Below are 121,896 nucleotides of genomic sequence, written 5' to 3'. Positions count from 1 at the left end.
GGGTGTACTAAGTCTTTAGTTGATTTGCTAGAATCAAAGACAGCTGGAGCAGATGCTTATGCTTTCATAGGGCTGACAATAATTCTATGATCTGTTTCCCTTTTGCAGATTTTGGGATTTATTTTTGACAATGGTTTTGTTATGTTGCCCTCTGTCCCGAGGTAAAACATCCCAACACATAGCACCTGCTGAGTGCTGTGAGCCACACTGGTCACAAACCCAGGTCACCGATTAGAAGCATAAGGGGAGGAGGGAGAAGGATAGAGAGAAACATAAGGAACATTAGCAACAGTAGGGCAGTAGCAAGGAAAAGGATAACTATGTGAAGGCAGAGGAGAAAACAGAAAAGAATACACACAAAAGCAAACTGAGCAACAGGAAGAAAGCAAGGAGAAAGCAGAAAGGGAAGAGAAGTAGGAACAACACAGAGTAAGAGGAATAAAACAAGAAACAAGTAGTTGTGAAATACAATCTGAGCCATAATTTCTAATACACCAAAAGTTCTCTCTTCAGTGTCAAGGTTAAGAACATATATAATTTGTGCAGTTGTGCCAGTAAAGGAGGGCAGGAAGACAAGGAGCTGGAGTAGATTTTTCTCACGTGTAGTCTCTACTTCTATACTCAAAAGCAAAGTCCGGCCAGCCTTCTGAATGTAGCAAGACAAATAGATGGGGCCACACCCCAAAGCACCATCTATTTCTTTTCTTTCTCTTTAATTTCAACTTTAAGTATCTCTCCTTCTCCTGCTCTGGGGGATGGAGTCATACTAATGATCAGAGACTCCTTACTGGTTGTTCTCTGCATAACTGCAGGCTTAGCATCTGCCTGTGGCTTTTCCTTTTGAGCAGGGGCTGCAGAGGGGGCTGCAGGTGCCACAGGTTTCTTCTCTTCTTCTTTAGGCTTGGTCTCTGTTTCAGGTTGAGTTTCCTAGAAACAAGAAGTTTAATGTTTTCCAATATTGCAAAAGAAATTCAGGAAGTAGTTCTATTCAGTACATAGCATGGAAAGGCACAGCATGACAACTGTATTAATGGTATGCAACACATGTAAATTTCTATTCAAATGCTGAAAATTGGCTTCTAAATGAAAAATGCAATTTCAGAATCAGAATATCAGTATAAAACCTAGGAAACAACTGTGGATATTAATAATATCTGCTTCTTGCTTTCATCCCTCTATTCTGCATAGGGGGATGAAACAGACTTGTTTTGGGGCACAGAACCCTTCCTTAGGTCTTGCCTTCCTTTATGTCCTTAAACTAGTGGAGAAAGAATGTTACGTAAGGCTTGACATACTTCACACTTGCCCCATTCCTTGGCCAAGCCTATTTGCTAATAAGTTCACAAATACACACTAAAATGAGCAGTATTTCTGCTCCAATTTTATTCTTATAGTCATTTGTGTGAGCAAAGTGCAAAGTTCTTTATTTAACTTAAATATAACCACAGCTATTTCAGCTATAAAAAAAAAAAGAATTCTTCCACCTTTGGGAAAATATGTAGAAGGTTCTTGTTGATATTAACATTTCTCAGAACAGAGCATTATGTGGGAATTATTTTTCATCAGTCAAAACAACAGTTTTCTCATAAGTGCAAGGTATTAGAGATTTAATCAGTTTTCGCTGTGTGGGCTACACTATATTTTGTCTTCAGGATTTTTAACAACCAGAGATGACACTGAATTGGAAAGTTTGCCATGTGCCCGAGTCAGCTGGATCAGGTTACAGTGTTTAGGTATTTCTCTGTTTACTGTTGTTTACATAAAATTAGAAGATCAGATGCCCTTAAGGCCTTTGTAAAATCCATTTATCCTTACTTTCTTAGAGGATTTTTGTTTGCTTACTTTTTTCCTTGCTTTTGCTTTCTCTGGTCTGCATAAAGTCCAGGTTCAGAAAGATCAAGCCACATTTTAGAATTAGTGTTTACAGAGATTAGGAAAAGTGGTTATATCTCAGCTACTGGGAGTTTTTGCTGTTCATTGCAGCAAGGGTAAATTTTCATCTACTCTCTTTTCTATGGCTTTACCTGAGTTTCTTGTTGTTTCTTCAGCTGCAGCAGCTTAGCAAGGCCTTCTTTTCCTTTTCCTCCAAGCATTGCTTTAAACAATTTTGGAGTTTCCTGTTTCTGCCCAAAGAGACTGGCCAAGCCCCGTGGTTGTGGCACTGGTGGTCCTGGAGGAGGTTTCCCCTTCTGCTTCAGCAGCACCCTGAAGAAAGAAGGTCATAAGAACATACAGCAGTGCTGTGAAACTGAGTGAAGTTATACATGCATATACAATTATGCATGAAGATCTGATGGCTCTTACTTGGTTCCCAGGTCAAGTGACAAGAGCAGAATTAGAAACAGTAAAAGTTTTGTCCGAGGCTTTGGTAGAGATGGAGGCAGCTGTTCAAATCTGGAGTTGCTTAGCTATACCCTGGAGTATAAACAAGGGCTGGCTCAAGTTAAGGTGTCACAAAACAGATCAAAGAGAAAGATAAGGAAAGAAGAGGTGTGGAGGGGGATGGGTGCCCCATCCTGAGGTGGCAATCTCTTATCTGGTCTTCTGGATTCACATTCAGAGAGCATTTGGTGCTCCACCAGAACTCCAGTTGGCACTTTTGGAGGAAATACTTTGCCAAACTAACTTCCAGCATGGGTCATCTCTCACAGGTCAGGTTAGACAGTGGTACTTATTTTTAGTCCTCTTCAGTAGAAGACACCCTGACAATACAAACACTACTGCCAGCCTTGTGGCAGAGTAAATTTTCACACCGTTCAGTAGCTGTAGTGATTTGCAGCCATAATGACAAGAACTGAGAATGAATAATGAGGGTAAAGATTAGATGAAAGATCTGAGACAGATGGGACCAGTAAAAAGCAGAGGGTTCTCATGCTTTCAGTTTCTATTAGATTACTGTACAGATTTCAAGCCCACTTTTCTATCTTTGCAAAAGCCCTGACTTAAGGCTTTTTATGAGTGAGGACTATATTCGCAGTCTGAAGTACAGTAAGTCCCATAATACTATAATTTTCTCCAGCATCTTGTACTTTGGGAATTTCAGAAGTTAAGGGTTTGCTCTTTTTTATTTGTTTGTTTGTTTTGTTTTGTTGAATTGCCACAAATTTAAAAAGGTATACTTTAGCAGCTTGCATGGCTTTATTATGCAAAAAACATATAGGGGTTATTGGGCAGGTGATAATAGAACAAATTTCTTTATTGAATAAATCCTTTCAGTTTATTTCAAGGAGCCCTTTAAGTGTGTCACATGACCAAAAAGAACTCTTCTAGGGCAGAGCAACTGGTAACTTTATTCCAAAATTGAACATAACCACCATCTTTATGAAAACAGTGCACAAATTTCCTCTTTGTGCCTAGTTGTGGCAGAATTTATGGATGTGTAGACTGGTAAGCAACATGGCCTCCTGCACAGCGCAGGTACTGCATCTCTTCAACATTAAACAGTATCTTGTTTTTAGTCTCATATCTAGAGAGGTCTTGGAGCTCAAATGGGAGTGCAGATACAAAAGGTGTATGATTAAGCACCACAGTTGAGAAAGGCTGTCTAGGGGAAGCAGAATTTAATGAATGGGCAGAATATGCCTAGAGTGGGCAAGAAAGCAGAAGAGGCAGTGTGGGACAGAGAGACAGGAATAACAAGATCATACTACTGTTTAGATAGAAGTTGGAAAAAAGTCAGGAATGATTGTTGCTGGGGATCATTGGTCCATACATTTGTTCCCCTTTTCTACCTGTTAATACTAGTTTTGAAAACTGAACAGTCAGCCCATTCTGTGTCTGGTTTCCTTGTTCCTCAGGGGCATCATGATTCTCAAGATACTGTTGTTTGACTATGATGAATGCAGCCATTTGCTAGCACTTCTGAAAAACAAAATGTCTCTCCTGTGCTATGTTTAGTCTTCTCTGGGGGAATTTCAAGTCTGCAACCAACCTTCCAAACTTTGATAGCAATTTGAGGCAACAGTAGGGACCTATAGATTCTGAAGTATACTAATAATGAAAAACTGTTTCAAATATTTGGACCTTTTACAAGGTAGCAAGGTACTAATTTTGTCATAATTTTATGCTAAAATCTGACAATACTTTGTCTTTTCAAAGCTGTGAGAATGGTGATCCTAGCAAGCTACAAACAGAGGAAGGTGAAAATGGTTTGAAGTCTCGTTTCAGAATGCTTTTGAATAAAATGCACAGGTGTGTAATCTGTGTAGTTCTATCTTGTCAGGCCCTACTTTAAATCCATTCCTAACTGCTGCCTAAGGTTTTGGAAATGCATACAAGTCTGTGGATGCACTGAAGCATCTCTGTAGAATTAATTGCAAATGTTTTGTTGCATCTTTGAAAACCTATTCCTTAACCGATACCTGTCCTGCAGTCTCTTTCTTGATGATGTAAGAAGTCCTGATATGTATCCTTATCTCCTATTTCTTTTTTTGATGTTACCTTACATATAATAAGGCAACTACATTCAGGATTTCATCCTACTTACCACATTTCCATAACCCTTGGGATTCTTCCCAAGACCATACTTTCAATTAGAAAGTACCAGGCGAATCTGACCCCTTACACCAAACGTGTTTACAGCTGTTACTTTTCCAAGAAAGGAATGCAAATTGTCTATAAGTCACAACTGTCCATCCTGCAGCTAAATTTTATGGTTTAAAAAACTGTTATTGGGACATACTTTGCTTTCTTCATGAGAAGTTTTTCTGAGTCCGGATAGTTCACCAAAATTTCATTGAGTGTTTTCTTGTCCAGAATGAAAAGGTTGGCAAAACCATGAGCCACCACATTGGCAGTCCTTCGATTTCCTCCACCTGCAGCTAGTAGGCTGGAATGAAAATAAACACCATCAGTCACAGCGTTACTTGCCCTAGTGAAGGGATCTCTGCTGGTGCTTCTCCATTAAAGTCATTGCAAAGCTCAGTATGGACCTGGCTGTTCTATCCACTGTTCTGTAAAGGCCCTGTGCAGATGGAATTAGACATTCTGTCTCAGGAAGGAACTGTCACTGGTGGCCAGGCATATGTAGATGCTAAGGACTGTGAGAAGTTTTGCTAATAGAGATACAGCTCAGACTGTACTTGTTTTAGTTCTCGTATGAAGTTGGCATATCCTCAGTTTTATTGCTGAAAATTATTTGCATCAGTAGTAGAGCAGCATTATTTACAGTGAATCAATGATTCTCCCTCAAGGATTTTTTTCCTGAGTGAATAACTTCTGTGAGGCTCTAGTTTTTGGTTTTCTCACATAGTATATCTCACGTTTAAATGTTGGCAAGTTGAATGGTACACTTTAGGAAGGTCTTTCAGGCTGACAGTTACAAATGTGTCTGCCAGAAAAAGAAGGCTCTTTTGTTTTGAATGTAAGGCATTAGACCAGTTTAGCTAGCAGTAGCGGGCTGGAGGGAGGACATGTAAGAAAAAATTAGATGTACATATAAAAATAAATTGTTCATCCTGCACCAAGCAATTAAGAGACTTCATTTGTCTCTTAATTATCGCTCTGCTGGTAAGTAAGAGAATTTGCATTTTGTTCTTAGTGTTAAAATTGCTCTATTACTTTATTCAATATCTACGCCAAAATTTGTCCTTTAAAGATTTCCCAGTGAATTAATATTTTTAGAGAGAATTTAGTATTATCTAAATATAAAAAATATTAAAAAGATGTTCTGAACTACATTAAACAGGAATTTATACCCATCTGAAGTAATGATCAACTATATATATTTGTTTTAATATTAAAGATATTTATGAAACATATTTATAACTATTGAATAATATAGATAATATATTTAGTTTATAAATGATACTAGGAGGCCTCTGCAACTGTGTGTGCAAAGCTAGTTTTACATGTCCACAGAGTGTTTTTCTGCAACTCAAGACAGCAATCAATACATAAACTGAAGCTAAAAATGCAGTTTATTATCTTTTTAAACAATTCTCTATGAGTCCTCTTTACGCAATAGGAAAAGCTGAAGAAAAAGAAAAGCTGAAGAAAATTGCAAATACCTTTTGAGCCCTGATGAATCACTTCTCAACAAGTCATTGAACAATCATTTTGAAGCTTTCCTAACAGAAAGCTTATTTTATCAAGGTAGAGAGGGACTAAAGAGATCAGCTTTTTCATCATGGTGATGATGTGAGGTGAATTTTACAAGTAAGACAGTCTTTGCACAAACAGAATCATCTTTGACTGAGGACAAAGTTATGGTACTTCAGCATTCAATCTGGTTTGGCTAGTGTGTGAAGAGTTAAATGACCAAATTTTTTAAAAGAGATATGTTTGCCTTGCAGGGGTTCTCGGTAATGCAATATCTATATTAATCACAAAATTTGCTTTTTTTACCTAACATTTTTTTACTCCAGTTGTGAGCGTGAAATGCTGTAATAATATTAGAAATTGATAGCCTTAGAATTCCTATGCTAGCAAATTAAATTTCAAGCTATAAAGCTGTCAAAGTGATGACTCAGTTTATCTATTGTTTTTATAGCTGATCTCTGTGGGAAGCTGCTGCTAACAGAAATTGGGGAGTGGTTTGTGTTATCAACTTAGCATGCAGGGTTGTGGTGGCTCAGCTGGGCACCAATGTGCATATGAGGAAAACTGGTAAGTCAGGAAAGGGAAATAGGTCTGGATCTTGCTTCTGATAAGGATATCAAACTCCAAAGGGCAGAGCCCATCAAAAACAGCAGCTGCTACTTTGAGGGAAATCCTGGACCAAAGTACTGGAAAATGTCATCTTTCACAAAATGAAATAGTCCCCATAGTTTGGATTTTTTATCTAAAGTTTAAAATTACAAAACAGCTGAAAGTTGATGCTGAGAGGAAACATTTAGAGATCTTCCTGTCAAAAATTTACATAAAATGGAGAAATTATTTGTTTTTCCAGAATTAACATTTTCTGATAGGAAATAGCTCTAGTGAGATACCAGTAAATGGATGAATGAGGACATCTGGCTTGAAGTGTAGCCTTCTCTGGGCTAGTGAAATAGTTATAACTGAATTTCTCTTGTTCTGAATTGTCTTTGCTGATGGGCTCTCATTAAGACAACAATCTGTTTGCTTCTGATTCTGAAATTATTTTACTTCCCTAAACTGATATCTATACAGGAAAGTTGCAATGAAGATAAAATGCTAAGTAGAACTCCTATTACTTAATCCCTTTCTGTAATAATTTTCAAGGATGAAATTGGCAAGGGACATGTTTGACTATTACTCTCACATTGGCTTTCTAGTATAATTAAGGGAATTTTTTGGAAATAAACAGTTTTTATTTTCTTCAATTCCTTTGCTCCTGGAGACTTTTAAGCACCATTGCCATGCATTTTGAACAGAGTTGGATTAAATAGCAAGCATTTTATAAATCATGTACCTAAAACACTCAGAAGGAAGCTGACATAATTCTCCAAACAAATCTTGAATTGAAAATCAGAAGGAAATCAGCCTGGTATCAGGTTTATAACCATTATGAAGTGAGAGGAAAACTTGGATGTCCTAGAAAAAGTAGTACGTAATCCATTAAAGAATATTCTTTTCCATTTGCCTGTGGTATTCTCTATTCAGAAGATCTTGAAAAAATTTATATACAAAGGCAGAATACAAACTCATTATTTTCTAGCACCTTGCCGCTAGGAAGAGCATATCTATGCTGATAAACTCAGTGCATCATGTCTGCCAGTTGCTGTGTTTTTTTTCTCATTGAGTTTATCCACTGCCTGATATTTTATATGCAAATTACACATGTCTGAATGGGTTTGCTGCTGCAGTAGGTCAGTGATTAATAAAACAAGACTAGAACACTACACTTAGTGTTATAGTGTTGCTGAAGATTTTGCTGGCCATATTGGCAATTATGTAAAGAGTAACACGTACTGGGAAATTAATCTTAAAAGGTCATTGTGTGGTTCTCACATGGAAACAAGCTCTCACCTGTGTTAGATCAAAAGTGTAAAAAACCCTTCCTTGTTTTGAAACCAAGAGTTATCATTTCTCAGTTTAAAATACAAAGTTTTCACTTCAAATACTAGACTAATAAATAATTGAAAACCACGTGCGTGTTGCATATGGGGACTATTTTAGCTTTTCTTCTGTCTTCATTATTCAGCCCTTATTGATGAATTCATTCTCAGTCTGTCTGCGTAACTTACAATACAGCCTTTCGTTTGGAGGCTTTGCTCAGGTAATTATATTGTCACACAGAAAAATACCTTCCAAATAACCTTCTCAAAGAACTGACATAATTTCACTTTCCCACTTAATGAACTAGTTCTGTAGCTGAGATATATCAGATGTTTTCCACTTGAGGTCTGAGCAAGTTCTGTGAGCACATCACTGGAAAAACAGGAATGTTTCCCCTTCTACAAAGGGAGACATAACTAGAGGACAAATGTAAACCTGGCACAGAGCTGATTATTGCTTTTCAAAAGGCAGATTAAAGCTACCAGTGAAAGCATTAACAATAACAGGAAGGCAGCTGGAAGAAACCAAGGATCCAGTTTATCACATGCAGCAGAACATTTATTTTATTACTTTTCCTTGGGCCAACCTCAACAGAGGGATGCAGTGCCTAAAAACTAGCACTTGATTGGCTAACTGGGGAACTTAGCACACAAGAATTAATGGATTTTGCATAGAAAGTACATGCAGAATATAAAAACATTTGTAACCACCAGCAAAAGTATTCTCATCTAGATAAATTCAGACAAAAAAATCGGGTCCATCCACCTTTTTCTTGTCTTGTATGCTTTTAAATAAATACTTTTTCAAATTGGGTTGTCTGATTTTCAGCAATCTAATCCGCTCTTAAATGAACTATTTTTAATTGTTATTTTAGATTTTTGTATCCATTTTGTTGGAGATTAATTTTCATCTTTGCCAGCTGCCATTTAAGGGCGTCTAGTCTTATTGTACAGACAATGCAGACAGCATAACAGGGAGATGTGTTAAATCTTTAAAGTGCTAAAGAAGAAATTTCTCTCTAACACTGGTCTCAGATCTTACCCTATTAATCACTGCTGCTTCACTTAGATTTTCCTTCACTTACATGCTTCTCCTTGCTCAGTGTCCTCTTTGTTGATCTTAACCATTTCTAGCCTCCCCACAGTCACACTTACCACAAAAAGTTAAACAACCACTCATTATTTGACAAGTTCTAAAAAAAGTATTAAAACTTTTTAAAAGTGATGGACCTACCTGATCTCCCCAAATACAGCTCCTGCTCTTAGTGTAACCAGGACTTTGGTACCATCAGGGCCTCCAAGGACTTGAACTTCACCCTGTTTGATGATGTACATCTCTCTGCCAATCTCTCCCTGGACATGACAACACATAAAGAACACTGTTTTAGCAATAATTTTGTTATTAGAATAATGTGATAGGTTCTTCTTTAAATATCTTTCTACTCTCATGAGCAAAGGGTATATCACTATTATGAAGTGGCAATTTAGTTTTAAAAGTGAAGAAGCAGCAGCAACAGAGCCAGGACTGAAAATGAAGGGATTTGTACTTCTTATCTCTTCTCTTGGTGCTCCAAGCTTGCATGCAGCATCTCTTGGGTGAAGTAGGGTGAGACCAGCATACATCCAGGGGGAAGGTGGTTCCAACGTTCTATACATGCTGCAGCATTAATGAGATTTCTATGGTTGTTGGTCACATAGTAGACTTATACAAAGGAGAGGCCTTTTAGCTCTGAGTCAAGATGTAATAAGTTGATAGCTTAATTTCTCATAACCTGTCTTTGTTAAGAACTGTTTGCATCAGACTGCAGTATCAAGACATTGAATCTATTCCTGTCCTTTATTATCTCTGCTGTATCAGAGTCCCAGCTGTAGTCTAAGATCCTTTCATGATGTGCATTTTATAAGCAAACACACCAAACTACTCTTCCACTCTTCTTAGCCAACAGCAATTCTGGGATTGGTCTTTGAAAGGACATCTTGATCCTTCAGTGTATTCACAAATGTTTAACTTCTGCACAGTGGAGTCAGTGGAACTAGCCCTGCATTCTGGAGGAGGATTTGCATGCTTAACTCTTGGAGGGAGCAGGACCTTAGTGAGCATGTTGGAGCAGAATGGCTAGAGACAAGTTAAGGGGTTCTGATGGTCACTTGTGTAGGTGGTGGGACCTGTGGGTCACTTGCCAGAGCAGTATAGTATGGATTACTATTCATTCCCCCAAGCTTTGATTGCATCTGACTTTGCCCTGTGTTTACATGCCTTCTGGAAGGAGACTTAGGCTCACTGGTCAGAAGCTGAGCTATTTACCTGTGAACTACCCATCTGACCAGGGTTAAGCCAAAAAAAGCTGTGACAGATAGATATCTTTGCTAAGAGACAGTGTGACAGCATTCAGCTGGAAACCTGGAGATGGCTCAGAGCTGTGTGAAGGCAGAGCAGTTCCTTCTGGAAGGAGCTTTATGGAGCAGTGTATTTTCTACATTTATAGATAATTCTACTCAAGTGTGTCTGAGTACACAAATGAAGCTCAGACTGAGCATCATAGACTGAGACCTGTAGCCTGGGTTTGTATGTATAGAAGTATAGAAACATTATGTTTGATCCATTTTAAATATTAAAATTTCATGAGGTATCATTAGATAAGCCATATTTACATTAAATACTTTCCCATATTACTGTAATTTCATGGTTGGTAATGTAAGTAATAAAATCCATATTGTCTTTTTTTAGATTGAAATTTGAGAGCACATTTGTTGTTATTACACAGAGTAGCTTAATTAATTTTATGCTTTCTGATTCAGTCAGGATTAGGTTTATTTAAAGGACATTTTTGACCGATATCTGAACTCATTTTCTAAAACACATAACATAATTCTTATATGAATAAAACAAGAATTTTCTTATTTGAATAAAACAATAAGTCTCACCTTTTTGCAGACAAAGTCACCAGGTAAATATACAATGGATTTCAACCTTAGCAGCATGTCATATATCATCTGGGTATCACAGCCCTGTTAAAATAGAATTGATCACTGTGCTAATTCAGTATTAAGTGATTATTAGTGCCTCAAAAGCCAACAATACAGGAATAATTCAGGGATTCCATAAGTGGAATGCAAACTCAAAACATCATAAAGATCAGCTACTAGAGCTGAGAAAGGACTGAAAGAGTTGTTATTTCAAATATGTGTGAAATTCTCTATGGGTTGAATATATTTTCATTTTTTTATAAAGTGAGTTTCTCTACATCTAGATTTTCTGAGGAAGCTCAGTTAGTATTATGTTCAGAGTTTTACGTGTTTTTTATGGGGATTTTATGGTTTGTTTTTTTTTTTTAAACCAGTCCAGGGGAAAACAACAGATCCTAGCAAATGCTCATATGAATCTATGAATTCTATATCTTCAGCAGATGTAGAAAAAAATGTACAGCCATGTAATTTTTATACACATGTATCATGTGATTTCTTGCAAATATCCTAACAAGAAAATTTTCTATGTAGACTTCTAAAAACTCAGTGTCTCCTTGCTTTTGTCTCAGAAATCCATTTTTAAGTACACATTTAAACTGTAGCTCTGGAAAACTACCATGGTAAGTAAAGAGAAAGCTCCTTCACACAAAAACTGACTATGATGCAGCTTTTTCTACACCAGTGTTACGTTGCCAGAACACGAAGCATGGGTGATCTCTCAGGCAGACCTGGGTGGCCACAGCAAGGTGGACTGTGTCAAAAATTAGATTATTCTCTGACTGTTGAGATTAGCTATACTCCGAACTCACTCACAGTCTGACCATACCATCAGCTATAGGATGTTGTCATAACAAGATTTTGTTCTAATCTCATTTGTTTCTTGACACAAATCCAAATGCAGGCACTTGGGTTTGTTTTGATGTCTCCATTCACTGAGATATTTCTTTGACTTATTTTGCCTTGCACACCAACAAACATTCACTTAAGTGTTGCAAGATGCACAAAACAAAGTTTCTGTACAAAGTACCACATATTTCTGCATTCTCCCATAAAACTACTTGCTTTGAATAAGTCGACTTTGTTGACAATTGCAAAGTTCACGTCAATTGCAACAGCTAAGTGCATTTTGGTTGGCATCTGCTCCAGTAATTCTGATTCATCTGTAAAAAAAAAAAAAGACAAATTAAGGAATGTCCACAAAAATGAGCAAAAATAACTTAATGGAGTTATTCTAACACTTATGAGTTCAAGTAAGGAAGCAGCTAATATGCTTTTACTAAGATGCTTAATTAATCTTGTCCAAAATTATTAACAAACCATTGTATTAATGAATAAAATTAGTGAAGTAGTAAGAACCATATTGCTTTGTAGTTTCTTTATTTTCCCAAGTAAGTTTAGCAGCCTCCTCTGACTTTCCACATGCAATACAGAAAAGGAGAAATGTGAATTTCACCCTATATCTGTAACTGTACACCTGCTCTCAATCAGACATGCTGCATAATTGGAATTGGAAATCCTCACCCAGCATTCCTTGAGAGTCCCATGTGTATTCATACCACATTCGAACACGATTTTGCACCAGTTTTGGAATAGAATAGGTGTTCATATAGGAGACAGTGTTGTCCACACAGGATCGAAAGTAGTTCTGTCCTGCTGTTGCTGCTCCAATTACATCTCTCATCTGCAAAAATAAATTGTTGTTACCACACATTCCATAAAAAAAAATAGTCTTGATTTTAATATCTTGTCATTAACTTATAAAATAATATAATACTTTTTGCATTTAATTATTTAATAAAAATTTAAACATGCATTCGGCTGCATGTTTTGGTGCTTCATCCACTTTTTAAGAAACATTACAGACTTAATCTGATTGATTGTAATATGATTTTAGAGGAATTGCTTCTGTCTTGTATTCCTGGACATGGATGAAAATTATAGATAATATTTTTCTTAAAAATGCATAGTAAAGCTACTCTGTATTTGGCATGCAATGCAAGTCAGAAGTAAAGCAAACTGGGCTGAATTTCTGTAATAGAATCATCTGACACCACTAGAACTAAGACTGTGCCACTGTTTAAATAGTTGAGATCAGTCCTAAGCTCTGAGAGCTGAAAGTTGACCTTAAAGTTTTTAGTGCAGGAACATAATTTAACATTTCAACTCAAATGTGAATCAGTTTTTAGAAAGTGGATGAGTTAATGTTCATAGACATTTCTTCTTCAAAAGAATAAGTATTCAGATGTGATTTTAGTGGAATGGCTTCATCTGGCAGATGCCAAGGATTAATGTGCCATAGGCTGAGTTTTGCTCTCTTACAGAAATGCAATTGATTGCAATGGGAGTAACAATTTTTAGGCAAGTGTGCTAAATGAGGAATAATTCAATAATTTTAAGAGTTCTTTGTAAACAGGAATTATAACAAACAAACTGCAATGAAGCAGCTTCTCTGTTAATGTTTAAAGTTTGAGACCGCAAATGACTACACTGGTTACAAAAAGTCATCTGTAGAATCTTCTTGGGGAAATGAGGCTTTTATTGATAGTTACAACAATTTAGGGAAAAATTATAAATATGCAAACTCTGAAATTTAGTTATGTATACTTGAATTCAATATTTTTTCCAGAAGAAATATTTTATATGTATATATTGTTTTATTTTTGGTAATTTTGGTTTATGGAAGAATTTAAAATCATATAAGGAAGAGTATCTTCAGTGACAGTTACCCCTTCTTGCAGTTGCCAAGAGCAAGAGATATATGCAATCTCTAGCTGCTGGATTGAACTTTTCAAATGTTGTATTCAAAATAAGAATTAAATTTCAGTTTTAATTCAGGGTTTTTTTTTAATAATTTTATAACAGGCATGCACAAATCAAAAATTCTGGAATGGTTTCTACAGAAATTGATAAGGTACAGCCTCACTCAGAAACTTCAACATTTGTTTTTCTGTAGGCAATGTGTTTTAAAACCTAGGATCTAAAGCCCAAGTTTAATAGTTACAAACCATAAATATTTCAATTATGTTCATTTAGAAATATAACTGATTTGCTGAGCTATGGGCTTTTTTATTTCTATCCTGCCAAATGGGAACCAAAAGCAATAGAAACCAATTACTTTTCAGATTGTCAAATATATTGTAATTTGTGGAAGAGATCAGAGTTACAGTTTGACAAAAAGAATGGGATTTCCATTAACAGTATCTTATCAGTAGTAGTACTGAGCATGACTTATTCAACAATCACAATTTTTATTTCAGATTTAACAGTATAATGTGAATGTCAAGGATTTGTCTCCTTGGCTGTGAGTAAGGAAAAAAGAAGGAATTATGCAGTTTCAAAGGTCATCTGTGTCCTTCAGAGTCTTGGCTTTTAATCAGCTTGTGTGCAAAAGAGCTGCAAAACAGGGAACTGATTAAAAACATGTATTTATCAGAAAAATAAGTATGTTTGACATTAAAATAGAGGATGGAAACAAAACTTTTTCCCAGGACTAAATTCCATTAAATTGAATATATTATCACTACATTACAGTAATCTGAATCTAACTTGTTATTAAATTTTATGTACCTGACCAATTAAGCTGGAGAAGACAAAGACACCCATGAAATAATTCAGCAGTTGAAAAATGATCTCAAACAACGTTTGTGGTTCTGCAAGGCCACCAATGGTGATTAAACTACGAACTGCCCAGTAGTAACACCTCAGGTACCTGTGGATACAAACAGCATTTTTGTTAGACTGTAGCTACTTATGTGTTTGAAGTTAAGCATCACTTTCAGTGTTACTTTTCAGTCCAAAAGACTTTCATCATTTTTTAAAGGGTTGTGAATTTATAAATGGTATAATTATATAGGTCAGGTTGAGCTGAATATCCTCACAGCAAACTAAGAATGTCTGGGAAATGCAGCTATAATTTACTGCTCTCTAGAAATACCAGGTAGCATTAAAAAAGACTTTTGTACAAAATTGCCAAGATGGATATTACAGTGCTAGAATGCTACCAGTGAAGATGGTCAGAAGTAGTGTAAAAGTGTTGGAGACTTCTCAGAATCTCTCTGTAGCAGCATAAAGATGCTCCAATACTTGAAGGTCCCCTTCATGGCTTCAGTGCCATGACGCCAGTGCAAAGCCTTATCACCATAAGGCTTTTGTTCTAATCTCAGGATTTTGAATGACAAATGCAATATTGTTCTTCTTGTGTCCCTTTTTACTCCTTCTGCAATACTGGTCTTCCTCCCACTGTGCTTTTGAACACCCTTCATTGGCTCTACCTCCTGAGTTATGCCAAAAATGTTACATATTTCCACAAGTTGTGTGTTAATTCGGCTTCTCCAAACCACTTCACTAATTCAGCACTGAAAGGTTGATTCCTCTATTAATATCTCCTAGCCTCTGGTCTCCACAAATCCTTATGTCACCTTAACAAAATATTTCTTGCCTTTTTCACTACAGAGCCTTTTGCCTTCAAGTCATGTATCTCTACTAGTATGATAACACAAGTTTATGAAAGCAGTAAAGGACTTGGACAGAATGCTTTAAAAAGGTTCCTTGGCATCTCTAAAATTGTGGTTTAAATCTCTTTCTAGAACATGATACCACAAGCAATGCAGCATTGCATTGGGGAATAACTACTTCAAATAATTGTTGTGAGAGTGCTATAATTTCCTTCTTTTCTGAACAAACAAATAATTGGGTTAGGTATATTTTTAAAAGCCTGGTATTTATTAAAATGTGACTTCCCAAGTTTCCGTACAATCAGACTTCAGCTTTGCTGAGTGGAATTTCATTTACCTTAATTATAAAGTGGGATTTTGTATTACTTCAGCTGTGACTACTTCTTCTGAAGCAATGCTGATTCCTTATGTGTGTTGAATTTTATTGCATTTTAAATAATAATTAAAAACCAACCGCCCCTCCCCCCAGCCCCCACCCCACCCCAAGCACTAAGACACAAAAGAAACACTTTTGGAGATAAGTTTGTTTTGAAATAGAAATTCTCACATGCATCTTCTCATGCCTGCTCTGAACCTGAGGACACCTGGTCTGCTTGCAGACATTAGGTGTATTTCAGACTCCTCTCTTTTTAAGATATGAACTCCACTATAATAAGAGGTTCATGTAATAACACAGCTGCAGGGTCAGTTTTGTGCAAATATGAGAAAATAAGCTCATGATAAAAACCAATTCCAATGAGGTTTGTTTTTCTTAATCACTTGAAAGTATTTTCAAGTTTTTCACCCAAAATGTAAGGCTTTACCAAGCAATTGATATCTGCTTTTCATTACAAAGTCCCTTTTTTCTTGTTTGCAGATTAAGAAAATGCAGTAACAATGATCACTTTTACCATAGTTTTCTAGTTTTAGATGTTAACAGTCAGAACCGGCCATTTTCATTCAGAGTCCTTAAATAAAATATTCATTGCATATTTTCCATTTTAACATTTTTCCTTGTTAGGCATGCAAAATATCTGCCACAATAATATTTTCACTTGGGATAAAAAAAAATCACATATGCATATTTTCAGCAAAGTATGCATAAGGGTCAGCTTTTTCTTAGACTTCTGTAGCATAAACAAATAATAAGAAAAAGACTGAGGTCCGTTTTGGAAGAATTACAGATTTAAGCATAAAATTGTGCTTTTAGCTTGGCTGAGGGGAATTGTATAAAGCATATTAATATCCCATTGATTTGCCATAACTGAGAATGCTGTGGTGCTTGAAAAATGTATAATTGGGTAATATAAGAATAATGAAATTAACAATATTTCTGTGGTACTTATTTTAGGAAAAAAAAATGATTAAGTAGATCACTCACCCTCAATGGCTCTGCGTGCCAAGTTTGCAAACTCCACCATGATAGACAATATAATCTTTATTCTGGGAATGTCTACAAAGAATGAAAGCAACTCCTCAGAGGAATTTAGGTGTCACATTCTTCTTTTCAGTGTTGTATGTCCAAAATGTGAGGGTTTTTTTATATTTTTCTACCCCTTCTTAAGATTTAGTTAATATACTGTATTCTTCTGTGATTTTACTTCAAAAGGAACTTTCTATTGGCAAGGCACATGATATTCTCTATCTCTTTGGAACAGGTTTTCTCCATTTATGCATTTTTGGTTTTATTTTAATCTAAAATGGAAGTTGCACAGTTGAAATACAGAGCAGCTCTTGTCTTCCCTTAGAAGGATTGTAAATTTTGTTTGAGAAAAGCCAGAAAAAACAACTCCTATTTCAACAGTATTAACAACTCTGCTTCCTACCAGCATGTGTCTGGAAAATATCACTGTTCACTATACAGTTTACCAGCCTGCTATAAAATTACTGTTGAAGTAAACAACAGTCATGAGACAAGAAAGGGATTTTTGCCTCCACACATCATAGGGAGTATGTTTATCCTTCAGGCAATCAAAGTAGTAGATTTTTCCTTAAAAAAAAATCCTAGGTATGAAAACATTCAGAAACACTGCAAATAAGATACCTTGTAATATTTTGTCAATAGAAATATCTTTCTCAGAAAAGTCTATTTCAGAATACACTACTTTCAAGATTTTGGTTAGTGCAGGTAAATCAAGTCTTTGTGCATGTGTCTTTCAGATTTTAAGGTTGTATTCATATATTCATTTCATCCCAGGGAAGCATTGTTTCAGGACTATCACATTTGACTCCTCTCAAATTATCCTCTGAGGATGGGTTTAAGCAGAGTAAAGCAGCACCCTTTATAAACTAATCACTTCCTTCTTGGTACCTCTTCTAGAGTGACGTGTTCATCAAGTGCCTGTGATGGTGATAATCTCAGACACAGTGGAGCAAACTATAAAGCTTTTACTTAAAAAAGTATGGCTGTGGGTAGCAGGTCTGAAAGTCTGACATATGAGCTGGGCTGTGCATTCACAGCTTGCCTGGAGGCACAAAACTGTCTTTGCATAGCAAGCACTGCAGTCCTGACACAGCAGACCTATTGCAAGAGCAATGACAGCTGAAACCCACCAGATACATTTCAAGATTTGCCAGTGCCACTGTGCATTGGGCAATGCATACCAAAGGAATGGCTTTGTTCTAGACACAGTGACCATTTTCTGGGACTTACAGATATTTACTAAGTCTGTGCCCAGAACGGGAAGGCAGCACACTACAGACAAACATAATTGTGTTTCAAATAGGTGTCTTAAATTTGCCAAAGAATTTTGCAGACTCCTTGCAAACAGCAGAAGTACACCATGAGCAAAGTTAAATTATTTGTTTTGCCTAAATTTACTGCTGACCTGGAGGGTTTGCATGAGAATTTCAGCTCCCTAGTTTAGTTTCTCTGTGAACAGTGATAAAAGAGAGATACTTCCTTGGAACAATTCAGAACAATGACATTACACTGAATCCCTGGAAAAAGGTTTGTCCATTTTCCTCAGGAATTAGGGAGATCGATCTTTTACTTGGATAGTTAAATTAGATTGTAAGTAAACACATATAGTTGAAATTGTCCACTTAAGAGTCCTTTTCAATATCTGCTGCTGTCCTTGTGTAGACTCTACACTGTAGTGTTCCATTAGTGATGCTCTGCTTCTGCTTTAGGAGAGACTGAGGTCTTGCCTAACTCAAGCTGTGCACATTTAATGCTGAAAAAACCTTGTGTGGCTAATTTGGGTGTGTTGCAGGGAGGTAAAGTTGACCACCTTTTACATCTCAAGTCAAAGGCTTTGACTGAAGGCTGCTGTGCAAAAGAGCTCACATCCTGGACTGACTATAGCACTTTCCACCTGGACAAGAACCAGAAAAGAATAGAGCTTGTGGAAATTTGCAGAAGAGCTACTTTGATAATTTTGCTTGTGGATTGAGTGTTGTGTATAGTTGTTAGATATAGATTTAGTTCACCAGATACTTTGACTGTTCAGGAACAAGTATGTAATCTCACTAATAATGGGAACTGCTGTCTTACTTTTTTTTAGCCTGGAAAAGGAAAAGAAAAAAAATCCTAGGAATGTTGACATTTTTAAGAACTGCTTTTGGCCTAGCAATATTTTGAACTAGCAATATTTTATGGACACAGCAAGGATTCCACATAAAGCACTAGGGCCACTAAATCAGTGCCAGATCATTTTCTGTGGATCAATCTGAGACAGCTAGAATTTTGATTTACTTGTCAAACTGCTTATGGTCATTTTTCAAAATTAGCTAAGTAGCTATGTATCCCTAATATTCTTTCTGAATATGTTCCAATTCTTTGTGAGACTACTGGCATATTTTGTTTCAAATATTTTCACCCTGTGCTCTGTGAAAGAAAAATTATAAGTTCACTGATGTGACATAATATATGCTGCAGTACTAGTCACTTTTCCTGACAAATTGTTCTTATATCTGCTTTCCTAATAAATGAATATACCTAGAAGTATCTTGTCTGATAAGTTTAAATACACTTACATCTCCAATTATAACTAGTGTTCACATGATGCCTCTGTGTGTGAAAAAATGCTCAAATATTTGATGATTAGATTTTATGTCATGCCTAATTCTCTAAGGCAATGACTATTCCACACAGTCAGCATTTGCCATTAGTGGATGACAAAGCTATACTTTATGAAATGCAGCTCAGTGTAGAATACTCTTTGGGGTTCCATGTTCATGGCACTATATATTCCAGAATGAGTTAGATACAGGAAAAAGAATAAATTCATACACTCATCAAACAATTGTCAAGATGAAGTGGATTAATATCTTAATGAAGTTTAGAGATATATCATAGAACCATTGAATGGTTTGGGTTGGAAGGGACCTTAAAGATTATTCAGTTCCAACCCTTCTACCATGGGGAGGGGCACCTTCCACTAAATCAGGTTGCTCAGAGCCCCATCTAGCCTGGCCTTGAACACCTCCATGGACTGGGAAGTCCACAGCCTCTCTGGGCAATGTGTTCCAGTGCCTCCCTTATAGTAAGGAATTTCTTCCTAATATGTAATTTAAATATGTCCTTTTTCAGTTTAAAGCCTTTCCCCCTTGATCTATCTCTGCATGCCCTTGTAAAAGTTTCCTGTGCTGCCTTCTCGTAGGCTCCCCTTTAGGTACTGGAAGGTGCTATAAGTTCTTCCCATGCCTTCTCTTCTCCAGGCTGAACAATCCCAACTTTCCCAGCCTGTCTTTACAGGAGACGTGCTTCAGCCCTGTGACTAACTTAGTGGCTTCATCTGGACTCATTCCGACAGATCAGTGTTTTTCTTGTATTTGGCTATTTGGATATCCAACATGCATTTTATTTAAGAATCTCAGTTTAATACGGAACTTGAATTATCATTTTGTTATCACTGTTTATGAAACAAGTCTGCTCTAAATTCCATGTGATTGCAGTGTGACTTCATTTGAGACCTATTTTTTGTCTCCTCGTGGAAAAAGTAGCACAAAATATTAAAAAACCAGGCCACTGTGAACACACAAGTCATTGTCTGTGGTAAAGCCAGTAAATAATTTCTACCAATTACTTTTCTGGAAAAAATGTGAAATATTTTTGTTTGTGAAAAACAGGTAATACTTTTTTGCCTATTCTCTAGACTGTTCTGAAGAAGTATTAAAAACTTGAAGACCAAGTAAACTCTCCACTTTCAGAGTTTTCAGGTTTCTTATTCTTATGTAACTTACTTTTTGGGTATGAGGCAAGTATTCCCAAGAATCACATTAACAAAAAATAGCTATAATGGAAATTGCTTCTGCATTTTTCTTGTCAGATTTCTGGAAACCTCAATCCTGCAAATAAACACTCATCTATAACTTCACTTACATAAGTGGTTCCACTAAGCTCCATGATCCTGCTTGCACATGTCTGACCACAATACTCAAGCTGTGTATTTTAATGGTGTGTGGAAACTTCAGATATGTCTTTTTTTTTTTTTTTTTTTTTTTTTTTTTTTTTTTTTAAGAGATAACCCTAGATATAAAAAATAAGTGCTGGTTTATACAAAGTGTCTTTTGTTCTTCAAGGTAGTGACTTGACATCAAACTTGAGAAGACTGACAAAACTACAAACAAGAGGAGCACATGTTCAAGAGAAGGGTAAAAGGTTGTTTAGAAGGTAATTTATGACAGCAGTAGGATGCTATATCTGGTTTTGCAAGGAATGTAATCAAAGAACAAATTGAACTGTGGCTTTAACTGTATTATCGCCTTTGAAAGAAATTAATGTTTATACAACTGAACCTATTAGATATATCTTTACAAAACTACACAAAGAGTATATTATGAATTTGTTTTTTCCTCTTACTTCTACTTCATCATCTTGATAAATGGTCCTTACTTCGTACCCAGCCAGTGCTGTCACAAGGAGTTTATGGAAAATTTTGCCAAAATCCAGTAGTTTCCTCTGAAGATACTCTGCCACATGTTTAAGCATGACCCTCTCAAAAAATCAGAGAGAGCTGGTGGAATTTTTTCAGACCAAACACCATGGTGTAGAGGGACAAAAATGTTGCACTTAATGACACAATGCTGTGTGGCAGAAAAAAACTCCCAAACTGTCCTTGTGTTTCTTTTGAAGGGTTGCTATACAATCCTTCTAACAGTTCCCATGTGCATATGCAATCAGTAAGTTTAATTTATGAGCCTTGCTGCTTTCTAAATGTTTAATTAAGTCAGCACTTAGTACTGACTCATAAACCTATAAAAGCTGAAATTGGTGAACTGATTATTCATTGCACCTGCCCTCCAAATATCTGCTAGTATTGAAAGCTGCTAATCAGCAGTCATGCTACTAAAAGTTTGCTATCCAAGCATTTAAAAAGTAAGCAGTGGCATGGGAGAAGGATGGGAAGGCAGGAATGAGCAAAATAAAAAAAAAAAAAAAACTTGTACAAAAAAAGGACTTACATGTTTCCTTCGCCATCATACACCCATCTAGTGCTGCCAATTCCTTCATAGTCTGAAGCCCAATAATACAGGCATGCATTAATGTGCAAGATAAAGAGCAAGTATCCAGTTGTTCTAATGACCCTATAAAAGTCAACAGATTCCTGTAAAACACCTTAAATTTTTCATTTTTTAATTTTTTTAATTTAATATAGAACCCATTACTTTTTTGGATTAACAATGTTAATGTTAAGCATAAAGCTAAGTAGTTCCCCACCTGTATTGAGTCTATGAAAAAATAGCTGGCAATTACCCATCTCTCACATCTGTCCAAGGTCAAATAAATATCTTCCCTAAAATATTTGACATGGGGTAATTTTTAAATTATGGTTCCCTGAGGAATTTATAGTCCACTTCTCTAAATAGCTATGAATATTTCCAGAAGTTTGAAGCTATATTAATGAGGGTCCAGGGTAAAAAATAATGTGTTTCCCAAACTCTATCCAAGATAGACTCTAAACTTGTGAACCAAAGCCAAGAAATGTTTGAGGTCAGAAATGAACTGCTTTACAAGACCTGTAGTATAAAACCTGCAGAAGATCCTCTAAATAATATGATTTAGTCTCTACAGCAAGAGTTATATCATTCCTGATCCCAGTTCTTATGTTTGTGGCCAATTCTTTGAAGAATAACAATGATGAACTACTTAAGCACCAAGCAGCTTTCTGTTAATACAATAATGATCTCATTGTATATCCTCTGTTCAGGGCATGGGGATCAAAAGAAATGTCTCCTGGATTAAGATCTCTATTGAAATATTCATACAAGCAGGGGATAAATAAGCAGGAAAAGTGCAGTACTTGCCTAAACACAGGCTGGTAGTTAGTGACTTTATCTGCTAGAATAGAATTCAATGCACTATGCAGTACAGAATAACTGAGTAAGTGGTTTTATGAGACTTTAACAAGATCTAACTAAGTTGGGTCTATAAACAAAGATAATGGGAGCTAATATCTCTGCGGTTACTTCATTAAGCACTCCTTTGTTGCTTCTTCAGATGCCTTTTTATGCCCTCCTTGGCCTTTCCATGCTGTTAGATCATCTACTTAAGTGTACTCTTCTTTTTTATGATGGTCACAAATGAATGCTGTTTCTCTGTTTAAAAGTTGGTGTGCTTCCAGGACAACTCTGTTTAGGATTGCAAGCTACAGAGAACAGCAGAGAGCTGTTGTGGTCTTGTAATGTTGCAATATTGCCCATGCTAGGTCTTCTGTTCAAGCTTGAATCCATGAAAGTGAACTCTTGAGGTCTGAGAGAAGATTCCAGAAACCTTTGCTGTGTTACATTTCACCAGACATATGTTAAATATATCAGAATGAGAAGATGTAAGTAACTCGTGCTAGTTCTATTCCTATAAACTCAAATGAATTACTTTGAGAAGAGAATCCCCCTTGCTGTAGAAGCTTAGTTTGTTATTATCAAGTTAATTGGTACCTTCTTGCTCAAAGTGTGGTTATACTAATGTCAGACAAAGCAAGATGACAACATTAAAATTAAATGCAGTAGTTAGCACAAAAAGACTGGGGTTTTAGAGATTTTTTTAGCTTCTGCCTGTACTCTTCTGTATAACTACCTCTGTTCTTTGACAATGAGCAAAATCTGTAGTCAGTGTTTTCTGAAGTATGAATTAGAAAACAGATTCACTTTGAAATATTTAGATTCTGCAGTTTACATTATGCAAGTGATTTAATACTGGCAATCTGAATGGGCCAGGAAACAAAGACACAAACAGCAACACAGTTGTGGTTCTTAATATCATGCTAAAAATTTCTCTGACAGGGCAGAGTAGCTGGCTCTGCTACTGCATACATTTTGCAGGACCAGTGAGCTCTTGCTCTGTGTGTCTTGCTTTTCTAAATGAGCACTGTTTTTGACATGTAAATAAACATCACATTTTTCAAAGCTGGTCTAGCTTGAAGATATAACATCCCCATCACAATTTGTCCTTTGAACATTAATCTCCCGCTCTGTATTTTTGTAAGTGTGAATTTCTGTCCCTTGAAAAACTTTATTTGGGTGAAAATGAATTTTAAATGTGTTGCCATTTCTTTGAAATCTATATACATACAACAGTATTGTTACATACAAACTAATTACTTGATTCAGAACTGTCTATATTATTATTCTCTCATTGCAAGTATTATAGAAGACACAGAAAAAGCATTGAACTATGACTGCAAAAAGCAATGGATATAATATGGAAAATAATTACTTTTGAAACAATTAATTTTAAAGCTTATCAATATTAGAAAAAATTAAATACCATAAGCAGATGAAGGCCCAGTTTTTAAAATGAAATTAGGAACTGAAGAAGGCCGAGATTCAGAAACTGAGAAGAAATTTATTCGTCTTGTGGGAATTCAGTCTTCTCTTGACCCAAAAGAATTAAAAAAAAAACAACAAAAAAAAACCAAAAAACCACAACACCAAAAAACCAAACCAAAAAACCCAAACTACAAAGGAATCTTCCATGAGTGAAAACGAAGTTAACTATAAATTTTGTGAAGGTCAGCGTGTCAAAAATATTTTACTAGAACTTTCAAGCTTTTAAGTTTTGTTTTATTTCACAGTTACATGAAAAAATGAAGGAGATGATATTTGAACCTCCTTTTGAAATTTATCTTGTTTTAAAATCTCATAAAATATCTCATTTGAATGTATTAATATCATGTGTACTGTTTAAGTGCAATAATCTCTGAAATGAAATAAGATGGTAACCAACATATTTCTACAGCACCTACAGACAGTAACAAATACATGCCCCAAAACTGGGACAGGGAAAAGGATCTGTTGGTGTAGGTATTACACAAGATAACCTAGACCAGATGACATTGACAATAATGATGACAAAGCAAAGGGTTCATTGGATCTTAGCAGCATCACTGGCAGCTGAGGGGCTTGTGAAAGTTGCCATAGCTATGTCCAGCTTGAGTTGGATCCAAAATTCTTTTTGTCAATGCAGAAGGTGAGAACACAGTTCAGCAGGCTATGGTTATAATCACTATTTGTGAACTGTGCTGAATTGATCCTCATTGCAGCTGTAGTCAGTGAAGTGAAGGATCAAGTTTCTGTATATGCCAAGTTCATGGGGAAAGCATGTTTGAAGAAAAATGTTGACACAGACTCAGGCTCATAACTCTTATTAAGCACAAATAAACAGCTTCTGAGGATTTGGAACCACTATTAGCAACTTAAAGAAAGTGGTTTTAGCTGTTTCATTAAAGAAACTTTTGGAAACTTCTGATCAATTAGATTTTGGCAGAAGCCTCAGTTTGGTGAACATTTTACCTGAACCATGCCAGCTGAACTGAGCTAGATTTCATGCATAAGTGAGGCCTTATATATATATTATTTTAATGATTACCATAAAGGCAGGTATTAAAAAAAAAATCTTTAAATTGAACAGTTAAAGATGTATCATATTCCACCCAGTGCTTAACTGACAACTCATGAAATCATTTGAAATGCATTCTGTGCCAAACTTTGCATGCTACTTGAGTTTTATCATCACATACCTGTAGATGTATGCTTTTTCCATAATAGCTTCCAAACGATCATTAAACTCAAAGAACGTGTTATGCTGAATGGAAAACAAATGAAAGTAATCCAATCACTATTTTTCAGTACTTTTATAATAGTACTGACATCAGTTCTTATACACATTTTGAAAATGGATTTTTCAGTAATCAAACTTTCTATTGGTTCTGGCCAGAACATGGTTAATTTTTGCAGTATCTGGGAGGGGCATGACTAGGACTCATGTTATTTTATACCACCTCAGCTCATTGCTGGGAGTGGGATAACTGGGCTATCTCTTCCAGTCAGGGAAGGTGTTCCTTCCTGTAGAGAAAATCTAGCAGAGGGTGCTGTCTGGTATTGTTTATTATTGGGGAGTTTTTCCATGTGAATTACCTCTTTTCTTAATACTCTCTGTCATTGACAATGTTGTTGTTAGTTTCATTAGTTCCATTAATTCCATTTCTTATTTTGTTGTTTCCAGAATATTGTTCTTATCTCAGCCTGTGATTCTTGCCTTTTGTGCCTCCAGTTGATGGGGGAGAGGGACCAGTTTTAGTGGGAGTACTAAAATGGAAAACACTATTCCTAAACCATGGCAAACATGTAACAAAAATATGAACTGAAAAACAAAGATAAATTTCAGTCAAGTGTTTTTCTGGATGTTGAGTGATTACAGAAATAACCTTGCTGTTTTGGTGAGAGTACTGCAGGTAAACAACTTCTACTTCCTCATACATATATAATTGCTTGGGCAACATGATCACAAAGACTTACATGCATTTTTTCTCTTCCTGAAATTCCAGTAATTCTCCAGTAAGTGATCATATGTATCAACAGCCACATACTAGAGGATATCCTGTGGCATCAATGGCAGCTGTATTGAATTCTTCCTGTTTAGTATTTGCAGTTTATCATTAGTGATTGTATGTAGCTTTTTTCTTTGTTTTTGTTCAATACACAGCTGGTTGCCTAATACAAGGTACTATTTAACTTTTCATTCTTTCATATTATTTTGGTTCTGTTTTAAGGAATTTTTAAGTTTTCTTGAATACCAAACTGAAGAATACCTTCATTTTATTGTCAGAGTTCTGTACTCCCCCCAGTTTTTAATGAAAACCAATTCTTTATCAACATGTTGATTGTATGCAGAGAAATGCATTTAGCCACAGAGTGGCCTGCTAGATAATATGTTCTAATCCCTTCTCAGATCTTTCATTACACAGCTCCAAGGTCTTTGGAATTGATAACAAAAGTAGGTTTGTGCTTGATAGGTATTCTGTGTATAGTTTTTCTCCTCAAAATTATCTCCTATGTTTTTAAACACCTGACATAAGCAACAAAAGGGGAAGGTACATTGGCATTAATTAATAATTTTCTTTAATCTTTGAAAACAAAGCAGATAATTTGAGATTAATCTAATTTAAATAATGAGAGAAACCAAGCTTTAATCAAAAAAATACTATTTTGAAATTAGGAAATAATAAAATCAGAAGAAAAATAAGAAAATAAGGGCTTAATTTGGCTAGACTATGACTTATATTTTTGGTTTTTTTATTAAATTATGCTGTACCTTACCTTGAAGATATTTTACAGTCTCTAAATTTCATATTCCTAAATATTATAAAAAAAATTCTGTTGCATTGCAAAAACATCTAGACATGGTCAGCCCTCCATCACTAAAACAGATCTTACCTTTAGCATCCTGTTTGCTCGAAGTGCTGGATTAAATCCAAAGAAGAAGTATAAAATGTCAAATGGAAACACTGATAGCACATCAAGCTGTTGAAGAGCAGAGGGGTCAATTTAAACTTCATAGTAATCATAATGTATTTATTTGCTGTCAAAAACCTGCTTAGACTGAATCATGACTGCAATAATATTTGAAAAGTCAGCATGCTAAGCATGTATCTTCCTAAGTACTGGCAGGTAAAATTATCTCCTTGAAAAACTGACAGCTTGGCTTTGGCCTGCTTTTGTGCCTGAGATTTTAATCTGTTTCATGTGGATTATTAACAGTATCTCATATATTTGATTATTAATATATTCTGTTTTTTCAATTGTAGTTCTGATCAGAATAAAATGTTAGGAATGGGGCTGATGAGTGCAGATGGGGAGGCCACTACACAAGCACTTCTTAAAAGTCCTTTAAAACACTTCTTAAAAGTCATTCTTAAAAGCTTTTAAAACAAGGCTGCCTAAAGCAACTTGAGGAAGCACAATGAGTTAGATGTCTTGCTTGCAACCTGCAGAAGTCTGTGGTGGTGTAGTCATGTTCCAAACAATAGATACATCATACGATAATTAATTTGGCTTTTTTTATTATTTTTTTATTTGTTTGGTTGATTGGTTGGCCTGGGGTTTATTTAATTAGATTTTTTTTCTTCTATCAAATTTGTATGCTGCTTCTTCCCATACCACTAAAGTTTTTAACATCTCCCTGCAGTCCATCAACTATGTGATTACTCTTCTTATGTGTATCTATTCTTTCCTAAGAGAAGGAAAGTTGTGGCAAATGTATCTTTTTTTTTTTTTTTTTTTTTTAAAGGTCGTGGGATACCTTGCTTTGTTGCTGTTATTGCTTGGAAGTAAGAGAGGGAAGTGGAGCTCTGGGCTTCATCTAACTGAAATCAGAAATGCTTTTGCTCTGAGGGGTGTAAATCATGTTGGCAGCCACCAGCCTGCAGCACTGACCTTTTATTCCATGCAGGTAAGAGGCAATTAATACCTGAACAGTGTGCAAAGCAAACAAAAAAATTGATTGAGAGAAACTGCCTCTTATGGTCTCTCTTTCTCTCCTTCTCTCAGATATATGTCTAAGAGGAGGGAAAATTTAGTCAAAAGTGCATTAATATCAGTAACTGCTAAATAGTACTTAATCATATAACAAATTCCCACATTATATCTGTAACTTTCATATAGTAAGAACATTCAGGTCTTAATAGTTTTTTCAGAAATCAAGAGTCCTAAACATACAGCAAGTGTTAGCTTAAAATAAAACCATACAAATCCACTTTGGTCTCCTGCTTTAAGTTTCACTCTGTCAAACCCATTTGACTGTATGGTGTACATCCTGCAATTTTGGATCACTTAATATCAAGTATTTAAGTAATGATACTACAGTCACTGAGAAAAAAAATAGCTCTGAACAAGGCAGGTGCAAAAGTAAAGAAGAGGAGAGGGCAATAATTGTGATATGTGCTTAATGTCACAGAGCTGTATTTTCATCAGGAATTCAATAAACTACCTATCTTCCATTGACAAAATAATCCCAACATTTAGGAACAGCATTAACAATTTTCCTAAATCAAATGCATCTTTGTTTTTATAAAGTGCCACGAGCATAAAAAAATCTTAGTTTGAATTTTTGACTACTCTGAGTGATGAAATATTTAATTCAATAAGGCACTTCAAAAGAGTTTACAGAAAAGAGTTATCATTTCTCTCCAGGAGTTTTAGTTTTTTTTAATGAATCTCTAGCAAATGGTGCTACTCTCTTTAATGTGTGCTGGGATGACCTCACAAAACCAAATGAAATTATATTTTATTAATTTATTATAATTCCAAAATAATATTAGAATTGCACTTATAAGTATTCTCTCTTCCAGTTAAAGACTGTTTATGAAGATGCCAGTTTCCAGCAGGTGAACACTGATATGCCATTGAGCCAATGCTTTCTGGTGATATTCTTAAACCAACAGTGATTTTCAGTGAATGAGAAAAAAAATCCTGTGAACAGCCAGAACTTCATATTGGTATCAGTAACACAGGTTCTACTTACCCGAAACTTCACAGTGCTGCGGTAGAATTTCTCTGTTTCTGCTCTGTCTGACTACAGTGATAATGAAAGGAGAAAAAGGCACAGTCAGAACCAAAATGTCAAGGATGAGCCTCTGCTACTCCACAGTACAGTAGAGGTGATGACAGTTAAATTAATGATGGTCTAAAAGTATGGATGGAGAAATATCTGTAGACGTACTATTATTAGTCAAGGTTACATTAGGTCAGATTTTATTAGAATGACTTGAAAAAATGAGATTTGGGGTTTGTCTCATTTTTTCCAATCTGGATGTTAGTCTAGAAAAGTACATTACATTTTTTCCACAAAACTTCCCTCTCAAGACATCTGTATGACTTCATGTTCAACACAACCCCCTTCAATTTCATGGCAAAAAATGTATTTATCTGCAGTGATTCTAAGAAAAAAAAACCTCAAAGAGTATTTCTAATGATGCTGTACAAAATTAGCTCTTTGAATGCTAACATTAACATGGTAGCATTACTATCATTACCACAATCAACACTGCATTCATTAGTAATGATTAGCTTTTTATTTTTAAATTATTCTTCATGGGAACTGATGCTAATAAAATAAGAAAGGATAATCACAAGTACAAAAAGAAATTTATCTATTATACTTTCTGTATTTATATCAGGGAAACTTTAAAAATAGCTTTAAGATCTTAATCATATTTCCCTCCCAACTTTCACTATTATCAGTTTAAACATTAAATGCAGGAGATTAGGCAGGAGATGGCTTCTGTGCACTAAAATCTGTGAATTGTAGAAACAGCTTCAAGGGAAATACAAGCTGAGTTTTTTATGTTAGAATTTTAACTTTGCTCATAAAAATTGAGTTTTGTGGGATTTAGGCAAGATCCAGCTACTGAATGTCTTGGTGTGGGAAAAATACATTCCACTGCACTGCATTTAATACCTATTGAAATGATATTTGCACAGCTTGGCCTGTAAAGGTATTGGTAATATCCTGTATGTACAATGTATAAATTTTTTTGTAAAAGTGCTGAAGTAAAGCTAGTTCCAAATTAGATTTGAAGATACATAATTTTGAATTTTCTTTCTGTTGGGCACAGTAATGTCATGCTGAAGTTATCGGAACTTTTTTCTTTTCCTGAATTACATGTCTTTTTTCTATAGGATGTCAAAGAATCAAAAGCAGGGAAAACTTTAAAGAAAAATTAACATTCTAGATACCCTTTGGCAGGTTATGGGCAAGCTTTCAGATGCTTATTTAAAATTTTATTTTACATTTTTCTATGAAAAGATAACACGAAAATTGTAGCAAGAATCAAAATTTCCTCAAATGGGATTACCTCAAATTAATTCTTTTCAAAGTATCCTAAAATTACAGGGATTTGTTCTGATTTTGGAAAAAAATAAAACCACCATCTCACAATCAGTTACAAAGCATGCATATCCTGTCCAACCCTAGCAGAATATGCCCTGTCTTCAACTGTGATTATGGTACAAGGCAAATAGGTGAGAGTTTCACACAAACAACTATATATGCACAAATACATTTGACCACTGATTCCAGTGAGGAATCAGTGTTTAGAGCTGTATGCCTGTTTCAGCTGTTCTCATCGTTACTTTTAAATATGTTTTTTTTCAATTTTTAAGAATTCAGGTAATGGATATGTTTCTTCCTACATAGTATAATAGAACATCAGTGTAGAATGCAAGGTCAGTGATGAAAAATATATGTATCCTTTTATAAATAAAGAAGCCACATAGATTTGACATAGTGATAAAAAGCAAGTGTTAGCTTGGATGAATTTCTATACTCTAACACACCACTACTGCCCATGGGAGTCCCACTTCCAATACTCACTATTATATCTCCCCCTTTGATAAACCGCACTCGGGGCTGGAAGATGACCAGGTCGCACAGGTAGCAGATGTCACACATGACATCAATGGCAAACCAGTAGATCGTGTTACTGGGGGTTTGATATGGGAACACGTAGCGCAGGGGAATGAACCAGCAGTTCCAGTTATAGGCAATGGTCACAAGCATGAGCCACGCCACGTAACGGCGATCTGAAAGGAAAAGCATTGAACGGAGAGGCGGGAACTTGGCGCCTGTTGCCATTTTTTTAGACACATTCATACTGCTGGAGTCTCTGGGAATGCTCCAGCCCACACCAACCTTCCAGTCTCCCTTTTGCAACTGGAATGCTGCTAAAGTAATGTAGCTTGGAAATAGGAGTCACACAAGGAATTTGCAAAAAGAGCGTGTATTCAGTGCACCTGAAGAAACTAATATGATCAAATATAATTATTGCATATAAGATATTGCATCTTGCTCATGTATATTATAACTGACAAAAGAATTATTTGGCCCTAATGAATGGTACAAATTCCAGATCAAGAAACCGAAGACTTGGGTTCTAATTCTCATCAGTTTGCATTAAACTTTTTTGCTTGTCATCTTTACAACTGTTGTCACTTTCCCCTGTTTGGAATAAATGTTGTTTAGGACAGGACCTCTGTGTCCCTGGGAGTTGCAAACTGGAATGTGTACCTTATGGTGGCTCACAGGTGCCATGTAATAGCTGGTCACTTCAATATGAATTTACACCATTACATACACTGCTTTAAATTTACCTGTGTATGAGTCAATGGTATCTGGCAGCTTCATATACTCCATGTATTTTTTCAGTGGAGGTTTTTTGAATTTACAGCACAGCATATCACAGTAGTGATCCTCCTCTGGCTTCACTTCTGCCTCCTCTTTCTTTTCTTCTTTCTTTTCTTCTTTTTTTTCATCTTTTTTTTCATCTTTTGGTGGGGGTGGAGGCTTCTTTGGTGCTAGACACATAGATTACCAGAAACATTGGTAATTTAAAAAGGGCTCAATTAATTAATCCTGTTTTAACATGAACAAAAGCTTCATCATATTAAAATATCTTGTAAGAACACTGAGCAGTGACTAAATTAATTATATTAAATACATAGAAAAACACTTGAAGAATAAAATCACCACTGGTATAAACATGTGCATCTGCTATCTTGAACAGGGCACTTATGTTACAGAGTGCTATATCTTATCTATACTGCTTAATTTCCCTGGACGATGCCTACATAAGTTATAAGTTATACCTTATATAAGTACCTTATAAGTTATATAATTATATAATTTATATAATATATAAGGTTATATAATACCTTAAAAAAATATAAGGTTATATAATACCTTATAAGTTATTAAGTTATACCTTTTATAAGACTGACAAGAAAATTGTTAATTCATGATTTAGCATTCATTAACATGAAAATAGCATTTCTCTTTACATGACTGTTGCAAAGAATGAATGCAGTGAGGATGGAGGTGAGAAAAGACCACTGTGCCATGAGCTGATCTCTCTCCTCTCCTGAACCTGATATGCAAGATGCAGTAGGTGAAACTAGTGGGAAGCTTATAGTCTTTTTACATTTCTAGGTTTATAAAAGTCTTGTATCACTCCTTTGAACCGAGTTCTTCCATCTTTGAGCTGGATAATGTTTGCTCATGTGTCCTATTAATTCTGCTGGCTTTACCTCTGATTAGGATACACAGTCTTAGCAGTAAACTGACAAAGTGGATCTATAATAAGTTAGGAAATAAAGGTCATAAGTTCTACAAAGAGAACAAAAGAGTTAGATCAGCAAAGAAACAATTTTTTTTAAAATTCCTTTATCAGTTGGTATAGTTTATTATTTTTCAGGCACCATTTTTATAGCTTTTTAAAAACCATATATGCAATGAAGAGCTTCTAAAAAAGTGCCAGAATGTAAAACCACCACACTCAATTCTTTGTGGAAAGGAAAAAAAAAGGTCAAACTTTCCTCTGAAGAGGAGAAAAATTGGTTTATGTTTCATATTTTGTCAAAAGTCAATGATAAATTAAGGTCAGATGAGTTTACTCTATTTAAAGTATAGACTTAAAATCTTCAGTGTGTCCAGATTTCTGTCAAGGCTAAAATTTTATTTATTTTTGTTAGACAGAAGATCTCATATCAAAGTGAGTAACATCCACTCATAAGACATATGTTTCTTCATATGTTTCTTCATATGTTTCAGATTCATCTGAATGAATAAACATCTCTGGGAGCTATTTCAAAATACAGAAAACTTTTTGACATTACTGATTCTAGATACTGCCTCTGTAAGGTTTTTCCTCAAATTCTTCAGTAATGTAATTCAAAGGAAGTAATTCAAAGGGAATAATTGTACTTAAGAATTCTGGTTGACTGGAGAGTAGGGATAAATTGACTTCATAGGGCACAAAGTGATCCTTTCCAGTGGATAAGCACACTATACTTACAAAAAAATTATGACAGTATTTTCTGTTACCACAAAATTATTTTCAGTTTTAAACTGAAAAAATGCACAGCTATTTCTAGAGGCACTTACAAGTTGGAGGGCTTGCTTCAGGTGAAGATATCACTGGGTCATTCAGCTTTTCCTTATAGACATTTGCCCTTTCACGCAATTTTTTGACAAGCTCTTGAAGCTGGGCATCAGCATATTCGTTTGTTTGGGGACCCGGACGTGTTGGCTTCTGTGCGCTGGTTAAAACAAAAGGAGGAAAAAGGCTTCATGTACTGGAAATCAATGGAAGGAAACAGTGGTAATTCTATTTCTGAACTGAAGTCGGACATTGAGATTGGATCATTACTGAGCACATTGCTTATTCATATCACTTAATTAATGCTAAGTGGAAACCTAAGTTACCTAAGTTACCAACACAGCAGCAGTCTGTGTGTTGTTTCAAGCAGAGGTCAGGGTACCCTGTTTAACCTACTGCACTACTGGCTCCCCACTGCTGCTTTTCACCAAGTTCCTCTGTGGCTGTGTAAGGCCTAGAGCTTTCCTGATGTATTCACTAAGTTACAAGGCATCCTCTTCACATCTGTTTATAAAAATGTACTCATTGTGATATGGCAATATACTAATGATGACAGGAAATGCAGGTGGAGGAGGAGGGACTTATACTTTACACTTTCTAATGCTGGGTAAATTTATTTCATCCATGTTTTTTATGTTTTTAATAGCTAACATGAGGTAAAAAATTTGCATCTGTTTTCAGTGGAAACAAAACACTGGTCTTCTTGCTGAGGTTTGTTCTTTTTCTGCTAAGAGTTTGCTCAGGGTCATAGTAGCACTATGCTGATATTCCAGCACTCACAGCATTTGTTCAAACCTGAGAACTATCGATTTTCAAACACCTGCAGACTCATACTCTGCACTGAAACTAATGCTTTCATTAGGTTTTGTTCATGCTGGGCAGTCAAATAGAAAATCCAGGTGAAAGTGATTCTTGATCAACTCTTCTGTGCTTATTCTTACTTGAAATTTCATCCTTGATTATTTGCTACTGTCTGATTTTGCAGACTGGGGTTATTTTTGAGTGCAACTCAGCTGGCAGCTGGGCCACACATTTGGACTTCCTCTGTGTAAAGACCAGGACGTGGGATTTTTTTTCTGTACCCTTGACTCAACCCTTCTCAGCTGATGTGATTCAGAGTGTCAGAGATGGCTGGAAATGGCTGTGACTGGCACAGGGCAGCTTGAGGTCCCCTCCCAGTTGCCACAAGTCACAGCTGCCATCCTGTACTGAAATTCTGAAGGCTATGCCCAATATAGGAGCTACAGCAGGAAATGGTGCTTTCTTTCTTAACAGTTTTTCAGCTGTCCCAGGTACCACAGGGATGTGACTACAGCAAGAGTAGCAGCAGATCAAAAGTAACATATGCTTGAAATGCCCAGATTCTTGAGAAAATCTTCCCAAATGTGAGTAGGGAAAAAGTGGTATGACAGTGCCTTGGGAAGGGAAGAAATGAGCACCACTGCAAAGTGATCTTTGAGTAAACACCATGTCTCCTCAAGACCTAAACCTATTTTAAAATTTCTAACAGAAGGAGCTGTAGCTAAAAAAGGAGAGTGTCAGAGTGGGATGTGTCTAGCTTTTTGAGAAGCAGTTTTCTGGAGACACAACACGAATCACAGTGCCCAAGGAAGTATAATTTAAGCATATAAAAATCCTTCAGCAATAAAACCATTGGATAAAGTGGAGATATGCTCCACTTAGAAGCAGCAGCAGAAACAAAAGTTGGGAAGTGTATGCTTGTCATTTCTCTATTTTAAGCCCTGTATACTGTCTATTTCTTAAAGCTCCTCAGACAGGAGATTAATCAAAACAGTTCTGATACATTTTGTAATCACATCACAGTTCCTTTTGTGTCACATTGTCCCTTTCCTCAGGCCATCTGCAATGTAATGACATCCTTTCTTGTTTTGAGCTAACATCTCACAATTAGTTTTTTGCTTTTATGCAAAGAATTTAAAATGGTCCTTAGTCTTTCCTGTTGCTGTATTTGCTCACGTCATTAGCTATCTTATAGTTAGGCACCACTTACCACAAGTGTCAAGCCAAAAGCCCCTTCTAACTTCTTTCTAGGGATAAGCTACAAATTTCTTGAGATTTTCCTCTTATTTAATGGATTTTCCAACAACAGTCAAAGTTTCCTCTATCATGAATTTGGTGCAACGTAGTGCAGAGGAACCATGTTTCCATTTGGCACTGATTAGAATCTATGTGACTTAGTTTAAGTTATTTGCCCTGCAATTGATGAGAAATTGATTTTCCTTGCCCTACTTCTCATTTGGCTTGCATTACCTCCTACTCCATTATTTTCTTGTAATGAAATGCTTGCTTTAAATTTTCTTTGGTTAATATAGATGGAAGAGACTGCATGTTGAATACTAGTAATTTGAGGATGTTTATTGTACATGTACTTTGTATGAGGGTGCACTTTAAATTGCCTGGGCTAATGAAGCCCATTTAAACTTCACTAAATTACTTTTAATTAACCTTGACTCTTTCTGTCGCATTTTATCTTAGATCTTGTGCAATGTGTTACAATAGGCCTAGGTCTATATTATTTACTCTCCATGTAGTCCTTTACAGAGTAGAAATGCTCATTCTCTGTACAAGTAATTTCATGTGGCCTAGGAAATGAAAATCAAGATGGCAACTCATGTACTATGCACACAGTCTTGTTACTACCTCAAACATATTTTGTTTTATGATAGCAATATATGTAATATGGGAAGTATAATAATATTCTGATATATTTCACTTCTTGATTTTATTTTTATAACTTGTAGATTTAAACTTGTTTGTTTAATGATAAAATTGCAGTGCCTTTATTCTCCCCAAGCCACAAGAGAAGCTTTAGACACCTATAGCATAGTTAAAGAATATCACCTTGAAGTAGGCTATGAAAATTGAGTATACTATTGTAAATTGAGTATACTATTGAGTATACTTATGTTTGCAACAGCTGTTAAGTACTGTGGCTTGAAAGTTTTCTGTTTCTCTTTTTTAAGAGTTCAAGAGTTCATATAAGAAGAGTTAAGAGTTAAGAGTTCAAACAAACAGTGATATGAAATACAATAGGTCAGAAACTTTGCCTTTTTCTAAGTTGCAATCTAGGGTTTTAATTCCTTCCTGTTTCTGGCCATGAACACCAAATATCTGAGTTCAATTTCATGTTTAATCTACCAGGCGACCCCTGAGAAAATGTATTTCATAAATGTGTGCTGCCTGGAAAATATCCATAATACTTTTTGCTGATTTCAGTTATAACCCTATATTTTTTTTCAGCACCTAAGAAACTTTCTGCTAATTACATGGAAATAGAGTTCTTGGTCCTGCAATAGAGCTTTCAATACTTTTATAGAGCTCTGATGTGATTTATGATGGCATTTACAATCTGTGTCTTGAAAAAAAATTGTCTTTTCTGAATAAACTAGGGAGAATCTCTGATTTGGATAATCAGTATTCAGAAGGATATGATCATAAACAAAACATGTGGCACAGATGAGAAAGATTTTGGAGAGACAGAAAAATGTAATTCCAGGCATCATGAAATGTATTGATTCAAAAACACATCTTCAATTTTTGCTGACAATCCCAGTATGAGTAACGACATAGAAGCCCTGAGTTCCAAGCCTAAGAGCAGTCATCCTAAATTACTAAGAAAACTAGTGATAGAAAAAATCCAACATATTAGTCACTTGCTTGGTACAGAAAGAGAGGTATTCTAAAAAGCTAAATTTATTATACTGTCTCTCTCTATAGTCCAAAGAAGGCTCCCCTGAGGAGAGGTTCAGAATTACTGAGATAGGTTTCTGCTCTGAATTGCCTGTGAAGAGAGATTATTTTTGTCCTTTATCTGCAAAGGATGCTGTTAGGGTTTTAGGAGTGAGTTTTAATAGTCTCCGTCATGATTTTGGTACAAAATGTAGTAGTGTACTAATGATGTTTAACAGGACATTGGATTTGGAAGATTAAAAAGTAGGAATGATTCCTATGCAGGAAAATTTTAGTTATTTAGTCCAAGTAATAGAAATGAGGACAAGTCTAATGCCCCATACTACAGAAACGTACTTAAAATCTAATTGTAAGAATTTCATTTGTAAATGATGGGATCATCAGGTGCAGGTGACAAAAGGATAACTGTCCAAGTGTTTAGTCAAAGGGAAGTTGCCTATGGGCCATTCATAATCTGGCTATGAAAAACACTGGTGCAAATATAACTGCAGAATGCAAATTGCATACTGTGAAGGAAGTAAATATTAATATTGGGATATAGGCCATCAAAAGGTGCATTCCCATAGTCTAAGACACTAGAAAGTCTCTTAGAATGGCCAAGGTTACTGGGAACATGACTTTGAAAAGGAGAAAAAACCAGATAGAAACATAATAAGATCACTGTCTATGAAATAAAATTTTGTTGCTGAACCATGGGAAAATAGGTATTAGAGATGAGAAAATGCAATGTGAGAAGAAGAAATGTGAATGGAGGAACAGTGAATTATCATGAGTTAAACTTCTGAAGAAAGTTTCCAAGCCTTTATTGACCAGAATTCTAGGCAACTTTCATTATGAGTGAGGAGCAGTTAAAACAAGTGTGATAGACTTCAGGATTATGTTAGCTAAGATCATGAAGACTGTTGTAGGCTGTGATTCCCAAGAAATCAAAAGAATGTATGCAGAATGACATAAAATCCTTTTCAGCAAACAAACTTGAAATATATAAAGGTTTGGGAAGTGGATAAATGACTTAACCTGTATATTTACCACCCACTTCTTCTTCCAAAAATCTTAAAAGCTCAAGTGCTATGAAAGTAAGTTTCTAAGATATATAGATTATCTTAAAGTCTTGCAACAAGATGTTCATGCATTGGATTCCACAGACTTTCAAAATGTTCTTAATTAAATTCTAATTCTCCTTAACCGTGTTGAAAAAAGTATCTTCCTGTGACCCATCATCTTTTCTGTTAGTCACAGAATCAAAGTCCGAAGAGAATTTCAAGTTCATCTAGTCCAACAGTCAACCCAGCACTATCATAATTATCCCTAAACCAAGTGCCACATCCAGATGCTTGCCTGGGCAGTTTATTCCAATGCCTTTCCACCCTTTCACTGATGACTTTTTTTTCTAATATCTAATCTGAACCACTCCTAGCAAGGGAAGTGTCTGATAAAGACCTATCTTTATTGATACAGAAGATTATGTCCTTTTTTATTTGCTGCATTTTTTAAATACTGGCATTATATTGACTTCTCTCTGCAATAAAACAGAATAAATCACATTTTATTTAATTTCATTTTAGGATTGAGTTCTTCTTCACAACACAATATTATTTCAAATGGATGTTCCTTTATCCTAGTATATATTTTATTACCTATTTCATTAATTTTAAACATAGTGATACCATAATATTTGGGTTGGTTTTGGTTTTATGTATGTATAAGCAAGAATGGGCCATAGGCATTTACAAGATTCATGCAGACAACATATAAGAATATCCTTGTGTTGTGTTCATAAAGCAAAACAGATATGGAAGCAACAGTGTTCAGGAAGGCACTATCTTTTAGATTTATCCACTAGTATTGAACTCACAATAAACTTCTTGATGCAATGCAGACTAAAATTTCATAATCTAGGCTGCGGAGATTCCTGCTTTTTTGCTCAATTTTTTTTTTTTTTTTTTCACATCAGCTTCTTTGACAATCCTCCTAGTTATTCAGTCACAACAATCTGTGAATCCTCTAATCCTCTTTACCGTAGTCTCTAAGGAGAAGTCTGTCTCAATGCTGAATGCATGGAACTCTCACTGAGGTACCAGATTAACATGCAAATAAGATTTTATTTTAATTAAAAAATCTGCAGTAGGAACTATAAAGGTATTAGAAATAAAAATAGTAGGAATGTTTAAATTATCAATTAGCTATGAAAAAAAATCACCTTTCCTTAAGGTGATTGGTGATATACATTTTTTAATTGCATTATTTACTATGATGTAAGAAATAAGGACAGAATTATTTCTAATACTAATTGCTTTAGAACAAAGGTATAATAGTCTAAGGAAGTCATTCTCATTTATTTCCTTATGTGGCGCTGTTGTGTCATTGGGGCTTTCTTATCTGTAAGTAATTAAATCTGTCTGAGGAATCTGCCACTCATCAGGAATTTTTAACATTTTAACATTTTAACATTTAAATACAAACATGTATCTTATTTACATAAGCCTTTAATTTATGGTTATGTAAAATAATTTAATCAGAGTATGATGCAGTGCTGTACAGAGCTCATGAGCACAGCATAAATACTTCCTATTTTCTATCTTCCAGTTTTTCTTACTATACAGGGAATTAAAAAGTAAAATAAAAATGCCATGAAATTTCCCATTGTGAATGTTTTCAAAGGTAGGAAAAAAGTCTGAAATTTGAAAAAACTTAATTTCCAATAGATCTGTCATGTGTTTTCATAGAGTCCCTAAAATAATCATATAACCATAAGGCTGTAGAGAAGTTTGAGATATTCCTGTCCTCACAGCTCAAAGCAGGATGAGGTACACCTGAAAGATTCGTATCTAACCTTTTCTGAAATATGTCTAGTCATGGGTATTCCATAATTTTCCTGAAGAATTTATTTCTGTGCTTCACTAGCTTCATTTTACAGTTTCTTATTTTTCAATGTAAATCTCTTTTGGCACAATTTATTGTATGCATTTTGAACATGGGGTAAAATTTACAGTGTCTTCTCTTTTATCTCACTTTTTGTCCGTCTGCACATTTTAATTTTTTTCACTTTTTTTTCCCCCCTAATGAAAAGGATTTGGTACAAGGGTAATAATTGTATGATGACTAAGAATGTCAATTAATTCTTTACTCTGTGTGTGTTCCCAAACTTCATGCCATAGGTCATTGTTCCTTATGCTTATTATAAAAAATTACCTTAGTGTGACCATCTTGTTGCAAGTCTACCTTCATTAGGGTAAACTGTTGTACAGCAACCTGTGTAGAGGCTGAGTGCATGTATCTTTCCCAGGGTCACAAAGAAACTTGAAGAAAGAACCTATTCCTCTGAGATGACTTCCAATTACTGCTATTTAAGACCATCCTTGCCCCTTCTGCAAGACCCTGACCCATTCCTTTCCAATGCAGCAGCAGAGTAGGTGTGTTCCGTGCAGACCCTGCTCACCCCCCTCTCCTCTCGAGTATCGTTTACCCAGGGTACTGAATAAAACTGGGCTGCCAGATGTGTTTGACTTCTCATCTGACCCTCATATTTCCACCTGGCACTGTTTCCTCTGTTCCTCTCTTGGGCTGTTCAGCATGGGATGTTTTCATCCTAAAATGCTAAGATTTGGAAAAACAGTAAATAACTGGAAACAGGGTGTTTTAATAAAATATGTTGGACAAGATTAAACATAGGCATGAATACTTACACTTGTCATGAAGTAATAATCAGTTTTCTTTTACTAAATTATAAGCATTATGTGTTGTGGTGTGTTTTTTTTTCTTTGATTGTTCAGTGTCTGTTCACCCCCCCCACCAATCTCCTTCCTTCCCCAGTTGTCAGTCTTCCCAAGCTCTTCCCTAACCCCCTCTTCTCCCAGTTGTCAATCCTCCCTTTCCCTGCCCCTTTCCCCAGAACATTCCCTATCATTCCCACCCCTGCTTCCAGAGCATTCCCTGTCTATTTGTTGAGGCTCAACACCCTGTTGGTTATTTTGTGTTACTGCACTCTCCTGTTTCCCCTGATAGGTTTGTGCTATGTTAGTCCCTCCTTAGATCCTCCCCAGCCCTGCCCTCATTGGTTGCTGTTCCTATACCCCGCCTCTTGAGTTCCTATATAAAACCTTTGTTCTCTCTCCCCCCCAGAGGGTCTTGGGGCTCGCTGATTAAAGCCATCCTGTTCACTTGTAAGTCCCGTGTTGCCTCCGGCTGTCCCCACACCAACAACTGTGACTGCAGAGTTTCACAGGGGGAGCGGCCGCCTGTTCTCTTCCCTCGCCGCCCAGCATGCCTTCCGCTCGGGGAATCGCGGTGGGAGGAGCTGCCCACGAGTTACAACAATTATGTCTTAGATTTATATGCCTCTTAGATTGATCAAGAAAGGCCCTGATATATTTGCAAATATTTTGTACAAGTGTTATTTAAATTCAAATGCAATTTAAATATAGATGTTTTATATTACACATAGTAGTGTACTTGCCACAATGCTCATTGCTTGCTTTTTTTTCCCCAAAATTGACTCAACATATACTAACAGTATTTTGAATAAATTATTATCTTTCCCTTTACAAAAAGGTTTCTTGCTTTAAAAAATAGTAAGTAAATGAAGGATTTACACAAAATGCACAGAAATTGCCTTTAATCAAAGAAGTCAATCAGAAGGGAATTATGACAAACTATACTCTTACTTTGTTACATATTCAAAAAAATCCAATTTCTTCCATTGATACAGTTAGCAAAAATATGTGTGAGTGTATGATTTGAAACAATGCAAGGGTAAAAAAAAGCCTGCATTTCAGTCCGTATAATGACATTCCTATCCTTTCCTCACTTCATTTATTCTTCAATGAAGAATTTATGAATCCACTACTTCTTAATTTCAGGCTACCTACTTGATTTACATGCAGAGTGAGTGAAATTAAATGGCAAAGGTAACTGCATCCTGCAGATCAGATAGAATTTAAAGGCTCTGAGAAAATACATCTCAGCAAAGATTATAGCAAGTTTAATCCATTTTGGTACAGGCAGCACACCATCACCTTTCTAGTTAATTTGCAGTTTCTCAATGTAGTAATTTCAGAAACTCAAGTCCAAAAACTAGAAGTGAAAGGCTCTGGAAAAAAAAAAAGGCCTAAGCAGAGGGAATGTAAGTGTTAAGTATTTTTTTTTTTAAACCATTAATGTCTTTTCAGTCAGGCTTAATAAATATACTAGATGGATTCCATCTGTTTACAATTTCAAGTATTGCAGCGATTAGTTGGAAACAACTAAGGAAATGTATTAGCCTCTCCATAAAACTGGAACTGTGTTTAAACTGGGATTTTTCATAAGTCCCAGCATTGGCCTTATTTTACTTCCTCTAAATTCGATTGGAGTGTGATTTTTGTACATCCCTGGTGTTCCTACAGTAATCAAGGATTTCTAGAGACTCTGCAGAGGGTTGATACTGGGTCTGTTTCACTAATGTGCTGAGATTTTGTACTTGGGATAGGACATAGTTTCTCTAAGGTGCATCTACTTGGTGAATTGATGTATTATAACTAGTGGATGGCAAACACTAATAAGCACAGTAATTTTCTTGTTCGAGGTTATTTAGGTAAATGAAGTGCATTACTCACTAAGAACATGCTACCAGCAGGAGTTCTCTTTATTACCTGGCTATGCACCACGTAGCAAATTACCTCTTAATCTTTGTTTGGTTTTCTTTTCTTGCTATGAGGCAAATTAAAGATGGAAAAAAAATCTTCTTTATAGAATGACTGGTAAAGTCTATTAAGTAATAGGATGTGGCTATGAAAAAGGCAAACCACAAGAATGAAGTTCAGTTTGTCTGGACTACGAGTATGCTTTCTGGGTGGGAATGATATTTTAAAAATAAATTTAGCATTTTATTAAAATGTATTTAATGAATTTAATATTTTTTATATTTTGTTTTTAATAGCTAGATTCTGAAGGTGGCATATCAGATATAATGGTTTTTTTCCTCTCTAAACGTAACTGAGAATGTGTTAGATTTTGACATGAAATATAAAAGCATAGGGAGTCCCAGTTACCTACTGCAATTTTTTTTTCCTTTCTGTGCTGTTGACTATTTAGCCTCCAAATATGGATTATTGTGCAGTATTTTGCACAGCAATGTTCATGATCCTTGACTGGAGTTTCAGTGTACTGCCTTAGTATAAATAGTACATAGTAATCCCTTTGGTAATCTGAGATGAAATACTCTTACAAATTCAACAGGGTTTAGAGGCTTTTAAAAGACATAGGAGAGAAGAGGTCATAGAAGGACTTTGTGTCCCTCCATTTTCTCTGAAACCTGCTCTCAGATGCTTTGTTTACTTTCTTCAATACTCTGTCTTTTCCAGGACTTGCTGCAACTTTATCTCATACCTTGAAGGTTTGTGTTAGTTTCTTGTTAATAAGACTCCCCTGTCTTCTATTAGAGTGCAAATGAGGTGCTGAGTGCGTTCTTCTGCTCCCTTATTTCTTGCTGTGAACAGACAGGGTAGTCTTAGCCCACCCTTCCAGAGGTTATTATTACTCAGCAATTAGCCATTAATGAAAACTACCTGTTGCTCTGTTACATTGTCAATAAAGAGAGAGGGGAGAAAAAATATATTGATAGTCAGAACCAATTTGTGTGCAATTCTATCCAAGCTATTAGGAAACAGATATTAAATGTTTCAGTCACTATGCTGTAATTCAGTGTTTGGTACAGTCTTGTGGGTTTCTTCTTTCAGACACAGTATTTAGGTGGCTGAGACCAGTGCTGTATCTGTTTACTCTTTATCAATGTCCATCACCATGTACTGGAGTATTTTAAAAAATGAGGGTATGCTGAGAGGAAAAGGCAGATTGTTTTTTGTTTTTCTTTTTTTTTTTTTTTTAATTTTTTTCATGGACAAAAAAATTCTGTGGGAATTGTCACTGACTTAGCAAGCAAAAAAAAAAAAAAAATTGCTCTTTTAGAGGAAAAGAGGAAATTAAAAAATTAAAAAATGTGCTGCTCCAAACAGAAAAATTGCCTTCCTTCCTTCTTCCTCATTCTATACATCTGAGACTGCACAGATGCATTTTAAAAAATTAAATGTCACAGTAACAGCAGATAAGGTGAAAACTTTTCTATTAACATTTTCATGAAAGTTGATGAGCTCTGTATGCATATGATTTATGAAAAAAGTATATATCTATGAACCTTATTTCATTATGTATATTACTCAGGCAAATGGGCATGCTGATGATTTCTTGCAAATCAGGTGACTTTTGATTAAACTTTCACTCTTGAAAGACAATTAGCATACGAAAATAGTCTACCCAAATTAATTGCCCTGGGACTCCCAGTGGGACTTCCACCCACACTCTGTGCCCATGGGTCTTTGTTGCCCACTTCAGGTCAGGCCTTGTTGCTGCCTGAGCTATGTTTAGGTGTGTTTACCTCCAATTCTGTCTCTGGTCCTGTCTCCTAGACAGACTTTGGACCTGTCTTGTAGCCTTGTCTCCAGCCCTGTCTCTGACCCTGTCTTTTTTGCTCCTGACTGGACTCCCTGGATGGACTCTAAACCTGGTCCACCACTTGGCCTTATTCATGGCGCCTGTTGATGGAGACTGATCCTTCTCTGCTTGCTGTGTCAGACCCTGTGGGGCTGAACCTTCTTGTTAAGGGAGCTGCTTGTGCTGGGGTTATCTTGGCTCCCATCTCCTCTCTCAGCGAGCCCTTATGGCAACCTGGAATATATCTGGGCAAAGTCTGAAATTCCTGTTGAGAAAATTCTAGCAATTTTGATTTCCATAACAATATAGTAGAATAATACAATTGTTTGATTTAAAGATCCTTTAATCCATCCCATCTACTTGGAACAGGGACATTGTCCACTGCATCAATTTGTTCAGAGCCATGTCCATCCTGACCTTGAACAACTTCCAACAATGGGCCATCCACAACTTCTCTGACAAACCTGATCTTACCACTCTCATCACAAAAAATTTTATCCTCATATCTAGTCTAAATCTGCCTTCTTTAAAATCATTACTCCCTATAGAATTGCAAGAACAATCACAATTCTCTCACCCTTTCCTCCTAGATGTGCTCTGATTATTTTTGTGGTTCTCCCTAGATCAGGCCAGTGTCTTTCTTGTACTGAGGACTCCAGAGCTGGATGCAGCACTTCTGGTGAAATCTTAGCAAGCTGGAGTGGATAAGGGTGAATCACCTCCCTTGACATGCTGGCCACATGTTTTTTCATGCAGCCTGGGATGCAGCTGGGTCTCTGAGTTCTAAGCACACATTGCCATTCCATGGCTAATTTTTCATTCACCAATATATCTCCAAGTCCTTCTCTGCAGATCTGCTCTCAATCTGTTGATCCTGCAGGCTGTATGGATAGTGGGGGTCAGCATGACCCATGTGCAGAACATTGCACTTGGTCTTTTTGAGCTCCATGAGGTTTGTGTAGCCCCACCTCTCAAGCCTGTCAAGGTCCCTCTGGATGACATCCGTTCCCTCCAGTTTGTAGGCTGCACCACACGCTCTGGTGTTGCCCAAGGAATGGCACTTGTTACTAATCACTATTTGAGCACTATCTAAATATGGATTAAACAGTAACAGAGAAAACTCCTGGACAATTGGACTCTTACTTGACTATCCTGACTGTCCTAACAGTCCTTGAAATGGCTTTCACTGATCAAACTAGCATTTTGCCAAATAACTCCCAGGTATAGTAATACCTAGAAATTATCAATAACCAAACTCTTCGGGAGGCATATTTTATTGTTCTAGTTGGCCTCAGTGCTAGACAGTGGTTTGAGCATGTTTTGTTTACTACTGTTGTAGATCACATGTATCTATTTGACTCGAATGCTCAGCTTTTCTCAATGTGATAAAGGCAGTTGATTTCCCTAAAATATTCTAGTGAGTAAATTTGAACACATAGACTAAAAAAGGCAGTAATCTTTATCAGGAATGGTGTCTTAATAGACTTCCATGAACCTTAAGAAGCAATGAATTAAATTCTCTCATATGCACATTTTAAAAATCATTCTCCCTTCAGCTCTGACAGTCATACAACAGATCTGGTTAGTTTAGTTTCAGGGCAGTGCAATGACACCAGTGCCATGACTTCCAGACTCTACTGCAGAATGTAGTAACTGTTTTGGCAGTAGAATTTACCAACTATTTACTCTACTTTTAGAAGCTGTTGCTCAGATTAAACTGACTAGGTATATCTGGATAGACATGTGACACTGAGTCAGAACACCTCTGAGAAAGCAATGTTTAATGTAAATATTTTTAATTTTCTTTTAGCAGACAGATTTTGTTTCTACTAATAAGAAACATACCCTTTTGTTTCATAAGCACATAATTATGTTAACCATGGTTACAAGTTTTACCAGTGGAACAGTAAGCATTGAATGATGATAAAAAAAGGAGATTCTTATCTAGGTTTTAATTTTTGACCTACTGATTCACATTGAAGTAACTAAGTTATTTATAACTTTTCCATTCTTTCTAGTCAGAGTTATTTTTAATTGCATCCATTATTTTAAAGAGGCATGTGCAGTAGCATTTTGCTTGATTATTTCCAGACAAAGTCTGTCTTAATAAAGAGGAGGAAGTAGGTAGTTAATCTATCATCTCTATAAATTAACTCCATGTCAGGGAAAGATTTTTCTTTGTGTCATTAGGACAATCAAAACAATAGAAGGCAAAAACAAGCAGGAGGAGTTTCTACCTGGTTCTGTATTGAATGTATCCATTTTTCTCCATTCAAAATGATCTCAAAAGGCAGAAATTTCATGATGTATAGCAATAGGCCATGTGAGAGTAAAGACTTAGATCTGACTGATTAGATAACTTTGCATAAAAGAATCTGGGGGTCCTAGTGGACAACAAATGGAACATGAATCCACACTCTGTTCTAGCAAGTATGAGGGCTAACTACCCATTCTGACTTAAAAAGAGCACCGAAGGTGCACAGCAAGAGTATGAGAGATAGAAGAAGCAAGTTAAAGCAAAGGAAAATTTAATTCCATTTAGTTTTCATAATAAGGGTGGTCAAAGGGTGGACCAGATTACCTAGAGAAACTATGGAAATTCCAATCTTGATGATATAGATTCACAATTATGCTGAAAAATATTTGTGTGCCTTGATCTAACCTAGGAGTTTAGTCTAACCTCTAAATATTTTCAGCAGGATTTTGGATCTCATTCCTTCTGGAGAAGCCTTCCAACCTGAGCTGTTCTATCAAGACCTTTATTTTCCATAGTGACACAGCAAGTGTCATCAAGTGCACACTCAGAAAGTTTGCAGATGATACCAAGCTGAGTGGCGTCATCTGCAGGCCTAAAGGAGAGCCAAAAATATGATCAGAAGTTTGGGGCAGTTCTCCTATGAGGAAAGGCTGAGAGAGTTGAGGTTTTTCAGCCTGGGGAAGAGAAGGCTTCAGTGAGAAGCCTTTTAATATCTGAAGGGGGCCTGTAGAAAGATGTGGGCAAACATTTTATCAGGGGTTGTGCCATTACAAGATTTAACATTTTTAAGCATAGAGAGGGCAGATTTAGATTAGATATAATGAAGAAATTTTTACAGTGTGACTGGTGGAACACTAGCACCTGTTAGGCAGGAGGTGGTGGATGCCCCATCCCTGGAAACATCCAAGGTCAGCTGGGATGGAGTTTTGAGCAACCTGATCCACTTATAGCTGTCCCTGCTCATTACATAGGGGTGGGACATGATGACCTTTAAAAGTCCCTACCAACTCAAAGAATTCTATGATTCCATGAATCTTTGAATCTCTGCTTCTGAAATTGCTATAAACTATTCAAAGCTTATTGTTTTCTAGACTTCATATTTATTTTTATTTTCACAAAACAATCACCTCAGCTTTTTACATCACCCAAATTCTGCCCTGAAGGAATACTACTGTTTCATTTATTTATTTATTCTCAGCAAGAGATAGTACTAATCCTCTGATTGTGGAGACAAATGCTGATTTAATGTTATAGCTCAGAAAAAAAAATGTTGAAGATAAAAAGTTTCAAGCCAAAATGATGTGAAAAATATTCTAGGTATTCAGGGCAGCATTCTGGGACTTTCTTCTTTGCTAAAACATGGTCATAATTAAGCAGCAGCACTGCTAAATTTGCATATAACTGTAGTTGAGCCAATTCTTTTCCTCGCTCCTGCAATTTAGGATGATGTACACAACTATCAAAAACACATAATAAATGAATGCCTCATATATATGCTATCTTGAAACTGAAATAAAGTTCTTCAGTTCCTTACAGGAGGGACTTTTAAAGAACAGATATATGGCACACAGAAATATTTACTCAGGATGTCAGGTAGAATCTTCAAAATTTTTAATTGAATTTACTCACTCAGCATCTTCTTTCCCATCTTTGAGTTCATGCTCTTCCTGTTGAGTTGTCTTAGCTGGTTCAGTTGAGTTTTCAGGTTTTGAAGGCTCAGGTGCTTTTGCTGATTCTGTATCTAGAGAAAAGGTTTTAAGTTTTGTAAATGAATTTTTAAATAATTATAATAATACTTTTGAAGGAATCACAGTCTGTCTGACATTATTTCTTCAGTAGATAAGCACTAAAAGACACAGCTTCTGGGACCTGACCTCTGAACAATTTCCTGCATAACTCTGTTTCAGTGCCAACTGTACACAGCATGCTTATGATAAGTTCACCTTTTAGAATATGTAATTTGCTTGTGGTTTTAAAATAGATTCATCAGTATCCAGCTCAACAGTGGTCAATTCAGAGCACTCTTCTGTATTTATGAGGGACAAGAAAAGTGATGCAGCAAGGTAGAGGACATGTATATCTGTCCAGAAATGCCTTGTGAAATACAGGAAGAAAAGTGAAGAGTGGCTAATCTTCTAATGAATAAAAATGTTAATAATATTATCTATGCTTCAAAGTTTGTACTGTATCAAAGATGTTGCTTCAGCTGCCATGGAAGTACTGTTCATTGCTGAGTAAATTATGATTGAAATATATCATTAAGGATGTAAGTATGTTGTACTTTGTCTAGTCTGTTTCTTAATTTCTGTTACTAGTAACTTTTTCAAAGTCATCCAAGTAGGCAGTCCATAGAGTTTGAAGCAAATGGCATGGTCTCTTGCCATTTAAGTGGCCTTAAGTGATGCTTTCTTATTAGTTCCATATATTTTGTTAAACTTTCATGTTGAAAAATAATTTGATAGCTGTCATCAGTCTGACATTTTGCATAATGGAGGAACAAACTCAGCCTTCACAAATACTTTAAGTAATATGACAATAGAGGAAAAACTTGGCAGCAAAACATGGCAAAAAATAAATCAGGAGCCTGTTGTATGTGCTGTATTTTAAGTTTGAGACAGCTCAAAATAAATCAAACTTTTAATATTTTACATGGATACTGTCAAGTTACTTTTCTGATAATTAATAACTTTCCATATTTAGAGAGTTATTTCTTTAAAAGAAGTAAAAAATTCCAGCACTTGTTGCAGCTTCTGCTCCCTTTTGAATCCATGGTTTGTAGTATCCCAGTTCTCCGTGCCTTGACTCCACAATCCAAAAAGCCAAACACTCAATCTAGAGTGACAGCAAAGCTAATCTCAACATGTCTGTAATCACCTCCCCTTGGGAATTTTCTGTGCTGTAGTAGTGACTCCTAGATGCATCTATACTACCATAGGATACAATCTGATACGAACAACTAGAGCAGTGAAATGGTGCTGAAAGCATGGCATTGAATTTTTATCTGTCAGACATAAATATCTGGCATATCTAGCAGATCAATTTCCAATGAGGTGTATTGTGATCCACTGAAATTAGTGACAATCAGCAGCTTGAATAAAGTAGTTTGACTCATGGAGTTATTCTTCTGGTTTGGTTTCATTCTAAAGGAATCCAGTTATGAGTTCCTAAAGGGTTTTGGGGGTTTTCTAGGGAAAAAAAAGAGGCACTCAGGGGAAAATCAAGAGGGCTTTGTTAGAAGAGCATTCTTCATTGAAACAAAATGCCAGTGTAGTTAACACTGTTTAGTGTAACACCCTCCTGAGTAAGACAATCCATCTTTGGAATGACAACATGTATGAGAAGCAAAAAGCACAGAGTAAAAAATATATGGTGCTTGCACATAAACATTCCTGCACAGAGGATAATAATTTCTAAGCTTGATAGATATTCTCAAGGTATTCAGTCTGATGTCTGAACCCACACTGACCATTAAATCCTGATTGCATTCAGACTGAAGGAAAACCTTGCAATCCCATGAATATTCCAAATTTTCAAATATAAGGATTCATAAATTTCTAGCAGGGATTATTTGCATTAATATTAGGATATCAGGGCCTAGCACCACTACTGGCATGTGTGCAAATTTGAGTTTTTTCTTTCTGTGTGAAATTGTCTGCATAGTCACTTAAAAAAACCCCCAAAAAACCAAACCCTTTGCTCTCCACTGCTTGAATCTAGCTTGTAGTCTTATAACTCATGAAACCAGGCCCAAAAAATGCCCTTAAGAACAGTGTGGTAGTCATTTTAGGGAAAATTTAGACTACAGCTGTTGGTTTCCAGAATAAACAGTGATCCAGCAGGAAGGTGGCAGGCTTGCAGGACAGCTTTGCATAAATTTGGTCATGGTGGTAAAATCATGAGTGAGAAAAAAGCCAAAACCATGCCAGGGCGTCAACAATGAGTGCAATTTTCAAAACACACAGATCCATGCTAACTGAACAAAATAATGGATTTGAATTTTTCTGAATTATTTGCATTCTCATTGTACTGGCATACAGGTGGATGAAATTCCCAATGCATTGCAGTGGGAGTTGAGGAATGAAGCCCACTGGTGTCAAGACATTCTAGATATTTGGCCTTCCAGTAAGGATAATGCATTTTAATACTGTATTGGGATAAATGTTGATGGTTGTGTTTTAAGGTGTAGGGGGAAAGTGACAGTTGTGGAATATATCATTTTGTGGGAAAAATACTGCTTAATGGAATCCCTCCAAATAAATCTCATTAAATTTATAAGCCTAGGACCCCAAGGAGGAAGGAACAAGATGCAATTTAAAAAACCTATTTGTTTGCTTCTCTTAGATAAGTTTTTAGATATTAAGATATGAATAAATGTCAGCAGCTAGATAGTAGCAGTCTGAGTACAGAACAGAAAAAGTGCTTTTGCTTTGCTATAGTTTAGGAAGGGAAGAATTTCTTTCCTAGAATTCCCAGCCAGCTCCACTGCCTTGCACTAGGAGTCTGACCAGTATCACATCTATGCTTCCCCTCCCGCCTCTATTGGTTCAATATATATAAAAGTAAGGCTTGTCATGGCTAGCAGTTAATAATATAAAAAGCAAAGAGTTTACTGGGTTTCTTCTTTTGTCTGTTCAAAAGCACATTCTAGTTCAACTTAATCATCAACTGATATAATCTTATTTAATTTTGAATCCACAATATCACAATATATTGTTTTATAGGGTGATTCACAAAACACTGACTCACTTTTATCTTCTTTTTCTTCTGTGGAAGCAGTATTTCCATCAGAACACCCACTCATAATATGTATTTTATATTTATTAAATATATATGGTCAAATGCTTCTGCTTATTGTTAACTTCTTAGTGACTTTTACAAAAATGTAGTAATTTTAAAATACACTGATGCTTAAAAACTACTTAAAAGCTATATGATTGCACAATCATAATATAATACTAATTATAGTTAATTGAGTTGCTATGTATGTATGTAATACAGCTGTAAATGTTACCACTCATTTCTGAAGTTTATTACCAGGATTAGTGTAAGCAATGTTAATTTAAAGAACATTTAATGTTCTTTTTTATTCCTTCAGTAATGAAAAATAATCCTGCAAATCTGATTGGCCTGAACTAGCTTGACCTGTTTTCCAATACTTGGCAGAAACACAGAAGAGAATTAGTCATAGGAGACAAAAAGATAAAGATAAAGGAATACTTTATATTTCTTTTGTTGAATATATATTTGATGGTTACTTGGAAACTTTGTGTAGCTTGGTATTTGCGCTCTGTACTGTTTTCAGCTGAGGTAGAGTTAATTTTCTTCACGGTGGCTGCTACTAGGGCTGTATCTGGATTTGTGCTGAACACAGGGCTGATAATACAGAGATATTTTTGTTATTGCTGAGCAGGGCTTGCACAGAGCCTTTTCTGCTGCTCACACTGCCACACTGGTGAGGAGACTGGGGATACATGGAAGCTGGGAAAGACATAGATGGAACAGCTGATCCTAACTGACCAAAGAGATATTCCAGGCCATATGACACTTTATATACTGACCATACTATAAATATAAAGCAGGGGAAAGAAGTAGGAAGGCAGTTGGGAAAGATGGTATCTATCTTCCCAAGTAACTGCTGCACGACTGGAACACTGGAGATGGCTGAACACCTACCCTTCAATGGGAAGTTGAATTAATTCCTTGGTTTCCTTTGCTTGTGTGTATGGCTTTTGCCTTCCCTAAAAAACTGATAAAATATCTCAACCCACAAGCTTTCTAGCTTTTATCCTTCTGATTCTCTCCTCGAATCTGCTGGTCAGGTAGTTAGAAAGAGGCTGTGTGGGGCTTGGTTGCTGGCTGGGGTTAAATCACAACATGCTTACATGATAAAATTAATTTAGTTAATATACAAACAATGGTGTCAATTTTAATGGTGCATGGAAACACTTGAAGGTAGACAGCATTGTTTGAAACAGGAAATGGTGTATAAAGACATGGGTAGAGTCCACTAGTAGGAGGCAGACTGACTAATGTTTCAGTAATCTGTTCTTTTTAGCACTGACGTATATGCCTTAGAAACATAATTTTAAGCAGTGATTTTTAATAACTTAAAATCAGTGAATTTTTGGGGACATTTCCTCTTTTTGCAAAGTGGTAAACATTTCAAAATATTTTAGAAGTCTCAAATTGGCTTTTAAGCCTGCAAAGTAGCATAGAGAGTAGGTTCTCTTAAATAACTGGCGTAGAGACTAACTTTGCATTTGGAGAAATGGAATGGGAATAAGAGAACCAGTCTACAAACTCTCCATGATATTTCTGACATAGTTAGTCATTTGCCTGATTGTCCTTGCCTCACAGAGGTGTTCTTGAGCTATCCAAAATATCTAAAAATGGCTATAGGTTCATGAAGATCTCAAGGAAAAAAAAAACCAAACCTATGGATGAAGGAAAGAAAAGACTTTAGCTCTGACATTACAAAATGCACACCTTTGTAATCTTCTGATATGAACAATTAGAGCAGTGAAATGCTGCTGCAAGTATGGCATTTTTTGAAGCAACAGTTCTTGAACAAATGCTATGTGCAGGGAAAAAAGTTCAGCTATCAGCAGGGGTGAAATTAAAAAATCAGTAAGTAGGTCCATCTTAACCCTCCAGCTCAGTGGCTAACAAAAGTATTATTTATTTTCTGTGAAAGAAAGATTGTATTAAGAAGCTGAGTTTGTTTTCCTAACACTTAACCATGTCACTCATGTGAAAAATGAAGATCTGACAGGAGTTAAAAGATTTCACATCAGCAGGAGTGATTAAAGAGCTGATTAAACATATTCAAATCCTTGGTAATCTTTGAAAAAAATATTTTTAATATTATTTTATGGGAACAATAGCTGCCAGTTTTCTGAGTGCCAGTGACGAACATGAAGGATAAGGTGACAAGGAAAAAGATTATTTCAAAGTCTCTTTGAATTGGCAGGTTTAGTCTACTGGGCTGCAGCTTATAAAACCACATATTTCATTTGTATTTTTTGAAATAAAAATGACTTACTTAACTCTGGATTTCCTGGTGCTAAGGGACAGGTCTTGTTTTGCTGCTTAAGGGCAACTTGAGTCAAATTCATAGCAGGCCAAACAGAGGTTTTTGCAAAATTTCACCTTTAATTCAAATCACCCTTCTCAGAGTTTTAACTCAGTTGTAGTCCATGCAGAGTTAGTTGGTACCTAATTAACCAGAATTAGCCAAGTTTTTACAGCATAGGATTTTGGTACTCTCAATGAATAAATCTGCTTTATTTCTACCTCCAGGAAGGGAGAGAAACCAAATTCTGTATAACAGCTAGTGATAAAGACTCTTCTCTTGGCACTGTGCTTTATTTATTGGCAATAGGGTCAAATACATTTTGGGAGGATTTTTTTTCCCCAGTTTTAAAAGATTCAATAATTGTAATATAAATACATGCTGAAATAAAAGTCCTTCATTCTTCCTGCACGGTTACTGTTTTTTACTTCTAGGTTCATTCCACGTTCCAGGTGTTGGTCAGTTACATGATCCATTCTGGCTTCTCAGATTCCATAGGGTTTTGCATTCTTTTCTGCGTGATGACCCAGAGGCTGGGAAGGTTATGGAACTTCCTCCCACTCCTTTCTAGTCTAGGTTTTACACCTAGACTAGACTTCTAGGTAGTTAGGCAAATCTACAGGAATGGGAGAGATATGGGTTTGAACCCTCTTATTATGAAAGAGGCAAGGTGTAGTAGGTAGGCTAATATATCAGAGGGGACAGCTATCAACAGCTTCTGCTTTTACTTGGTTTCTTAGTGGGAAAGTGACTGTTCCTGAAGTACCTGAACAGAAGAGGGAGTCTGGAGTGAACTCAAGTTCCTTTTGAGCACCCCTTCCTCTGCAGTGCTGCACTGCTTACTTGAGATATTTTCCAAAGCATGTAGGCTCTGCATATACTAAATATCACTGAACATTAACATGGAAATTTCCCAGAAGGAAGGTTCTGTCTACTTTATGATCTAGAAGCACAATTCCAGCATGTGTAGAAATACTTTCTACTTTAGCAAAAGTAGTTTTACTTTAGCTTTTTCATTCAAATCCTACCAAGAACAAGGCAATGTCAGTATGCACTTTAGTAAAAGCTGGATAAATGCGACTGTGACTTTGGAAAGCATCTTTAAGACATTTGTTGATTTAGTAGAAGATCTAAACCCAGAATATTGGAAACAGACTAGTTTCTAGTAAGGGAAAAATTTAAAGATGAGGACAGACTTCAGAGAAATACTAAAATGTAATTGGAAAGAAACAAACTGGAATTATATGTCAGGAGGATGAAAGAAATTATAAACCAGTGAATGATAATGCAGTCACCAGCTAGCAGGTGGAGGCTGGATATGTCCTTCTAAAGAGCATAACCACCAACAGAGCTATTGAACAGCAGTGGGTAAAACAAGGGAAGCATTTATATAGTCAGTCAATTACGGGAGGTGATAAATATGCAAAGAAATTTTAGCAATTGGATTCAATATCATGGAGAACCTGTAATTAGGTGAATCACACTTTGTTAAGTACACACAAAAAAATACAGGGAATAAATTTTAAAAATGAATCCATTATGGAACAAACTGACTAAGCACAGAGAATTAATTACATAGTGAAGTAATTATGCAGAAAATTAATCACAAAGAAAGTTAGTGTTAGAGAGGGCAACTGAGGAGGCAGAGCTAGGGCAATGAGTAGCCAACAAAGAAGGTGTTCCTGACTGACCTAAGTGGCCAAGTTTTAATCAAACAGGCTCCAATGGTACCTGCTGGATTCTCATGTGTGCTGGAAATATTGTGCTGCTTTGTGAAGTACATAGAGAAAATAAGGTAATAGCTGTTTTGGTGATGCAAAAAGAAGGGGGTGAAGATAAGCTTTACTCAGTCTGTTGATTTGTATTTAGCACTATGGAATTGCAAACTGATACTATGATTAAGGGTTTTTCTAGTCTATTTTATTTTGATTATACCAGAGAAAGTAACAAGAGACCTTGGAAAGGCTTTTCTCTAACACATTTGAAGTTCTCCATTTAGCTGATCTGCCTTAACTAATGTTGTTTGAGCTCTGGCTGTACTCCAAATTTGTACATACAGCATAAAATGCTTTCTCTAGTCTTTCATCCTCTGCTTACCCACACAAATTCTCATTTTCTTCTTCCAGAAGATAACCACATAATTTTAGGTCTGACACAAAGTTCACAAATTTTTCAGTTTATCTAGATCTTCCTGTGAGCAGCTTTAGGCTAGCTTCAGTTTTCTGTCCAGAGATAAAGAAGTTCCTTATTTGGATCAGATGATAGGGACTTACATTCAGGGTGGTGAAAATCATAAGCTTCTCCTGAGGTGTGGTCCCTGTAAATTTTCTGGCTTGTATAGCCATTTTCCATCTACCTCATTAATACTCTTAGTGTCTTGTTGTAGCTGTTTGAAAATGAGACCTGAAGCACCTTCCAAAAAAATGGTAGATTTAAAAATACCCTCAAAACACATGGACCCTAACTCTATTCTGTTGACTTGTGTTTTCGCCATTTTCACTATTCTGTAATGGGATAATATCTGTGACTTAGTGTTGCTAAAAAGCCAATTTATTAGCTAATCAAATTTGGTTTTTTTCCATTGCTACAGTTAATTCAGGTCAGACTTTGGTCTGTAGCATGGTCATGCTACAGCCTTTATATAACAAGACAACTGCATTAAATGGACTTTGTTTAAAGTTTCATTATATGAGGAAACAAAGTGTGACACTTGCTATGATTACACAAACACAAGTCAGAATTATGAAAGTTTCCTTAGAATCTTTTTTCCAGTTGCTTCACTTTTAGTTATTTTTTATCACAGAAAGCTAGAGATTCCTCTTTACTTTGCTGCTTCAGTGAAATGAACATAAACTGCTCTCCTAAAGGACAAGCATGAGGTGACAGGAAAACTGGACTCAGTTTTTCTCTACTCTCAGAAGCAGAGCATGGAAAAGGAAAGGGCTGCACCAAGCATTCTGTGAGGCAGGGAGGAGGAGGGGATATGGCCCAGCAGTAGTTGTTGCTTCACCCATCCTGAGCCTCTATTTTGGTAGCAGGTGTAAGCAGTTATTTAGGCTCTGTATATGCAAAACAGGCTTGGCTACTGGAGTTGGGGGAAGAGGGGGGTCAGGATAGCCATGACCATGCCTCTGTCCCCAAAAAACAGCTGCTTAGGCAAAAAATTACCTTGTTTTACTGCCCTGAGTCCTATGTTCCCAGGTACCAGTCCTGAATAGCTTCTCAATGGGGACAGCAAATATTTTTACCAACATTGCTGCTTTTTTAATTTTTTTTTTTTTAAGTTTGGAATAGATCTTCATGAAATATTTGAATGTCAGATAGCTTAAAGTCTGTCTTATCTTTTCTGGCACATGTGAGAAGAGTGACTAAAAGAAACATTAAAAATATGCTCTTCCCCCCCCCACCCCCCGCCCTTAAGCCACTATATACCTTTATTTTAAGATTTCTAAGGAGACAAATTGCAGTAAGAGGAAATTGAGCTTCCTAGACTTGCTGATCAGAGGAGGCAAGCTCATGAAGGCTCTGTGTGCTTGAAAGCTTTTTGCCTTTTGTTATTGTTGGATACTGTTCCTGTATTTGTAACACATCATTGGCCTAGGGTCAATGACAATTCAGAGATCTTAATTTCTTCCACAGATAAAAAACAAGAGCTCCTGCGAGAGAACTAGGAAGAACAACGGTTTCATTTACAATCCTGTAGAGCATACATATATTATGTCCAGATAGTCTTTGAAAACTCATAAATAGCTTATTACTGACCTTGTTGCTTTGGTATAGGCTCTGCTTTATTATTGGCCTCTGCTTTCTGTGGTTCATTTGTTTTATTTTCATCCTTAAAAAAATAGACAAGATTAGAAACTGTAGATTGTCAATAGGTGGTTTGATGTTTGCAACATTTCTGTAGGAAATTGATTAAGCTGCCAGACACTGACCATTGTTCCTGGGTGTTCTGTGTGTTTCCAGATGGATTTGCCAAAGGACTTGGTGATGGATATTGAAATCAAACACTGATTCCATCACATCCTCAGTGCAAACCCAGCTGCTTAGCTTAGAGTTCACAGAGCTGTCTTGTTTAGTGCTGCCTCTCACAAGCCAATGTGCATCTCTGAGTTAGTCATGATTCTGCCTAAACCTTCTGTTGGGCTAACATACCTGGTATGTTTTGAGCAACCTTACCACAATGACAGATCTCCAAAATCTCTACAAAATACTGAGATGGTATCAACTTTTCACTGCAAAAACTTAACTTCCTCCCACACTTGCTGACTTAGATCCATTATCCAAATCCTTGTGTACCTGTACCGTGACTCAACTAAGTTTTAACAGAGTGGCCTTTGGAGGAAGGAGGAAGATGTGTATGGAAGTCCTAGGTGTTCACAATACTGTGTAACAGCATTTTGTTAATCAAGCCCATCAGCATTTGTTATCCCATATAGAATAAGTTTTCCTGGTGTGCAGCATGCTTATTAATAGAGAAGGATATTGGGTTGTATCAGCATATGGAAAAATTATTTCACATTAGGAGCTCCCAGGTCTTCATGCACTTTTTTTCCTTTCCTAGGTCAGTGATCTTCTTTGTGTTTCTGAGAATAAATCATTGGGGGTTTTTTTACATATAAAATATTTGTGTTTTGCTGTCTGTTTTTATTCAGAGAACCAGGCACTGAAGTTCCAATATACATATTAATAGAGAACTAAATTATAAATTTTGCATATATATTGCAATGTAATATATATGTGTATATTAAAATTCCAATCAAAGTCCGTGCATACCCAAGGTTCTTGCATGATGTTTTGTTGTAAAGGTTGTTTTGTTTCAGGCTCCCCCCTAATAGCATATGTACATAAATTAGTGTGTTAATTAGTATAGTAACAATTTATCAGACATTATGTACTTTCTTCTCTTTCTTTTTTACCCTTTAGATGGTATCTCCTTGCAGGCAGGAAATGTCTTAATCCCTAATCCATTAATGTGCCTCCATTTTAGCAGTGTTTTGAAGAGTGTAGGCTGATGGTGATACAACCTGAATGCTGTGCTGATGTATGAAATTATTCTCACCAAAAGAGTAATCTTTGTCTCCAGTGAAACTGAAATATATCTGTTTTACTAGAGCACTTTGCCAAGTGAGGTATCAACTGCACAGAACTAACCTGTCACTATTCAGGAGTTTTCTTCTTTTAAAGCATTATTTTATTGACACAAGAATACTGAACTGTAAAAGAAGCATGAACAATGCCTGTAGATCTGCAGTATATAAAAGTTATTGAACATATAATTATTGCTATTTCTTGTGGATGACAGTATGGATTTGCCCACTTACTTAAAATTAACTTTATAATGGAAGGGTTTTGACTGTTCCAGTAGGCTTGAATAGCTCAGGCTGATACTAAAGATCCTTTGTCACTTCCTTAATTATTTGGTGAAGCCATAAACTTTTGCCATTTTGTCTTGTAAAATTTTGATTATGTAGAGTTGGAAAAAACAAAAATATTTTTTTGGAAATTATTTAGAAAAGATAAAAATTCAAAGGCAATGAGAGAAAAAGAATGTATCCTTTTTATTTAGTTTAAAATATTTCATTAATTAAATAGAAAATAATGAATTAACTTTTACAGTGAAGAAATACTATGTAGAAAATTTAGACTGTAGACTAACATGACTAACTTTATTTTTCCAAGAGGATTTCCATTATCAAAACCAAGCTGAAGACTTCTTTAAAAAGCTACTAAATTACTTTGTCTTTCCAATGGTTATCAGAAAGCAGGCTGATGTATACCTGCATGACATTCTAATATTCAGAAAGGACACACTGACATTTCCTGCCAGAAGGAAACAAGATGAATAAAATATATCATCCTATGTAAAGCAGCAGTGCCTGTATCTCTAATTCTCCATTTGCAATGTTGATCACAACCTCTCCTAAGTCTGTGCTATTTCAGGTTAGCCCTATTCAGAAAGCAGCTTTGAAAAGAGAAAATTATATTTTCTTCATAAAGAAAAGACGGTAGGGTGGAGGAGAATAAAGAAATGTATTTCATTTTTCTAAATAAAGATTGATACCATATTCAGTAAGTATATTTGAAATTCTAACCTTTGGTATTTACTTACATATAATAGACAAGAAACCATACCTGGCCTGTTGATGCCTTTGATGGTGGAGGGGCACCTTCATTCTTGGAATTTGCTATCTCAGGTGCTAATTTTGGTCTAGAAAATACTGATTTTAGTTTTCTAAACATCTTGCCTCTTCAGCTCCCCTGAAGCCTCTATGACTCTTTTACCATGAACAGCACATGTTTTCTTGCCATCAGTAATCAAGCCAATTAGACAGTTAATCAGGTTTAGGTCTGATTAGTGCCTTAGAGAAATTTCTTATGCAGTCTATTCCAGTGACATTTTTTGTTCGCCATTAGCACTTTTTCTTTTTAACTTGTAGAATAAGTTATTTGTAAGTTATTTTTAGTCTTGACAGTTACACCATGTCCAGTTCCATTTTTCATGCAAAAAGTCAGAGGAAAGTGATTTTTTTTTTTCTTTTTAGAATATACTAGTGTCTAATCTTTTATGTACTGGGTATTAAGCATTTAGTTTATGTTTAGAGATAAGGTTTTATTAGCATATCTGTAGTTTAACCAGAAAATGAAAATATTTAATTAATAGATAACCAACAATACAATACCTGATGCCTCAAAAGGTTTAATTTCTTTGCAGTTCTGAACTTATTTTTGAGTGAATGACAATAATGTGATTCTCTTTATTTTGGCAACTTTATACCTTGTCTCGTTCTTTTTATTTGAAAACATGGAAAAAAATTATCTTTCATTTTCTAATATGTTTACAGGCAATACACTTTTTGCCGTCTTAGATAGAATTTTGATGAAAATAAGTGTTAGGTGAGTGAATATCCTATAAATTAGTAAAATATAGTTTATATCTGGGACATGATATTGAGATTCTATATGCTTTGGGTCATCCTTTTATAAATTGGGTGTGGTTTACTTTATAGCTAAATTCAGTTTCAAATACCTCTAATGCTACGTAGATTAAGCTCCTGTTGGCAACGATCTTTACAAATTAATTGTCTCTTTTTATCCTTAATTTCACTTTATGTATTACTAGTCTATGCCTTCACTTTGAGCTTTGGATTTGAGCTAATAGCTTGAAATTGATTTATGCTGATCATCAAGGCATTGAGAAGTACAGAAACTTACTCCTCTGAGCTATCCCTTAAATGGCATTTTTAGCAATTACATCAAAGTTGAAAATGTCCCTCCTTGGGGTTTATCATCTGGCAAGAATTGTCTTTAATCCTTATTATACCTTAGTAATAAATGTAAGAATGAACTAACAAATTTCATTAGTTTGCAAGCTTTTTCCCTCCAATGAAGCTTATGAAGCAAACCTTGTAATTGTTGGCCAGACTTCAGTTTTTTAACTGGGAACCTCCCCCAGGCATGATTACTTCATAGTTTCCAGATACAGCAAGAGCTTAGAACCTTCCCTTTTTATTAGCCTCTATGACCTGATTTACTTTAAAAGCAATACAATTCTTTCTAATATTTCAATTGTTTTTAAAATTAATGTTTGAGTGAGTAAATTATAAATTAATATCTAAAGCATTTTCAATTATTTATGCAGGTCTGGACAATAGGTAGCTTCTTTTCTTCTGGATGTGAAATTTTAAAATGCCTCATAACAGAAGAATCTTAGAAAACAAGTTAGTTTTTCACTTCTTTTGTGAAATTTCAGTGGATTAAATTTACCAGTTCAGGAAATTTTAAACAATAGCCACATTCAAACCATATTTGAATACTGACCCTTTTTGAGAGTAACCATTTTCTCATTAAAAAAAAAAAAAATCTAAAATCTTTTAGAACAGGTAGTTTTGTTCCTTGTTTATTAAAAATGGTAAAGCTCTGCATAAAAAAACATAATGCAATGAAAATATGTAGCATTCATACTTAATCTCTCATAAAAACTATGTATCTCTCTTAAGAATTTGTGCAAAATTATGCCCAGTCATCTTTTCAAAAACGGGAAGCAATATGTTTAAATTATTTTTGTAAATATAGGGTTGATGCTGGCATATAATCTATAATTAAAAGGCATGCAAAAGGAATGTAGCAGACATTAAAAGGAAAGTGCCATTGGGAATATGTGCATAGTATGGACATCCACAGTTAATGAGTGTTATATTTGTTCAGTCTGTGACTAATTAAATGAATGTTAGAAACCCTTTCATATGATCTGATTTTGTAAAGAATAAGCAGATTACAACAAAATTTGTATTTTGATACCAATAGAGATATAAATTCATACTTGACCTGGTAAAATGACTAATCTGCTTCAATGTAACCATTTTCTTCTATGTGCAATGGCTATTTAGGTATTTTTACCACACTTTGAACATGCTAAAACATCAGGGAATTGAATACTGTCATGCACTGTTAAGTAAGAAGATTAGGAGTGCAGCAGAAAAGAAGATAGACTGTGTGCAGTTAGCTTCTTAGCTACATTGGCTTTGGCCAGGGCTTACTAGATGCTGTATTTATGGCAAACCCCAGAGGATACAGAGATTTCAAGCCTCTCTCATATATTCTCTAGCTACAGGACGACTATATCCTATAGATGTTTTACCTCCTATCCCTTTTTTTGTTTTCTTCAAGGAAATATTTGTCTTCCAGTAAAAAATGTGATATATGCATTGACTTTTCAAACTTTCCAAAATATTTTTTATTCAAAGGATTTTATTTTTAATCTTAAAGAGTGCAGTACTTAAATAATAAGAATATACAAAAGGAAGCATGACTTCTTTTTTCTGAATAATTAGGAGAGTTGTTAATAGGAAGAAATTCCTTTTTTTCAGGACTATTTTTTGAGATGGTTAAGTTTGGTTTTTATTGGTCTTTTTTTGCATGGAACTTGTAATAAAATGTTTGAAGGCACTGTGAACAAAGATTTAACTCCCTGTGTGGTTAATAGGCATAGAGTGAATTCCAAGGACTAATTTTCATTCCTCCAAAGATAATGTCAGTTGCTCCATTTGTTTGAATGCACAGATCAATAGATATTACTTGGAATTTTTATTTTGTATTAAGTCATGTATAACATTTTAAAAAGATCAATGCCTGGGTTTCACTTCTGTTCAGATATTCTCTACATGCAAAATGTAGTGTGCAGATGCTTTTCATAGGTATCTTTCTTCAGTTTATCTTTGTGATTTAAGGATCTTGTCAGCTAAAAGCAGCACATCTTTCTTTACAGCTCTGTAATAGTATTCAGACAAATGCTGAATCTAGCACTTTTCATAATTTTTGAATCTTCACAGTGTAATATTTGATAATTTTCACTATTTGTGTGGATTAATGAAAATTATAACAGTAATTGACCTGTCTTCCTTAATGCTGGGGTTTTTGTTAAAAGACTGTTCATGTTTTCCTCAGATTAAAATTGTTTTTGGAGCTCAGATTGTTCATATCTACTTACTGTCTCTTTTTTAAACAGAGGTGATAATATCTTCTAACTCTACCTTAATAAAGAAAATGAATTCATGTTTTCAGTGAAAATATATTTCTTTAGGAATATTATCACAGTTGTAGCCAGATGTATGCATTACAACTTTAGTATTCAGTGAGGTATCTAAAGAAATTATGAAGATTTCTTACAGGATGATTCCATCACCATTTTACTATATCTAATTTTGCACTGTATTATAAGGCTTTTCATATGTTGCAGTTTATATGCTGCCACAAATCTTTTTCATCCTAAATTTGAGGAAGTAATAGATCTTATGGTGTGGAGGAACCTGAAAATTTGTAATAATCTTGATTGTCTGGACTTCAAGGAATACAGACTTTCCTTTTAAATTCTGTTTTATTTGTAAAATCCGATCATAGGATTTATTCAGCTGACAACAAAAAAGATATCAGAGCACTTCTTTGGCAATATACTGAAAAAAGACAGAATGTTGTTATATCCTATTCCTTTTCACTTTTATATAGTCCTCTATATAAAAATTGCTTAGTTAAATTGAGAGCCATATCCTAAAGGTTCATTTTCTAGAGCCTGCACCAGATCCCAGCTAACTTTGAATATGATCATAGAATCATGCTGTAATGTGATGTGTGGGTTGTAGGAGGTGACAAAATTCGCTGTCAGCCTGCCAAAATTATAATGACTGATGGAACTTTTTGCTAGTGACCTCTTTTGATGAGAATGACATGTGAGTTAAAGAAGTGGGATTTAAGACAGAAGGAAAATGCAAACCTCTTTATGTTTAGTTGTGACATTCATCTGCAAGCATAATAAAAGCTGAGGAAAGGTTCTTGTCTACTAATAGAAGATACACTTCCCCTAGCATGTCTGGCTTTTTTTCTTCTTTTTTTTTTTTTTCCTGTCTTTTTGGCATCTCCTTTTTCCCTCAGAGAAAAAAAAAACAAACACAAAAAACAACAAAAACAAAACCAAAAAAAACCAAAAAACAAAACAAAACAAAACAAAAAACCACAAAAAACCCAGACACCATAAATAGATGTTTATGTCTGTATTTCTTACATGTCCTTATGGGCAGAATTTCTTTAGTAACATCATTGTCACTGCCTAAAATGTGACTCATCACATGAGAAAGCTTTATCTGCTAAGCTAGAGCTCAAAAGTGTCTCACTTAAATGAGTATCCAAAATTTGTCTCTGAACCTAGAGCCAAAAAGGAGCAGACCCTCCAGAAAGGTAGCTGCAAAAGCTACTGGGAGGATTCTCAGCCAGGGCAGCATCACTGAAAAATTGAGGTGTTCTGCACCACATAATCTCAAACCAGCAAGTTAGGGTCTCCTCAAGTACCTTCATGGGTACACAGTACTTGTTTGGAATGTGAAAGAGGTCACTGTTGTGTCAGAAGCAAACAAAACTCAAAAAAGAGTGGTCACATGACACATTCAGCCATTTAGTAACCTTATACTGCTGAGGTCATAGTCCCCTTTCTTTTCCTATTTTTCTTCTCCATGAAGAACAATAGATTGCTAGAAAAGGAAATAAATTCTCTGTTACAACATTTAGATGGGAAATTGCCTTTATGTGATCTGCTGGATATTTCCCAGGGGAAACCCTTCGTGCATAAGGTGCTTCAAGGGAAACTGAAGTAGTTCAAAATATGAAGTTCAAGTGCTGGAGTTTTTAAAAATATGCTTGTGCTGGTTTAAAAGCCAGCGGGAACATTAGACTCACTCAAGCTGTCCCCCCTTTCCTCTCATCCAATAGTGGACAAAGCACTTCAAAATAGTAGAAGACAGAATCAAAATTTGCTAAAAAATCATAACTACAACAATATGGATAAAAGGGTGTACAAAAAGGGTATTTATCACCAAACAAACAAAAACACCTGCTGAAGACAGTGCCTGGTGTGGTTTTCCCAAAGTCAAAAAATGAAGACTGGACTCTGCTGAAACCATGCCATGCTGTTATAGGTACAGAATTGAACAGTGCTAGAAACTGTACAAGAAACCCTTGTCTTTCTAACAACGACAATGTGAGATGAGCTAACGAATACATACTGCACATGTTTATAACTAGGAAAGTTGACAAGGACTCCTTGGCTGAATGTCTTCAGTAGGAAGCCCCAGGAGGAAAACAGGGAGGGGAGACAACTTTTTTCTTTGAAAGGTCTGACTCCTGGACTGGAACCTGCATTTTCAGTGTGGAGCTGCATGAACTGCCTTTGCACCAAATTTAAAAACTTTTACTGAAAACTACTGGACAAGTAGTCTTTTTTCTACCTGAAGGATATCTACATCAGGAATTAGAAAACTAAGTCACATTGGTAAAATTATTTTCCCTCAAATGCTAGAAGGAGCAGTAAGATCTCTGAACCCTGCAAGCACACACTAAAATAATAGGCTGTTGAAAATTTCAGTAGAATGTCAAGACTCCCAAAAAATGTGGTTTTTTTTAGCATTAATCTGGAATGCTTATTGTTGTTAAAAAATTGATATTGTAATGGTCGTTTCAGAACTATTGTTTTACATGTATTTTTATACTCAAAAGAAAAATGCAAGGGTTATTCTCTATTAACTAAATTTACGTATTTAACTAACAGGCTAGCCTGTTATCATTTACTTATATAACCTCTGATCATTGCTTCTGTTATGTAGAATACCATGGATAACAAGAATGGTAGAGTGGTAGAAAATAATTTCTTTCCCTTAAATAAAACTCTAAGAAAACATTGGGTGAGTTTGTCTTTCACATGTGTGAGTGCATCAGGAAAAGTAAAATTCACTGTACATGGGAAGAAGAGATATTCTTGAATACCTGGATCTCACATTTTGATAGGGTTTAAGTCTAAATCCCTCATTTTGGAATCCAGAACCATCTAACATGAGGTGAAAAGGAGCCCCCCATTAAAAAAAAAAGAATCTTTTCTTTAAAAAATCACAACACAAAAGCAAAATATCCACAGCCAACCAACCAACCAACCAAACACAAAAAGAAATCAAACCAATGAAATAAGTGTCTTTTGCTCAGAATATTTGCAATATATAATCTCATTCTTGGTGCCAGGTTTCTGTCCAATATCATCTCAATATTTTGCAATTATATTCTCTTATAGAAATAAAGTGGGATTGGGAAGGAAGAGAGAAGGAAACAGTAAGAAACTATCTGAAAAATATCTGAAGGTGATCAAGACAGAATTGCAATTTCATGTTCAATATTTGTCAGGTTTTGAAGGTTCCCTTTCTAATAAAAATGAGAATTTTAAGAAATAGAAGTGGATGTGATAACTTAAGTGATACAGTCCCCCTATTTTATATTTTTTTTCTTAAGACTACTTTACTTCTCAATTACTTTAGTTATAAGAGCTTGACATACTTTCTTGAAGAGGGATTGTGGAGATGATGACATGGCTTAATTTAGTTGAAAAAGGACCCAGAGGTGCAAGACAGGTACCTGTGGGGAAGAGCAGAAATAAGTGTGGAGGAAAAACATCTGTGGCCACTGTTGTCTTGCAAGCAAATGATCTCTGTGACTCGGAGGGGAGGAATAGAGGATTATACGCTTAGGGTCTTTTATGCCAGCAATGTTAACACTTGTTTATGTTAACACTTCTATCTGAGGGAAATGGAAGTAGAATTTTTTTTTGGTTATAAATTGCATCTCTTCTGAAAAACTGAAATTCATTGTGTTATCAAAAGAAGAAAAACTCTCAGAAGTGTGTAATGTATTCCTCTAAACACATCATATTGTCTATGTACCCTCAGAGCATCCTATTCCCACTGCAGTGGTGCTAAGCCTTCTGTATCTGCTAACATAAATATTTAAAGCATACCACCAACACAAACTACCTCATCTAGTCAACAACATGGTAACAAACTGCAAACTGCAAAAGCAGTGCCTTATCAGAGGAAAAAAACCCCAGCACCTTAAACATGGAGATAGCTCTATATAATTGATAAAGCATTGAACTGGGACTTACCCCAGTTTCAGTCAGTCCATCAAACATTTGCGTTTTTCCTTTGTGTGCTTTCCTCTCCTTAAAAGTAATTACTGTCTGAGGAGGCTTTTCCTGTCATGCAGAGATCAAGACCAATGTATTTTTTTTTTTAATTCTAGCCCTGTTTTTACAACTTTTAGAGTTGTCATGATTGACAAATAAGTTGTCTGGATGGAGAAACCTCTGTTGGAAGGAATAGGAGTTCTTATTATTTTTAATTCATTATTAATGGTACTTAACACTACAGTTTCCTCTGATGAGATAGTGCATTATGAAAATATCCACTATGCTTTCTCTTTTCATCTTCTTTTAAAAGGGAGTAGTGAGAATATTTTAATGCAATTATCTAGTGAATTCTATAATAAGTTTAAATCCAGGGCCTGCCTTTGGTTCTGACCTCTGACAAAAAGGGATTTACACTCATGGTTCCCACTCTTCTTTAATACTAGGTTGACCTTTGGTAAAGATGAAAACAACTATGCTCAACATCTGTTGTTGAATCAGTACAGCTGTATCTGTTACAACTCAAAGATTAGAAGGAGAGCCAGAGCAAGTGTTAGCCCTGCACTTCCATCATTTGGGAAGTGTAGAGCAGACTGGTAACTTCCCTTCTAAAGATGGGAAATTTTATGTAAATAATTTAATTTCCACTTACTGGATAAAATACATAAAACTTGCAAGAGTGAAAATCAAATGGAAAATTCTTTTAATAAAAGTCTAGACTCTAGAGTAGTCATGACCTGACTGGCCTGCAGTTCAAGAGGATCTGGTGTTAATGATGGACTTGATTTAGCAACTCCTTTGATTCAGTAAAAAAAGGAAGAAGAGAAATGACTCCATAAGCAAGCCAGGCTCCATTTCTAGTTTCTCCTGGATCTCTCTTTTATAAGTATAACATTGATTATACTTCTGGTAAAATTTGATATGCTCCAAGGGAAGCAGTAGAGGCTAATGCTGCTAGAGACACTCCCATTATACAGTGAGATAGATTTAAAAAGAAGGGTATTGCATGGCAAAAAAAAAAAAAAAGTCCTTTATTGGCTTGGTTGACCTATTCTATTCATGTCATGTTTCCTGGAAGGGGTTTACTTATGTTTAGGTAAAGCTATGAAGAATTAATAGCATACTTTTTGGGGACAATGTGAATGAAAAGGTGTTCTTTATTTGCAAATTTTAAATTGATGGGTTGTTACTTGCACATCCTCTCCTAATGAAAAACAATTCATTGAATTTTGACATTTCCATCCCACAGATAAGAAAATCCTACATCTATTGGGGCCTGCTAACCACAACAGTATTTTAAAACTTCCCTAATTTCTCTTCATTTTAGTTCATTATCTCTTTAACCTCAATATTCTTACTTCCCCCCAAAAGTATCTTTCATTAGTTTTAAGGTTACCTCTACACAGCTGTCAGATAATTTAAGGAGAAGTGTAATTTAACTTTCTTTAACTCAATGTGCTGAAGTAAGCTTGCACCCAATTGAAACATCAGTCTGTCTCCTGTGTCCCTATGCACCACTGGAATGGTTCTTGTGGGCATACAACAGTTGTGAAAGACAGTTCCTTGTGCTAGTGATTTTTCTATTTGCCATCATCTGTCATGCTTTTTGATTCTGCTCTCCTGGGATATGTGCATGTGGATAATTTTAAAAAAGGTGAATTCCTTTACTGAAGTTGTAAATAAAAAAAAAAAAAGATGTAATTAGTTTTCTGTTTAAAGTTCACCATGTCCATAAGTATTTGAAAAACTGTGTCTTAAGTGTTAGGAGTTACACGTGAACATTCTTAGACTGCAGCAGTGTGTGCTGGACAGAATCCTAGATAAAGAGATTCTAAAGGTGACATAGCATGCTTGGTAGTAAAATTCAGTAAAATATTTGCTTTTCTAAGTCACTAGTAATTCTACTTAAGGAGGAAAAAACTTTTAAAGAACACCTGAAGAGCTTAAAAGAATAAAATTCTCCCCTCCTGCATTAGACTTTGCTAATATATTAAATATCAGGTTTAAGCTTGTTCTTGGAAAACTGAAAGTTCTTGCAGTTTAGGCAAATAGATTTATTTAGTATTTAAAATCTCAATCAGTGCTGTACAAGCTGGAAAGAAGCCATTTCCTTTCTGTTATAGATTTACTTTGGTTATGGCTCTCACGGCTACAAAACTGCCATTTCTTATTCAGATAAAATATGGCTTTTCTTCCTCTCCCCAGCCATTAATCAAAAGCACTAGTAAGTTCATGATTAAGCAGTTTATGAAGAGCAGTAAATTTTATCAATGAGAAAGAAGATTTATATTTCTCTTTAAAATTATAGTTTTTCCAGTTATAAAGCAGCAGACCAATAGTTGCTTTTCCTTCAGATGAAATCCTGGAAAAGTTCTTAGTTATAACTTTCCTGTTTGTTTATAAATCTCTGGTCTAGCAAAGACTGATAGAGAGGAGCTAGAAACTGTGAGCTTCAGGGCAATCCCATTTTTCTACTTCCTTCATGTATAAGAAGAACATGGAGGATGGCATCTACTCATACCTCCAGTTACCCGTGTCTTTTGCATCCTCAGCACCTTTGTATTATGAAAAATGTTTCTTCAGTAGGTTACCAAAACTTCCCCCCTTTTCACCCCCAACTTAGTGTCAACCCAGAAAACCCATGAGTCTTGCTATCTACCATATAGATATTAATTTTTACTTGCATAATGATCTGAATTTTATTTTTTTCTTATTTTCATTTTGCAAAATGTCTCCTAAATTTTCTGATTTCCCTCTTCAACTTGTTTAAAATCCATAAATCTTATATTCTTTCTTTGGTATTTCATGTTGGCTCCTACCATGCCAGTGCCAGAGAATCCTGAGATCCAGGATCACTTTGTTCTGAGACCACTGGACCTGCTTCTCCTGTCAGAGCTCCAATGCTGTGTCCTGTTGAAAAATCACACCAGGTGTTACAGCAGATCTCCTTCACCAACTTCCTCACGTTATTTTATTTTATTGATCTTCTATAATCTTTTTACTTTTGGTCTGTCAAATCTGTCAGAGACAAAGCAGAGACAAGCTGATGGTTGTGCTTTTTTGGGATATCCACTGGTGCTCTATTAGCAAGAGCAGCAGCAAATTCTAATAGTAAGTGGAGGTTCAAAGCAAATCACAGTCAGAGTCTTCAGGTAGGCTTTTGGAAGTTCATTTAGACCATGCAAGGGATGACAATGGTCTTGTGGACAGATATGTTTTTTTTGATAATTGAATAAAACTGGTTTGTAGACCATGGGTTGAAAAGTCCTGCTATTTAATATACGCACATTGAGCAGTTTTGAAGGTAGTGCTACAGCCCCAGCAAAAGACTGAGTACATCCTTTCCATGTCAGTAATTCAGAGTGCTCTATTCTTTGATAAGAGCTAAGTGTTAGATCTGCAAAGAGGTTTCATTGCTTACCTCCCTTTTAAGTCAATAAATACTGAATAGCTATTATAGTATAAGGTACACAGAAATACCTTTCATGATTGTAATCCTGAATGCTTAGGGACCAGGTCTGCTGAATTTACAACCAAATGCTGCAGATTTAGAGCTTCCTGCTGCAGCCTCTACTCTCCCACTTAAACCTCTTCATTATTAATTTATTCTAGTAGGTAATGTTGTATGAGAAGGCACCTCTTGTGTCATCAAAGTCTCACTTCCTTATTAAAGCTTATGGGTATGTATTGCAGTCTTCCAGAAATTAATCAAACTTCATCTTTGGTATTAGTAAAGCTTTACGTTTACACTCTCTCATCTCAAGGTTTTTCTAAAAAGCTGTGTAGCCTGTAGTTATATTACGGATTTTCCTGCTATTTTTTAGAAATAACCAATCTCTGATTTCAGCACTGCTCCTGCTTTAAGGGTGTCCTCAAGCACAAGTGATGGGAAAATTTTCAGATAATTGCACCACTGTCAGCTGGACAAGAATGTAGCTTTTTCTTATGCTCTCGCCTGTCTGTATTTTGATAGACAAAAAAGGTAAAAAAATCCCAAACATTTTCTGTGTGCAAATATGATCCTGGACTCACAGGAGAAGCAGCCTGTTAAGATAATGTAATGTCTTTACAGTTTAACATAGACTGAAAATTAAATTTTGTGGTTTCTGTATGAAAAAGATATTTCATACAGAATATATAAACATTTCAATATAGGTGTTTCTTAAGGTTTTTTAATAGGAGCAAACAGGTTTTGCTGTAGTGCTATGTAACACAAAAACTTGAGATAAATATGTCCTACAAGATGAGCTACACAGGGGAGTTTATGCATCCCCATTAAATTCAGAAGCCTAATTGCATGCAAAGCTAAAACTGGCCTTGAGATGCCTACTGCCTAGAGAATCTGACAGGAAACTGTTCTTTATAGAAAAATACAATAACCTCAGCCACCTACTATGCTTTGCCTTTAGTAAATATCAGGCTCCAAATCACTTTCTTGCCAACTCTTTCTGTTTTATTAATTGTGTCTTAATCTGGTTTTATATTTTATTTGCTCTATTTATATTGATTTACTTTTTGTCACACACCTGTCCAATGAATTTAAACATGAAAAAGTGGAAAATAATTTTATTTGACAATTAACACTGTATTAAAAAACTCTGTATGGACATCTAAATGTAACATGTTTATTCTCATCTTTGTCTTAAAGTGCAGAGACTGAGATTCATCCCAACTATCTGAAGGGGGAGCAGGAGGCCACCTGAAGGGAGTTTAGGCTCGTTTATGCCTTTCTTCTCACAACATTATGAAAGGCATCAGGACAAATGAATTCTTGAGTTGGACAATGCAGATGAGTGTCTGACATGGTCTCTTAGAGGTCTTGTAGCAAAGCCACAAGAATTTAAATATAGAGATTTCTTCCCTAACAGATGGGAAAATTTTGTTCAGTGATGCATGTTAACTCTATAATGTCATAGCACAGAAGGCATGATACTGCAGTAACACTTAGAGATGAGTGTCCTTCTCTATTTCTGTCTCTTCTTGGAAGATGCACAGCTGTTTTGTGTTCTGGACTGAGTCACCAAGTCCTGCTTTTAGCAAAATTTCCATTGTAGAGATCTCCTGCACCATCTTTTTATGTCTTACCCTTTTTGTAAAATGGAAGACCACAGTTGCTCTTCAATATTTTGCTATCTTTGCAAACGTAATTAAAAGAATAACTTAGAGGGGCAGTTGGGGGGTGTGGTGTCTGTGATTCAATCAATTCAATCGTACTATCACAGAATGGCTTGGGTTGGAAGGAAAGGTAACAATCATATAATTCCTATCCCCTGCCATGGACAAGGACATCTTCCACTAGGCCAGCTTGCTGAAAGCCTCTCCAGCTTGGTCTTAAACACTTCCAGGAATGGGACATCCACAGCATCTCTGGTCAACTTGTTCCAGTGTTCCATCCATCTGACCATCTTCATGGCTCTCATCTGGATTTGCTGCAGCCAGTCCACATCCTGCTGGTCACATTTCTTTTGGTGCAGGGTACAGCTGGCTTTCTGGGCTCAAGCATGTGATGCCAAGGCATGTCAAGCTTCTATTCAACCAACATCTCCCAGTCCTTTTGCCCAGGTCTGATCTCAATCCATTCCTCACCCAGCCTGTATTTGTCATTGGAATTGCCCCAGTCCAGACCCTACCTTGCTCTTGTTGAACTTCATTGGATTCTCACATGCCCATGTCTCAAGCCTGTCAAAGTCCTCTGGATGCATCCCTTCCTTCTGGGGTGTTGATCTCACCTCTCAACTTGGTGTTTTTTGGCAAACTTGCTGAGGGTGCATTTAATCTCACTGACCATGTTCCTGACAAAGATGTTGTAGGTCCCAACACCAATCCTCAAGGAATGCCACTTTCAGGATGAAAGGATCAAAAGTGGAAGAATGGTTATGCTAGATTTGCTAGCGCGTGCTAGATGGATGCTAGATTTGGATGAGTGGCCTTGCAGCTGGGAATGATAAGAAATGGAGAATAAGCTTGTGTGAGAAAGCCTGGATTTTATGCCTGTTGCTGTTTCTCCTCTGATTTGAGAAGCAGAATTTCTGTGTAGAGATATTGCAGGTGTTTGGAGAGACTTGGAGGCACTCTCATGGACATGCTTGAGCTCCCTGTTCTGGGACGAAGAGGATCAAAGCTCAGAGATCATAAAAAGCACAGGGGAGGTCACAGCATGCTGGCAAATTATGAGTGCATGGGCCTTTGATAAACTAGTGTGAAGAGCAGCCCCTCCTTTTGCCAGGATGGACTAAGCCTGGTGGGACCTGCATTACCTCTCGTGTGTCTATGCCTGGATGCTGCTTAAGGATCCTCTGGCTAATGAGGTAAGGAAATAAATGTACTGTTTACATTTCATCTGTGCTTTTGTGGTTGTTGTGGCTTCCTGTTGTCAACTCACTGATCTCTGCTTGGACATTGAGCTGTTGACCAGAACTCTTTGGAAGTGACCATCCTTATCCACTAGCTGGTCAATCCATCAAATATAAATTCACATATTTCCAGTTTAGAGAAAAAAAAATTGACACTGTAGGACAGTGTCAAATTCTTTAGAAAAGTCCAGGTGGATGACAGCCATTGCTTTTCCCTTATTCACCAAATCCACAATCCCATCACAGAATGCCACTAAATTTGTCAGGAACAATTTTCCCTTAGAGGTGCTGTCACCAGTCACTTCCTTACTTCCTATCTGCCTTTTCATAGTTTCAAGGACAGTCTGCTCCATAAACTTGGTGGACACGGAGGTTAGACTGACCAGCCTGTAGTTCCCTGGGTCTTCCTTTCCTAATGTAGACAGAAAAAAAATCCAAAAATGGCCACTAACTTTGGATGTTAGATTGATCTAAAGAGTTATTATACTCTGGATACCAGGCATGGTTACTGAGTCTATGCAATAAAAATGAGGGGAAAATGGTGGATTATGATCTATTGATCTATCAGAAAAGTTATTAAAAATGAATTTTTGTGCTTCAAGGAGGTGGATCTATTCCATGTTATGATGGCAAGGCTGTGAGTTAGGATTGAGAGCACATGAGATGATTGAGTTTGCTGGCCTTGCATTGTGAACAGATAGAAGGGTTGTGGCTATTTATCTCTCATTGCTCCTATTAGGAACTGACATACAGCCTTGTTACTTCTCATGCGCAGAAATCAGGACAGCTTGGTGGGGGAAGGGTAACTGACAGTGCCATGCCATCTTAGATGACTGCCTCTTTTGCTTATGTGGCTCTCAATTGGCTGCCTGCCTTAGACTTCCAAAATATGATTGTCTGTGACATGAGCTAAAAACATCCCCATAATAAGCAGGCTGTGAATGTTATGTCACTTATCTTCTCATTTGACCACCGACTCAAAAGCCACCAGACCCACATTTCCTAACGCTAATGTGCCAAATATGTACTGGAAACTGAAAACTACATGAAGTCCTTGTGATCAGAAAGTGCAGTATATGACCCAACTTATATAAAGAGCATTATGATTTTACAGAATGTACAAATATTTATTCAGCTTCTGAATAGACAAATTAAGCATGGTGTCTGCTAAAAAGAGTTAATGGTATAAAAAGTAGTCAAAGAGGCAAGGTATTTTTATAAATTCAAGAAATATGCACATGTGTAGAAAAATTAATGAAGTATTCTCACTTGAATTTAACAGAGACTTAGTTAAAGAGAATATGTTATGCTCCATGCCTGAGTTGAGCATAGTAAGAATGATTAGAAGGGGAATAGAAGTAGCAATTAAATAAGCTATTGGAAATGAGACTGCAAAGACTGGAAGAGTCAAGAGGCTATTTGGATGTTCAGTATTAAAAAAAATCTAAGACAGGAGAGCAATTTTCACAGGATTTTGAAGGTAAAAATAATGAGACATTTATATATTGTGAAGAGAGAATTTTCTATAGAGAAAGTTCCATAGACAACATGATGGTTATACATGGCTGCTCTTTAGGACAAACAGGTAAATGTGACTTGATGTCAGAGTCATGATGGATCCAGATGCTATAAAGTCTGCTGGTGAGAAAAAGAGGAATAACTTTCTTCATCTTCTCACTTGTTTACAGGGGCATCTTAATCCTGGAATACATCTTAAAATTTAGAAACCATCCCTCTATTTCTGCTGTGGTTTAGACCCATGGTGAGTGGGCTCTCACATTGTTTTGGAGTTTGTTTAACTGTTCAGTAAATATCTTCCTGGGAATAAAAACAAATTAAACAAATAAAACACTTTATTTCTCTGTGGATTACGTTTCATTCTACGAAGCTATAAACTCAGGAGTTGTGTCCTTTTTCTATTCTATATAATTTTTCTCTTGGTGTTTTAACTGACTAGAAGTATGACTGTGTATATTTATTTTTAATGCTTTCCAATAATCCCTTAGGATTTGTAAATCAAGGACTCTGCTGTATCTGTGATGAGAATATGTATTTGGATAGGAACATAAGTCTCACAGTCCCTTGGGATAAGAATTTTTATAGCATTTCTTCATATACATTTTTTATTTAAGAGAAAAAGTTTTAAATTACTTGAAAGATATTTTGAGAAGAAAATCATTAAACAAGATACATAGTTTTCTAGAGAAACTGAAAATATGGAGAAGGAAAAAATTGCTGCATCTTTGAAAACAAGATAGTGGAGCAGTTACTGAGCTATAAATAGAAGCAGGCTCAAATATATTAGGGTCTTAAACAATGCATATTTCAAAAATACTTAATTTAATTTTCAACTATGCAACCAATCACTCAAATTATACCTCTTGTGAAGGAAAAATAGTCCTTGCCTTCAAATCCATGAAAAGTGAAAAATTTCAAAGCACAAATCTCAGTGGATTTGTGTTTCTGCGATATTTATTTCACATTTTCTCCATTTACTGGTTTAGAACATTTTCAATACTCTTCAGTTTAAAAAAGGTTCACAAGAAGTTAATAGGAGTTCTTAGCAGAAGGACCCATTCAGAAATGGATGAATTCTTATCCATTGTCCTGAGACAGAAGAGTCATTTGAATGAAGAGCCACATCATTAAGTTTGTCCTTGTCAAGTCCATTTTATTTATTGTTAAGGCCACTGTCAGATACATAAGCTTTCATATGGCATTGTATTGCACATGCCATATATATTGAATACTATATTTTCAGTGGTTTATATCTGCCAACAAAGCAAATTGTTGGAATTCTACTCATTGAATGCTGAATTTTTCTTTTTGATTGAACTTTGATAGTGGTATGTCTCAACTCAGTTTCACGGTAGACTTTTTGGCTATTTTTTTCAGTAAGAAACAATGGAAAAATATTCATTTGAACAAATATTTTGTATCCTTATAAATGTTTCACAAATTTGAAGAGACAAACCTTGTCATTTTCCATATTTGCTGCATCTCAAGGGACTTGTAGACTTCCTGGTTTATATGGGCAACACAAACATGTTGGAACTTGCAATGGCACAAAATCAGAATTAGGCAGTAATGAAGCAGTTTAAGAGGATAAAAAGGCTCTGAAGAAAAAAACGTGCTTTTTAAAATAGTTTTTACCTGTGCTTTGCAGCAGCTTCTGATATAAGAACACCCGCCATGCAAGTATTGGTGTGGAGGAATCCATTGCTGTGACTTCTCCCAGATCCATAGGATAGCTGAGCTAGATTGAAAGAGGCACTGTTGGAGCTCAAAATGTCTCTCGGACATTTTTTTAGAGGTTCCAGGCCTTGGTCAGAAGCATTTTAGACCCTGACAGGCAGCTGGAAACAGCTTTGATTTTGAGTTTGAGCCATGGAATGAGCTACCAACTTTGGAGGTGGAACAAGTGGTCACAAAAGGTTAGATAGCATAGTAAAAGTAGTTACAAAACAGAGGGGGAATTTTTTTAGTATTGTACAGGGGGGTTTTAACACTTGTACAGGGGGGTTTTTACTTTGTACATGGGGGTCAGAAGTTCTAAGATGGAGGAAAGTGGGCTGATCCTGTTCTTCCTCCTTCTTTTTCCTTGCCTCCATGTTCTTGGTGATGTTGGCACTCACAGATTGGTTTAGAGTAGAAAAGCACTTTGTAATATATGTAGTAGGTATTGGGGGAAAACTATAAACATGTAATACGTAATATCTCATATAAAAGATAGCAGCAGCCCTGGGCGGGGAGAAGAAGAAGACAGCAGACAGAGAGGATGTCAGTGTGTGTGTGTGTCTCTACCCAGGCCGCTGACCAAGCAGCCGCAGCCCGAGAAGACAATCTTTTAGATAACTCACAATAAACAGCCTTGAGACTGAACAGCAAGAGCCTGCACAGTTTTGCTTTAGAATCACGGGTTGGAGGAGAATTTCAGCACCACATGGGACCCCAGAGCAAGGCTGGGGTTCTCACAAGGCACCACATCTGAGGACAGGTGGCAAGAAGCTGAGCCTTGTGTGATCAGCCCCACTGGTGCTGCTCTGCAGTCTCAGGGCTGAGGAGAGCAGGGGGAGCTGCTGGAGGTCCTGTGCAGCTCTGCACAGTTGCACATGTGCTGTGGGGTGGGAGGTGGCATCAAGGACATCTGGGAATTCTGAGTGCTGTAAAACTTCTGCCATGTGGCTGCTGCTCACATCAACTTCAAGAACAGGAATTTTAACACAGCGATGGCTAAAGCTTCAGCTTTATCTGGCTTTTAGATGAGCAAAATACCTCTGGGGCAGACATTTAAGGAACTCAGGACTTCTAGGACAGCAGCATGACCAGTTTAAAATTATGGTGAAAGCATAGCAAGAAGGAATCTTGTCAAGACCTGAAGGAAGAGAACTGGATTAGTGTTAGTGAGGAATTTTCCTTAGGAAAGGCTTTTTATATGAGAATGTGTTGCTTCAACAAAACGGAACTTTTCTTGAAAAAGCAGTGCAGAATTTGACAGGAAATATTATTTAATCAAGGGATGACTTTTTTTAAATCAAAAAAATCAGGAGTGAGACCTGAATGGCAAAGAGGCTATGTGAGGATCAACTTTGTATTTTCTTTCAAGTGGGTTAATCTCCTTGAGTTATGAGGAATTTTAAGAAAAGTAGCTTCAACCACAGAACTTGAATTGATTAAGAGGTGGTGGAAGCTTTGTCTGTGGGAAATACGTGCCAGGTGCCCATTAGACATGCTCACGGATAAGGTGGATAATACTTTATGTTAGAATAGGTTTTTAGTGCTCCTTTCTCCACAGATATAAAAAAATTCTTGATGTGTTCTGAATCATACTGAATGATACTGAAAACTGAACAATAGTGTTTTGGGTTTTTTTTCAGAAGCTATCACTCACTGTGAAATTAAGTAATAGTCCTATATGCAATCTTTTCTAGCTAACTGCTGTAGTCCTTTCATTTTTGAGCCTCACTACTTTCTTGGAAAGTTGTTATTTATTCTGCTTATAAATTATTTTGTGTTTGCCAATGTAAGCATAAAAGAGTCCAAGTCTGAGCTAAGAAATAAAAATGAATTGTGTATCTCTACCTTTCAGGATATGTCCAAAGACAGTAAATTAGCTAATTGCTAAAAGCTTCTTTCAGAGCTCTGCAGCCTCCAAACTTACAATAAAACCCCAAGGCAATCTCAGGTCAAATAAATAATACTGCAAACATAGTATTTCCATTGTTCTGCTTTAATTTAAGGCTTAGGTTACATGGACCATTGCATTAAGCTGTTAGAACATCATGAAAAGTTTTCCCAGAATCAGAAGAGGAAAGTACTTTAAGGGGATGATAAACAGTGTTTTGTTGGGATTTACAGGATATACTCATTCAGAATTTCCATAATTTTGCAGTTTTTCAGCTACCCAGTACAAATGAGACAAAGTATAACAGAACAGAATCGATTGCAATAAAAAAGTGATAATGCTTTTAACCTAACTTTTTGATAATTTCAAGCTTATAGGGACATGTTGCCTGTCTTTAGTTCACCACAGTAAGTTTTTTATTTTTTGTGTTAGCCTGTGTAGACAAATCTGACAAAAGCTTAAAGGTATAAACCTCTCAGGATATTAGAGAGAGGTCTGAATTTGTGTTCCTGCTGATGGTGCAGGTAGATGTTAACTGTGAGCTGAGCAAATGGAAATCAGCCAGCCAAGAAATCTATGAACAGTATTGTTATGTCCATAGCTCAGAATCAACCAACTGCATGGTGGATTTTCCTTCATCAAAGTTGTTGGGCAGGAGGCAGGACAGGTCTGGAATCTAGAGGATGAAAGCAAAATATGATGGTTTTTTTTCCTTGGGAGAGGTGCTGTGTTACACGCACTCTGTGATCACTGAGGTTTGCTATTCTCCTTAGAAAATAATTTTGGGTGCAAGTGATGGGTCCATTCTTCTTTACTACCTCCCCCACTCCCCCAACCCAACCCAAATTAAAAAAAAAAAAAATCTATTTAGGCTTATCTTTAGGACTTTCATCATATGTCTAATATTGTTTTGTAGTAATTTGGGCTTTGAAGAAAGTGCTGTGTTGTCAATGCTCAGAACTATAATGATTATACTTACAAAGTCACATCAACATTTTGGAAAGAGAAAAGGAAGCCCTGAAATACTAATAAATACATCTATTATAGGGTATATCCCAGTACTAGAGTTCATGTTTCATTAATTTATTTTGAGTGATCGTTGCCAGTTGTTTTTAAGTTCTGCCTTAATGAACTTCTATTGTAACTCTAGAGAATTTCTGCTGAGTGTTCAAAATGCTTTGTGTTTGAGACTTCAAGCCTGAAAAATACAAATTTCCTTCAGTGCTAACTTAATTTCCCTTGACACAGAGTAAAAAAGCAGAAAACTGGAGGAACTTAGTAACATTGGAGTATGGGGCGGAGAAAACAGCCTATTAGCTCAAATGATTATGATGGGTAAAACTCCTGACTTTACTTCTTCAGTGCTTGAAGATTTTTTCTTTTAAAAGAGATGGAATCAAATAGCTTAAGATTTAAACAGACTTACTTCAACTTTCTTATGATTTTCTGTGGATTAAATCATATTTGGAGCCTGACACTCCTTCTTAGATTAAATTTAAATGAAGACAGCCTTATTTGAAGATAGTGGAAGAGTTCCAGTGCAAAACTTGCTCCATTGTAAGGGTAATCAGGCCAGTTAGTGGCAACAGGAGAAAGATGACAGCAGTTTTACGCATGGGAAGTATATATAGTTGCTTTAGTCTCTGTGGGATATCTCTCTACGCACTTCAAAGAGCTCAGTCAATAGAATAAATACCTTGGTCACATTCTGAAAATGACACTTACAGAAGGCAGTTATTAGTGGTTTGAGTTTCTAATGTTCAGAGCATTTAAACGTGAGATGTGCAGCCCTGCATACTGAGATTTAAAGGATGGAAAATAGACATAAAAAGTTTTCTCACTTATTTTAGTGAGAGAAATAGACTGTAAGATCAGGAAAAAAATAGTCCTGCTAAGATTGGAGACAGATTTCCCTTGGTCTCTCCAGTAACTCTTTTTGAAAGATGTTTATCACCATTTTTTAATGTAAGAAGAGTAGTAGTCTTGCATGCATTTAAATTGTGTACCTCAGCATTCAGTTTCAGATGGGTTTCTCAGTATTCCTTCTGTCATGTGAATAGGGTAATTGCTCCGCTTTCTCATCTGAAAATATATGTATATTTCTGTTTCATCACCATTAAAGATTGTTATCATCAGAAAAGTATTTAATAATATATTTTCTGTCAATTTCTCTTTTCTGCCTAAGCTCTGCACAGTGCAGAAATAGGTTTGGGTGAGTAGAAACAGTAGTAAAACTTTCATCCTTACAACTGAATTTTCTTGTCCCTACCCCAGTAGCACATGGTCCAGCTGCAGAAAACTTAGTAAGCTAGGGTCTGTCCACAGCAATATAGTAATAGTCAGAATATCTGTGGAGGAATTAGGCTAGGTAAGTTATTGAATGCAGTAAAATTTAGCAGGTTTTGCTGCAGCAAACATGGATGCAGAGACAACTGCAATTTTCTACCTTGGATATTACTCTGGATGTGCACCCATGAGGCACACTTGTTCATCTGGTGTCAAAAAGCTCCATCTCATCTGGTTTCCACTATGTCCTTGTCCTTGGCAGCAGTACAGTAATTGCCTAGTCAGAACACATGGTTATACCTGTGTTTGTGTATAAATGCCAAGAAATTATGATGTTTAGCAGTAGTGAGAAAATGTTTACAAATACATTCTTAAAGTATCATTTTTAAGGAACTGATATGAAATTGTGAAATGCAAATTTCAAATAAATATGATTCAGTGAACCAGAAACAAATTAGCTGCCACTTAATGTCATTAACACAGTCAGAAATGCTTTATTTATTAACATCTTCTGATAGAAAATAGTACTAGCTAACAAAAGCTGACTTTGAATTACACTTTGAATTATGTACATGTTACTTTAGAAATCTATTGAAACAAAGTGGATGCTCTTTACATGGGGGTGCAATGCCACCAGTGCTACCATGTCACTTTTCCCTCTTCCTAAAGCAATTGGTCATATTCTCATTGACTTTTACATGCTGCAACAACTGGCTACATCTAAACTGATACTGTTTCTGATCATCAGACAGCATGTCTGGGGAATGCTTCTGTGCTAGATATGCACATATTTTTGTTCTCCTTCTCTGCCTGGTGTATTTGTTGGGACAAATTCTTGTCTCAAAATTGTCATTGCAATCTAAATTTTTTGCTCTTTTTTATATCTCAGTAGAGTGAAGGACTTCAAAAAGATGTAAAAAATGACATAAAAACTTGAGCTTCTAAATTCTGTGGGTCTTGCCAAAGGTCATTTCAAGTCTGAGTGAGGTTTGAGGCATATCTGCATAAAACAATGGCAACACATAACCCAAGTATTGCAATGACAAATGTTGTAAACCCAGACTTCAAAGTACACAGACTCTTGTGTTTGGCTATTTCTTGGAGTTTCTGTAAGTGTTCACTTGAGGTATCGATCTCAATAGGTCAGTAGCAGCCATGGAAGCTATGAAATTCAGTACTAGTTCTTTTTTTAAAAAAATGTAGGTACCACAACATTCTGATTTATACTGCATGCTCTATTTTCCTTCTTTGAAGTGTCAGAGAAAAACCATGGGGAAAAAATAAAGTATAGGGATGGAGGCAGGACAGAAGAGCAAAGCAATTGAATGAGTTTTGAGATATAAAAAACTATCTTGTCATAGAGAGAGATTAACAGCAGGTTTAAGTCACATGAGTTTGGATTACTTTGCTGTTGCGTATACCTTAAATCAAGTAGAATGGCTAGTAAACAACTTCAAGCATTTCTTTATGAACATCAGAAGTGGTAAACTTGTGTCAATGAATAAATGCAAATATTTGAAACAGAAACTACCGTCTGTTTTTGCTGCAGTCATGTGCAGAACCCCAAACTGACTCTAATGTTGAGTGTGAGGGACCTGCTCTCTACAGTAGGCATAGTCTAGCACATCCATGTTGTTAAAATACAGCTGTTTCAGATAGAGTAGCATGTTCAAAAGCTGGAATTATAGAATAACTATAGAGCTTCTTTAGGTTATCTCATACAAGCCCTACTAGAATCTGGGATAGCCTAAGGCAATGGCTCATGATCTTGTTCAGTCAAGTTTTGAATACCTTCAAGGAGGAACATTATTCAGCTGGGTAAGCTGTTCTTGTGGCTGATCACCTACATTGTGATCTTTTCCCAATACCTGTGTCTATCACCCATCACCTTCTTGCTGTGCACCACCAAGGACTGTCTGACTCCATCGTTTTGCTGCCTTTTTGGGCAGCATCTCCAGCTAGGTCACCATTTGCCTTCTCCTGAAAACTGAATAAGCCTGGTTCTCAGCTTCACTCTGCATGCCATGAACTTCAGCCCACTGTCCATCTGCCTTGCCTCTGCTGAGCTTTTTTCAGTGTCACTTCTGTGTATCCCTCCTAAAGTTTCTGTTATTCACAGGGGCAAGGGATTTTTTTTTTTTTTTTGGCTATGCTTTCAACTTCCTCTTACTGAAGGTAAGGAGCAGGAGAGAAATTAACAGAGTAGGGTACATAAAGCATTTCTTCCTGCCTGTTTCTACAGCATAGTGCACGAATTTTGCAATAACAGAAACTGTACATCCACAACACAGGTATTTTTTATAATTTCAAATCATACTGTTTTAAAACTGAGTTGCACTAATTTGTCTGAATGAATGAGGACAAATGAGGTTGCTAGGAAGCCAAATATTGTTTATCCAGGGAGTTCAGAGGGAGGAACAGATTTAGATCCAGCTCTGTGGAAGTATGAAATACTTATCCAAGAAAATTACATAATTGTAATTCTGCCCTACATAATTTGCAAAGAAAGATCAGATATACTGGTTAAGCCAATTAATTTAAACACAGTTCAAAAACACTAACATGTCATTGCCAGAGGTATAAGATTTTGTGTTTTCAGAACACAATAAATGTTACGTTCTACTCCACAACTTGTAAGACTTCCTTGTAATAGAAAACATTATCCCAAATCTTCATACACAGATTTTGTGCATTTTTTCAGTGACTTCTAGCTAGAGGTACATGCAGCCATCTGGTGAATACTGAACTTTGCCTCCAATGAAACTCTCAAAGCCAAGAGCTACATGGCAAAGGCCATCAGGAATTTCTTCATACTGTTTTGCAAAATAAGGTAGTTGTCTTAACCCACCAAAACATCAGAAATAACTTTAGGTTCCTCTTCACTCCATTACTACATGCAAAACAAAAGGCAGAAACTCCAAATGAATGGGAAAACCTTCTCTTTCACAAAGTGGTATATTTTATCAGGGAAAACAGAAATAGTGCTTATAAACCCACATTCTGCAAATTAGTCTTATGGATGGCTATCATATTACACCTCATGTCACCAATACTGACCAGCAACCTTCATTTTAAGATATATATTTTGTGGGATGCATGAAACATTTGAAGTTATTGAAATCTATATTGAACTGATTAGATGTTTTCCCCTTTCTCCCTACATAATTTGCAAAAGGTCAATGTGTATATTAACAAAATCCCCTTGGAAATTCAGAAAGGTAAAAAGCAAAGCTGGCATGCAGACAGATGAGCAATCAAACACAAAATGCAGTTTAAACATAGGATACTTCTTGATTTATAAGCTGTCTTATTACTACATTTGTAAATACATTATTTTCTTTTCTCCCCTCTGGCAGTCTTTTATCTCTTCAAATTATTAACATTAGAGAAGATAGGAAAATTATAACTGAAGGGTAATTAAAACCAAGTTGTAAAATTCTGAACTGCTGAAGCAAGATATTTCAGTCTATTGTGGGACATAACAGTTAAAATGAATATTTTTAAAAGAGCTTGATGATACAGCTAAGTAGATATTGGTTAATGTTTCAGAAGTTCTGTATAGAAAAAGATATTTAAATACTGTGATGCACAGGATCTAGGCTGCGACTCACAAGCATATGCCAAGGGCCATGTTCCTAAATAGGCCAACAGCTTGTGTCACACTGTAGGACCTTGCTAAAATTCTGCCTTAGTTGAATTTCATTACTGAGGAAATGCATTTGGACAGGACTGTCTGGATCATCCCTGGCTCCTTTAATGGAAACCAAAGTGATATTATTGTTAGCATGTTAGAGATTCATTGGAAGCAGTTGGAAGCAGTTGTTTTAAGGCCTGTGCACTCCTTGGTATGTTCTAAGCACATCTAATGTGTTATGGAAGAGCACCAGAACAGACAGGGTAGGCAGAAATAGTAGTTTTCACATCTTTTAGAAAGTCTGAGCCATTATGCAGTTGGGAACACAAGATTCAAGGGGCAGTATAAGGAGACATGCATTAGGGAGCATGCCTTTGCATTAATGTTAGTGTGCATAATGGGGAAAGGGCTGTAGCCTCTACAAATTCCTTGCTCATTAGGATATTTTACGCATTTTAAACCAAGCAATTACTGAACAAAGTGCCTATGTACCTGTGAGAACAGAGTTTGGTAACCACATCATTCTTTTGGGAGTGGTGGATGTACCTTAGCCTCACTTGTCTGGTGACAAGTCCCTGGTATCTGGAAAGCTCAGGTGTCCTGCTCTATAGAGGAAGGTTCCCGGCTAGGATATCATCTTGGCAGCACTTTTTTTCTCTTTCATCTATATATTTAATTGGGACAACTGAAACTTTAACATTTCTATAGGACTGGGATAGCTAGCTTTTGAATACCCAAAAAGCCTTCATGTGAAAGAGAGAGCACATCTGTCAGCAGATAGGAAACCAAAGGTGTGGACCATAAACATTAGCAAAGCTTGATGCATTCAGAATTTCCCTAAGGTATGATGCTAGTAGTTTGCATTTTTTCATGTAGTTGCTCCCATAACAATGAATTTTCATTCAGAACTTAATATGTTGAGGATTTTTTTAGTTACAAACAATGCAGCTGCTTTCTATAATCCTTAGGAATATGAAGAATAATATAAGGAATAGTATTCTCCAGTTGTGAAAGAGTGTTGTGGAAATACATGCTGCAAACTGAGGTGGAAAACTACCATCTTCCAAGCGGCATATCAAGTTTGAATTAGATAAGTGTATTAAATTCATATCTTCTCACTCCTTGTTTCTTTGTCTCAGTAGGGGTAACAGGGATGATAAAAATATTAGCAAATCAACAGTGTTCTCAGAACTCTCTTCTTCTAAGCAATGAATATTTAAGTATCATCTGGGATTGTTTCAGCTATGACACACAACCAAATGCCATTTCTTTCCATTTATTGCAAGAACTGTTCAGCTAAGAAGCAGGGAAAGATAACCAAGAGCATTTGGCTGTTCAGAGAGTTTCTAACACCAGACTGAAAATTCAGCAAACTCCCCAGATGTCATGGTTATGCATTTACTTCCCCCTAGCTCCCTTCTGACAATTCTGGTTGGTTTCAGCAAGACCTGATGAGGGTGAAACAATGCAATATTCTGAACCATGTAGTAAAAGAACTGTAAATTAAATTAAGACAAGTGAGAAGAGCAGTTTCTAATTATCTTTCCAGTCATAGTGGTTTCCAGTAATTTTTATCAAATGCCATGTTTGTGCTTATTTTTCAAAGCCAGCCATCCCTTTATGTCTCTATTTTTGCTAAGCCACTCACGAGTGTTTTGTATTGCAAGGAATATATTTGTCTCTAGGCTTTATTTATTCGTTTATTTTTAAGACCAATTTAATTGGCATATCATCTTGATGATGATGAAGAAACATATTCAATCCCTCTGGAGTATTAAAAGGATGTTTCTTCCATCTATGAAAGTCTGCCTAAATACACAGTGGTTTTGATTATTCAGGTTGCTGACAGCCGGTGTACCACTCATGACCACTCTACTCTTCCTTAGATTCTTCTGTCCCTCACCTTATTTATATTCCATATATACTATTGATTTTTACTTGTTCCTGTTTTAGACTATGAGTTTTTAACAATGAGAAACAAGACACTTCTATTATTTCACAGTCTGTATTTACATTGTTTGATTATTTAAACATTTTATTACCACTTACGAAGGTTGAAAATAAATTTTCTTTGTCTTTCATCTCTTTTTATCTCATTCTGATCAGTGTTTCAATTCCTGCCTCTCATTGTCTAGGAATGGCTATAATTCTTTCTCTTTCTTCTCATGAAAGAGAGTACAAAACTAGTCTGCTAATGCTAGAGGAGGTGGAGAAAATTCTGTATAAATTTAAATGTAAAAAAGCTGGCGTTAAAAATTTACTGTGCTGCAATGTCCCTTCAGTCATGCATCATGACATTTCAGTTTGCAGTAGCTCAGAATGTTTGGATGAGATAAAATGAGCTGAAATGGTGAAAATGAGTAGTTCCATCTTGCCTGCAGTGAAAATATGATGAAAATCATCTTACATTCTTCCCCAGCAACATGGCTAATTAACTTTCATGTTCTCTGAATACAATAGTTTGTCCAAAAGAAACAAAGAGAAACACTTCTTAAGTTTCTTTTTTTAATTTTTTTTCTGTTAAAAAGGAAGAAAATTTATGAAAATCATGCAGGCAGTGTCAGTGCTTTAAGGATTATTCTGCATTTAATTTAAACCATTTTACTCTTCAATCTCTTAAATTAAGATATTTGTGTAGGGATTTATCATACATTAAAGACGAAAACAGAATTTTCAGCCTTGATGTGTTTGTCTTACTCTTTTGAATATTTAACATTCAGTCTGTAAAACAGAAGTGAATGATTATCAATAGTAGGATATCTAGTGTAAAGCTTTATTTTTAGAATTTGGAATAACACTTACTGGGAGATTATCTGACATAGAGTTTAGGAGAAAATTCTTGTGAGCTTCAGATTTCAGTAGGATTATAGAGGAATACAAATCAATTTGTCCTTAAGCCCAAACTTACACTATGTAGGACACTGGTCATGGCATTTATCATGTATTTGTTAATAGATATTTTTCAGTAGTTAAGAATGTTAATATGGGACCATATCAAAAGCAATTTAACCCAAATCCTGCCACTGAGAATAATTACAAGAGGATGAGCAGAAAAACTTGTACCAAGAGTGAAAGCAGAAACAACATCAATATTTCCTCTTATGATATCTCAGATTCTAAACTTTAAAAAAAATTGGCCAAATGTAATTCCTGTGCAATTACTGACCCTTGGTGGTCTTCCCTCATTAATCTCTCCAGCCTTTCACTGAAAACATTTAACTTGTGTAAGTGTTTAAAAGGATGCTATCCTTCATTTAGATTCTTAAACTAAATAAACATAAAACATTTGAAGAAGTGAAGGTTTTCATAAACATAGGAAGAGCAGAAATATAAAAGTCAGTATATAGACCTTTCCTTTAATTTCAGATTATCTTCCAGCAAAACTTGGAGCATGTAGTTCTTTGGATTTATTGGAATCCGTGAAAATGAGAAACTAAGGAATAATTTTGTTTTTTATATCATACTGGAGAATTTGGAGAGACTTGGTAATGTTTCCATTGTGTCGGGGCATTTCCAGGGTATCTTGGCATTTGTAGTAAAACAAAATCCAAGCCAGATATTTTCTAAATCTATTTTTAAAATTATGATTTTTACTTGCAATCAGTTTGAATCAGAAAGTTTCTAACATATGGCAGAGAGGGAACATGAAACCATATGCACCCAGACTGGGACTGTGTTCCTGAGAAAAAACCAATTTGCTATTTTTATGTCGGCCAGCAGGTGTCAATACCCCAAAGTGAAGTTGCCCAGCAGCCAGATCCACTTAGAAAGACGCTGGAACAGGGGTTTAAGTATTTTGGATGTCTCCCTTTGAAAGTTGACTTTGTGAAGTGCTTTGTCACCACTGTAAGGGAAGCCATTTCTGAGGGGAAAGAGGAGAGGGAAATTAAGCAAACCCTCCATTCCCATAGTAGGTACCTCTTATTTTCTTTTTCTACTGATCCTAGAATTTTCATTTTCCATCCCCACTACTGCAAAGCTTTGTGGTCTTTGACTTCGGTCTTCAAGCTCCTCTGTGCTCCCTATCCATCCTAGCCAAATCCAGAGCCAAAGAGTGAAAAAGCAGCTCAAAGTGGGATACTTGGTGATTTTGATCAGTGCAATGTACTTTAATCAAAGCTGTTGATGTGCTATTGCATCCTATATATTTTTCTTCTGAAAGTGTTATTCTAATCCATACTGTTGGATGTTTTATGTGATACCTGTTAGTTGCTAAAATTAAAAATAAAAATCTGAAGTGAAATTGCTTTCAACAAAAAGTTTCAGAATTTAAGTATTTGCTTTTTTTTTTTACCCATTTTAGACTTGTGAAATCAAATCTTGTAATATTTTGTATAATTACATTATGTCCTTCTCAACTCAGCTTTGAAATCTCTTCAGTTAGTAGTAAAAACATATTCTTCCCATATTATTATAGATTAGGCATAATGAGCACAGATTGGGTAGCGCTCAGGAAAGATACATGGTTCCTTGACATATTTCAGACTTTTTATTCCTGACTTCCACAGTGGTAGGGCCCACAAGATTTATCCTTATGTTTTAAACACTGCATAACTCTAAGAATGAAATAGTCATATCCATTACATTATTTCCCTATTCATTTTTTTTTATTTTTGTGTAGCCTATTGGGGTAGAACATTTTGCTTTGGATTTTTTTCTGGTCTCTGATACCAAGCAGAGACTTGTAAAAAGTTGACCCAATTTAGGCAAATGTAAAATTTATCATATTACTCTCATAGCAATGGTGTTTATCTACCACTCATGAAGAAGTCCTGTCCCAAATTAAATGTTTTGGACTATTGAAATTCTGGCTTTAACTTTCTACCAGCTGCTGTTTTACTGTCATCTGGTAACAGCTAGGAATTTACATACTCCATTTTTAATTTAATCAAAGGCTGTCTGTCAGCATCACATGCTAGATAATATTTCCATCAGAAGAAACTTAAAAACAACAACCTGAAAGATTAAAAACCTCTTCATCTTGAAGATAATAATCTTAGTGAATTTTAACAGATTGCTTTAGCAGATGGAGATGTGATATTCGCTATAGCAAATTACATTAACATGCTCTCAGACAGAGATGTCACATTTGCCACAGTAATTTACATTAACATAATTTGAGACAGATTTGATTCCCCAAAAAGAATCAGAAGCAACATTTTATCAATTCATTTTCTATTGCCACATCTTCAGATAATTGTCAGCCTGGTGCAGGACATGTTTTTGTCAAGGATGCCATGATGAACAGACAGACATCTATAAACTATACAACATACATGATTCTACATGGTACCAAACCAACACCATCTATCAATACATAAAGCAAATTAATTCCCTTTATTGGTACAGAGTTACTCTTGACTCAGGGACTCATATTAATTTGACTTTTGGACAAGATACCTACTCTTTTGCAATTCTATATAGCTTTCTAACAGTTCTTTCAGGAGATATCTTAAAAGGTTGAGGAAGAACATTCTGAAAGAAATTTAACCATCACTACTATGTGGGATCTTTAGGCAGAAGGCTGTGTGGGCACAACTTGTCTGTCATCCAGTATTGTGCAGGGGATCTGGGAAATGTTTATAATGACAACTGTCTACTGTATGAAAGAAAATATTCCTGCATCTCTGTGGACCACATGAAATAATTAATTGTCCCAAGTTCTTTCATCTAGTCCTAAAACTAGGACAGAACATGCAAAATCCATGAGCAACAAACAAGTCTGATAAAGCTGCACTGGGAGAAAACTCCAGCAGCTGTCCGGAGTTTTACTGAGTTGTTTTCAAGATCTGCTCCTCAAATTACTGGATTTCTGAGTAACACCAGCAAGAGACTCCACAGTTCCTGCTATGGAGCTTCAAAGACATTCTTATGGTCAGAAGCTTAGAGGCCAGCTTTAGAGAAAATATTTGAGGGATATTTTAGGAGAGGAACTTAAGGCTGTGGTGAGACCATTTCAAATTATTCTCTCTGTGACTTGTCTTTAAATAGATCTTAGAAATGACCAGAAAAGTTTGGGAGACTTGTTTCTTAAGACTATGAATCCTCAAAGTCTTAAATCCAAGCCTGCTTAGAGCAACTAAAAGTGCTCACATTTCCTCAACTAGGCAATTCTATATCAATTAAAAACTTACATACAGAATCTCTACATATATTTTAGAAAATTGGATGCTGTACAGCGAAAGATTCTGAATGGCATAACAGGCTGATTAAAGCAAAGCTTTAATGCAGGACTTTCTGAAAGTCCTGATGCCTCTCCATAACACTGCCAAAAGACTGTGTGGGGTGTCACACAGTGAGATTTTTCTGTTCTGACTTTTTCTTTTTTTTTTTTTTTTAAATTCACATTTAAACTTCTAAATTTGGGAATTATAATGCTACACAGCTGTAAATCAAAATAGGTTAGGATTAAGATTGCTTTTTAATTATTCCGTATGTTGTGCTGGGCTGTAACCAATGTAATCATGATTCAAGTATGTAGTGTCTGTGAAGGACCCTGCAGTTTGTGGTTTCCCTACCCCACTTATAAGTACAGAATAAGATGGCATTGCAAGCCAAGCCTTCTTCCAAGTGATATGCATTCACCTTGAAGGAGTGACTGCTGATTCTGCCTGGTTCACAGAGCTCCTTTTAATAGTAGGCAAGCCACTAAAGCCAGTCTTATTTTGATCCTCAAATTTCTCGTATTTTGTCTCCTGGCGCCTGACTAAAGGCCTTGAACTGCAGTTTGCAGATGCTCGTCACCCTCTGAGACCTGTGCATTGTGTGAGGAAGTGCTCAGCAAAACCCCTAGGAGAGGAGTCAAGTATTTAGGACATCACCAAGTGCATGGAATTGGTGAGATATGGCTGGGACATTTCATTGCCTTCTCTCTTTGTAAAATGGGGATTGTCCTCAGTCATTGTCAGACAGAGAAAGTTTAAGGAAAAAAAGTATCAGTTCTCAGATAACTGTTAGAAAGAAGAGCACCAGGGGATGAGTAGAAGAATTTAATCATGCCCTTCAGAGAACAGTTTTAAGGCTATTGTGATGATCCAGTTATTGAGAGATGCCTCTACCTGAATTCAGGCACAGACGAGACTATATACCAAAATCATATAGTGGATTGACCCTGGCTGCCTGCCTGGCATCCTACAAAGGTCCTCTCTCATTGCCCACCACAGCTGAAAAGAGGAGAGAAAAAAGAGTTAATGAGTAGAGATCACTCACCAGCACAGGTATTACCAGCACAGGTAAGACAGGAGGCTAGAATTAGAGATATTGAGATTTTTGCTAACTAAATCAGAGCAGGATAATGACAAGTAAAATAAGACTTTTAAAACCCCATCTCTCCTTCACTTCTCCTTCCTTCTCAACTCTACCTGCTCCCCAACAGCAGTGCAGGGACACAGGGAATGGGTGTTATTGTCAGTTCATCACATGTTTTTCTGCTGCTACTCCGGGAGAAGAGTCTTTGCCCTGCTCCAGTGCGGGGGCCCTTCCACAGGAGATGTTCTCCATGAACTTCTCCACTGTGAGTTCATCCCACAGGCAACAGCTCCCTACAGATTGCTGCCTGGGGCTTGGCTGCTGGCTGGGCTTAAATCACAAAAGGTTTGGTCAATAGTACCACCTTTATCTTCTTACATGCTCCTGTCAGGTGGTTTCATTTATATTCCAGGTTCCAGCAATCCACGGAGGCATACTTGGGAGCAGGAGTGTGTGTAGGGAGAGGGCTTTGGTGGTCACAGATGCCATTAGTCTCGTTCGTAACTTGGGGTGATACCAGTGATATCAGTACAAGCAGCTGCTGTTCCACCCAATTTGCCATAGAGGGACCCTTGCCTGCAACCAGTGCCACCTTGCTGCTCCATTCTGCAAAGTTCTTCTGTGGTTTTAACAGTGCATGAGACAGGCAACTATGATTTTTAAGTCCTTACAGTTATTTAATTAAAAATAACTAGAAAAAAAATGCACTTATAGCAAAACAAGGCATGGTATATATGCTCTTTATTAATTAGTAGTCTCCTTTTAGGAATGAATGAGACACATGTCCCGAGGACCAAGGGATCTTATCACCATACACAGGGAAGCCTATCAAGATTTTATGGGCAATCTTAATTCTATAATTTCTTTATTTTGGAGTATTTTGATGTACTTTTTAATTCTCAATTTTCCTTCTGAAGGTAGGTGGTTTGCTATTAACAAGTGATTGAATGGATTATCTGAAAGAAATGGAATAGCAGTGAATGTTTGCCAGCCTAATTTCACATCAATTTAGCATGATCAGGATATATTCCTTGTTCAGTGGTGCAGTTCTACATCATTCATGGAGTTTTGGGTAACTTAAATTTGACATTTGATCTAATCATCCTTTAGGAATATAGGTCAGCTGCAGCACTGATCTTGTGTTGTAAAGGAAAAACTCACTGGTTTTAGATATAAGCCACTTTAATGCATTTACTTTTTTTAAAAAAATATGAAAATATATTTTACTCTTCTTACACATAAAACCAAAGTCCTTCTAAGCATTTTAGCTGGACAATCTACTTCCACTAACTGGTGTTCTGCACTCAGGAGTCTCCTGGTTGTTCACAAAGCTCATGTGTTGCTCATTGCTGTGTTTTCTCAGTCCCAGTTTTCCCAATCCTTCTAAGAGCTTGCAAATGTTTAGAGCAGTCTGGCTTTTACTTCTGTGTGAAAGGCTCCTACATACTACAATGTGATTGCTAAAGCCAGGTAAGGTGCTGCTTACATTGGAAATTTATACTGATTTAAAGTTTGTGCAATAAGTAAACTAATCCACTTCCTCATCTCAATTCCTCTTCCCCTACTATAAGCATATAATAACACGTGAGATACATGAAATGACATGTACCCATATTCTGTCCAGTAAAGCATTATACTTACAACAGAAAGATTACAGCAGTAAATCTCAGGTAGAGGAGAGAGAGAGTCATAATTTATCTTAGAAGAATTGATTTTTGTACAACCATCTCACCAGAAATGGCTGCAAAGTGTATACCATCTGATGGAAACTTCAAAAATCTCCTTTCTCTTTGCCCCCCTTCCCTTTTGTTTGAAAGTTCAATAATTTTTTCCTCAAAAAAATCTTTTTTACTTTTAAACAAGCCAGAGATCTTCCCTCCTCTGGATCACAAAAAGTCCTGTTTTCCAGAACCAATAATATTTCCCAAAGATCGTGCACAGATTGCAGAAGTCACTATAATGACATTCTGCCAAATAATTATACAAAAAAAAATTAAATATGTCATTGCAAAACTTTAAAGAAAAAAGCACAAAGGATAATCAAGAGTGAGTTAAAGAAGTGTTATGTAAAGAGAAGCATGTTGGTGTTTATCTTTAAAAATTCCATTATATTAAACATGTAAACAAACATAAGGTAGTACAATGAATCTTAAGAAAAATTTTGCTATTTTAGAGCCATTAAAAGGCAAATATAGAGAGAAATGGTACTTTCCTATCTGTTTTTGTTTCAGAAAGAATGAGGAGCAAAGAGCTCTAAGTCTGTGTTAGTCATATGACTAGATGCTTGAAAAAAAGCTTCACAGAAATTGGTAGTGTTGCATGGAAGAATTAGAACCCATCTTCACGTATTGCCTTGGATGACTAGGTATGAATAATGAATATACACACTAAAAACTAAAGCTCTAGGATCTAAAATGCCTTTAGTAAAACTGACATAACTAACTTCCTTTGTTTCTCTTGAAGTTGATTCAAAGCCAGTTTGTACACTGGGGGAAATGCTGTCTATGATCCTGTGATATTGCTCATTCAGATGCAACTGAAAACTTAAAGTTGATCATGGAAGGACCCAATGCAGAGCTCCTACAAAAACGCTGCTTTCTCAGAATTGTTACTTAAGGACCAGTGATGGCTGGGAACTGCTGCACATTTCCTTTGATCTAGACCCAAACTTTTAAAGAGAACTTAAAGTCTGGTCACTGAAAAATCTTGAATGCTTTTGAAAATGTTACTCTGCATTCCTGAATGTAGGAAGGGTGATTAATACTGTAGTTAGAATTGCAAAACATGTTTTTCTGTTTGAATCTATTAAAGAGATTAATTTTTATTACACTGAGAAAATAAGCACAATCTTCTTTCTATTTTTGATGCATTGTTGAAACAGAAGGGTTGATCTGAGTTTATTTTTAACAGTATTTTGCACTTGCAGGTGAAATTTATCAGAATACCACAACTTACTTCCCATTTGATTTCTAGCAATTACCACTCTACAAATTCTCTTGAATTAACAGCCTGGAGAAATGAAAATTTCATATTCTGACTCAGTTGCACTTGGATTTTGGTATTCTTTTTTCCTCACAGTCCTTGAAGACTTTAGGGTTATGAGTGGAAAACTGTATTTTTTATTCATTTTATAAGAATTAAATTCTACATACCTGCTATGAGATCACCTTTCCTGACACAAATCACAGTCCCCAATGCTGTCATCACTGATGATACTCCTTACATTATACACGAGTTTATATTCAGTCTATGAGATAAACTAATTAAATAAGAGAGACCTATACAGATTTTTCCATGTTACTTTTCAACTCAGTGCTCCCAGCTATAGCTGGTGGATTTTCTGCAGTGTGGAACAATGCAGTTGTTCAGCATATACTTTAGTGTCGTATGTCCTGGATACCCTGGTTGGGAGACATGAGGAGAGCAGATAGAATAAGGAGTCCAAGTTAAATTACATCAGTGGGGTGGATGCAAGTAAATAATGATTGTGTTAAGCAAAAGTATTTATTTTTCTGGTATTGCCATGGTTATTAGCAAAACTCGTGCTGGTTTAAGATTGGGAGCCAGCTGGGCCTACAGTTAAGAATAATTGTTGTTGCTGTTCTGTGCAATGCTTTATGAGTTCCTGCTGGGTTTATAATTAATTCAAAGTGCACTGGGACTATTACATGGCTATGCACGTTGCTTGATCCTTCTCAACATCTATGGCATTTCTTGGATTTGGATGCTGGGATCTGTATTGTCTTAGAAATTTTGTAAAAGAAATGTAAAAAGGTGTTATCTGATTACAGTTAGACTTCTTCCTTGTTTTCCTTTGCTCTGGTGGAATAAATTCAGTAATTTATGTGGGGAAAGTACAGGGACACAGCACATTCTTGTCCAGAACAGGAAAGAGGAAGATCTTAAGCTCTGTCATCTCCTTTGACTTCACTTTCCAGCACCATGATCCTGGTTTATGGCTTATTTTCTGTCTTAAAATAAGAGAATGATGGTACCAATGTTATTAGATTTGAGGGAAGAATCACAATATTGAAGAGAGTAGGGTCTTGTTTTCCTGTCTGACATGGACAGTGATGACAATGTGGGATTGCCACAAAACTTAGCACAGAATTCTGTAGTCTCCAGATACTTGAGTTTCAGGCCCAGGATTAACATGGATTTTTGCCACCTGAATACTGGCGAAACTTGGGAGAAACATCTGAACTAAAGTCCTCAGACCTGTAAAAGGTTTTGGGGACAGCAGAACAGAGAAGTCTGCAGAACAGCTGGAATATACGGAGAATCAACTGAAGAAAGAAATAAATCTGGTTTAATACTTCATTTGGTGTTTGTTTTCACAAGCCTTCAATTCACTGATGTGCCTTTTGATAGCTGGCTTCAAATGTGTAACATTTGAGGCACTGTTACTGTTAGCTGTAGAAGGGCACCTGAGAAGAAGGTAAATGGATAAGAATGAGCTGAATTCTACCATTCTCTTCCTCTGAGTGACAGCATCTTGACCATGAGTCACGTCTTAGAGCTTAGACATTTAAAACCTGAATGTCTAAGTCTTAGATTACTGTATCAGCTCCTTCTGATAGAAATAAAAATAAAGAAAAAAGTGTATTTACAGGCCATTTCAACTCCTAAAGCAGGTCAGATGACTTTGAATGCATACCAGCCAGAGTGTATGAATTAAATTGTCATTAATCTCATCATCACTTTTATTTTATATATAAAACTTCATCTTCCTTGGAAATAGATCAGCATGGAAAGTCACTAAGACTCCTGTTTTGTCTTCACAAGTGAAGAAGATTTGAATTTTCATGTACTTATAGACTTTGTCCAGTTTTAAAATATAGTGTTATACTTTGAGGGATTGCTCTTTGTGTAAGGATAATTCTCAGGTCTCAGGCAACTGTTCTAACTGGGCAGCTATACAAATAATTTTCATACCATTTCTGAGTTCAGCAGAAAATTAGATGAGAAATCTGAGGATGTGTGAGAAATCTGAGATAGGACAAGGTTTATGATTAAAGGTACACTTAGATTTTGAGAGAGAAATCTGGTGATTTTGAAAGAACAAGATATCCTTCTCCAACACCCTAGTACTTCCCATAGGTTAGAATTTATGAGGGATTTGCACTCTGGTGGGGATTTCCAGAGCTTACAGTCAAACAGGAATGGCTGTGAATACTGGAGAGCTCACTTTATCTTTGCTGCTGATTCAGCCTGTGTTCTCTAGTCCATCATTGAAGTGATTGCATTTGTCCATGACAGAGTCAAAATACTTCTGTTATACAGCAGAACAGAAGAGGAAGCTTCTTGGCTCTGGTATCCACATGAAAGGGTAGAAGGACTTATACCAGTCATTAATGAACGTCAAATAAAACCTGGAGTTTTGTATGATTGCTTCAAAAAAGATTTTTGCTTATAATAAATATTTGTTAGGTATAATAATAACAATAATACCTATGAAGGTCTTTAGTTTTTTGCATTATCTTTCTTCATGTTAGGTGTAGACTGCCCACAAAAAAGCTTGGATTTGCAACAGCAGGGAGGTTCTGGAACTGTCTTTGATCACAGCACTGGACCAAAGGGATGAGCTGCTTTGCAGATGGCACTACATATGAGTGAGAGAGTGATAGATACCTGTGTTAACAGGGAACTGGACTTTGTGATGCAAAATGTTCAACCAGGAGACCAGATTTATCATTCAGGAAGGCTGTAAAAAAGGGAATAGCGTTTCCACAAGTGATATGCTTCTTTTGCATAAGACTACAAAATAAAATGCCACCATTCAGATTTTATTTAAAATTCCCCGTGTAGACATTCTGTAGATGAATAGATCTGCTGTAGATGAATAGCATAGCAGAGAATCTAACTCTCTAGTCCTGATTGCTGGTGTAATCCTATTGGCTTTGATTACAGCATTCTGCTGCCTCTGCCAGGTGAACACTAAAGGCGAATTGCCCTGGTTACTGTCTTGGTTAAGTCCCTGTACAACCCAGCAGCACTTGCTTCTTCAGCCACAGTCAGTGATAAAGCTTGCTCTTTAGTAGATATAATTCAATTCTGGTGTAAATAAGGGGCTATAAAAGCAACTGGGTTGAAGATGTTACTTGTATACAGAAGTTGTGGTTTGGCTGTGATTGCATATCTAAGACCTTGTCACAGAGTATTTCACCAGGAAGCTCTCTATTTCTGACAGATTTTAAATTAGACTTCTTTTTGTCAAGCTATCTTATCTGACTTCTGATACTTTTCTCAGAGTAAAGGCTGTTCTTGCATAGTGCATCATTTATATAAAACTTGTTGTAATGTCTAAAGCTTGTAATGACACATGGAATAACAAAAAAGATCTTTCCTTCAAGTCAATATGCTTCCATCATGTAGTCTTTGGTTTGGAAAAGACCTTTTATCACAACATTTGAAAAGCACTGTATGAAACCAGACTAATGTTCCAACATGTTTTGTGTGTTGTGCTGTTTCATGCTGAAAGCCATTTGTAAATGGTGCTTTTGAGATACTTATTTGTGGAAATGTATTTGTTGCACACAAAAGAAGGAAAAAAACCTCCAAAACACTACTGTGCCCTCATTGTTATTTCATTCTTTCTGATGAAAACCAGTAAGTGAACAGGAATTCTTTGAGACCATAAAAATGTCCAAGAATAGAAATCTGGTAAAATCAAGGTAATTACACAAGCCCCACACTTTATTTATTTTATGGCTGGTGACAACTGAAATTTAATGGCAGGATGTCATGTAAAGCAATGGGGTATATTATTCAGTAAAAGCAGACAGCCTATTCCAAATGCCCTTTGATGGGTGTTTGAATTCTCCTTCTACTGCACTGATTTTCAAGGAAATTTGTCTATGCACAAGGTTAGAAATAACCAAATAGTGATCTTTGGAAGTCAGGGTATTTTTGTTTCATTTTTATTGTGCTTCTGAAGGAAATTACATCTGCTTCAAAGCTTTTTTTAAAATCCTGTCCTGGAAATATTGAAATGAACTTCCTATTGGATATAGGCTCTGAATGTAGAGATTCTAGCAGTCCTGTATACTTAAATTTCAAAGCTAGTGCTGCTTCCCTGCTTAATGTGAGCCCCTTATAGAAATATTTTTTGTTGTCAAGACTCATTTATAAGCGAGATATTATAAAACTGAGAAAAACAAAAAGAGGGTGTGTGTGGGTGTGGTGTGTGTTTAAAATTGTCATCTCCACAGCTCTTCACCAGGTTACTAATATAGAATAAAGTTACCCTTTAATAGAAGCCTGGCCCTGGTTTATGTGAGTATAACTCGCATAGTCTCAGCTCCAGTGAAAATTTCTAAGATTTGCTGAGAGTATCATGGCTGGATAATAACATTTCATAGAATGCAGTGCAAGAAAGGATATATTATTTCTTATGTACATTCATTATATTTTCTAGATAATTTAAATTCTCTACCTTTTTTGTCCTACATGTTTAGATTATTTTTCCTGCATTATCACTCTATACTCTGACTTAAAAATCACAGTAACATAAAAGCAATGGAGAGCAGTTTCATTATCAGTTTGGAGACACTGAGGCAAGGTCTGGCCATGTCTTAAAAAATAATGGAATCTAACATAAAATTATTTAAGGTGGTGCTGAGTATATGATAGAAAGTTTGATGATGAAAAAAATTATTTCCAAATTCCACCAGCTTAACGAAGCAGTAAAATATTCACAATGAATAATTTATAAGTTGAAAAACTAAAATTTTAAAATGTGAGATAAAATTTTGTGCCCCAAGTAATTGTTACTATGCTTAAAGTATAGGATTACCATACGCACAAAAATATGATATTCATTAAAGGACTTTTTTATTAAGAAAGGTACTTTTTAACACATCTTTCATCTACATGACAGCTTTTGACTGTTCATTGTATTGCAAAGTAGTAAGACAGAAAGGTAACTCAGATTTTTTCCAATTTTTTAAATAGCTTCTCTATTTAGACTAAACTATTTGACTTTAAATGAAGCACCTTCAGAAATCATTTGGAGACTTTATGCCTTAGTACTTTTTTTGATAGAAAAATGTCTATGCATTGTTTTTATAATGTTGGAAAAGCTTCTTAGGGAGCATAAATCATTTACAGACTTTTGCCATGAAACACTTCAATTTTGCTCTTAAAATGATGCTTAGCTTCACTGCTACACTGAAAACTATTCCTGTTTGTTATACCTCACAGATATCTTTGAAGAATAAATCCAGAAAAAAGATTCTTGTTATAAATTATGAATTATAAATTCATATTTCTTTCTAGTCAGTCAAGCATTTCTACAAAAATTCATTAACTACTGGCATTCTGCTTTCCAAAATTTGTAAATGCCGTCTTGATCTCTACTGCCACACACAGCAGAGTGGCAACCAATTTTAAAAGATAAATTCTGTTTTTGTAAAAAAACATGTTTATCAAGTTTTCTATCTTCTCAATACCAAACTTTGATTTTCATTTTTTATTCAATGGATCAGAGTATCATTATGAGAAGATAACCCTTTCAAATTTGATCTAATTATTCCAATAAAAACTTGGAACTTGAAATCAGAAGAAATTACCCTTTAAAAAAAATTATGAGCAAAATTGCAATGTATTTAAGCAGTAATCATTTTGTGTCCATTGACAATTAAAGCAAAGGTTGATATGGATTAAAAATCATAGAATCATAGAATATCTGGGGTTGGAAGGGACCCACAGGGATCATCAAAGTCCACCTCCTGGCCCTGCACAATGCCATTCCCAAGAATCTCACCTGAGATGCTTGAGAGTGTTGTCTGAACATTTCTCCAACTCTATCAGGCTTGGTGCTGTGACCACTTCCCTGAGGAACGTGTTCTACTGCCCAACAACCCTCTGAGTGAAGAACCTTCTCCTAATTTCCAGCCTAAAACTCTTGACACATCTTCATTCCACTTATGTTTGCTTGCTTTTAGTTAAGAAAATTCAGTGTTTATAGACAGGAGAGTGGATAAGTAATTGATCTGTTTCCTCCTAACTGCATAGGAGTTTGACATTTTTCATTATCAGGATGTCCAAATGTGCATAATTATGTTTTGCAGTGAACTTCTCTGTTAATTCCTGCAGACAATCTTAAAAGACCTACACAAAAAAACCCTGTTGTTTCATACTTTTTCTTCTCATAAAGAGACAAGGTTATACTTTGAAGTATCTGATTGAAATACACAGATTACAAGATATTACATGATAAGTTGATATTTTTCAATTAAAGAGCAACAAGCAAGTATGAACTGGAGTCTAAGATAGTTTTTTAGAGCTATAGAGTCTATCAGGCTCTTACTAGTTGTACCTACACATGTAAATCTCCAATTTCTCTTCTAGGTTAGTCCCCCATCTTCAGCAAAGAGGTATAAAGCAGTTTGTTAGCGTTCAGGAAGAACACACATAATCAGGATACAATTATATGCAGGTGCTTTTATTGTAGAGCTCTGGGAATCAGGGGTACAGACCCAAATCTGACTCCAACATGGCTTTCGAACTGAATGTATTTTATATTTTATCATTATATAACTTACATATTAATTATTAAACTTATATTGTTCTATTGTATACATTGATCTTATTCAACCATGAGTTTCTTGTGATATTTTTCAAACCCCTGACTACAGTTTCTCATGATTATTCTTACGATTAAACAGTAATTATATTTGATTTAACAATTATATCATTTATCATATACTACCTACACAGGTGCAGTTCTAGCAAGTACAAGGCCTATACTTTCCCAAGGTATTTTCCCAGGGCCTACTAAGCTTAATTTTCCTTCTAACTCCCCAAATCCCCATTATTTTAAAACCCTTTTACTATCATGTTTCTATCCAATATTGCCTCTAAGATCTCATTTTGGTATCATGAAAGACACAGGTGAGAAGTAGCTTTAAGCTATAAGCCACTAAGCAAGTTCAGCAATGAGAAACCACTGTGTAAAGGCTGACCCCAGGGATTACTGCCTTGTTGGTGTCACACCTAGAAAGGAGTTGGGTGAGAAACTTCCACTTACAGACCTGATGAACCTCACATTTTCTATCACACCCACATCAGAATCTAGAACTTTAGCTGTGCAAATAAGAGTTTTAGCTTTTCTAGACAACTATCAGACTGTCACATTTGATGGGGTATGTGTCACTAGGCCAGAGGAAAAAAAGTCGTACAACCATAGAATTGTTTGGGTTAGAAGGGACCTTGAAGATAACCTTACTTGCACACTTTCAGAGGTCATTATTGTAAAAACAACAGCTTCTCTTGGAAGTTCCTAAAAAAAATCATTTTGATACCTGTTTGTCACAGAAAGTCTGTCTAGTAGAAGAGGGATAAATTAATGCTATTTAGACCTTTTAATTAACATGCTGGTAATATTAAACTCTAATGTATATCTGGACAGCTCCTTTGGCTGTCAGTGTCTTCTCATGAAAGAATAATACCAAAGTCATGTCCAAAGTGTCACACAAAGGTCTCATATATATATATATATATATGACAATATAAATAAATATAAATATGTAAATGATAAGTCTTACATAACTTTTATTCAGCACAGCAAGAGTAATTTTATTCATTCTTGCTCTCTGGCCTGAAAGCATAGTAAGCAGGCAAATCTGTAATAACTTTTGTATTATGGGACAAGTCTTCATCTAACATACAAAGAATTGCATACAAGGTTTAATTTTTGTCTTGTCAAATAAACAAATACTTTTTAGGCTCCCTCAATTTTCTTATTTTGAAGATATTCTTAGGAGGTTGGTTATTTACAAAGGCTTGTAAATGACCTGAAACATTTGAAAAAATTAAATAATTAATGATAAATAAATATAGTCACAACCTACGTGGTTTTTTTCAGCATTGAGGATTTTTCTTTTGTTGTAATGTTGCTTCTGATGAATTTTTTATTTCTCTGTCAGTAACATACCATTTTTTGGATTAATGAAATATATATCCTTTAAACCACGTGTTGGTTTCTCTGTCTCTTGAAGTTAGTTCCCTGGGGTCTACAGCTGTTCAGCTTGTTTCTGTTTATAATGAGAATGTCATCTCTCTTTTCTATTATCCAAGGGACACTTTTCCACAGTTTTTCTCCCTCTGAAATTCTCCAGTTGCTGACAGTATTCCATATGTCACTCTAATGCTAATGTACACCCTTGTGAGATTTGAATCCAGTATGATCTGAACCTGGGAGAACTTTAATTGTTTTTGCATAGACTTTTCTTTGATAAAATATAAAAGTCAGCTTATATTTTCAGAACACATGCCACCCTGGGAAGTATTGAATTTGTTGCTATTATTTCCCTTAATTTATCAGTCAGATGTCCAGATCAGATTGGGAAATTCTGAAAACATGTTAAAAGTCATGCCCAAAACTTGCAAAAAAAATGCAATCATTAAAGTATTTTTTAGAATCAAACTAGCACTACTGACTTGATTGTTAAAATCAGCTGGAAGGTGTAGGTGTGTTTTATAAGAATATATTCTAGCTATGTTTCAAATTTTACAGTCTCTAAATCTTCTGTAATCTATATTGGCTGAATTGAGGTTTTTTTCAAGTGATGAAACTTCTTATAATTAATCAGTGGAACAGATTTTACACCATAAGAGGATTTTGATTTGCAGCAGGTACTTTTGTTTGTTTTGTGCTGGTTTTTTTGGTTGTTTTGTTTTATAAACATTTACACTTTCTTCATTAATCCAAACGTAAAAAGGTGGTCCCTGAGGCAGAGTTGATGGAAAACTGAACACTGCAAAGTAGCATGCAGGATCCCTTGTCTTGTAGCACGAAACTCAAGATTTAGCTTGATTATCTGCTAAATTTATTTATGGACTTATGAATATAGACCACCTTGTGACCTTACCTTGAAACTGTAGGCTATCTTTGACTGAGGTAGCTACTTTACTAAGATAATTAGCATAGTAACATGCTTGCTTAAGTGCACTTGCTTTCAAAATTGTAATAACTATTATTAAAAGTGTCATAGAATATTTATTCTGTCAAAATGCAACAAGAGTCACAGAGCTATTGGTAAATTTTTGAGACATACTAGTATATTTTAGAAGGTGCTTTTAGATTATACCAAAGTGTTTTGGTATTCAATGATAAGGTATTTATGATCATTCTTCAGTTTAATCTTCTGAATGTTAGTGAAAGTTCAGGGTAATACTTTTTTATGGCTGATACAGTGAAAAAGGTGCTGGAAGCCTGAAGCTGCATGAGCTGAAAATACAGTACCTAATTCTATTTTCTCCAGATTTTTCATCTATTCCTCTTGCATTAATTTATGAGATTTATTGCTTCTTAGGCAGTGTGCATCTCCTATATATTTCTCCTTCACAGGATAATATCTCCAGCATTATCATCTTTACCCATGCAGGAGCACTGCCTTCCTGATTATGAGATACTACAGAAAACAAAAAAGTGAACATTTCTGGCTTGAGGCTATGCTGATGACTGTGAATGTCAGATTTACAAACATACACAAAATGAAAACATTCTTAATGAATCAAAATCTGTCTAAAAAACTTCACCATTTGTTGGATCGATTTAATTATCCAGACTGTCATGCAACTCTCCTTTCCAAAGCCCCAAACAAAAGACACACACAGACCATAATGCCCTTGCCCACAAAGCAAGTTTATAATTTTTTTTCCACTCTTCTAGTAATTTCACTTATAATAGGCTGCTTTGGAAAATATTAAGTTGCCCTCTGATAGCAATAGCTTTTGGCTTCTATTAAACACAACTGGTACAATTTTGTAGTACATACCTCCTAGAGCAATAGATGAAGAGAATTTAGATTTCTGCAGCTCCGTAATTGCACTGTTATTCACCCTCTGCTGAAACTGTTTTCTACAAATTAATGTTTATCTTTCATATGTAGGATATAATTCAATATAGCTAAAGAGAATATCTAAACTTTACAAACTAATGTATATTTATTGTCCCTGACATCAATGAGTCTCTTGTTCATCCACAGCAGCCCCCTTTGTGGAGCTAATTAGATTTTAATTAGGACATTCCTCAATCCTTCCCATAAACTGCGATTCCTATGGCTTAAATATGAATTTAACACATTAAGACTGAAAAATCCATGTTGATATTTTTACTAAGATTCTGACACTTAAATTACCAATGTACACTGAGATTTAATAAAGACTCAGAAAATGCACACAAATAATGCAAACAAATACTTTATTTTTCAATAAACCTCAATTTTATTTAATCTCTAGTTAAGGTCCAGAGCTTACATACCTAAGTACATTCTTCAATGTTTTCTTAGTAATATACATCCTTTACCTGGACAATACTATGAAAAGAGGTACACTTTTCTAAGTATATGTATAAAAAACACTGTTATTAATCTTGCACCCAAAAAGGGGAATTATTTTCTTTAGGCTTTAAAAGTAAAACATTTTCTGCTCCTGATATCCTAGGAGATGTCCAGTGAAGGACTCTGGGCTGTGGACTGGGAGAAGGTGTTCCATGGTAACAATGAGACTTTGCAAACCCTTTCAAGTGAAATGTTCAGACCCTGAATTCAGATCCTGCAATAATGTGAGTAAAATATTTGGATTAATCACAAACATTTTAGCAATGTATTCCTAGATATCATATAAGAATATAATTTTTTAGCATGAAGTCCAATTAAGAAATGCATTATGGTAGAAAAATTTGGGGGAAGTTTGTGGATTGCACATAATAAAGACTAAGGTAGGAGAGAGGGAAGAAAAAGACACAAATAGGAGAATGAGGTTCCAATAATTAGCAACATGTGATTGGCACTTTGATGGAATTTAAAACTTCACATTAATTGGCCCAACTATGATGTTCTCTGCTCTCTTTGTTTACTTTTCTAGAAATAGTCTTTGTTCAGAAACAAGAGAGGTAAGAGCTAAGACACTTGTGTGAGTTGGGATTAATGATGTGTAAAGATTTCAAGACCAGACAAGCATTTTATTAGCTGAGTTGCACCTGGAAGTTCAGAAAGTTGAGGAAGTTTCACTGGCAAAACTAGAAATCTTGGTGCTGCTCAGTGTCAGCTGTAATGAGGTTCCTGCCCCACTCCCACAGCTGTCTGTAACAAAGGACAGCAGATCTGCAGCATTTTATTTATTAAGCAATTATTCTTTGAGTATTTATATATTAGGTGCTTGTATGGGGTAGTGAAGAGACACTTCCCTCAGTTTTTCCCAGAGGTACAACTCTCTGCATTGGACTTTTGCAAAATGAGATCTAGGAAGTCTCCATCTTCCCTGTCTGGCTTTTTACAAGCAATCGCTTTCCTTGCTGATCCTTCAGCCCTGGAAGTGGTTGGACCTGTACAGAGCCTGACTATGCAGCTGAGAGATAGGAAATCTTATTAAAGCTTGGTACACAGGGGAGAACAGAAGAAGATGATGCAGGATGTTTTCCAAAATTATCTACTCATTATGAAGGAATGCCTTGTTTATTCAGTCATGTTGCATGTAGCAGGATTTAAAATAAAATAGATTTAGATGTAGAAAAATTAATCAAATACATTAGAAATATAATGAAATGATTTAAATGTATTTAATAAGATTCTCCCTAGCAATTTCTGTATCTATGCCAGCCCTTCAAACCTGATTAACAAGCCAAAAAATAATTTAGGCACTGGTATATCTTTAGGAGCTCTTGAAACTGAAGTTGTCTGACTTCTGTTTTGGAAGACATTTATTGAAGTCATTTGTGTTAAGGTTTGGGGCAAGTCTTTTCTTCTTCAGTCCCAGATGATATTATCTGCATTTCTCTTTCTTGTTTATTTCCTGTAATTTCCTGTGAATTAGCACCAGGATATAATCTTCCAGTGCAGGAAACTGAATCCTTTCCTTTCACTCTTCTTCTTAAGTTTCTTGATTAATATCTGTGCACCTCAATTAGCATATTCCTGGCTTCAAGCTTCTTTCTTCTGTTACTGACTTCTGAGAAGAAACTGGTAAAATAATGTTATGAAAAATGTTTATGCATGGTTTTCTTACTGGATGCATAATTACTTTTTTCTCTACGCTTTACGTAAATATTAAACTTGAGATAGCAGATGGTAAAACTGGGAATAGGTTGCTCTGAATAACAATCCCTCCCCTCCACTCCTGTAATTTTAGGAGGAACCTCAGGGGGCCCTGCCTATTGCAGTTCCAAAGCAGAAACTGCATGTCAAGACACTGATTCCCATTAGCTACCAGTTTGTAACTATGATATGTTCAGTCTGTGAAAAGAAAATGCTTTAGAATAACATTAGTTAATACAACTTCTAGGATTTCACTTGTTTCTGCATTTGTAATTGGAAGCATGTGCTTTCATTCATCTCCATCCTCAGAATACTCTGCTGAGACCTTGGCCTTCTCTTTGACTGTCTTCCTCTGCTAGAATATGTAAGTGGTTTAGTCTTTTTTCTTGAGAAATCTTTGTTGAGAATAGAAATGTTTTGATCACTAGTATGGATTGGAAACAATAAATTAATCATCTTTATTTGTGTTGACAATGTCTGAAACCAATTCCAGGAGCAAAAAGCAAAAGACAAAGAGGTCTTTGATCCTTGTGAAGATTTAAACAGGCAATGGCTGTCACAACTTGATTTTTTTACTCATGAATTGTTCATCATGTGAAGATTTTAAATCTTGTATGGCAGCAAAATGACTGCTTGGATTGTTTTTTAACAGCTTAATAATGGATTGTTTTAAAAATATTTTGTCCTAATACCACTGTTAGTCTTTAGTCTTTAAATCTTTATTTTGAGGCCTTTCATTAGCTTGGAGGCAGTGTTCTACCCTACCTCATAACCTTCTGATGACAGTGTCTAGGGTTCAGTTCTGGTGATTTAGCAGAGAGTCCTCATGAATCTCCAGGATGCTAAAATCTGATTTATATGTGACAGACCCAGTTTGAAGCTTGTTTCTGCTTGTGATATTTCCAGCCATATTTGCCCTTACTTGAAGAATGCCCTGGAGCACATGCTATTCTTTGGAAGTGTGTCACTATGCAACAAAACACCCCATGCCTTCTAGGCTAAGAAAAGACATACATTTACATTTCTACACCTAATCATGCTGCACTCCCCCCAGACTGAAATCCTACTACCTGTTGCATGCTTTTTGCTGCAGGTTCTGACATCTCAGGCTGCAGTCAGAGCCTGGATCTTCTTCCTGCTCATTTCCCTCACTGCACATCCATTGATGTCACATTGAGCAATGGGTATGAGATAAAGGCCCCAACAGTGGCATTGTGGCCTCTTACACCTCAGTCCAGCGTTGAGGACTGCAGAATGAAACACTAGATTGATTCTTTTCTAACACAAGCTGAAAATCTATGTACTCAAAGTAAGCATTTAGTATCCTAGCCAAACTGACTTCTAGATGCTAGATAGGATTGAAGATGCACACTTGCTCCAAAAGAAATACTTCTAGGAATCTGAGTCAACAGTTCCTTTTGAGAAAATTATCTGACTCTTATCAAGTTATTTCTAACGCACAAATATGATGCTATCAAACCATTTGGGTGATTGTAAACTTTAAAATTATATTCCTTCTTATGCTGTTCCTTGTTTTTAAAAAATGGATTTTTTAACAGCATGGATTTTTAAAATAATAAGCAAGAGAGCAAGAAAATAATTATCTTTTACCTATTCCAAATCCATTATATATTTTTGGCACACTGACTGTTCACTATAGCTGGTTTATCTCAATATTTGTTCAAATCATTGAAACACAAGTGGGAAAGAGAGAGGAACTTTTACATCTGGAAGGAAACTAAACCAAACCACAAACCCCCCCACCTTAATGATGTCTTGGCTTGAGACTCAAACAATATACAGTACTTAATAGGATGGTGGACTCTAATTTAATTAGTTTCCTTTAAAACTAGAGATACTTCAAGGTCTGATTTCCCTGATGTAATATTCCATCAAATAGCCTGAAATACTTTTATGGCTATTGAAGAAATAGTAGCAAGTCAGGTTTGTGCAAGGCGTACATATGTTTTACTCTATGTGATGATCTTTATTTTCATGAAGTCTAAAAATTTATATAAAATTTAAAAAAATCCTTGTGTGTTAGATTATCAGCTTTTATCAGAATGTTTAGCAAAAAGGGGTGTAGTCACTGGTTTCAGATGGAGAAGCTGTAGCTATTACTGTATTGATTCATTCAAATGCACAAAGCAAGTCCTAATAATAACCATATTGCTATTTCTTTGGCATATTCAGAACCATGATTCAGGTTGGAAGGGTCCTCAAGAATTCTCTAGTCTATCCAACCTCCTACTCCAAGGACTGTCAGAGGGAAAAAGATGTTGTTTATCTTCAGTGTGAAGTTCCTTGTTTCAAGTTACGCCTGTTGTCTCTCATGCTCGAGCCATGCACCCTGATAAAGTAAAATGATTGCACAGGAACCTCACTCTCTGGGAGGATCTGAAAAGTTTACACCTAGAATAATCAACAGGTAGTGCTTGTGCTATGGTGTTGAACCTGCTAAGTTGTTGCACCCACATTTTTCAAGGCTGTAGTAGTCTCCTTGCTGTTCTTAGATGGAGCATCAAGCAGAGTTGACTTGACTGCAGTGAAGAGTGCTGAGGAAGCAGAATTTTTATGAGCTGAAGTTCCGTTACTTTGAAATAATCAGATTAAGACTTCTTCGTGTATGTGACAAAACTTGCGTCCAGTTCACCAGCAAGAGGAGAAATGAGATTTTAGCCTCAACATTTTATTTTTAATTCTGTGAAGTGCCTACTGCTTCTTTCTGGGTCAAGCACTGTCTTGTAGAAGAAGGACATTATTCCATCCATTTTTGTTTGGAAAACACATCAAAATCCCTGAACAGTGAAGAATATTTCTAATACTGACAGTTTCCCATCTGTTTAACTGACTTGCTAAGAAGGCTTAGAAAATGAAACTAATTTACCAGAATTAAAGTAATTAAGTAATGAATGACAGTAAATTATGGATAAAATCAGGGAGCACTGCAAATCTAAGAAGAAAATAAACAGTTTTATTTTAAAATTAATTTATATTCAAAATGAGAAAACATTTTATTTTGCCAGCCTTTATAAATGTTTTATTTTGGGCATTTCTTCTCCTAGTTGAAAAAATTATGACATTTATATGTTGCCTGACATATACTCTGGCACTCATCTGATATCTTTTAGCATGGTCCAGTTATTTCCAGTGATACGTCAGGGGCAAGTGAATGTGTTGCTTACATCCAAAGGCTAAACTAATGCTGCTTCATTAGGCACAAGCTCTATGCCCAGGGACACTCAAGGCAGTTAAGCATCTGGGCCAATTTAGATTTTTATGTTTTCAGAACTTTTGCCTTAAATATTTTGCATTTCTCCCCTCCCTTCTCCCTGTCTCATCAGAACATTCTTCTGTCTTTCAGTTCCAGAACAGGTGTTAGCATATGCAGAATATAGTTCATTGTGAATGGATCTCAAAAAAGTGAATTGAACACTGGAGGATATTCAGGGTAGTTTTCAAAGAAGACATATCTTCAACTATATGCAAAGCCTGTCTTGCTGAAATGCATGTTTTATCAAGACATAAAGATTTGTAGGCCAGCCTATGAAAGCTAGAGGCTTCACCACTATAATGCTATTTTTTTATAGGCCTGAATTAGCATGCACACACAAATTTCTTGAATGTGAGGGTGTGTATATGCAGAATAAGGGTGCAACTGCACTTAGAGGAGGCCTGCAGAAGGGATTTATATTCCTACACAATATGTCCAAAAGCATGGAGGGAAAATGTTATATTTGACAAAAATTAGCTCTGTGTGTGTGCATTTGTGTGCGTGTGTGCGTGTGCGTGCATGTGTGTGTGTGTGCATGTGCTGGCACAGGTACTGCTTGCATGCCTTGCCCTTTGTGTATTAGGAGTTCTCCTTCTATTTAAATTTGGTTTTGTTAAAATTGATTTAGTATCTCATAAGGGACTCAGTGCCTTCTTGGGATTCTATCCAGCCATTTTCTCCACAATTATCATGAAACTTTAACTCTTAAGGCAGTATACTAAGATGCTAAGATGCACAAGAGAGTTTTTATATACCACTCTTTTCACCAGAGATTGTTTTGTTTGCTTGAGTGTCCTACTTAAAGGAAGTAATGGGAGTTCTGAACTCAAATTAGAACTTCAATGCCCATGTGAGTATGGCTTTTTCAACTCTGTCTTTGCAGGAAATAATATCCCTCTTTTGGAGGGAAATTCTGTACATCTGGAATTCTTTTTTTCTTTTTTTCTTTTTTTTTTTTCCTGTTTGGTACACATTTTGCTCTTTTCAGAGCTATTCCAGGCCTTCTTAGCCCCACTTTGTTTATTATAATCCTTAAGTGTTTTAACTGGAGATAGCATAGAAGATGAAGAGTTCCTGAGTTCTGTAATTCCCTTTCTCATATATTTTCTCTCACATAGCATTAAATCAGCCCTTCATGGCAGACATATATCAGGACTTGCCAGACATTCTTAGGCTTCTAGAAAGAGGGAATTTTTTGCAGGGTGTTAATCTTAGGTAGTTTATTCACTGTTTCTACATGTAAAGTGAGAAGATAGTATTACATAATGTAGTTGGACAAGGCCTTGGAAATAGTCTCCAGAACCACTGACCAGTTTTCTGGATGAGCTTTGTCAGTGCCTGACCATCCTTTGGTGAATAAATTTGTCCTACTATGTTATTTAAATCTGCATCTTGAAGCAATTTCCTCTTGTCCATTCAATGTTATGTCAAAGACAAATTTCTTCTTCTGTGTTATTTGTGGCTTAAATAATAATTAATTATTGTGTGTTACTTTTTTAATTATCTTTCTACAGAAATAACATGCAAATTAAATTTTCTGATTCAGAAAAAAACATTTGAAATAGGTCATAATGGAATAAGTAAACTAATGGAACAAAAATATATAGCATAACAGCTCTATTGCTGTAGAAATTTTATAATGAGATATGGAGTAGGCAAATGTGACTTACTTATATAATTAGTAATTTAAAGTATTTATTATAATTAAAATTGTAGGAATTATGTGGATAGTAATCAGTTTTCATTGCAGTCTTTGCACATTTCAGTGCTATAATTAGACTGTGGCATCTGTCATTGCTGATTAATTTGTAGACAGCTCTATCTTCCCATTAAGATTTAATGTGTACCAAGGCAAAATTATCATTATCTAAAAATACAAAATAAAAAGTGGTAGCTGTTTAGGGATATTAGCTTTTTCACTTTATCATCTTGGAATCAAGAACATCCCGTGGGGTCTGTACCATTCTCTGTGAGCAGCACTGAGTGGAAGGAGACAAAGCAGCTCTTTTTGGGCTTAAAAAATAACAGCCTTTTTTTTTTTAAGCCTTTCACTAGACTCTTGCACATTTTGGGTTCATCAGTCCATGAAATGCTGTTCTAATGGCAGGAAGAGAAGAGCTTTATGCTATCACGCTGTAAAGAGTGATAGTATCATCTAAATTGCAAAAGATTTAAATACCTCTGGTGAGCCTGTTGTGTTCTATAAAAACTTGAGTTTGGCTTCAGTTGTACAAGGATTTACTTTTATTTTACCTGTATTTGCTTGTTTGGAAGTAGTCTTGAAAAGCTTTCAGCCATAAGTGAATGACAGATATTATGTCCCTGGTGAGTTCACTCAGCTCCTGCGATGCCAGAATGTCACACTTCCTTATTTTTTGCAGCCACACGCAATGTACCATAGCAGAACTATGAATGCTGCTGATTGATGATCTGGATAGGTTTGCCTCAGCTTCTGTGTTGCTTCTCTTGTGTTCTCTGCTTGGACTGTACTTAAGGATGTGCTGTATTTAACAGCAAAAGCAGTTCATGAAGTAATTTATGAAACAGTTTCTCATACTTCTTCTTCTGATCCCTCTGTAAGATTTCACAGTCTCCTTGACTGTGCTGGCAGGTTTTTTCTGCTGTCAGTAAAAACTGAATCACTAGGCTGATCTAAGCTAAAAGACAACCTTCTGAAAAAAAGCACAGAAAGCAACATATGGGCAGAAACAGGGATGAGATCAAGAAAGATGGGGATTTTTGACCTGTTTCTTTGCCAAGAGTAGCATGTTGAGACTGTATGAATCCAGTCTAGGCTGTTATGAGATAAGTCACAGGGAAATCAGATATGAAAAGCCACCAAACCAGGATATACTTTGCAGGTGCCATTTCAGGACTGGACATCAACCCACACCTGAGCTTCCAGGAGATTTGCTCGGTTGTGGAGCACTTATTTGGACTAATTCTGCTTTCAGTTTCTTAATTCACCTGTGTTACTGTGCAAAATTTTCATTTTGGGGCTGGGGGTATTTCTATTGAGAAACACTAAAGAAATAGGACAACTTTTCAAAACTGACATGTATTCTAGAAGGCAAATATATTTATTCACTGCTCTAATACTCATAAAAGTCTGCAATGCTATTTAGGAGAAGACAATCTCTTCCAATACACATTGCAAGTAAGTTTAACACTGCTTAGAATGGCAACCATGATAAAGTAGTGTGCAAGTCAGCGTGTGTCATGTTAATAATATTTTTACATATTCAATTACTTGACAATATTTTATTGAGAAAAAACCTCTCATGATGGTAAAATCTGTGCTACTAATGAATCTAGTGTTAACAAAAATATAGCTGGCTGTATTATCACGTCTTTAGTCCTGCACACATATAGATGTATGTTTTGTATACATGTGTGTTTTGTATGAAATGCTTTAATGTGATATGGTCTTGTAAAACAACATAAGTACACAGAATTCTGTCCTTGCAAGAAAAATAGAAGTCTTAGATTGTCAATATTTGTAAACATGAAGAATCTCAAGCATAGCACCTCATTAATGCAGTGATTTCATTTATTATGCCAAAGCTCACTTGTTTGCATGTGCAATGAGTTACTTTTCTGTTTTCTGGATGAGATAAATATCATGTAAATCACTTTTTTTTTTTTTCTATAGATATAAAGTGATCCAAAAATTTTAAACTGAAGATTTTTATTTTCTAATTAAAAATAGGATTTAAGGTATATTAAGCAAAGAGATTGCATTATGCTAAAAATGTGAAATAAGTTTCACATTGCTGTGACTGACTAGTGTACTGAATGTATCATAACCATATTTCTACATGAAAAGCAGGTCGCAATCAGCAGTAAGAATAAAGATTAAATTAATAGAAGAAGAGACATCTAAACATTTATACCTAAGCCCAGCAAGGAGACTAGTGAGAAATCCAAGAGAGGAAGGTAGACAGGTAAGGTGGGTATGAAGTTGTAGCAACTGCTGTTAGGCATATATGCTGTTATTTTCCAGCAATCTCCAGTCATATTCAGAATTATTCTAAATCTGATCTAAGGATGCTTCCAAGAGAATTCTAAAAAATAAGTCTGATATGTAGTAAAAATAAATGTGTTTTCCAGTCTTGCATGTTCATATTCTTGCAAACTTCTCTTTTTGTTTTCAGAAGCACTTTCAACTGATCCTTGTTGTAGTGGGTTTAGTTCTATCCAAATGCCTGCACACCCACTAGAATAATTTACTCCTTTTCTGCTGCAAGATAGGACTAGAAGAGCAAAGCAGGCTCAAAACTTTAAAGGGTATAAAGAAAACTTTATTAAGAGAACTAAAAGAATAATAATCAGAATAAAACCGTTAGAACACTTCTCGTCCCCATACCCTCTTTCCTTTCCCACTGACAATGTAGAGACAAAACCTGGGATTTTCTGTCAGTTTGCCACCTCTAAAATAGTTTTTCGTCAGTTCTTGCAGGGAAAGGAGTCTCTCTTGCCGTGCCATGGAGACTTCTTCACAAGAAACCATTCTTTGGTGACTTTTAATTTCCACAAACAGCAGCCGCCCAGAAATCTGCAATCATGAAATTCCTCCTATCTTTTCCAGCTTTGTCACAGCTGAATTCATGGGCCATGAGTCTCAAGAATTAAATGCGCTTCTTCCCAGACTCTCATAAATAGCAAAATGCAGATTAAAACAGCAGCAACAAGGGAATTAGATACACATGTGAATTCATCCTGTTCACACTCTGGAAATTCTTTGTACAGTAGACTAATTTTGATTATTTTCCTATGTGTAAATATATTAAAAACATGTTAGAACAGCTGTCCAGGCACATGCAGGTTAAACTGACTGCTAATATCAATCCTCTCTCTGTCCATTTGTTAGGATACTTAGGAAAAATTGTGAGCAGTTTGCTTGGAAGGATGTCTTGTACTAAGAAATGCAACTTTATGTCCAAATTTATTTTCTTTTTTAGGTGTCCATGAGTTGTAGTTTAGGGATGTTATTTCCCAAATTATTGTTGCCACTGAAACCATGTGCTGTTCCCTTGGTCTCCCTCTCCCTTCCCTGTGGTGGACTGGAGAGAATTGGAAACACAAAAGGTAAAAATCATAGATTGGGATAAGAAGAGTTTACTGGAAACAGCAATGAGGTAAGAAAATTAACCATAACAGCTACAATATCAATAACAAAGTGCACAAGAGAGGCAAAGGCTTCCAATGTGGCTGCTCAGAACTGACATTACCCAGTCTCTCCCTCCCCGACCCTTACCCAACTGGAAGAAGCCCCTTCTCCACAGACATTATTTATTATTCACCTGGCTACTGCAAAGATTAACCCTGTCCCTACTGGAACCAGGACACCATAAAAACACAAATCCTTTCTGTGTGCTACGTCAGATTCCAAGGAAACTCCAGCATGACATGCATACCTCTCCTATGGATCACGCTTCAGTTATTGCTACCATGTTGTGTAGATTTTATTCAGAACCCTCATACTGAAGATATGTGTGAATTACACTTTCTGCTAAAATCTGTCAGTCCTCCTGGCATCAGAAAATCTAGATAACAAAAGACTGGGAATGGGGAAAGTGAATTTTACTAGGAAATGGCCTCGCCAGTGCAATGTATATTGCAGATATAATTGCAATATACAACTATATTGTCCAGCAGAAAAGCAAATATTCTCTCTGCTGAAGTGGAATTCCTGTTTGATTTTTTAAAAAATTTTAATATGAACTGTTACATGACAAATCTGACCACAAAAATTTGTGGGAATTACACTGTTGGGAAATTTGTAATATAGCTATCTATGAGACTTTCTTTCTATTAGTTGTTTTTCAGCTTAGAAGATACAGAATGTAGTCTGCCTAATGTGACCCAAGGTTACAATTACCACAGGAATACATGGCACAAAAGATGGTATGAGAGTAGCTGTGCAATTTAGCATGATACTAGCAAAAAACTGGAATTCTAAATAACTTTTTTTGGTTCATCTGAGAAAATAAAAAACACCCCATGCATTAATTAACGCCATGTTTAGAGGCATGCCAACAGCTCTCCAACCAACTCACTTTTCATAAAGTAGTCCCATGGTCTTTCAGATAATTAGTGGGGGGAATTGGGGATAAGAAGCGACTAACAGCTACACAACAAACATACATCCTCATCAGTTTTATTCTTTTATCATTTGCATGGTGATAAGTTGTTTTATTTTCCTTAAGTAAAAAGAAAAAAAAAGGAAAAAATTAAAAATCCACAAAAAGCTCACATCAAAACAACAAGCCAGCCAATCAAAAAAACCTCACAACAGAAACTGTAAGCACAAAATTATTCTTCTTAGTAATGTATGCCTCTTATGGCACAGATATCTTTATTTTGGTCCAACACACTTGTTATTTTCACTGCCTTTGAGGAGTCCCTCATATAGAGAGCCAGAGCAGCCACAGATATTTACTAATCATTATACAGGATGTGATAGGTCTGTTGGCATAAAAATCAGGCAGATTGAAAAGAATTGTATAGCATATTTATGAAATTTGCAGTCTAGACTGATTTAGTTCATACACTAATTCCCATTCACATATTTCATGCAGAGCTTGCCTATTTGATTCTACTTTTGCTGAAAAAAAAGGTTACTTGATGTTTTGCCAGGGGAGGCATCAAATTTGCAATGTTTTCAAGAGCAATTCCTCAGTCTTGACTACAAAATTTTGAATTTTCCTTATTAACAAGCTTCTCAGATGGGAAAAAAGATATAATTCAATGTTGTGTTTATGATAGTTATTGCAGCATGCAGTTTTCAGATATTTGTAGAGCAAAGAAAACTAAAATCCACAACTGTGCCTGGTACCTTTAAACTACTTTCTTGTGAATTCCTAACAATGTAACTGTATTGGAGAGTAGATTGATACTTGAGCTAAATTCCTGCAACTACTCTAACTAGCAGAGTTTTCGTTTTATAAAGTGGAAAAAAAAAGTGTCTCTTGGTATTTGGTATCCATACAGGCTCTGCTTTTCTACCACAAACTGAGAAAATATATAGTAACACATGTATCCAAAAGTAAATGCTTTGGAAACTATATGAATTTTAAACTGTGTCTGAATATTTATTGGTTGCAATAACCTTTTAATTTGGAACATCTCAGGACCCTTTTTTTCCCCCAATAATTCCAATAAAAGTTTATTCAAGGTAGGATCTAGATAAAATAATTCATCTATGGGCACATTAAGATGTTTTTGAAATCAGTTGAAAGCATATGAAATTTTTTGTTTGTTAGTTAGTTGTTTGTTTTTTTTTTTCTTTAAGTAAAAGGTATAGATCTTAATTTCCCTTTTCTCTTTCAATAAAATATGCTCTTTTCTAAGACTATTTTAATATATAACGCATTTGATATTGTGTTATGAATTTTTTTATTAGGAGCATAGCTTTTTTATTTTAGTAGTTAAATAAATTTACTTATCTTAATAATGTATACAGATTGTGCTTGTCTGTTTATTATATTATAAAGTGCTACCCCTTTTGAGAGATAATTACAAAAAAGGTATCTGTAAAACAGATGAGATTGCTCAGTGTTTTTTGTTAAGCTGACTGGAGAAATGAGGAACAAGACAATGTTTCTGAGAAACTCAAAAATTTCTTTCAGAATCAACTATAATGGCAGCATCTTCCCTCCCTTTTAGGCTTAGAACTGCCATCTAGTAGTTCCTTTGTAACATCCATCGCTGGTTTTCAGTTTTTTTCCATTGCTTTCTCAAGGTTATTTCACTGCACACCTGCTGGGAGTGTATGGCATAGAACAACTGTGGAATTGTACTGCTGACAGCTGACAGTCTTCTGTGTATTTGTACCCTAGCCTGACACCACAATTTTTTCATGGTTTATAGATGTCCACAGATGAGACTAACACTTTCTGTACACACTTGAATGAGAGATGAATACTGTTTGTCCTGAACTCTTTAGTGCCCTGTAAAGGCTATTTTTGAAAGACTTTTGTCAACTACTTAATATTCTTATGGGAATTCCAGTCTTAAGATAGTAGTTTTATTTCCTCTGGAGAAAGAAACTTTTAAAAACAGTACAAGTAAGGAGGTAAGTAACAGTTTACTCAACTTTATCCTAAAGTGTTCTAGCAAGAAAATAATTACTTGCCAAGAATTACTGAAGCACATCTCAAAAGGCAATAAAAATCCTTTTGATCTTTTTCTTTCTTTTTTTTTTTTTTTTTTTTTTTAGTGGAATGTTCTTTTTTTCCTTTTCTTGATGTTCTTGAGGGATATTAGAAAGGAAGAACATAAGATATTATCAGGTCAAGCTTTACTACTGAGCAGCTGGAGGAGACAAAGATGAGTAGCTAGTGGTAAATTCATTTTCTGCATGAGCAGAAACATCTGTTCATTGCTGAGATGTTCATTTGTCCAACCTTTCAAAAACTTTGGTTATACATGCCCACTTCTCAGCATGATGCTGAATTTCTGTGTTGGAGGGAAAGATTAAAGTGTGGCTGCTTGTATTTATTGAATTTTGTTTGTAAAAATGTGACCTGTATAGAAAGAACATAGCAGATGAGAAAGTACATGTACATCAGTCTAGTCACATCATATTTTGCACCTCTGTTATAACCCTTGACAAGCATTACTTTGCATGTGGTCTACTAAGTGGTGTTAACTTCTACCTCTGTTTTTTTTCCCCTTCTTTCCTACATAGTGCACTACTGTCTTATACATAAGAATAATAAGTAATTTTCCTTTAAAGTCAGATTTTTCAAAGAGGAAAAATTTTATTAATTTTTCAACCTAGTGATATTCTTGTATTCTTCACATACAGAAAAAAAAAATGGATACTTGGGAGTGTATTTCTGAGATTCAGTAGTGAGTCTGGACTAAAAGGAACATTAAAATTTGAATTAACATATCAGTGAAGAAAAGATGCCTCAGGAATATATTATGCTCAGCACTTAGTGTACAAGTGTGCCTGCTATAAAGATGTGTTGGAGATAAATTCTGAAAATATTCTGTACCATTTACAATTAAGACTTATTTTTAAAAAATACTTCTGTTAGTTGCTAATCAAAAATATAGTATGCTTTGGAGTAATTGAACCTCAGGCAAACATCTAATTACTTTCTGTAGGATACCTCTTGAATTTTTTTGCCAAAATTTTCACTTTTGTTTAGAAAATATGGTAAAAAAACTTCTTGTGAAGGTATCCTTTTAATTTTTATTTCAATTACTCTTCAGACTGCTGTCTAAAAATCTGTTTTGGTGAATCACTGTTCATAGATGCTGATTATTCTGTCTTAAAAGTTAACTGTGATTCTTATTTTTTAAATTAAAAAGTACATTTTATAGAAGTATTGCCTTTGATATCTTAATTTAATGATGAATTATTTCTAGTTCTGCTCCCTTTATATATTTATTTTTTAAATTTAGGTCCACTCATGTTTTCTCAAAGAAACAGCACTCTATAAAACAAAAGTGAAAAGAAGATTGTTGGTATTATACAGCTACAGTTTGGGTGAAAAAAAAATCCCTACATTTTTAGGCCATTGATCAAATTATACCCTGATTTACAGATTCACAACCTTCCAAGGAGAGCTACAAATCTTGCTGAGTGTGATTCTCTTATAAAATTTCAAGGTGTGAAATAGCTGTATTAACACATTTTAAATTACATTAACACATTTTAAATTATCACAGTATTTGCTTTCTCAAATGTATTTGATTTTATTATTTTATTTTATATTTTATAATTTTAATTAGAGACGGTTAGTGACATGCTTTATCTGTTTCTTTCTCTACCTTACTCTTGTTAATGCTGACCGAGACTGGGATTCAAACCTGTGAAATAATTCTCATTTTTTCCTTTGGAAGGAATTTGTCTTATGTGTATTAGAGGGATTATTGCAAGTGCATCTGAAGGCAAAATCTGGCACAGAGTCTTAAGCTTGTTTGCATCAGGCTGAGCTGCAGAGTGCTGTATAGGGAACTGTTCATAGTAGTAGGCAAATATTGTAATTGCTAGATTATAGACAAGAGCCCTGGAACAACAGCACTGAACAAAGCAGTCTTGAACTTTGCATAATTAGATTCTCCTGCTACTAAATTCAGACTTTGAGGTAGTGTGTGATTGTTTCCTTCTAGGGTTGTTGAAGTTAGAATGCAAGGTCTTAATTATGTGCAAACTGCACCCAACTTAACACTAATTTGCTACTGCTTATTTTGGGAAAGTCTCTTCCCTGTCTTATGGAAGCAAAACATCCAGATTTCCTGTCCAAACATTTCCTCTTCCTACAAATTTCTGTATGATCATATGAACATTTTTTTTTAAGTACTGTTGTGTTCTGCCTTTGATTTCTAAAATGCGTGTATGCAGCATATAGAATTACTGCAACAAATGTATGACCAGCATAGTATCTCACTTAATATATCACTATATGACACATGAGAAAGGATGGAGATCAGCCCTGGAATCCTAAGAGGGGCATTCTTTGAAAGCTGTACTTCAAATATCCCAAAAAGCAGTTTGAATGTTAGTGCTGTTATTTTTTCATGCATAATTCAGTTAGTTCCCTACAACAGACTTGTCAAAGGTCTATTTTGGTCCTCATATTGTGAAAAAACTCTGTCACAACACAGGTCAAGATTAAGGGAAAACCAGTAAACTAAACCCCACAGTTAACCTGGTGGGGGATGCTGCAACAACCTACAGAAGTGTGAGGAAAGGAAAAAAAAAACCTTCTAAGGTGCTTAGATAGAGCCAGGAAATGCTAATTCACTAATTTGAAATCCCAGATTAAATGTGAAAATGAGAAATCACACTTAATATGTCAAACAAATAGTCCACCAGAAGGCCTGAAGAGCTGCAAGTGTCATCAAGTTATACTTTCAAAGGGTTTGGAGGTTTTTGCTGTAGAAGGTATATAGGCATTTGATTCCAGGAAAGGTTTCAAGGCTGTGAATCTGAAGACTGCTCTTAAATAGACATACATGCATTAATCCTTTCTTTCTGGAGATAATTTAAAGATAGAAAAAAAGAAGTGATTTCTCTTATGTAGTCCTCTTGTGATGCATCTGCAAAGAGAGATTTCTGAAATTATTTTCTGTCTTTCTTCCATCCTGTATCTTACATGATATTTTGGGATGTAATACTCTTGATTGTGTTTTTGGAGCTGCTTTTTCACAGCATCTAAATCTTTTGACTGCAGTGAATGAAGCTTTTTAACCCAATTCTGTTCAGCTGACCCTGGCCCAACACCAGGAGTCCAGTATCTTGGGAGTTCCCATGCTTGTGAGTTTTCTCTCCCTCATCTCCTCCCTTCACCTGGGCTTTCTAGCTGATTTCAGGTTAATGTCTTTGGTGTCCCACTGATGGTGCCACACAGCCCAGTGGATAAGTGTGTTTTAAGTCTACTGAATGAAGACTTGAAAGGCAGACT

At 35.9% G+C, this 121,896-nt stretch overlaps 1 protein-coding gene across 1 annotated transcript; it reads right to left on the bottom strand.

The window, feature by feature from the left end:
* Positions 1-693: 693 nt before the first annotated feature.
* On the bottom strand, positions 694-60,263 carry CNGB3 (cyclic nucleotide gated channel subunit beta 3). Its single transcript, XM_077781260.1, has 19 exons — positions 60,156-60,263; positions 57,783-57,855; positions 48,578-48,689; positions 33,519-33,673; positions 32,417-32,502; positions 31,730-31,871; positions 30,950-31,162; positions 29,103-29,149; positions 27,017-27,103; positions 25,321-25,385; positions 21,767-21,889; positions 14,493-14,634; positions 12,447-12,606; positions 11,988-12,085; positions 10,884-10,967; positions 9,193-9,311; positions 4,682-4,828; positions 2,025-2,205; positions 694-927 (listed from the first exon to the last, which is right to left on the bottom strand). The coding sequence occupies exons 1-19, from the start codon at positions 60,261-60,263 to the stop codon at positions 694-696; spliced, it is 2,376 nt and encodes a 791-aa protein (XP_077637386.1).
* Positions 60,264-121,896: the final 61,633 nt, after the last annotated feature.

This window comes from Lonchura striata, chromosome 1 (genome assembly GCF_046129695.1).
Source record: "Lonchura striata isolate bLonStr1 chromosome 1, bLonStr1.mat, whole genome shotgun sequence".
Lineage (NCBI taxonomy): Eukaryota > Metazoa > Chordata > Aves > Passeriformes > Estrildidae > Lonchura > Lonchura striata.
This window is presented reverse-complemented; position numbering and strand designations above follow the sequence as displayed.

Coding starts and splice junctions, on each gene's coding strand:
- CNGB3 (XM_077781260.1), bottom strand. CDS start 60,263: ATGTTTAGAAAACTAAAATCAGTATTTTCTAGACCAAAATTAGCACCT. Junction 57,856..60,155: donor CAAAGGCATCAACAGGCCAG/GTATGGTTTCTT, acceptor TATTTTTTTAAG/GATGAAAATAAAACAAATGA. Junction 31,163..31,729: donor TACCATTGACTCATACACAG/GTAAATTTAAAG, acceptor TTTTCCTTTCAG/ATCGCCGTTACGTGGCGTGG.